Source organism: Pleurodeles waltl, chromosome 12 (assembly GCF_031143425.1).
Source record: "Pleurodeles waltl isolate 20211129_DDA chromosome 12, aPleWal1.hap1.20221129, whole genome shotgun sequence".
Taxonomy (NCBI): Eukaryota; Metazoa; Chordata; class Amphibia; order Caudata; family Salamandridae; genus Pleurodeles; species Pleurodeles waltl.
In genome coordinates, this window is record NC_090451.1 from 577,643,501 (window position 1) to 577,787,679 (window position 144,179).

Consider the following 144,179-nt stretch of genomic DNA (forward strand, 5'->3'; position numbering starts at 1 on the left):
GGGGAGGTTCGTATGTCTGGTGTTAGTGTACATGGTGGGCGCTGGGTAATGTGTGTGCCGATGGGGATGGAAGGGGATTTGTGGGCCATATGTGTGACAGGCTGGATTGTATGTGTAATGGTGTTCTCCTGTGTGTGTTTCCTCTGCAGGTCAGCGCCCATCAGAAGAAGGGATTGTGGTGCACCTTCGCCAAGGACGTGCGGACCCTGGGGGTCTACAGCAGGTAGAGCACCCACTGTAGGAAGAGGTGGTAGGACCTGAGACACTGGGCCCGGAAGACCGCGGCAGCCCAGCTGGGGTGGCTTCCCAACGAGGGCGTGGTTCCTGTTGGAACCTGACCCCCTGATAGCCTGCATACTGGCGGTGGCCTACCCAGAGCTGGATGAGCGCTTGAGGGCATCACAGCAGCCACAAGGGGGTGAATACAGTGTGCGTTACAACTATGATTGGTAGGTGGCATGGAAACCTGGTGGTGGGTGTCAGTTAGTGGGTGCCCCTTAAAGCCAGCTCACAGAGCGCAGCGTGATCCAGCTCAAGGGTAATGGTTATATTGCTAAACCTGGTAACCTAGCTAGGATGCATTCCATGTCAGACAGGGATAAGTGACTCCCAGGAGGGGTGCAGTTGGCGTGGGCTGGCTCACATCTTGCTGTAGTACCTAGCCAATGTAATGCCAGTGCGATGCATGGTGCTCAATCCTGATCCCTGGGTGTGACGGTAATGTGTATGCCATCTGTGGTATTGGTGCAGCAATTGGCCCAGTGCTCCCTTTCTATCCCCCCTTTTTTCTACTGTCATCTTGTCCATGTGTGCATTAGCATCATCTGGTGGAGGAGCAGTGGCACCGGCGAGAGAGGAAGCTGCATCCCACAGGACCCAGGAGGCAGAGTCCACCGACGCCGAGAGGACCAGTGGGACAGAGGGTGAGGGGAGCACCACGGCGGAGACACGAGGTGACAATACTGACTCTGATACCTCCTCTGATGGAAACTCCTTGGTGGTGGCGGACACCTCTGGGACCACCCCAGCTACAGGTACAGCCGCCACCCCCCTGTACCAGCACCGCCCTCCTAGTAGCCCCTCAGCGAGTTGCCCTTGTCCGCTCACCCAGGAGGGTGGGTATCTCCTTCGCCCCAGGCACTTCAGGCCCTGCCCCAGTTAGCACTGCTGCCCTCAGTGAGGAGGCTATTGACCTCCTGAGATCCATTTCTGTAGGGCAGTCAACCATTGTGAATGCCATCCAGGGGCTGGCATCCCAGATGCAGCAATGCAATGCATTTCTGGAGGGCACTCACTGTGTATTGGCGGCCCAACACAGATCATTCCAGGCTCTGGCCTCCTCTCTGATGGCAGCCAGTGTCCCTGTTCCTACCGTCCCCCCTCCAACTACCGCTTCCCAGTCCCAATCTCCTCAACCCCAACCTATCCCATGCACACATAGACAAGCATGCATACAAACCATCACACAAGAGTGGCACAGACAAACACTGGCAGCACACTTCAGGCCACAAGCACTCACACAAACAACAGACAGTTGCACACACAACAACATCCCCTGCCTCCACTGTCTCCCCCTGCTCCTCCTCCTCCTCTCTCACAGTCACACCCACACTCACACCTGCATGCACTGCATCAACAGCCACCACCACCATCACCACACCAAGCAGCACACACACCTCACTTGCAGACACCTCCACAACATCCATCCACGCGTCCCCTGTGTCCTCTCCCATCCTGTCTGTCCCCCCTCCTAAGAGACACCAACGCACACACTCAGACACCCAAAAGCCATCCACCTCACATCAACACACTGCCCATGCACCTACACCAGCACCCAAGTCCAGCAGACATACACCTCCAACAACCACTCCCTCAACATCCACTCCCATCCCTCCTCTCTCATACCACCGCACCATCCCTAAAAAGCTTTTCCTTGCCCAACTTGACCTCTTCCCTCCCCCTCCACCCCCCGTCCTGCCCGTAAGAGCAGGGTCAAAACAACCCAGCCCAGCACCTCAGCTGAACAGTCCACAGGGACAGTGGAGGCACCTCCAAGTCGTGGAGGCAAGAACGTAAAGGATCACACTCTACCACCCAAGAGAGGGAAGGCTTCCACTCCACCACCCAAGAGAGGGGAGGGATCCCACTCCACCACCCAGGAAAGGGAAGGTTCCCACTCCACCAATTAAGAGAGTCAAGATCCCCCCCCCCGCAACAGCAGTGGTCAAGGTGCCTTCACCTCCAGCTGGGACTCAGAAGCCCTCAACTCCAGATGGGACACAGCAGCCCTCACCTCCAGCAGAGGCTGGCAGGGTCCCCCCTCCAACAGCAGTGGGCAAGCAGCCCTCACCTCCAGCAGAGGGTATGTAGGCCACCCCCCAGGGACTGTTGTACAAGGAGCCCCCTCCTGAACCAGTGGGCAAGTACCCCACCTCAGGGACTTACCTTGCACTCCCCAGCAAAGTGAAATGGGCAAGGAGCCACATCCAGAACCAGTGGGCAAGTTCCCCACTTCAGCTGAGCTGCCCCCATCCCCCTTCCCACTGAGGTGCCTGGCCATTCCCAACATGATGCCCCCGCACAGTGTAGTGCAGATTATGTCAGGGAACAAGTTGGGCCTTGGACTGTGCCCCATGGCCATGTGGCCCTTTTGTACTTTGGACTGGACATTGGCACTTTCTGAACAGTGACTCATGTATATCTGGTGGCTGTTTGCATCAAATTATACTATCAGTTTTAGATAACTATACTCCTTGCATTATTATGACCTATGTCCTGTGAGACCGGATTTGCTCTGCAGTTGGTTGTGTGTATTGTGTGTGTGTGTCTGGTGTGTGTTGTGCGTGTGTGTCACTCTCCTTTTCCTCCCTCCCTTCCTTGTGTGCTAGATGGCTGTACTCTCCGTCGTTGTCTTCGTCGCCGTTGGTGTTCCAGGTGGAGCATGGTGTAGAAGAGCATCGGGAAGACTTGAAGTTCCGGTTCCATGGCGACATTGATCTTTGTGTCTCTGTTGGCGAGTATTTTGTTTTCTGTAATATGTTTCTGCCAGGCTTTTGATGGCATTGGTACCACCACAGAAATCCTGGCGGTTTGCTCTGTCATAATATGGTGGGCGGTACCTTGTCTTCCGCCTGGCTGTTGATGGCTACCGCTGTGGTCAGTGGTGTTTACACCCTGGCGGTTGGTGTGGTACATTGGCTGTCTATAGGAGTTATCATCGTCATGGTCATAATTTGGCGGTAATTACCACCAGCCTGTTGGTGGTATTACCGCTACTTTAACAGTCACCACCACTGTCATAATGACCACCTATGTTCTCTCGCTAGTTGCCTATATATTTCAGGGAGGTTATCAGTTAGCAACTGGTTCTGATACTGCAGTCTGCACAGCTACTATTGGGATGTCTGCATGAATGTATAAGTGCCTCTTTCATTGTCTAGCTGCATATCTGAGTGCTTCTATCCTCTTATAAGTAGATATCTGAGTTGCAGTATGGATGGGACTTTGCATATATAACTGGGTATAGGGTCTGCCAGTGCACATCGTAGACAGTGAAACTCTCAGCCACATATATCACTTTTTAATCACATAGCACAAAGCTCCATGGCCTACATACAGCCTAGGTGAGGGATGGCTGTTCTGAAGTAGAAGCACAGTTAAAATGTTGTCAAGTATGTTTTCTATTGACAAGTCGAGCTAACATGGAAAACTACACACTCAGGCTCAACAGTAGTAGGCCTCACCCATGATTAAACAAGTTACTTTATGGATGAGAGAGTAGGCTGCGTCAGCAGCTGCCTATATATGTGTTTCTTTTTTTTTTATTGAGCAGAAATCACTAAGATCTACAATAACAAAAAGGGAAATACACTTTTGACAAACAAACAATAATATGTGTAGAAACCATTAACCCCATAGCTGCTGGGACTCCTCCCCCGTGCCGAGCCCTTGTTTGGCTATGTGGGGTAGTTCGCACTTAGGCCTTCATAACTTTTTGTCCACATAAGCTATCCATGCCAAATGTGCATCCTTTTTTTCCAACATCCTAGAGATTCTAAAGGTACCAAGAGTTTGGGGGTTCCCCTGGAGGAGGCCAAGAAATTAGCCAAAATACAGCTAAAATGTTTTTTTTTTTTAAACAAATGGGAAAAAAGGGCCCTGAAGAAAGCATGTAGTTTGTTCCCTGAAAATGGCATCAACAAAGGGTTTGCGGTGCTAAAATCACCATCTTCCCAGCTTTCAGGAACAGGCAGACTTGAATCAGAAAACCACAGTTTTCAACACAATTTTGGCATTTTACTGGGACATACCCTATTTTTACTATTTTTTGTGCTTTCAGCCTCCTTCCAGTCAGTGACAGAAATGGGTGTGAAACCAGTACTGGATCCCAGACAGCTGAACATTTCTGAAAAGTAGATAACATTCTGAATTCAGCAAAGGGGTCATTTGTGTAGATCCTTCAAGGTTTTCCTACAGAAAGTAACAGCTAAAATAAAAATATATTGAAACTGAGGTGAAAAAAAGAGCCATTTCTGGCCATATTTTTTCTATAACTTTTTCCAGCTATAGTATATTTTTTAAAGCAATATACCGTTACGTCTGCTAGACTCTTCTGGTTGTGGGATATATAGGGCTTGTAGGTTCATCAAGAACCCTAAGTACCCAGAGCCAATAAATGAGCTGTACCTTGCAATGGGTTTTCATTGTGTACCGGGTATACACCAATTCATTTGGTGAAATATAAAGACTGAAAAATAGGTATCAAGGAAACCTTTGTATTTCCAAAATGGGCACAAGATAAAGTGTTGAGAAGCAGTGGTTATTTGCACATCTCTGAATTCCGGGGTCCTCATACTAGCATGTGAATTACAGGGCATTTCTCAAATAGACTTCTTTTTTCCACACTGTCTTACATTTGGAAGGAAAACATTTAGAGAAAGACAAGGGAAATATCATTTGTTCTGCTATTCTCTGTTCCCCCAAGTCTCCCGATAAAAATGGTACCTCATTTGTGTGGGTAGGCCTACTCCTCGTGATAGGAAATGCAACATGGACACATCACATTTTTACATTGAAATCTGACGTGTTTTTTGGAAAGTGCCTAGTTGTGGTCCTTGGCCTCTAGCTCAGCTGGCACTTAGGGAGACCTACCAAACCTATGCATTTTTGAAAACTAGACACCTAGGGGAATCTAGGATGGGGTAACTTGCGTGGTTCTCACCAGGTTCTGTTTACATTTCGGTGCTGCAAAGTTCTGGAATCTGAGAGGAGCCACAAACCTACTTCCACTGAGCATTACACCAAGCCTCCCGATAAAAATGGTACCTCACTTGTGTGGGTAAGCCTAGTGCCCGTAACAGGAAATGCCCCAAAACACAACGTGGACACATCACATTTTTCCAATGAAAACAGACAGGTTTTTTTGCAAAGTACCTAGCTGTGGATTTTGGCCTCTAGCTCAGCCAGCACCTAGGGAAATCTAGCACACCTGAATATTTTTGGAAACAAGACACCTAGGGGAATTCAGAATGGGGTGACTTGTGGGGCTCTCACCAGGTTCTGTTACCCAGAATCCTTTGCAAACCTCAGAATTTGGCAAAAAATACCTTTTCCTCCGATTTCAGTGCTGCAAAGTTCTGGAATCTGAGAGGAGCTGCAAACTTCCTTCTACCCAGCATTCCCCCAAGTCTCCCAATAAAAATGGTACCTCACTTGTGTGGGTAGGCCTAGTGCCCGTGACAGGGAATGCCCCAAAACACAACGTGGACACATTGCATTTTCCCAAAGAAAACTAACCTGTTTTTTGCAAAGTGCCTAGCTGTGGTCTTTGGCCTCTAACTCAGTCGGCACCTAGGGAAACCTAGCAAATGTATAAATGTTTGGAAACTGGACATCTAGGGGAATTCAGAATGGGGTGACTTGTGGAGCTCTCACCAGGTTCTGTTACCCAAAATTGTTTGCAAGCCTCAAAATTTGGAGAAAAAACACTTTTTCCTCACATTTCGGTGATGGAAAGTTCTGGAATCTGAGAGGAGCCACAAATTTCCTTCCACCCAGCATTCCCCCAAGTCTCCTGATAAAAATGGTACTTCACTTTTGTGGGCAAGCCTAGTGCCCGTGTCAGGAATAGATCACACAACGGTCAATCTCGGTCCTTACATGAGAGCAAATGTTGACCCTGGGGTGATCCATTCCTGACGCAGGCACTAGCTACAGGCACTCAAGTGGGGTAGCGTTTTTATCAGGATAGGTGGGGAAACACTTGGTGGTAGGAATTTTGTGGATCCCAGCATATTCCTGTAGCTTGTGTGACAGAAATGCAAGAAAAAATAGAGTTTTTTTCAACATTTCAGCTTTGCAGGATATTCTGGGTAAGAAAACTTTGGGGAATCCAGACAAGTCACACCTCTGTGGACTCCCTCGGATGTCTAGTTTCCAGAAATGTCTGGGTTTGGTAGGTTTCCCTATATGGCCGCCGAGCCCAAAAACCAGGTTGTTTTGTGATAGATAATTTTGATGTCTCCACAATACGATTTGGGCAGTGGAATTTGGGGCTGAACTAAATTGGGGAGCTCCCAAGAGAGCACTCTCTCTGTGCTTGCCGCCACATGCACCTGCACTCTGGGTTGGGCTAACCCGCTATTGTCCCGCTGCACAGACTGTATTGTGAAGGGACAGCAGGACTGTCTTCATCACCTCCCTCATATTCACTGGAAGAAGTGTTATCAAATGGGGCTTCTCTAACTGAAAAATCACTCCCAGAGTCTGCGCCATTGTCCTATCCCTTAGATGCTCTCAGTATCTGCTGTCTCAGTCTCTGATTCTACGTCAGAGCTGTCCTCTATAACCCGAGTTAGGGCTTGAATAGCAGTCATTCAACATGATGCCATCTCTGCTTTTGGCTAAACTGTTGCTCTAAAACACTAGCCTACGTAGACAGTCACAAAATTGCTGGTGGGTGTGTGAGATACCTGTAACAGCAGAGGTCACCTTATCTTTGCCTCTTCCCTCAATCAGCATGTTCTCTCAAGACACTCAAAAAAACAAAAAAGACAGACTATTACTTCACCTTGTCACATACCAACCGTTACAGTCTTTAGTGCCGCTAGCTCCCAGTCCAACAATCATTATTGGTTCTCCCACTCCCATTACCTCCTTCCTCCTCCGATTCCCTCACTACCACCCAGAAAAAGTACATTTCATCTCCCCATAGCCCCCCTCTCACATACATTTGTTTTGTATTATAGCGCAGATAATGACTGGCTTTACTAATCCACTTAGCTATTCACATATAATACAGTTTTGATCCGTGCAGTAGACATATAAACTTTCTGTGCTACTTTATGGCATAAAAACTGCCACTATACAAAAGTCAGTTCCTTTTCTAGCAGAAACATAATCACAAGAGTTACTTTACTTTTTTATTGCGGCCTAAAAGCTACAGTTGAAACGCGTCAGTTGAAGTACGTACATTGCTTTCAAGACGCAAGCTGCAAGAGAACTGGTGGCAAATAAATATATACATATATATATATATATATATATATATATATATATATATATATATATATATATCTATGTAAAGAGATCAGTTTTATATGTGGGTGTGGTTTTACTGGGGGCTGATCGCAGCCTGCAGGGAAACCACACAAGCGTAGACAAAAGTAATCACTATATATATGTGTATATATATATATATATATATATATATATATATATATATATCTATGGACATATCTATGTATCTGAAAAGATAGAGTTCTCTGTTCCAAAAGACAAACACAAGTCCACTAGGCACTCCTTTAGTAGAGTGTGAGATCATTACTTCTCTTTCACTCTACAATGCTTTTTTAATCTTGACTAGTTCCTGTTTTCATTTAATAAAATTCTGTTTTCAGAGTGGGTTACCTAGACAATTTTATTCCCCTTTTTCTCTCTAGCTTTTTTCTTTTCTCTTTTGCCTATAGGTCTGAATTTATTCCAATTCATTCATTTTTTATATCACAGCTCATATCATTGCAAAAAAAGATCTCCGGCAAAGAGTCCCCGCATGGGGCCCGTCAGACATTGCAGTGCCAGTCTGGCGAGGAGCAGACCCTATGATGCAGCATGATATCAACTGGATGTGTGAGGGCTCTTGCTTCTACATATAGAAGTGCCTAGTGGACTTGTGTTTGTCTATTGGACCAGTGTACTCTATTTTTTCATAGCAATGAGTAGGGATACCGTACACTGGACCATATAATCTCCCTGCCCCCCCCCCATTTTCCTGATTATATAGATTTGCACAGCGGGCCAGCTGTGGGATGTAGATAATTACTTTGTCTTTTTTTCTACAGACCCTAATATAGATAATTTTCAGGGTTTGAGCTTTGACGATGACGTGGTTTCTGCCATATTACAGACTCCTTCCATTCTTGGTAGTGATGGGTCAGGCCCCTCTTGAAGTTTGAAGGAAGACTGGGATAAGTTGTCTGCATTGAAACAAGACTTGATTAAGACAATACTGCATGGAACCATTATGACAGAATACCTCCGGGCTAACATTGTCCCGAATGCTTTGATTGTGACTAACATGCCTAGAATCTTTCCACAAGATTTAGGGGCATATTTATACTCCATTTGCAACGAATGTGCGTCAAAATGTTTGACGCACAATCAGCGCAAACGTTGCCCCATATTTAAACCCTGACGCCCGAGCCCGCGGACGATAAAAATCCGCAATGTGCGCCATTTTCTGGATGCGGCAACCCGCCCTGCGTTAATGATATGCAGGGTAGGCGTTCCCGTCCAAAAAACAACGCACACAGCCGTGCGTCGTATTTATGCTTCCGGGTAAAAATTACTCTCGGCCGGGAGGCGGAGCAAAAAAATGACGCAACGCCCGATGTGCGTCAAAATTTAACGCCTGGGTCAGGGCAGGCGTTAAAATGGGGCAAACACACCTGTATTTAATCAGAACACACAGAACAAACAACAGAGCAGCAGAGCAGCAGAGCAGCAACAGGGAGACATGGAGGTGATTTTTATCCAGCGTTCACGTAGACGCAGAGCCCTGCAGCAACAACAGCAGCTACAACAACAACAGCAGGGACCCCAAAGGCAGCGCAGAAGGCAGGAGAGGATATTCCGCCCAAGAACAACCCTGCATGGCCTCAGGGACCACGACATCATACAGAGGTACCAGTTGAACTGGCAGGCCATTCAGCAGCTCCTGAGAAATATTGAACAGCAGTTGGCCCCCACTTTGGTGACACCCCACACCATCCCAACAGAAACAAAGCTGCTTGCCGTACTTCACCTGCTGGCAAGTGGCTCGTTTCAAACAACTGGTGCCCTGGTTGGTGGAATATCACAACCATCATTCTCCGCATTTCTGCCAAAAGTACTGGATGCCATCATTCGCCTGACACCCCTCCACATCTGCTTCCCTAACACACTGCAGAAGCAGCAGGAAACAAAAGAGGGGTTCTATGCCATCAGTGGCTTCCCACACGTCCTTGGTGCAATCGACTGCACACACGTACGCCTTGTGCCACCTGCTGCAACAGAACACCTCTACCGCAACAGGAAGCACACACATTCAATCAACGTGCAGGCCATAGTCAATCACCAAGGATTGATCAGCAACATTGTGGCTAAATATCCTGGGAGTGTACATGACGCATTCATCTTCCGTCACTCTACCATCAACCAACACTTCCAGGATGGATGGTATGGCAATGGACTACTTGTTGGTAAGTACAAAAATCCAACTTATATACACACTGCACAGCAACCCTCTAGGACACACAACACATACACCACAATAGCAACACCTAGCCAGGAACACACTGAGGTCCTCACATCACTAGCCATGTTTCTGAAGTCACCATTGAACCTGTCACACATTGGAATTTACTGTACAGCTTAATGTGAAGACATTAATGAGTGTGTTTGCCTAAATGTCACCTTGCAAATTGTAAGTGTCACAATAACCTGTACATTAATAAATTGCATAAGTCTTAAGGTATGGGATGTCCAGGGTACTTTCATATGAACGTGTTAACTACACTTTCATTTTTAACTCTGCATGGAACTATCATCTCACCCCCAATGAAGACACACGGACACCTGTATCACAAGTCACAATGCTAGGGAGGGCACACTGTACTGAAAATCCAAAAACATACTGCTGACAAATGGTTAGCTAACAAACACTTGCTCAGCCAAGGAAAAAACTCAATGCAAAAGTTTTAGCCTACAAGTATAGGTTGTCACATTAGTACACAAAAGAGTCACAGACAACACAAGACAACTACTGCCATCAAAGGTCTGTACAAGAGTGCCTCCTACATCTACATGATCCCATTCTGTGTTTTTCTTTCAGCTGATCAGGGGTATGGCATCCAGCCTTGGCTAATGACACCATTTGGGAACCCGACTACTGCTGCAGAGCGGGCATACAACGACGCCCAGAAGAGGACACGCAGCATTGTTGAGCGGACCTTTGGGATCCTCAAGTCAAGGTTCCGCTGCCTTGACAACACTGGCGGTAGCCTACTATATTCCCCAGAGATGGTCTGTAGGATCATACTCACTTGTGCCATATTGCGCAATATTTGTGTAAAAAGGAACATTCCCCTCCTCGAACCAGACCCAGACATGCCTGAAGACGACGAAGAGGAGGATGCTGGCCTGCAACAGGAGGGGGACCAACCAAACACGGCTGCTGGAGTGCGTAGGCGCCAACAGATTGTAAATAATTTATTTTCATAATTTCTTATATCACCACTTATTGCACAATTGTAAATAAACACAGATAACAAACACCACATCATGGTTTGGCCTATTCATTTCTGCCCACCTTTAGTTTGAAATTGCTGAAGAAGAATGTCGTCTCATTGAGCAATAATGACATAACACTCATCACACAAAAAATATACACCACAAATGTCTGCACAGAGGCTATGATGTTTCATGATACATTACCATCCACAGAGGCCAACAGGAGTACAAATGTGGCAATGACACATGCCTGATCCAGACACCTGAGACATTCTCTCACTCAGCACAAAAATGTAGCTCATTTGAAAGTCTCATTACACATGTTCAGTGACAGGGTGGGACCATCCATGTGTACGTGACCATGTCCTCAATGGCTTCTCTCAATTTTTGCTACAAACAATGGCCAATTGGAACAAGATTAGCTGCCACTAACTCATGAGGAGACCTTGAAGTTACAGTGACAACATACACCCAGACAGTTGAAAGTGGATCTACATTGGACCACACATATAAACATATGCCATCCAATCAACCAAATATTTGCAAGCAGCCGATCACAGTAGTGTTCCAGTTCGAACCTAGCAGGAAGAATGAAACATGCCACTAAACCAGGTAATGCATAAAGAGCCACATACATCAACAACCTATTTGTCATCAGCACTTGAGGAACACCGAGATTTAGCAAAAAATTTCAGTGCAAAATGGTATGTCAGATTGCTCCAAATAATCAATAGGGCAAACGTCAAATGGGCAAATGGGATTATTGAATGGCTAACAGTGAATCATACCTATGGCCTTCCATGAGCCTGCTGCTGCAGGTTTAGCATAACAGAATAAATGAAAGCCGTGGATAAATTAGCAAATCTGGAAGGGCAAACCCTAGGGTGCTGGGGGCCTAAATCCACCTCTACCGCCCCCCAAATATACAAGAATTATGTACATGTGAAGTAAACACATGCATAAGGCGCATGTGTGGCCTACATGTCAAATGTAAAACACATATAAGATACACAAAATCATTATTAGGGCATGGTTAGCCCCATAAAAAGTGTAAGTGACAATTGCACTACCTGTTTGGACTATAGATAAATGGATTACCGTGATAAATGTGGACACATTGTTGCTAAGGAATCCATCCTGGTATCCCATTCATCATTTGAAATTAGCCATCTGCAATTACCCAAAATATGTGTACAAATATGGGTAATAACCATTTTGAGCAATCATTAATATTACACTGTGAATGCCTTCTATACATCCAATAAGGGACATGTGTCATAGCTAACCACAAATGTGTATCACTTAGCACCGTTTGGTCATGACAAAATTCCTTTCACAATTCGACAAAATTAAGACATTTTTGTCAAAATGCGTCATATTTCCACGCATACAGCATGGGCGTCATAATTGCTTGACGTACAGGAGTGCACAGAATGCAGAGTCAAAAAATATCATATTAAAAACAATAGATTAATAAGCTGCATTACATGGCCACCATATTTTCTATGATGCGTCATATTTCCTCGCATACAGCATGGGCGTCATAATTTTTTGACGTACAGGAGTGCACAGAATGCAGAGTCAAAAAATATCATATTAAAAACAATAGATTAATAAGCTGCATTACATGGCCAACATATTTTCTATGATGCGTCATATTTCCACGCATACAGCATGGGCGTCATAATTTTTTGACGTACAGGAGTGCACAGAATGCAGAGTCAAAAAATATCATATTAAAAATAATAGATTAATAAGCTACATTACATGGCCACCATATTTTCTATGATGCGTCATATTTCCACGCATACAGCATGGGCGTCATAATTTTTTGACGTACAGGAGTGCACAGAATGCAGAGTCCAAAAATATCATATTAAAAACAATAGATTAATAAGCTGCATTACATGGCCACCATATTTTCTATGATGCGTCATATTTCCACGCATACAGCATGGGCGTCATAATTTTTTGACGTACAGGTGTGCACAGAATGCAGAGTCAAAAAATATCATATTAAAAATAATAGATTAATAAGCTGCATTACATGGCCACCATATTTTCTATGATGCATCATATTTCCACGCATAGAGCATGGGCGTCATAATTTTTTGACGTACAGGAGTGCACAGAATGCAGAGTCAAAAATAATTTTCATATTTGGTTCTCATATTTGCCAGCGAATTACATTTCAACTCTAGAACTGTAAACTCAGCCTCACACAAATGTAAGGGAACAATGTAGAAATTATTTTTGACTCTGCATTATGTGCACTGTTATGCGTCAAAAAATATGACGCACAATCTGTATGCGTGAAAATATGACGCATAACGGGAAAATAAAAACGGCGCCCATTTTATGCAGGATGTGATGTAATAGGATATCCTGTTTACAGAATCTGTACTGTGAGTGTACTTTCACTTTCACTTTGCAGTCTCAGATTATTCTAGACTGTGTGGCTGTGTGAAAAGTGTTGTCCTGTGTTTTAGTGCTTTTGTGTCCAGTGTACCTTCTCTATTGTGCGTTTGTGATCGTTGTCTTGTTGTCTAATATTGTCTGAGTCTGTTTTGTATACTTTTGTCAAATCCAGTGTTTCTTTTTTTTGTCTGTGGGAGTCTGTTCTGGGTAGTTTAAATTTGGGGTTAGTTGGGCTATTTTTCTTAAGTTTTCTTTTGCCTTCACTACTCTACCTTTCCCCATTTCCCCCTTTTCCTTTTTGTTCTAAATTTTTCACCTTTGTAATTGTAAAGATGTCAGGTAGGCCACGGCTTTCCAGGATGGGTGAGGAGGAATTGGGGGGATTTATTTGGCTTGTTTGCCATTTCCTCCCACTCATGCTGGAGGCTGGGGGCCGTGTGATACAGGGGTATCACACGGAGGCACGTAAAGTCCGGTGGGGGAAGGTGCGCCATCACTTGGTCCGGTTCTACGGTAGCATGAGGAATGACCATCAACTCAAGCACCGCTGGGCTGATCTGATATCCAGGGAGCAGGATCTGCTGGACTACCTGGGAATCAGGATTGGTGGCCATGTTGGTGAGTACAAATCGATTACATGTGAATAATTGAAAGCTGTGTGGGGACATGTGATGATTGTTACCCAATCTGCTAGATAAGTAGCTGACTGTGTGTAATGCTAGGGAAACCTACTGGGTAATTGTTGCACAATGTGTAGGAAGACAAATGCTAGCAGTCAGATAGCTCATGTTTTCAACACATACCGGATGCCTGTAGCTATATGTAATGTAGTGTTGCCTTTGTGTCAGACAAGCGACACGTTAATGCCTCTATTTGAACTCTACAGGTCATAATTGCCAGTGAAAAAGGGATGTTGAAACATCATACCTACATATGTAGACGCCATAGCTAGACAGAAATTTGTAAAACCATTATGATGCTGTAAATGAGTGGAGCCTTCACGTCAATTAAAGTTAGCTATGTTGTCCACACATATGTCACATGTGTGTCTGGTTGGTGTGTGTTGAAAATGACCACATAGCCTGTTTGAGTTTGAGGGGTCATGCAGTCCTCAAGTAACCAGCTTTTGGATGTCTCTGTGGGATGCACATGATGAGATGAATGCACCCCGATATTGTTGGGGCATACTAATGGAGGTGTATCTTTGACACCACATGGCTGTCCTGGCCACTGCATGTGTGTAGTATGGTGTGTAACTGTAGCAGGAGACTCCTCCAATGTAAATGTTGATTAAGAAATCTTCCATGCAGTATGAGCATGTGTCAAAGTGTTTCATTACGCATGTCATATTATCACATTGTCATTGTAACTGCAATTGTTTGTCAGTGCACGGAGTCTGAGTATATTCTTCCTTCCATGCTTTACAGGTGGACCTGCACCGTACACCGTGGGAGAGGTGGCTCATTTTGAGGACCCCGACACCTACAGTGAGTGTGGCATGAGTGCTATTTTTATTGTTTGCTAGTGATGCATGATGGACTACTGTGTGTTCAACAGAATTCAAGGTTTGATGCGCTGCCCGTTCATTGGTATTGTTGCATTAGTGGGATTTCAAATATCACTTCAGTTTCTGTAGACCAATGCTTATCCATCTCTCAGTTTTAGGGGCTGTAGGTCATTCCAGTCGGCCCGCTATGGGGAGTGGGATGAGTCATGTGGAATACACTGGTTAATGTAAGAGTTGCTCTGGGACTTGGCTTGGACTGAGTCTGCATTTCAGACTGACATTCTCCCAGATAGCTTCTGCAAAAGGCTTGTCTTAAATATGCAGCTTCCTAGTTGAGGATGGACTGAGTACACTGTAGGTTGGATCTTCCGGGGGCATGTACTTCCACAAGTTGAACTAGAAGTGTGTGGGACTAGAGTGCAATGGCCTAGGTGTTCATTCTACTCATGATCATGGGTGTTCTTGCTCCTCTGTGTGTGTGTTTAAATATGCCTCACTGGTAGTATGTGATGTTGGCCTAAGTCGGTGCATTTTGACATGTGTGGACCTTGGATAGGACAATGTTTGGCTGACTCCAAATTGTTGCTAGCCCTTCATTGGTGTTGTGTGTGGAGGCAAATACTTGTTGACCTTTCTATACACTCCTGGGTGTGCATTGAATCTGGGATTGTTGGTTGTTCTTCCCACCCCACCCTCAAAGACTTCCATGTGATTGGGAATAGGGTACCTAGGACTGTAGCAACCAGTATGTTACACATACTTGTGACCTTTTGCAACTTTGTTTAGAACCTAGTACACATTCGGTTATGGCACATGAGTTCAATATTTGCAAACAACAATTTACAAATGGCATTGAGTGAGGGTTGTGATAGTTATCACATAGAGTGACATATGTAGTGAAGTCAGTATGCGGAAGAGGTTCAGCCATAATGTCAGCTGCATTAGCCAATATTTGGATGAGAAGTTTAGGCAGATGTCACCCATCATGTAGAGACATGGATATGCTAGGTGTGAGATGGCCTTTTGTATGCAGGCTTCACATGTACTTCCTCTGAGACTTTCAATGAACTATGCTGTGACAATCGCTGTAACAAATACAATACAAGTAATGTGCAATTGACCCATTGTGCTATTCCACCCAATGCATTTCCTATGGTAAATAGTTGCCATATCTCTTCACAGCTGCAAACATGAGTGCCGCAGAGAAACACCAGTTTGAACGGCGTGCAATGCGATACCGGCACATCCTGCAGGTGCAGTCGGGGTTCAGGAGGATGGCCCGCAAATACCAAGCCGATCGGGCCTCCGGGGCATGGTGGGCCTCACCACAGGGTGGCCCTACATTGCCCACAACAGCCACCACCACCACATCCACCAGGTCTCCCCAAGTGGCCCTAGCAACGGCGGGGACAGTTGACCCTGCCTCGTCAGCACGACCTGGACACAGCCATTTCCAACACGCAGGACAGTCCAGTGGGCATACAACTACTGCCACACCGTCCACCTCGGCAAGCACACAGACTGCAGCAGCCCCTCCTGTAGACCCAGCGGCATTCCTGGCATTAAGTCGAAAAATGGATAAAGTTATTTCAAAGGTGGACAAGCTAAGCCAGGATGTGGCATATATTAAGAAAAGGGTTCGGTCCATCAGGCGGACCCTACGGAGGGCCAACCTCTAGGACTTTTTGCATGTTTTACATCTACCCCTCCCCTCTCTCCTCTTTCCTTTTTGTACTGATAGTTGGGTTTTGGGGATTAGTGTTAGGTTAGTGTAGGTTGTTAGCTTAGTTAGTGTTAGGGAGGAGGGTGGGGGGTCCTTATTCTTTCTATTTTTCTTTTTTGGGTGGGTGGGGGTCAATGTTTTTATTTTTATTTTTAAAACACCAACAAAAATATATGATTGTTTAGGATAGTTTAGTATGTGTGTAGGTTAGTATGTGTTGTCCTGCATGTGTCCTGTCTCATAATGGTGGGTGGGGGGTTGATGTTTAGATCGATTCGTTATATGTGTAGAGTAAGTTTAGCTTAGGTTAGTTAGGGACAGTTGTGGGTTAGGAGTAGTCAGGTTAGATTAGTGTAGGTATGACTTTTCCCTTAGTTGCCTCTGGTGTGAATTATTAGGAATAAACATATAGTTAACCCTTTGCATTATGCGTTAACTGCTACTTTATCATGGCCTTGACATCAGTGTAGGTGAATGTTTTTCTATGACATTTGTGTACTATGCTACCCACCACAGAAAATGGAGGTTTAACATGGCAGCTACACCTGTGCTAACTTGGTAAGTATCCACCATTTGGGAGACCCACCATTGGTAGTTTACATCGATCACCAAGGATTTGTGTTGATGAGTAGGTATTCTACATCACAAAGTGTGCTTCCAGACTTGGTATTGTGGGTAATTTATTAGGTTGGACTGCAGTGTGATGTTCAGGGAGATCTTTGTAGATGAGGTGTTGTTAACACTCTTGTCTTGTTGCCTTCATTTCTGACATAGATCATGTGTGTAATAATTCAGCATGACTTCCCTTCATGGAAGTATACTCAGAAAGGGTGATTGATGCAGTGTTTATTTGTGTTTGCTTAGATTATGCTGCATAATTTCATGTTTTAGTATTGCATGGTGCCTACATTTATCAGCCACCATTAGTTGACTTGAATTGCTATAGATGGAGCATTATTCTGTCCAACACAGCATGATTGTGTGTGGTTTGTCCCTTCATCAGTTATTCTCCTCAGGATGGTAAGGCTATGATGCAATCCTGGCCACTGCACAGATGTATCAGACTACATGATGTCAGGACAGTTGTATTGACAAGCTACATGGTTGTCACACAGGCACTTTAGAGTTATCTACTGCACAGTTGATGTGTCAAATAACACAGAGACATATTAGGTGTGCAAGGGCTATTTATTGATAGGTGCTGTAGTGCAAAATGTCCATTGTCCATGTTTGCTGAGTCCATTCTGGTGCATTCTTACATGGTGATCCTACAGAAGGGGTGTGGATGATGCTCCTGACATGCTGGGGTGATGTCACAGACAGTGCAGTGGGACAGGATTTGGCGAATAGTAGGAGAGAGACATTCACTGGCAATGGTGACAAGTCATACAGTGGTTAGCAGAACAGTCATTGAGTGTAGTTGTAGTGAGACTGGCATTTGACAAAACGTAGGACCTTGGTCAAAGTAGGCCATGGTGCAGGGACTAGTGCTTCCGGGTACTCTTCCGTGAGAATGTGATCTGCTCCATGTCTTCTTCTTCTGATGTGTGTGTTGCCTGCTTTGTCCTTGTTGTTGTTGGTTGTGAAGGGGCAACACACACCTAAGTGTTAGAAGACGTGAAGTCAGACATCCCGGGGGCTGCTCCCTGTGAAGTTCTTAAGGGCAGTACTGCTGCAAGGAGGGCCTGCTGGTTTTTGAGAATAGCAGCCACATCACGATGGTAGGCAGCCAAGTCGGCCCTGAGGGGTTCAATGTTGCATTTGTGCACGCGTTGACTGGCTTGCAGTTGTAGGTGTTGTGTCAACTGTATTACAGCTGTGCTGATTTCCTTCTGTGTTTTCGCAAGTTCCTGCAAGAGAGATGTTAGGGCTTGCATAGGAGCTGCCTGATCTGCAAATGATGTCATGCACGAACGCACCCCCTCAAGGCTGGCTGCCATATTTTGCATCCCCACCCGCACCTCCTTGGCCAGCTTCAGCTGTACACCAACTACAGTTCTTTCAAAGCTGGTGCCAGTGTCGTCAGAGTCTTCAGCTGTGTTGGAGCTGTCAGGTCTTACAATTGGGGTGGTGGGTGGGTCTTCTGTGATGGCTGCTTGTTCTGTGCTCCTCCTTGTGACTGAAGGTGGGGTCTGGAGGCTTTCAAGGACCTTTTGGATGGTCTCCTGGGAAATGTTTATGGGCTCGTCATCCATGTCTTCAGGGAAATCAGGGACAGGCATATCGGCAGGAGATCCATGTTCCTCTGCAATGAAACAGGGTACAATTAGTGTGTCTGTGTTGTGACAATTTTGCCGTAAAATGCAAGCCTTTTGATGACTTTACTTTGTGCTCTGGTTTGGTATTGGTATCTGCTGTCCTTCATATGGCATTGTTATAGGCCTATGGCCCACCTGTGTGTCACATGTATGATATAGAGTTATCAGACTTGTCTGCCTAATCGCCTCTAGGTGTTGCTTTGTACCAATTAGGGAATAGCCATCTTTTTGTCCTACTCGTCCCTCCGTGTATATCTATTCTTATGGTGAGACCTTTTGTCACGTGGGCTCTCATTATCCTAAATGAGACTACTGGATTTCTAGGCAGCAGGATCGATAACGGTGTGGGGGACTGAGTCTGACCCACTTGTAAAGAACTCTGTCACCCTAAATCCGGTTTTTGCTCCGGCTAACTAGCTAACTAGTTCTCCCACGGGGAATAAATGATTAGGCAGCCGAGCGCATGACATCTTTGGAATTTCTCAGGGAAGTCGTGGTCACTCAGATCCAAACCAACTCTCTCATTTACAATATGATCTCATATACAAATGACAAAGACAGTATAAGTTTTATATGATGTTTTCATAAAACAACTGTATTTTAGATAATAAGGCATGAGCCGCAATAACCAGAACAATACAACATAGTAGGATTGAAATAGTCACCAGGAGAGTGAAACATAAGAACAAAGCTATCATAGTGCCTAACAGTTTCTACTCTCCCTCTGCTTGTTCTATTTAGAGCACAGCATGTTAAGCTTCTAGCTTGCCTTTCCGAATCACTGGGGAGACATCAGCCCTCATACCTGAGCAAAGGCCTGTGATCTGGTTCAGCATCTGCAACGAGGCAGTCAGCGTCTAGTTGTGGTTCTCTGGTCGGAATCTCCCTCTTGCGTGTATTGGGACAAGGAAGTGATTTCATAACTAACATGTCATTGTGATCACAAAATGTCCCTACGCAGGAATGCCAAATCTAAACTCCTACCACGTCTATCGGCAATGTACCAGACTGTATCCTTGACTGAAGCACAGAGTGAATATGTTATGGAGAACTCCAGTGCTGAAGTAGGCAAAACAGTGTGATATGAATAAAAAACAACACCGTAGAACTGGCTATTTGAAAAATAACAGTACGAAGCCTAATAAAAAGCATTTAGAGCAAAGTGCACAGAGGCTATAAGCTGTCAGCAAATGAATAAAATACATTCAGGGCAAAGTGCACAAAGGCCTAAAGCCTGAAGCTAATGCGCAAAGGATACGTAAAAGTAACCACACTACACTTTCACTGGCTGTGGGTGTTGTGATTGCCCTGGCAGCACACTTGCCTCTCAGGACCTGCCCCAAAATCTTTTTATTCACATTGACCTAATTGTAATTGTTATGTGGCATATCCTATGCATGGCAATGTTACGATGTGATATGGATGCAGACATTGTTGATGTTTCCAGCTGATGTTGGGTAATGTGTGTTTAATTGGATTGCCCTGTTTATCGTATCAATGTCCTATTTGGTTCTCAGACTGTGCAGGTGTGTTTCAGTGACCAGTTGCATGTGTCCCCTCCTCAATGTTGTTGTCTGAGCAGTATGACATTAGTGATGTTGCCTTGTTATCCAGGCACGTGAGGGACCCTGACATATGCAGCATGTGTGTGTCCTTAGTGCTGTGTGGCTCCTATTGCTGTTTACTTTGGCTGATGTATGTGTCAACTATGGGCATTGGCATATGAGTGTACTGGTGCCTTTGTCTTATTTCTGGAAATAGTTGCAGATGTCATCCTCACCCCCTAATTTAGGTATGTATGTTCCATGGGGAGGTTCCTGCCATTAGCTACTATAGCTGCACAGAGATCAGAGTGTCAACTGTTGTTGCAGTTACATTGCAGTTGTTGTTTTGGCTACTGGATTACAGATAGGGGCCTAGTTGATGTAGGATACATTTTGACTGACGAGTGCCTGGATGTAAGTTTGACGTAGTGGCCTTCCCACCTGTTGCGGCTTTCCCTTAGCTCCATTGTTGTCATGACAGGATGGCCCCCTGGGACTGTTGTTGGTGCTGTGTTTTGTCGTGCCCCAGCTTCTGTCTATGCTGGCCATGCCCCCCTGCCGTGCCCCTTTACCCATGCCACTTCATATATGTGCTGACTTACATGCATTGTGTAGTAGGTATTCCCCACCCCGGTTGAAGTTATCATTATTGCATTATAATTCCCCATGCGACTTACCCTGCATGTGCGTTGTCTCGTGGTAGTCTGCGCTGTCCTGTCCTTGAATCCATGTGACGATCTCCTCAGGGATGACGGCTGCGACCATCTCCTCCATGTGGTCCAGGGCCTCCTGGTGTGCTGGACTCCCACCTCCAGTCTGCAGTGCTGCCTTCCTGTTCCTGGCCATTTTTTCCTTTGTCCTACGTTTGCAGTCATGCCAGCGTTTCTTACACTCAGCGACTGTTCTGCGTTCTTCAGCCACACTGTTGATCTTGTCCACAATTTGTTGCCATATGGCCTCTCTCCTGCTGATTGGCAACTTAGAGGTGATGAACAGTTGGTCAACAGATGACATCAGTGTTCTTCAAAAAGGGTTGGGCTTTGTGCCAACCCTTAAGGAAGTCTTTTTCTGTCTTAACTGTGAGCTTGCGCAATTCTTTAGAAAAAAATACGTCTGCATTTTTTTTTTAAGGACAAACCCATGGAGCTGCGCTAAAAACATTAGGACAAGACCAATCCATCGTCATAAAACCTGCAGATAAAGGTGGGGCCTTAGTGGTCCTAGATTCACAGGAATACAGAATGGAGTGTCTCCAGCTATTGAGTGACAATACATACTATACTCCCATTGCACGAGACCCCACAGAGAGATTACAAATACAGATTCGGACCATGATCAATGAAGCAAAAACGAAGGCTTGGATATCGCAGAAGGAGGCAGAATTTTTGGAGACTTCTAGTCCCCGCATTCCATAGTTTTACTTCCTCCCTAAGATACACAAAGGAAAGTTTCTCCCTCCAGGACGTCCTATTGTCACAGAAATTGGGTCTGTCCTTGAACCCCTTTATACCTTTGTGACTGCTTTTTGCAATCAATTGTGAGAGAATCTTCAACATTTGTGAAAGATACTAAAGACCTCCTCAACTTGATCAACTCCATTAATGCCACTGATGAGGTACAAGACCTTATTACCATGGATGTGGAGTCCATCTATACCAACATACCTCAACAAGCCACTTTACGAGTCGTTGAAGACACGTTACTAAATAGACCATAGGCTTCATCCACCCCAGTCCATTTCATTATGCAATGTGCTTCCCTAGCATTAACAGATAATATTTTCCGATTTGAAAAACAGCTGTAGCATTAAATACGTGGCACATTGATGGGGAGTACCTTTGCGCCAAGCTTAGCATGTTTGTATGTATATCACGGTTTATACGCAACAATACCAATCCTTTTACTGGTAACATCATATTATGGCGCCGTTAAATTGATGATGTACTTATCGTGTGGCAAGGCCGACTAGATTTGGTCACTCCATTTACCAATTGGATCAACGGTCTTGATCCTTTTTTGAATTTTACTTCAACAGTTTCTTCAACTAGTATCTCTTTTTTGGACTTGACAATTACCATTAACCATGGCAAACTAGAAACCTGTACCTATCAAAAAACAACAGATCGTAATAGTTTGCTATTGTATGAGAGTCATCACCCAAGAGCTCTATGTGATAATCTACCTTTTGGACGGACAGTTTGTGCGACTTTGTCGCAATTGTAGCAGTATTCCAGAGACGCCTTATTGACCACTGAAACTAAAGCAATTGAAGCTCGATTTACCTGTGTCTCTACTTTTACTCCTCTGTCTAATACCCTAACAAAACTCATTAACAAACGCTGGTCGATCCTTACCTGTGGAGGGGTTACAGTACCTAAACCCTCATTTGCCTTTAAAAGGACCACCAACATAAAAGATCTGGTGGTTCATACCAGACCTAAGACAACTCCTAAAGAAACTGATCAGGCAACACTTTGGGGACTCTCACCAGTAGCAGGTCACCATCCATGTGGCAATTGTAATGTGTGCTCACTCACCAAGCACATAACCTTTTTAACTTTGGAGCCAATTGGCACTTGGCATCTTTTGAAACACACAAATTGTAACACTCAAAATTGCATCTATATGATCAGCTGCCCTTGTGACTTACCTTATGTTGGGGTGACTACGAGACCAGTTACAATTAGAAATAATGAGCATCGTAGTAACATCAGGTGTGGGCATCTGACCACTAAATTGAGTGTTCATTACCATGATGTACAACATACCCCCGACGATATGTGGTGGGTTGTTCTTGAGACTCCGAAACTTTTTTCCAAATCCCTGTTCGAAGTAGAACAGCGCTGGGTGTTCAGATTGGGGACCCATAAACAGGGATTAAATGACAAAATACCTTGGATGAGTTTGTCTACCTCCACATTACACAGTTTACGTGCCTAATTGACTACATTTCTTGATTTTAGGACCCCCGAATACAGATAGTGATCTCCTATTTAGTGACTAGAGAATGTTTGTTAGGGGAATACCATGATACATTGTTCTCAAGGGCCATTGCTTTATTTATAAACATCCTCTCTGACCATGTGCTTATGATTTTCCTAGTAATTAAATATCTTGACACACCCCTCCCCCCTTTTTGTTATGAATTATGTATTTTTGGATTGTTGTATTGATGTGAACTACGGTACAAACAAATGATTTTGGGATGTATTAGGTCCTTTCTGTACCTCCACGGTCTCCCAAAGTAAGGAGACCGTCATTTTAACTTTCTTTTTGTGAAGGTTACGAGTCAGGAAGTGTGTGCTTTCACAGTTTTTACCTTTCTTGCACAGAGGCTTTAATATACACCTACTGAGCCCTCCACTGATTGGCTGTTCGTGCCTCAACCTCTCTATTTGACCCTGTAGCCGCATTTGCCCTTTGCTTTCGGGAACGCGGCTCCGGGGTAGGTCTTCAGCTATGGACTGCTTCGAGTAAATGTGAGTACCTTTGCTCTTATTGAACATTTTTACCTTTTTGATGTTTTCACATGGTTGTGGGGCGATACAATACTGAGGGATTACTAGATAACATTCCCCCCTGTGGGGCGCCCCGTTCCGTACTGTCCATTTTTGTTAAAATCGGTATTATGTTTCTCTAGTTGGATATTTTTGATGACCGCATAGCAAGCTCATGGTCCGTGTTCCCTCTTCAGAGTTTTACATTTATTTTTTACATTTTTTATGTTTAGCATCGAGGTGGGGCGACATAATACAGAGGGTTTACCAAATAACGCTCGCCCAGACAGGGTGCCTTTTCAGTATATTTTTGTTAACCTGACATTTATTTTTCACTAGTTGGATATTTTGCCGACTGCACTGCAACTTTACGGTCCGTGCTCCTTCTTTAGAGTATTAACTCTTTCTCCAATGTGATTTTAGCATTATAACTAGAAGCTGAGATATAGTTCCCTTGTGGGTAAACACTTTATTGACCTAAGTGCAAACAATCCTGACTCTCACGCAGGTAACTTATGGGTAACCAGTACCTATGTCGGCATTAGATTACTATCAGCTAATGGGGAGCCTTTTCTAATTATCTGTCCCTCATAAGAGCTAGTCTATATAATTTGTATGTACATCTTATATTTTCAATATCATATCTGTAGCAGTATGCGCAGGGGAACTATGAGACTTGCTCCTTTTTGTATAATGTTATGTCTCAATTTTCCTGTTCTTCCGTACACTATTGTAGATACAAAGGCAGCTCTCAAGCTCGTTCTTTCCCATGGAGCCCTGTCCCTATTTAAGGATGGTAAGTGGACGCATGCCTATCTGTTGGCAGATCACTCAGCATGGCAGCACACTATCACTGAGTGCCACATCACCCCTATATTTATGTATATATATAAAAAAGATGGATTTGTTTTAAATTATGTGGAATTTCAGTTTTTTGTTGTTTCCACAGGTCTTCCCCAGTTTTTGTCTATTCAACATATAACTGTTTTGAGTGAGTTTTCTCTGTTTTCCAATCCAACTAATACAGTTTAATATAGGGTAGTTTTCACTCATAGCTTAGGAGAAGGTTACTGCATTTAGGCCCGATGAAGCTCCATTTGATCCGGTAGGGCTGTATGAGGCGCAACACATGTTGACTTTTTTGAGTGGATAAAGAAATTTTTTTTTTTTTACATCCTTCAGTAGAGTGTGGGATCATTACTTCTCTTTCACTCTACAATGCTTTTTTAATCTTGCCCGGTTCCCGTTTTCGTTTTATAAAATTCTGTTTTCGGAGTAGGTTACCTAGTCAATGTTATTCCCCTTTTTCTCTCCAGCTGTTTTCTTTTCTCTTTGGCCTATAGGTCTGAATTTATTCCTATTCATTCATTTTTTGTATCACGGCATAGATCATTGCAAAAAAGATCTCCTGCAAAGAGCCCCCGCGTGTGGCCCGTCAGACATTGCAGCACCAGTCTGGCGAGGAGCAGGCCCTATGTTGAAGCATGACATCAACTGGATATGTGAGGGCTCTTGCTTCTACATATAGAAGTGCCTGGTGGACTTGTGTTTGTCTTTTGGAACAGTGTACTCTATTTTTTCATAGCAATGAGTAGGGAGACTGTACACTGGACCATATAATCTCCCTGTCCCCCCATTTTCCTGATTATATATATATATATATATATATATATATATATATATATATATACATATCTATATATAGATATATCTATATATATATAGATAGGTATATCTATATATAGGTAGATATATCTGCATAGATATATCTATATGTAGATCTATATATGTATATATAGATCTATATATTTTTTAACAGCTGTATGGATTTCTTGGGGGCCATTATGTCCCCCAGGGAAACCATATAGCTGTTAAAAAAAGGATTGCCCCCAAAGGGGATCACCCTGCTCACGGGTGACCCCCTGTCAATTTCACTGTATTGTTTTTAAATTTTATCCCAGGGTTAAACCTACCTTTAAAAAAAAAATTGCCCGTGGGGGGGGAGCGGCCCCTTTTCCCAGTGGGCCCACCCCCCTAAGTGATTTCCCTGGTGTCTAGTGGGGGGTTTCCTGGACCCCCAATTGCAGCTGCGCTGCGCTGCGATTGAGGGCCAGGAAACCCATTCAGGAAGGCCTCGTTTGAAAGGGGAGAATCTCCCCTTTCAAACAAGACCTTCCCGAATGTCATGAAGGCCCGATCGGACTTGCTTTCCTGACTAGAGCAGGAAGCAACTGCAAGGCCTCTTCCTGCTCCAGTCAGGAAAACAGATATTGACGTCAGCGCACCTCGCGGTGTGCTGACATCACAAAGGGGCAGGTGGGGTTTCGCTGGGAGACACGGAAGATCTTCCTGTCTTCCAAGGATTTTTTAACCCCCTCCCTGGTGCCGGCCACTGGTCGTGACCCGCACCAGGGAGGTAGTGCTGATGAGCATGAGTTTCTGAGTTGGTGTGTTAGTAGGTGCATGAGTCTCGGAGTCTATGACTGCATGCATGTGTCTGAGTTGGTCTGTGAGTGCCTATATGACTACCTCAGTGGGTTTCTGAGTGAGTTCATGAGTCTCTGATTGGGTGTGTGAGTTGGTGCGTGAGTCTCTGAGTGGGTCTGTGAATGGATGCGTGAGTCTATGAGTGCATTCATTAGTCTCTGAGTGGGTCTGTGAGTGTGTGAATGAGTATCTCAGTGGTTTTGTGAGTGGGTGCATGAGTCTCTTAGTGGGTTTGTGAGTGGGTGAACGAGTACCTCAGAGAGTCTGTGAGTAAGTGTAGGAGTCTCTGAGTGGGTTTGTGAGTGGGTGCTTGAGTCTCTGAGTAGGTCTATGAGTGGGTGCATGAATCTATAAGTCTATGAGTACGTGAATGAGACTCTAAGTGGGTCTGTGAGTGTGTGTAATGTGAGAAAGGGCCTCTTTTGCAACAGGACTTCTTTTCTCGTGCCCTGGGTCTTCTTTGTTCCTGCTCTTCTGGTGTCTGTCAAATCTGATCTGCAGGTTTAGGGATGCCCACTAACTACTGCATTTTGTGGGCCTTAGGGGTCATGATTGGTAGTGGCCAAAGAGCCACCTACCTAAGGGATGCTACACCCTCTATGTGACCTCTTCCTGTGGGAAGGGGTCACATCCCTAAGCCTGATTGGCTGTTTTCCTGCCACCCAAAATGGAGGAAAATGAAATGGAGTGGTCACCCCACCTGCCAAACCTGAGTGGTGGTGCAGGCTGAGGGGGGCCATTCCTCCTACTCTTGCTAAGGTTTTCTGCCAGTTTTCCCACTCAAAGTGGGGTAACAACCATTGGGCGGCCATCTGCTGCTAGCAGCAGACGTGTAGGACAGATTTCAAAGGTGGATGCCTGTCTGGGGGAGGAGTTGTAACACGTCTACCCAGGAAAGGTTTTGTGTTCTGGCACGTGAGAGCAGAGGCTCTCATTTCAGAAATCCAGACTTCTGTCGGATGGTGGCAGGCTGGCTAAAACCAGTCAGCAGCCTTGCCAGGGCGGTTAGGTATTGCAGGGGGCACTTATAAGGTGTCCTCTGAATACACTTTATAATAAACCCAACACTAGCATCAGTGTGGGTTTATTACTCTGAGTTGTTTGATAGCAAACAACTCAGTATTCAGGGAGGCCATAAGTAGCTGGGGAACTCGTAATGACCAGTGTCTATCACATATATTTGCTATGGCTTCCCAGTACACTTATTATGTCTTAAGGTTTTGCAAATCCACATTAGGGACATATTTGCTCATGCACACATATGCCCTCTCATACATTATAGTGCACCCTGCCATAGGGCTGGAAGGCCTGCCAGGGGGGTCTACATATATTGCATGCAGTGTTATTGGGCATGGCACTCTTGTTGAGTGTCTTGTCGAGTTTGCTACTTTTTAATACACTTTGTCATGCACTTGCAATGGCAGTCTGCATGAGGCTGGTGTGGGGCCTCTCAGAGTGGCACAATTAGTAGTGCAGCTCAGGGGGCCCACTTCATCACCCATGCCCTAAGTACCAGGGGTACAATTTACCAGGCACTTACAAAGGTGGCTGGAGTGCCAAACATAGTACATTTTTAGGGAAAGAGATTTGGCTCTGGGTACCTGTTCAGCAGGGGCCGAGAGAACTTGCAGTTTGAAATCACATTATTTTCCAGGCAAAAAGTGAGGGGCTACCATGCCAAAAGACACCCTTTTCCATGCTACTTCCTAAACAAAAGGGGAGGAAACTACCCTTTCCCTGGGGAGTCTTCATCCTCTAAGTGCAAGATCCTGGAAAGGCCATCTGCATTGGCATAGGCAGTCCCAGGTCTGTGTTAGACTCTAAAGTCCATTCCTTGTCGCGTTATGGACCACCTAAGCAGTTTGGGGTTTTCACCTTTAATCTGTTGAAGCTATCTGAGAGGCCTGTGGTCTGTCTGAACTATGAAGTAAAAGACAAACAGTATGGTCTCAGTTTCTTCGAGGCCCAAACCACGGCAAAGGCTTCCCTCTCTATGGCATACAATTTTTGTTCCCTAGAGAGTGGTTTTTGACTTATAAAAGCATAAGGCAGGTCATGCTCCTCATCATTGGTCTGGGCTAGAACTGCCCCCATTCCAAAATCTGAGGCATCTGGTTGGACAAGAAACAGACTGGAGTCATCTGGAGCTTTCAGGACTAGGACAGAGCACATTGCATCCTTCAGAGTGTGAAAAGCTTTTTGACAACTCACTGTCCAGTTGATATTTTTGGTCATTTTCTTTGAGGTAAGTTCTGTCAGGGGGATCCCTATGGAACTATAACCTTCACAAACCTCCTATAGTACCCAGTCAACTCAAGGAATGCCCTGACTTGGGTCTGGGTGGTTGGAGCTTACCAAGCCATAATTGTCTGGATCTCGGGATGTAGTGGATAAACCTGGCCTTCACCTATCAGGTGGCTCACGTAAACAACCTTTCCTTGCCCTATCTGGCACTTGCTGTCCATGGTAGTGAGGCCTGCCTTTTGAAGGGCCTCAAGGACCTTTCCAAGTTTGATCAAGTGACCCTGCCAGGTGGAAGTGTAGGCAGCAATATCATTTAGATATGCGGTACTAAAGGATTCCAGCTCAGCCAGGACTTCGTTCACCAACCTTTGAAAGGTGGCAGGGACATTGTTTAATCCAAAGAACATGACAGTAAACTGACAGTGCCCACTTGGGGTGGAGAATGCTGATCTCTCTTTTGCTGCAGGGGTCAGACCATTCTGCCAGTACCCAGATGTAAGATCAAGGGTACTCAGGTATTTGGCTGCCCTAATCTGTCTGTGAGCTCACCAGCTCTTGGAATTGTGTGTGCATTTGTTTTTGTTACTGCGTTGAGGACTCTGTAGTTCACACAGAACCTCATTTCCTTTTACTCACCCTTGGAGTGAGGCTTGGGGACTAAAACTACTGGGCTAGCCAAGGGACTCTTAGAGGGTTCAATGACACCCAAATCCAGAATCTTGTTGACTTCAACTTGGATGATTTCTCTGACATGCCTAAACATTTTGTTTTTGACAGACAAGCTGTCACCACTGTCCACATCATGGGAACACAAGTTAGTTCTACCAGGGGCAGAGAGAAAAGCTCAGCATACTGTGGTTGAGGACTTTCTTGCAATCAGTCTTCTGTTGTCCTGTGAGGGTGTCTGACAAGACCACTGCATCCACAGAACCATCTTGTGGGTTTCTGGAGAGGAGATCAGTGAGAAGCTCACTCTCTTCCTCCTGTCCCTCATCTGTAACCATGAGCATGGTTGTAGGAAAGTAACTTCTTTCTAGCATGGTTACCCCCACTTTTGGCCTGTTTGTCAGTGTGTTTGTCTGTGTCTACTGGGATCCTGCTAATCAGGACCCCAGTAGTTATGCTCTCTCCCTTAAATTATGGTTGTAGGAGACTGCTAATCCAGTATTTCACCCACAACTGGCATACTGGTGCCCCCTTATAAGTCCCTAGTATATGGTACCTAGATACCCAGGGCATTGGGGTTCTAGAGCATCCCTATGGGCTGCAACATTTCTTTTGCCACTCATAGGGAGCCCCGGCAAAGGCTTCTACAGGACTGCCATTGGAGTCCTTGTGAAAACGTGCATGCACCTTTTCACTGCCATTTACACTACACCAGGTCACTTGTAAGTCACCCCTATAGCAGGCCCTCCAGCCCTGAGGGCAGGGTGCAGAGTAGCTGTGTGTGAGGGCATCCCTGCACTAGCAGAGGTGCCCACACCACCTCCAGAACAATTTTCCCGGACTTCGTGAGTGCGGGGATGCCATTTTACACGTGTACTGAACATAGGTGACTACCTATGTCCTGCTACATAATGGTAACTCCGAACATAGGCATGTTTGGTATCAAACATGTTGGAATCATATCCCAATGGTTTTGCAAGCATTGGTTGTATGATTCCATGCACTCTGGGGGCTCCTTAGAAGACCCCCCATTATTGCCATTCCAGCCTTCTGAGGTTTTCCAAACAGCCCCAGCTGCTGCCACCTCTCAGACAGGTTTCTGCCCTCCTGTTGCTTGAGCAGTTCAAGCTCAGGAAGGCAGAACAAAGGATTTCCTTTGGGAGAAGGCTGTTACACCCTCTCCCTTTGGAAATAAGTGTTAAAGGCTTGGGAGGGGTGGCCTCCCAGACCTTCTGGAAATGCTTTGAAGGGCACAGATGGCACCTTCCTTGCATAACTCAGTCTACAATAGTTCAGGGACCCCCAGTCCCTGCTCTGGAATGAAACCGGACAAAGGAAAGGGGAGTGACCACTCCACTGTCCATCTCCACCCCAGGGGTGATGGTCACAGCTCCTCCAGAGGGTCCCTACGTTTTGCCATCTTGGATTCCAAGTTGGCATGGCACTCTGGGAGCATCTGAGTGGCCAGTGCCAGTACGTGATGTCATAGCCCTCCTGTGGCAGGTGTTTGCCTGTTAGCTGACCAATCCCCCTTTCAGGGCTATTTAGGGTCTCTCTCTTGGGTGGTTCTGCATATTCGGATTGCAAGACTCCAGCAGGAATCCTCTGCATCCTTTACTTCACCTTCTTACTGAAGAAACTTCATTTGTACCCTCAAGGAACTCTACAAACTGCAACAAGGAAGCAAAGACAACTTCTGCAACATTCTTCAGCTCCTGCCAGCAACTGCAACTGTTTCCTGGTTGTGCATCCTCAGAGGACAGCCTGTCTTCAGCCTGCACAAGAAGAACAAGGGAATTTCCCTTTGAGTGAAGGAGTCACTCTTCTGCTTCAGCAGGCACCTGTCTGCAAAGACTACCAGTAGTGTGGGAACCCTCTCCTGACGAGCTGCGTGGATCCTGCATCACAGGTGGTGCACTGAAGTGGTCCTGACGGTCTTGACATCCAACTGTCAAATTTTGGTGGAGGTAAGAGCTTGTCTCCCCACGCAAGACAGTACCCCCGTGCACCGCATGTTTTGCAGTTGCCAAGGTTTGTTGGCATTCTTCCATGAAGTTCTTCATGCACCGTGCAGCTCTGGCCCCCAGCACTCCTTCCTGTGACGCACAGCTTCCTGCGTGGTTCTTTGGCGGCGTGGGACCCTTTGTTGTAGTGTTGCGTGTGCCTCTTTTTGCACCTTCTTTGTCCCCGTGCTGTGGGACTCCTGTGGGTGCTGCCATTTCTTCTGAGGGCCCTCTGAGTTTCTGAGAGCTCCCTCTGACTCCCCCTCCTGGGTAGAGTCCACTAGGTCCCTCCTGGTCCAGGGCAGCATCATTTTCCGATAACTGCGAGCTTTGCATATGCCAGGGCTTGTTGGTGGAATCCAGCAATGCAAACCAGACTGCAGTCATCCATCCGGCGTGCGACATCATCTGCACTAGCCAGGAACCCACATCCATCTTTTTGGGTGCAGTACTGACTGTTGTTCTTCACAGGTGGTTCTTCTTTTGCACGTTTGTCCGGGTTAGCAGGGGCTCCTGTTCTCCCTGGATTCTTCTGTGCTTCTTGGACTTGGTCCCCTTCTTCCAAAGGTCTTCAGGTCCAGGAATCCATTGTTGGTGTCTTGCAGTCTCTTCTGGTTCTTGCATAATCTTCTTTCTCGTGGTCTAGGAAAGTTACTGTGACTTACTCCTGCTTTCCTGGGCTCTAGGGTGGGTTCTATTACTAACCTTTGGTGTTTTCTAAATCTCCCAGGGCCCTGACATTCGCATTCCACTTTCGTAGTACATGGTTTCTGTTCCCATTTCTAACTATCATGATTTTCACTATTTGAAGTGTTTTCTAATTGTTCTTACTGGGATTTCTGCATACTAATGTATATAATTTGTGTATTACCTACCTCCTATGGGAGTATAGTCTCTATGGTATTTTTGGCATTTGTGTCACCAAAATAAAGTACCTTTATTTTTGTAACACTGGGTATTTTCTTTCCTGTGTGTGAGTACTGTGTGAGTACATTGGTATTGCATGAGCTTTGTATGTCCCCTAGATAAGCCTTGGCTGCTCAGCAACCGCTCCCCTAGAGAGCTTGGCTTCTATACACTGCCTACATTTCACTAATAAGGGATAAGGGGTACCTTAGGTACCCACTACAAACCATGACAGCCTCCTACAATGGTCACATCAGCTCTGTGAAAAAAAAGTGCTTCAGGCGGTTGACATGTATAATCCTTTAGGAATATTTGCAACCACCAAGGTAAACCAGGTAGGTGACATCCCTTTTCTTTTAAGTATGGGTTATGGCCCAGACTACTTGTTTTGGAGAACCCTAGGAGCTACAGGCTCCAATACCCACATTTTCTGCCCTGGGTGGAACTCCACCATTGCAGCCTTTTGGTCGTAACAGTGCTTCTGAAGCTCCTGGCTGGCCTGAAGGTTTGTACTTGCTTCTCCATGTACTCAGTCAACCTGGAACGAAGGCCAAGTACATGTTCCACAATGTCCTGCTTAGGCTCTTTGGGAGGCCTCTCCCAGCCTTCCCTATAGAAGGCTGGCTATCTATATAGTGTACAAAAAAGACATACACTGTGCAGAGAGTCCAAGCAGCCCCTCTTTGGTATCCAGAGGTAAAAAGCAGACCACTTAATGCTCTGTGTGGTAGTGTGGGCAAGCAGTTAGGGCTATCTTGGAGATGTGCTAAGCATTTGTAGTACTCACAATATCCATAAATGTGGACACACAGTCAGAAAAATAGCTCAAGTCCAATTTACAAAAATATTTCAGATTTTTTAAAAACTTTTAAGACAAGATCATCCATATATGGTAAGTACTTCTTTTGTCATGATTTTAAAGTTTAGCAAATATAGGGCCAGATGTACAAAGCCAATTTGCATTTCTTAACAGTCGGAATCCTTATTTTGGGCCATTAAGAAATGGAACCTGGGCTTTTCTAATGCACAAATCAATTTAAGGAATCACAAATGGGGATTTATTATTTGCTTTTTCTATTTTGATGTGCCATGCATTTCCAAAATGCGATGTGGGCATTTTGGAGATGCAATCACCACAGACTTGAAGTCAGTGGTAAACACGTGCAATTTAAAAAAAGCACCCCAAGGTGCTTTTGTTTAATTGCATAGAGCAGAAGCATGCCCTTAGGCATATGTGTGCTCTACAGGTACACCCCTATTTTTGGGGTGCACCAAGGAAGGCCCTTTTCCCATTGCTATCCCTATTTTTGCATTTCCTAAATAGTGATTTCTTAACAAGAAATCTCCATTTAGGAAATGCAAAACCAGCCCATTGACTCAAATGCAATGGGATTCCTCAATACCTATTTCCTAATGGTGATTCCTAGTTTGTAGGAATCACTTTTTAGGAAATCAGTACATTACATTTTGCATTTCTTAAATAACCATTTCTATGAAGTCGCTATTTAAGAAATACAAAATTGCATTTTCGTATATCTGGTCCATAGAATTTTTGTCGTAATTACGTACCATAAGAATGCATAGGAAACATTTTAAAAATGCATACAAAACCAGGCAGAGCTCTCACAAATGCCACCTTCTGTTTTTGTTTCCGATGTCATTGAGGTGTCCTGTGGGCCAGCTGGAGAAGTTTGGGCTGTTCTCGGTTCAAGCAGGAGGAGTGGCTCAAAATCTTGGATCTGCTACACAGTGGAGAAGGGGACCTCTCGAAAACACACTGCACAGGTGGACTTAAAGGTAACATCCAGTGAGTGAGTTCCCTTGGAGTGTAAAGGCTGCAAGGGGTTAGGGATCCCTAAGGCACAGCTGGTTTGGCATTGCGGGCGCCAGGGAGGCCATGTGCAGTACAGATACGTCCACCAAGGGTCATACGTCAAGCGGTCATTGGAGCCAGGGGTTCGTCAATTTGAAGATGGCTTGCAGGTCAGCAGGGCCACTCTGGAAGGTGGTTCTTGGGTGTCCTGAATACCATCGACTGCTGCTTGCTTTTGGACCTCTGAGAGTCCGGAGTGGACTTTTCTTCTGGGTGTGTGATGTTGTGGGTCCACTAACCTGAGCAGGAGGTTGCAGTGCCATCAAACATAGCACACTGGCAGGGTTTGTCTTCCGAGTCAGTTGGGTGGAATTTGGCCTGGCTGCTGGGTCTGGTTCGTTGGTCAGTTGCCATTCAGTGAACTGGACATCACCGGTTTCTTGGTTGCAGGAGAGTCATACCTTCACTCTGAGGGAGGTTCTTGGCAATTTTCAGAAGGCTGGAGGTGCTCTGGGAGGTTTTGGAGTCTTTCAGTGTTCCAGGCGACACCTCAGCAGTGATAGTGGAGACCTAGGAGAAGGAAGTAGGGTTTGGTGCCTTTTTCTTCTTGCAGCAGGTCTTCTGTTATCGTGCCTTGGGTCCTCTTCATTCCTGGTATTCTTGTGTATGTTGAATCTGATCTGCAGGGCTAGGGATGCCCACTAAATACTGTGATTATTGGACGTTAGGGGAAGTACCTGGCACTGGCCAATGGGCCACCTACCTTAGGGTAGCTACACCCACTATATGGCCACTTCATGTGGGAAGGGGTCACATCCCTAACCCTGATTGGCTATCTTCCTACCATCCAAGATGGAGGAAAATGAAATGGAGTAGTCACTTCACCTGCTACACCTGATGGGTGGTGCAGGCTGTGAGTGGCCACTCCTACTACTCTGGCTACATTTTCTCACTGGTATTCCCATTCTAAGTGGAGGGAAAACCATTGGGCTGCCATCTGCTGCTAGCAGCAGAGTTAGAGGACAGATTTCAAAGGTGGTAAAGCCTTTGAAGCTGACCGGTGGGGCAGGGTGCCTGCCTGGAGAAGGAGCTGTAACACCTCCACCCAGGAAAGGTTTTGTGTCCTGGCTACTGAGAGCAGAGGCTCTCACCACAGGAGCCCAGACTTCTGTCTGGTGATAGCAGGCTGGTAAAAAAAGAGTCAGCAATCATTACAGGGCTCTTAGGTTTTGCAGGGTGCACCTCTAAGATGCTCTCTGGGTGCATTTTATAATAAACTCAACACTAGCATCAGTGTGGGTGTAATATTCTGAGTTGTTTGATACCAAACAAGCCAGTATTCAGAGAGGCCATCACATAGCTGGGGAACTCGTAATGACCAGTGTCCAGCACACTTGTTTGCTATGGCTTCCTCTATATTTACTATGTCTTAAGGTTTTGTAAAGACACAGTAGGTGTATATTTGCTGGTGCACACATATGCCCACACATGCATTACAGTGTACCCTGCCTTAAGGTTGTAAGTTCTGATAGTGGGGTGACTTACCTATAGTGCATGCACTGTTACTGGGCATGGCACTCTTGGTTAGTGCCATGTTGAGTTTGCAACTTTTAAATACATCTTGTCAATGGCAGGCTGGATACGGTTAGTGGGGGGTATCTCAAAGAGGCACAATTGATACTGCAGCTCTGGGCGGCCCTCTTCAGTACTCCTGCCCTAGGTACCGGGGGTACCATTTACTAAGGACTTACAAGGGTGACTGAAGTGCCAATACATAGTACCGTTTTGGGGAAGAGATCTGGCTCTGGAAACCTATTTAGCAGGGGCCCACGGCACTTACAGTTTGAAACCACATCATTTTCCAGGCAAAAGGTGGGGGGCTACCATGTCAAAAGAGTCCCTTTCGCACACTCCCTTGCACCCCAAATGAAAGGGGATAAAACTATCCTTCCCCTGGGGAGTCTTCAACCTCTAAGTGTAAGTACCTGAAAAGGCCATCTGCATTGGCATAGGCAGTCCAAGGTCTGTGTTCCACTTTAAAGTCCATTCCCTGTAGGGAGATGGACCACCTAAGCAGTTTTTATTTTTACCTTTCATCTGTTGAAGCCACCTGAGTGGCATTTGGTCTGTCTGAACTATGAAGTGAGAGCAAAACAAGTATACCTCAGCTTCATCAAGGCCCAGACTACAGCAAAGGCTTCCCTCTCTATGGCACTCCATTTGTGGTCCATAGGGAGAAGTCTTCTACTAATAATAAGAACAGGCTGGTCATTTCCCTCATCATTGGTCTAGGCTAGGACAGCTCCTATCCCAAGATCTAAGGACAATAAACTGCCTGGCATAATCTAGAGCTTTCAGGACTGGGGCAGTTCACATTGCATCCTTCAGAGTGTTAAAAGCCTTTTTGACAACTCACTGCTCAGTTGATCTTTTGGGGGTATTTTCTTAGAGGTAAGCTCAGTGAGGGGGCACTATGGTGCCATAATCCTTTACAAACCTCCTATAGTATACAGTCAAGCCAAGGAATGCAATTACTCGGGTCTGTTTAGTTGGAGCTTCCCAAGTCAGAATTGCTTGGATCTTGGGCTCTACCAAGTGGCCCAAGTACACAACCATCCCTGACCAATCTGGCACTTACTAACATTGATAGTGAGCCTTTTGCAGGGCCTCAAAGACTTTCTAAAGTAGATAAGATGATCCTCCCAGGTGGAGCTGAGACAGCAATATCATTAGATGTGATGCACTAAAGAATTCCAGCCTAGCCATAACTTGGTTCATCAACCTCTGAAAGGTGGCAGGACCATTATTTAATCCAAAGAATATGACAGTAAACCAATAGTGCCCACTTGGGATGGAGAATGCTGACATTTACTTTTCTCCAGGGGTCAGTCCAGTCTGCCAGTAGCCAGATGTAAGATCAAAGGTACACAGATATTTGGCTGCCGCTAATTTGTCAATGAGTTCATCAGCTCTTGGAATTGGGTGTGGATCTGTTTTTGTGATGGAGATGAGGCCTCTGTAGACCACACAGGATCTCATTTCCTTTTTCTGTCCCTTAGAGTGAGGTTTTGGTACTAAACTAACTGGGCTAGCCCAGGGGCTCTCAGAGTGTTCAATGACATCCAAGTCCAGCATCTTGTTGACTTCAACTTTGATGCTTTCTCTGACATGGTCTGACTGCCTATACATTTTGTTTTTTTACAGGCAAGCTGTCTCCATTGTCCACATCATGGGTACACAAGTGAATCCTATCAGTGGTCAGAGAGAATAGTTCAGTATACTAGTTGATGACTTGCATGCAATCAGCCTGCTGTTGCCCTGTGAGTGTGCCTGACAAGCCCACTCCATCAACAGAACCATCTTGTAGGTTGCTGAAGAGGAGATCAGAGAGAGGTTCACGCTCTTCCTCTTGTCCCTTATCTGTAACCATGAGCATGGTCACAGCTCTGTCAAAATACGGCTTCAGGTGGTTAACATGCATAATCCTTTTGGGATTTTTGTAACTACCAAGGTCAACCAGGCAGTTGACCTCCCCTCTTCTTTCAGGTATGGGGTAGGGCCCAGACCATTTCCCTTGGACAGCCCTAAGAGTAACAGGCTCCAACACCCAAACTTAGGTCTCCAGCTTTTTGGTCATACCAGTGCTTCTGGAGGTCCTGGTTGGCCTGAAGATTTCTGACAGCTTTCTCCACATGCTCAGCCATCCTGGAACGAAGGCCAAGTACATAATCCACATCGTCTTGTTTGGGACCTTTAAGAGGCCTCTCCCATCCTTCCCTCACAAGACGCAATGGACCCCTAACAGGATGCCCAAACAAAAATTCAAAGGTGAAAAATTCTACTCCCTTTTGTGGCACTTCCCTGTAGGCAAAAAGCTGACATGGAATTAAGACATCCCATCTCCTTCTGAGTTTTTAAGGGAGTCCTCCCATCATGCCTTTCAATGTCTGGTTAAATCTTTCAAGCAGTCCATTGGTCTGTGGATGGTATGGGTTAGTGAATTTATAAGTCACTCCACGTTCCTGCCACATATGTTTTAAGTATGCAGACATGAAGTTTGAACTCCTGTTTGATATTAATTCTTTATGAAAGCCAACCCTAGTGAAATTTCCCAGGAGGGCCTTGGCCACTGTAGGGTCAGTGATGGTCCTAAGAGGAATGGCCTCGAGATATCTAGTGGCATGATCCACTGCCAATAGGATATATGTTTCCTGAAGCTGTTTGAGGGTCAAGGGGGCCAACAATGTCAACCTATACCCTTTCAAAGGGTACCCCAACCACAGGTAGGCAGATTAAGGGGGCCTTCAGGTGGCCTCCTGCCTTGCCACTGGCTTGACAGGAGACACAGGACTGACAAAAGTCCTTCACCTTCTGGGGAATTCCAGGCCTGTAAAAGTGATTAACTAGCCTGTCCAGGTTTTGCTTTGGCCCAGATGCCCAGCAAGGGGAATGTCGTGGGCTAGAGAGAGAAGAAACTATATGCACTGTTGGGGCACTACCACCTTCCAGGTTGCACCAGGTTAAGGTCTTTGGCTCCAGTGTACAAAAGTCCATTTTCCCACTAGACCCTGCAGATACCATTGACACTACCCTTTTCTTCCTGTGTAGCTTTCTGCCTCAGGCTTTCAAGAGTGGAGCAGGTTTTTTGTCCCTGGCACAGATCCTCCCTAGAGGGACCCCTGGTCCCAAGAGCTCTGGGTGGTAGGGCCCAATCTCTGCAGGCTCAGTCTAACCTGGGGCTAACAAGTCCTCTTCCTGGGTAGAGGGGTCCTGACTTACAAGCTGGTCCCCCTGTTTTCTTGCTTTTTCTCTTTTAGGGTTTGTCCATTCTTCCAGAGTCTATCACCTCTTGTTCATTCTGGAGTTTGCTCTATGCCCTTGTCTTGACACAACCCCATTCTGGGATCCCACGCGTGGCTGCATGGGTCCTAAGTTCTACTTCAACCCAGGGGGAATTCTCCAAATCATTGCCAAGCAGACAGTCTACAGGAATGGATGGGAACAAAGCCACTTCTTTCTGTCAAATTACTCCCCCCAGTCAAAAGATACACTTGCCCTACGATGGGTCATTGTCACGTTGTCAGCATTGGTGACAGGATAAGTTTTCCCTAACAGGTACTGATCTGAGTGGACCAGGTGCTGGGTCACCATGATGACACTAGCCCCTGTGTCCCTCAAGACTTCTACCTTAGTCCCATTAATCAAAGGGTGCCGTCTGTATTTGTGCTTGTTAATAGGCCAGGCAGCACAGGATAAGTCAACCCCTCCCTCTGAGACTACTGTTGGCTCTGTGGGTTCACTGACATGCTCAGGCCACAACTGTGATCCCACATGGAGATTTGCAACTGCATTTACTGCAGGTGGACCAGAGGTATTTGTTTTGTTTTACAGCTAAGGTCTCCAGTTTGGTGTCCTTTGTTTTTGCAATCATGGCACCAAACCTTGTTGGAATCAAAGTGTCTGCCTTTGTACCCACCCTTAGAGTGTGAGGAGTCTCAGGCCCTCCCTCCTGAATAGGTTTTTGGGGGCCTGATGAAGATGCTTTGTTTTTGTTTTGGTTCCCATCTTTCCCTTTGGTGTCTTTTTGGCCTCTTTATTTTGGTCTCCCCCACCAGTAGTAGTCTTGGACAGCCTTGTCTTGACCCAGTGGTCTGCCTTCTTACCCAGTTCTAGAGGAGAAGGTGGGCCAAGGTCTATCAGGGACTTATATCATTTCTCAATGTAACAGTTAATTAAAAGATGCTCGTTCACAATTAAGTTTTAAAGCCCATCAAAATATTGTACTCTGTTACATTCTAACCAGCCACCAAGCAATTTTACTGGAAAATCCACAAATTCTGCCCATGACTGACTCTGGGTTTTTCGAGTATCCCTAAATTTTATTCTGTATTCTTCAGTTGTAAATCCAAAGCCCTTAATCGGGGTAGCTTTCATGAGGGCATCTGACTTAGCATCTGCCTCACTCAATGCCAGGAGTCTATTCCCACATTTACCTGAGAACAGTTCCCACAATAGACAGCCCCAATGTTTACGATCTACTTTTCTAGCTATGCAGGCTCTTTCAAAGGCAGAAAATGATTTGATGATATCATTACCTTCTGAAAAATGGGAATAACTCCTTTGGGGAGTTTTAGGTTAAAAGGCTTCTCTTTCTCCCTATTTATGTGTATGCTGCCGCTGGAGATGTGTCCTAGGCCCAACTCTCTTCTTTTAACTTCTGTTTCCTAAAGTTGGGCTTCTAAAGCCAATCTTTTGGACAATCTTGCCAGAACCACGCCCTCCTCTGAGGGGACTCTTACTTCTGAGATAGAGAATCCTACCCTATCATCCTCAGCTTAATTGGAGTTTTCTTGATTTTCTTTGTCTGAGGTCTCACCTTCATCTGCCGTCATATTCTGCCATAGGTCTCCTAAGAATTTCTGTGGTAGCAGGAGCATCAGTGTGAATTTGGTATCCTTTGCAGAGCGCCCTTAGCCTGGAGTATTTCAATCCCACCCAAAGGGTCAGGTCAAGCTCCTGAGTCTGGTTCTCTGCATCAGGCATTTTTCTCAATAAAGTTGGGACCTTTTTAACTTTTGGAAAAACTTTTGCAAACTTTTGTAAATTTTTTAAAGGCCTAAATAAAGTAAAGACTTAGGCCCTAATTACCGCCAGGGCCGCAGTGGCGGTCTGACCACCCCCAAAGAGGTGGTCTGACCACTGGAGGGACTGGCGGTTTTGGCGGTGCTAATCCACCAGGGCAGCACTGCATGCAGCACCACCATGGGGATTATGACCCCCCCCCCACTCTCTGCCATCTTTTACACAGAGGTTGCACCGCCATGTAAAAGCTGGCAGAGACAGGGTGAAGGGGGCTACATAGGAGACCCAGCACTGCCCATGCACTTAGCATGGGCAGTGCAGGGACACCCATGGACAGCCCTGTCACGCTTTTCACTGTCTGCATTGCAGACAGTGAAAAGAGTGATGGGTGCTATTGCACCCTACGTCCCGCAACATTGCCCCCAGCTCAATTGTGAGCCGGTGTAGGAGGCTGGCCTGACTTGTAGTCGGTACCAATGGTACTTACACCTTGTGCCAGGTCCAGTTATCCCTTATTAGTAAAGTTTAGTAGTGTTCAAGCAGCTTAGGCTGATAGAGGTAGCTATAGCAGAGCAGCCAAGGCTGAACTAGGAGACATGCAAAGCTCATGCAATACCACTTAAATCATATAGGTACTATATCATAAGAAAGACAATACTCATAGTTACAAAAAATACGGGTACTTTATTTTAGTGACAATGTGCAAAAAATATACCAGAGGATATACTCCCTTAGGAAGTAAGTAACATACACAAAATATACACAACTAACCAAATCAGGTAAGAAAAACAGTCAGAAAGTAGTGCAAACACTGTAAAACACAAAAGGATGCAATAGGCCTAGGGGCAACACAAACCATATACTAAGAAAGTGGAATGCAAAACACAAATGGACCCCTAGGCAAGTGTAGTGTGTAGAAGGTCACTGGGAGTGTAAGAATACACTAAGGGTGTAAAGGAGACCCCACCCCAAGACCCTGGAAAGTAGGAATAAAGTACTACTATTTCCCCAGAAACACACTAAAGTAGTGACAAAGGATTTTGTAAGGACCACAACAGCCTGCAAAGCACTGGAGACAGATTCCTTGACATGAAGACATGCAAACGAAGGGGACCAAGTCCAAGAGTCGCAAAAGTGTCCAGGGGGGCAGGAGCCCACTAAACCCCGGATGAAGGTGCAAAATGTCTGCCTCCGGTTGGAAGAAGCTACACAATTTGCAAAAACGAAAGGAGGTAGGAAGTTCTTCTTCGAGCAGAAGATGTCCCACAGTGTGCTGGAGGATGCAGAGTTGTTTCCTTGGCAAGATACCGCAAACAAGCCTTGCTAGCTGCAAGAATCACAGTTGAAGGAAAAGGGTGCTGCCCGGGCCCAGGAAGGACCAGGATGTCGCCACTTGGGAGAGGAGACAGAGGGGGCCCTCAGCAACGTAGAGAGCCCATGGACAAACAGGAATCACCCACAAAAGTCCCTGAACACGGGTTCAAGAAGTCTGGACATGGTGGTCGTCTCAACACTGCAAAGAGAGGTCCCACGACACCGGAGATCAACTCAGGGAGCTGAGCATCTCAGGACAGAGTGCTGGGGACCTAGGCTCAGCTGTGCATACAGGATTTCTTAGAAATGTGCACAGAAGCACTTGTAGCTGCAGATTGCGTGGTGCACAGGATTACTGTCTGGGGAGGGGAGGCAAAGACTTACCTCCTCCAAATTCAGACAGTTGGACCACTGGACAGTCTGGGTCACTTGGGTCCACCACCTGCGTTCTAGGTGCCATTCTCGTCAGGATGAGAGGGGACCCAGAGTATTGGTGAAGCTGAAGTTAGGTGCCTGCTGGAGCAGGGGGAAGATTCTTGGACCCACAGGAGGTTTCTTCATGGCTTCCAGTGCAGGATGAAGGCAGGCAGCCCCCAGAGCATGCACCACCAGGAAACAGTCGAGAAAGCCGGCAGGATTAGGCACTACAATGTCGCTGGTAGTCTTGTGGCTACTTTGTAGCAGTTTTGCAGGCGTCCTGGAGCAGTCAGCGGTCGATCCTTGGCAGAAGTCGAAGAGAGACGTGCAGAGGAACGCTGATGAATTCTTGCAAGTCGTAATCTGAGGAAAAGCCCACTGGAGAGACCCTAAATAACCCTCAGAGGAGGATTGGCCACCTAGTCAGGAATGCACCTATCAGGAGGGGTCTGTGACGTCACCTGCTGGCACTGGCCACTCAGAGGCCTCCAGAGGGCCCTCACACCTCTGGAAACAAGATGGCAGAGGTCTGAGACACACTGGAGGAGCTCTGGGCACCACCCCTGTGGTGGTGATGGACAGGGGAGTGGTCACTCCCATTTCCTTTGTCCAGTTTCGTGCCAGAGCAGTGACTGGGGGTTCCCTAAACCAGTGTAGACTGGCTTATGCAAGAAGGGCACCATCTATGTCCTTCAAAGCATTTCCAGAGGCTGGGAGAGGCTACCCCTCCCCAGCCTTTAACAATTATTTCCAAAGGGAGAGGGTGTAACACCCTCTCTCAGAAGAAATTCTTTGTTCTGCCTTCCTGGGACTGGGCTGCCCAGACCCCAGGAGGGCAGAACCCTGTCTGTGGGGTGGCAGCAACTGTAGCTGCAGAGAAAACCCCAGAGAGCTGGTTTGGCAGTACTGGGGTCCGTACTGGAGCCCCCAGGATGCATAGAATTGGCTCCCCAATACCAGATTTGGAATGGGGGGACAATTCCATGATCTTAGACATGTTACATGACCATATTTGGAGTTACCATTGTGAAGCTACATCTAGGTATTGACCTATAAGTAGTGCACATGTGTAATGGTGATGCAGGGAAATGGCCCTGAACTACATGGGGGCACCTTTGCTAGTGCAAGGGTGCCCTCACACTTAGTAACTTTGCACCTAACCTTCAGCAAGTGAAGGTTAGACATAGGTGACTTATAAGTTACTTAAGTGCAGTGAAAAATGGCTGTGAAATAACATGTGCAGGTTTGTCAGACCTCCCTGTGGGTGGCAAAAGAAATGCTTCAGCCCACATGGATCTCCTGGAGCCCCAATACCCTGGGTACCTAGGTACCATAAATTAGGGAATTATAAGGGTGTTCTAGTATACCAATTAAAATTGGTAAATTTGTCACTAGTCTATAGTGACAAATTTAAAGGCAGAGAGAGCATGAGCACTGAGGTTCTGATTATCAGACCCTCAGTGACACAGTTAGGCACTACACAGGCATACACATTTAGGCCATAAACTATGAGCACTGGGGTCCTGGCTAGAAGGATCCCAGTGAGACAGGCAAAAACACACTGACGTACATGTAAAGTTCGGGGTAACATGTCAAGAATGATGGTACTTTCTTACAGCCGGCGTCAATGTTGTGGGCTGTTCCCCGTTGAGCCAACAGGCAGAAACACCTTTTCCGTCCACTGACCCAAAACTCCTAATGGGGCCCACAGGAAGGTAGCTGCACTGACGAGAACCTGACCGCTGGAGTTTGGGGGGCGGCCTTTTTCATCCGCCTAACTCTTAATGACCCCCTTATTTTCTAATCACTATTTTAGGGACATAACCAGGGCCCTAGCAATTCATTTTAAAATTTTGCAAAATAGTCAAATTGAAAAATACAGTGAGGTTACAGACAATTTTTAGAGGTCTTTGTGTGATCACTTAGTGACATAGTGGTATCAGCAAATTCAGAGTCTTGTATCCCACTGCTGATTCACCAAATGTAGGAGGCTAGCGCTCTATATAGTGTACAAAAATTAAGTGCACTGTGCAGAGTCCAAGAATCCAGAGGCAAAAGGAAGACCACCTAATGCTCTGTTTTAGTGGTTGTGTGGGTGAGCAGTTAGGCTTCTCTTGGAGAAGTGCTTAGCATTTGTTGTACTCACAGCATCAATAAATGTGGACACACAGTAGGAAGAATAACTCAAGACCAATTTACAAAAAGTACTTCAGATTTTTATAATCATTTTAAGGCCAAGATCATCAATATATGGCAAGTACTTTTTTAGTTATGATTTTTCAAAGTTTAGAAAATTTTCTCTGTTTGTGCGTAATTACGCACAATAGGAAGGAATGGGAACATCTTTAAAAATGCATATAAAGGCAGGCAATGCTTTCACAAATGGCACCTTCTATTTTTAGGTCGAGGTCATTGAGATGTCTTGTGGGTCAACTGGAGACGTTCAGGCAGTTCCTGGTTCAAGCAAGAGCAGCGGCTAAAAGTCTTGGAGCTGATGCACAATGGAGAGGGGGGTAACTTGGAAACAAACTGCAGGGCCACCATGGGGTAGTTTATGGGTGTCCAGAAGTCCTTTGACTGGTGCTTGCTTCTGGACATTTGGAAGTGTGGATGGGTCTTTGCTTCTGGGTGTCCGATGTTGGGGGTCCAGTACCCTAGGTAATGGTACATCTCAGGCCCTGAAAGTTGCAGAGCCACCAACCTTGGCACACTGGTAGGTTTTGTCCTTTAGGTCTGTTATGTGGATTTTTGCTGGGCTGCTGTGTTTGGTTCATTGGTCAGTGGCCTGGACTTCACTGGTTCCTTGCCTGCAGGGTGCAGAAGAGTGATACCTTCACTCTGAGGGAGGTTCTTGGTGAGTTTCGGATGGCTGGAGGTGCTCTGGGGTTTTGTAGAGTCCTTCAGGTTTCCAGGCGACACCTCAGCTGTGATTATCAAGTCCTTGGAGCAGCAGGCAGTGTTAGGTGCCTTTTTCTTTGTGCAGCAAGACTTCTGTTCTTGAGTGTCGGGTCTTCTTTGTTCCTGGTCTTCTTGTGTCCATCAAATCTGATCTGTTGGTCTGGCGATGCCCACTCAATGCTGCATTTAGGAAGCATTAGGGGGAGTACCTGGTAGTGGGTAATTTGCCACCTACCTGAGGCAGGCTACACCCATTAAGTGACCACTTCTTGTGGGAAGGGGTCACATCCCTAACCCTGATTGGCTATTTTCCTGCCATCCAAGATGGAGGAAAATAAAATGAAGTGGTCACCTCACCTAAAGTGTGGGCAATAACATTGGGCAGCCATCTGCTGCTAGCAGCAAAGGTGGAGGCCAGATGTCAAAGGCGGTAAAGCCTTTGTAGCTGACCGCTGGTGCAGGGTGCCTACCTGGGGGAGGAGGTGTAACACGTGCACTCAGGAAAGGCTTTGTAGTCTGGTTCCTGAGAGCAAAAGGCTTTCACCCAAGGAGTCTAGAATCATGTCTGGTGGTGGCAGGCTGGTTAGGACCAGTCAGCAACCATGCCAGAGCTGTTAGGTTTAGCAGGGGGCACCGCTAAGGTGCCCTCTGGGAACTTTTCATTATAAATCCAACACTGGCGTTAGTGTGGATTTATTATTCTGAGTTATTTTGTACCAAACAAGCCAGTGTCAAGAGAGACCATCATGTAGCTGGGGAACTCGTAATCACCAGTGTCTACCACATGCATTTGCTATGGCTTCCTTGTACACTTACTCTGTCTGAGAGTATAGAAAAGACACAGTAAGGGCATATTTGCTCATGTACACATATGTCCTCACATGCATTATAGTGCACCCTGCCTTAGGGCTGTAAGACCTGCCAGAGGGGTGACTTACTGATATTGCATGCAGTGTGAGTGGACATGGTACTCTTAGTGAGTGCCACGTCAAGTTTGCAACTTTTGGATACACTTTGCCATGCATTTGCACTGGCAGATTGCATAAGGCTGGTGTGGGGCCTCTCAGAGTGGCACAATTGGTGCTGCAGCTCTGGGGGGGCTTCTTCAGTACCCATTCCCTAGCCCCCAGGGGTACTATTTGCTAGGGACTCACAAAAGTACTTAAAGTACCAAACATAGTACAGCTTTGGGCAAATATATCTGGCCCTGGGAACCTGTTTAGCAGGAGCCCAGGGCAATTACAGTTTGAAACCACATAATTTGCCAGTCACAAAGCGGGGGGCTACCATGTCAAAAGAGGCCCTTTCTCACACTGGGGTCCATCATCTCAACCAGGCACTCTACTTGTTAAAGGGGGCACTAAGGTAACCATAAGTCGCGCCCTTGCCATGCACTGTTAATTACCCCATATATTACATAAGTCATGACATCACTGATAATATTACCGCAACATTTGCAAAAGAATTATTGAAGAGAAAACTGTACATGGCGGGCGCATGAGTTATTGTCATCTTAGGGCACGATATATGGGGGGTCATTACAAGTTTGGCAGTCTAAGGACCGCCATGGTAGGGGTGGCGGTTGCACCGCCAACAGGGTGGTGGAGAAGACCGCCAAATTATGACCATGGTGGTATTCCCAACAGAATACAGCCAAACCACCGCCAGCACCACCAGTGCAGGCAGGCCACAACAGTCAACGGTAGTCACCAGCAGGCTGGTGGAGACCATGTTCCCATCAGACATATTACGAGGCTGCACACCTCCAAGGTTTCTGCCCCGGTCATACCACCACGGAAACCCGGGCAGAAACCAACAGTATATAAGGAGACACTCCCCTTTAGGAAGCCATACTCATCCGGAGCCACCATAGAACCAGAGCTACACATCTTCTCGCTGCTCCTGCTTGCCTAAAGACTTTGGAACCAACGACGACGACAGCAAGTGTGAGTACACACACACACACTTATCTGTCACTCTTGTAAAAGGCCAAAGTACCTACGCACACACAACATACCAATTGGGAACGAGTGGTGAGGGCGACACACATACATGTAACCCCTCACCAACATGCACACTCACTCACAGGCACATACCCACACGCACATACATAGTACTCACACTAAGGCCAACACACACAGCTGAAACATACACCAGCCCCCAGATACACAGCACTGGCACAGTCACACAGAAAAACATACAACACCACCAGAAGACAGAACTACACAACAACCGCAACACCAACAAAGTATTGGCAAGCACCCACAATAGACACCACCACTTGACAAATCATACATACAACACAACGTACCAACACCAGAGAACGAACACAGACAATCACATATCCAAACAACGCAGCATACATCATACCCCGCAAACACACATCACAATGGATCTGACATACCAATCTCCACACACACTCACGCCCACAGTACAACCATACAATGGCACACAACACTGCAAATAACACATGCCAACACAAGCACCACACAATACCAACACAACAACATGTCCCCAACATACACATGCCCATCACACAATACACACCCATCAGTGGGGGACAAATGCTATGTACACAACCACACATGCTGCCCAGACACAACTGGTATCACAATCACTACTCACACAAAACCTACCCACTCACAAACAAAATCAGACAAGACCAAAACTGCCCTAAGAAAATAAAAGCAGGACAAAGATGTAACCTTTGAACCAACAACAGGTTGGCCCTGATATATATTATTATTTTTGTAAATTATATATATATATATATATATATATATATATATATATATATATATATATATATATATATATATATGTATGTATATGTATATATATATATAGATCAAGGCCATAGGCCAGTCCAAATTCAACAGTTGCATCATGCACATAATGCACTTGTATGTGCCCCTAACTTGACTCCTGACTACAATGTAACCTCCACAGGTAGGGGCATCAAGGGGACGGCAGGCACCTCAGGGACTTGTGAGGGCTATGGGGGGGTTTGGGCTAAGGGTTGGGATTGGGATCTTTGGGTTTGGGTTTGGGAGGGGGTCTTAGGTCGAGGCTTAGGGGAGGGTTGGGAACTCTTGGGAGGGGTAGACTTCTTGGCGGGAAAGGGGCATGGGTACTTGCAGGGGAGATGTTAGAGGTGGAAGGGCTGGACTTGGGGAGGGAAACAGAGCCTTTTGGGATCTCACAGAGTGGGAGAGGAATAGGGAAAAGGTTTAACTCGGAGAGGAAAGCTTCCTTTGACACACAGGGATGGTCATGGCAAGTGGGTTTGGGTGTGGAGGGAGTAGATGTCTGAGGTGTTTTGGTGGATGTCTTGGGTGCATGTGTGGGTGAGGCATGCTTGTGGGTGCTGGGTGTCTGTTGGGTGGGTGAGTGTGGGCATGTATGTGTTTTAAGAGGAGGAGGGTGGAGGTGCTGGGATATGCTGTGGTGGATGGGTGACTGTCTGTTGGGGTGGTGACTGCAGGCATGGTGGTTGTGCTGCATGTAGGTGTGTCTGTGGTTGTGGTGTCTGCGGATGTGGTGACTGAGGTGGATGTCTGAGGGTCTACTATTGTGCTGATTGTGGGTAGGATAGGTGTTGTGGCTGGATCGCTGAATGTTGATGTGGTGACTGCAGGTATGTCAGGTGTTGCATCTGTGATGCTGTTGGTGGTGGGGGTGTCAGGGCAGGTAGTGACTGTTGATGTGTCTGCAGGTGGATGTTGCTTGTGTGCATGCCTGTGGTGAGAATTGTGGTGCTTGTGGTTGTCAGTGCTACCCTGGGATGTTGAGGTGGATCAACATCCACTTGTCTGTTTGTGTGCTGTGGCTGGGTCGGGGAAGAGGGGTTTGGGATTGGGAAGACGAAGGTGGAGGGGGGACAGAAGACAAAGGGTGACTGGCTGTCATCAGTGTGGAGGCCAGAGCCTGAAAGGATCTTTGTAGGCCAGCCAGTGCACCCTGAATGCCCTCTAAGAACACATTACTCCGTTGGACCTGAGTTGCCAGTCCCTGGATGGCATTCACGATGGTCACTGAGGGCAGCAGGGCTAGCAAGGGCAGAGGTACTGCACCCTCTTGGTTGAGCATTCATGGACAACAGTGTAGGGAGCTACAGGGAGGCCGGTGGTAGAAAGAGGGGTGGCAGATAAAGATGGTGCTGGGGTGGTCCCAGATGGTCCACCACTGCCAAGGATTGTCCACTGGAGGACGATTCTAAAGATGATGTGCTGGATCCAGTCTCCTCCGTGGCGCTCCCCTCACGCTCCGAGCCTCTGGGTCCCTCGCTTTCGGTGGTATCAGTACTTCAGGTCCTGTGGCTGGCAGCATCCCCACTCACTTGTGCCATGTCTCCTTCGCCTGCTGATGCTGATGCACACAGACAGAGAAGGAAAGATAGAGGGAGAGAGAGAGGGTCATCACGTTCTTCACATGCACACATTACAGTATGCACAACTTTAGGTATACATCTCCTGGCAAGGTAATCCCATATTGAAACCCACAGATCCTACATCATGTCAAAACATGTTACTTCTTTCAACCCCATTTGTTATCTATCTCACCAACATCAAAATCCATGTAAGGGAGCCCAACTAGAGCATCCCATCAAATCGCCTGTAACTCAGAGTGAGCATGCTCATCATGCCCTGGCTAAAGCTGCTATATCATCCTCATCCAGCTCATCACTTTCCATATTCTTATCACTTTAAGGAAATGCAGTTGACTGATGTCTAATCTGAATCTACACCTGCCCAGTCCATGAGCATAAGTCATGTTCCATGCAAGTAAAGACAACTCTTTTCACAAATGACACAGAACCAGCCATTCCAATCACATGCCTAGCTGATCTCTCTGTACAGAAATGACACAATGGCAACAATCTCTGATGAAGACACAACATGTGGCAATCCCATACAGTGGCCATCACATTTTTACATTCCATGTCTGGAGAACATATATGTCAATACATGTACCAAATCTTAGAGGATTAGCTGCAGTCACTTTTCACAGACATTCCCTATTAAACGATAAATGACGTACTGCTACTGTGCCCTATCTAGCACACATGAGACATCCACTGTCAGTCACAGAGAGAATAGTTACTACTACTAAACAATGGACAGCCTACTAATTCCTAGGAGGGCACATTCCATTCCACCTGACATGCAGATTCAGAGCAATGACATTACAACATGAGTACACCAACATCACTCACTGCATTCCTGATGTGATTTGCACTAGCTAATTCCAGACAACACACATATTCCACTGAAAAGACATGTACACATGCTCCTACACGACTGCCATTGCACTGACAACACATCCCACAACAACAACACCTGTATGAGAAAAAGTAGTACAGCTAAATCATGACATCTTGAAATATGAGGTAAGCAAATAATAATTCCTGTCCAAACTGCCCACATCAGCTAGGCTAAGGGTAGCAGTGATTGTCCCACTCTACAAGATCTGCCCCCAAGTAACAATTGAGACATGATGTAGGCAGTTAATACCATATGTTGTACTCTTATTGGTAGGGCATTGGTACATTTAGCATGGATTTTGCACATTGTCAAGGGATAGGCAGCCTAGCCACTTACCTTCTCTACAACAAAGGTATTGGGATACAAGTGATTTGCCCACATGGCAATGGCATGGAAATGCATTGCAAGGGCAAATATACACAATCAGACCCCCATAGTTGGATGTCCTTCCGTTACAGTCTTCACCACCACAAACCCATTTGAACAGTCCAATATTGGCCATACCTATTGACTGAATGAGAAGCCAGCCTCACACAGAGTCAATACCTGTACCAGGATACAAGGTAACTAGCCCCGTAACTAATATGTCAGGCCCTATGTAGCACATACAGCTGATCTTTACAAATGTGAGTGATCTGACACCTTAGAGCTATATTATTATAGAATCTGATTAATGGACTTGGAAATACAAGATGGGTAGGATGATACAGGAGGTTCAAGACATATATATGGCTGGATAGAGTCACACATGTGGCACTGTCAAATGTGCATCTCCTCATGTAGTCATAGATATTCTTTGACATAGGTGATCTAAACGTTCATATGCACAACCCTAAGGCCAGATATCCATCTTTTATTCAGGCCACTTGAGTACTATGTATTCCCAGTAGTCAACATACATGTAGCACCTACTACAGTGTCACAGCTGCTAAAGTGTGAAAGCAAACACCAAACTACCAGAGGAAAGTACATGGAGTCAGTCAATACTTACCCCCTTCTGTCTGCTGTGCTGCCCTCAAACACCCATCTACCTCAGAGTAGGCCACCAACAGATTGTAGGCCATTAGGAGGGTCAGGGTCCGACGGGCAGCCCTCCCTCATTGGAAGGACACCCCCAGCTGGGCCTCAGTGATGTTCCAGACCCAGCGTCTCAGGTCCTCCCATCTCTTTCTACAATGGCTGCTCTGCCAGGGTCTGCACTTGCTTGGCATTGGTACGCCAAATCCCCTTCTTCGGATGGGCGTTGACCTGCATGGATAACACACACAAAAGGAGAAAGTCATGTACACATGCGCCATACCAATAGGAGTGGTCAGTACACATCAGTCACAGCAAGTAGGCACACATACCCATCATCTCTGCACACACACCTGCACAAGTTAACTTGTCCTGTGCAATTTCACTCAGAATACCTATCACACATGGCTAGGACATTGGACTCACCTGCTCCTCTGGTGCCCCATATAGTTGTCCATACAGGGGTAGGAGCTCCTCCACAAGCCTTTCAAGCACTTCCAGGGTGAAGGCAGGGGCCCTGTCACCTGCAGGATGTGGCATGATGGCTCCCAGAGGCAGTACACGCCAGCTCACGTTGTGGAGGTCTTGCTAGCAACAGTGTCAGGAGTCAAGGGATCAATAGTGCAGAAGATGGTGGTCACAGCCACCACGTACATGACCCTCACCGCCGGCAGACATCGCCATTGTCCCAAGTCCGCCAAAGGCAGCAATTTTTTCCAATGGCAAGTTACACGCCAGTTGCGACTGCCTAATGCCATGACGACTTCTGCCAAGGGACGTAGCTCACTTCCACCTGTAGTACAGTAGGTCAGGTGCCTGCCATTTGGGCACATTTAATGGGTGGAAGTGTTTACTAATCTGCATCATTTACTTACTCCCCTAAAGTGCTGCATATCTCTATGTAGTGCCATCATGTTTGGGTCACACATGTGCATATGCGAAGTAAAGGCTGTGTTGAGTGAGATAATATGTTAATAGCTATGTACAGCTACTCAGAGGTTCCTAGTCCATGAAAAAATATAGATCGAGTCCAAAAATATGTGTGATTAGTGCAGGACAGCTAAATCTTACACACACATATACTCTTACAGTAGTATCATATTGTAGGAAAGTAGCCTCTTTCTAGCTTGGTTACCCCCACTTTTGGTCTGTTTGTCAGTGTGTTTGACTGTGTCTGCTGGGATCCTGCTAACCAGGACCCCAGTAGTTATGCTCTCCCCCCTAAATTTAGTTGTTGGTAACTGTTATCATTTAACCCACAATTGGCACACTGGTGCCCCATTATAAGTCTCTAGTATATGGTATCTAGGTACCCAGGGCATTGGAGTTCCAGGGTATCCCTATGGGCTGCAGCATATATTTTGCCACCCATATGGAGCCCAAGCAAAGGGCTCTGCAGGACTGCCATTGCAGCCTGCGTGCTAGCACCTTTTCACTGCACCAGATCACTTATAATTCACCCCTATGGCAGGCCTTCCAGCCCACAGGGCAGGGTGCAAAGTACCTGTGTATGAGGGCACCCCTGCACTAGCAGAGGTGCCCCCACAAACTCCAGACCCATTTTCCCGGACTTTGTGAGTGCGGGGACGCCATTATACACGTGTACTGGACATAGGTCACTACCTATGTCCAGCTACATAATGGTAACTCTGAACATAGGCATGTTTGGTATCAAATATGTTGGAATCATACCCCAATGCTTTTGCAAGCATTGGTTGTATGATTCCATGCACTCTGGGGGCTCCTTAGACAAACCCCATTGTTGACATTACAGCCTTCTGAGTGTTTCCAGGCAGCCCAAGCTGCTGCCATCTCCCAGGCAGGTTTCTGCCCTCCTGTTGCTGGAGAAGCTCAAGCCCAGGAAGGCAGAACAAAGGATTCCCTTTGGGAGAGGGGTGTTACACCATCTCCCTTTGGAGACAGGTGTTACAGGCTTGGGAGGGGTAGCCTCCCCAAGCCACTGGCAATGCTTTGAAGGGCACATTTGGTGTCCTCCTTGCATAAACCAGTCTACACCTGTTTAAGGACCCCCAGTCCATGCTGGCGTGAAACTGGACAAAAGAAAGGGGAGTGACCACTCCCCTGTCCATCTACACCCCAGGGGTGGTACTCAGAGCTCCTCCAGAGGGTCCCTGAGTTTTGTCATCTTGGATTCAAGGTTGGCAGGGAACTCTGGGAGCATCTGAGTGGCCAGTGCCAGCAGGTGACGTCAGAGCCCCTCCTGATAGATGGTCACCCAGCTAGGTGACCAAACCCCCTTTCAGGGTTATTTAGGGTCTCTCCTTTGGGTGGTTCCTCAGATTCAGATTTTAAGACTCCAGCAGGAATCCTCTGCAACCTTCACTTCGACTTCTGACTGAAGAAACTGCATCTGGACTCCTCAGGACCCTTCAAGCTGCAACAAAGAAGCAAGACTCCTCCTGCAACATTGTATCTCCAGCTCCTTCCAGCAACTGCAACATTTCCACAGTCGTGCATCCTCTGAGGACAGCCCGTCTTCAGCCTGCATCAGAAGGAAGAAGGAATCCCCCTTGGGGTTAAGGAGCCATTCCCCTGCTTCTGCAGGCACCAACTGTGATGATGATCCCCTCTCCAGCTGAGCTGCGTGGATCCTGTGTCATGGGAGGTAGACTGAAGTGGTCCTGACAGTCCTTTCTTCCAGCTCTCCAACTTGGGTGGAGTTATGCCCTTGCCAGCCCACGTACAAAAGTATCAGCGTGCACCACGTCCTTTGCAGCTGCCAAGGCTTATTGGCATCCTTTCCTTCAGATCTTCAGGCATCCTGAGCTCCAGCCCACACCACTCCACCCTAAGCTGCGCAGCTCCCTGAGTGGTTCTCCGGCGGCGTGGGAGCCTTTTTTGTAGTGCTGCGCGGGCTTCCTCTGAGACTTTCGTGTCCCTGTCCTGTGGGACTCCTGTGAGCGCTGCCTGGTCTTCTGTGGGCTCTCTGTGTTGCTGAGGGCCCCCTCTGACTCCCCCTACTGGGTAGAGTCCACCTGGTCTTTCCTGGTCCCCAGCAGCGCCATTTTCTGCTAACGGCAAGCTTTGCGTGTGCCAAGGCTTGGTGGTGGAATCAGAAGACGCAATCCTCCTTCCAGCTTGGGACATCACCTGCATCCTCCAGGAACCCGACTTTGTCTTCTTGGGTACAGTGCTGACTCTTCTTCTTCACCGGTGGTTCACTTCTTGCACCTTCATCCTGGTGGGTAGGGGCTTCTGCCCTTCCTGGACTCTGCTGTCCTTCTTGGACTTGGTCCCCTTCTTTCTCAGGTCCTCTTGTCCAGGAATATACTCTTGGTGTCTTGCATTCTCTTCTGGGTTTTACATTCTTCTTCTTTACTTCTCTGTGTGTGTTCTGAGAAACTTATTGTGATTTACTCCTGTTATCCTGGTCGCTGGGGTGGGTTGTGGTACTTAACTTTGGAATTTTTTTAGTACTCATAGCTCCCCTCTACACATTACACTTACCTAGGTGGGGGACCAACTTTCGCATTCCATTTTGTTAATATGGTTTGTGATCCTCCTAGGCCTTTTTCTGCATACTAGTGTATAAAATTTGTGTATTACTTACCGCCTAAGGGAGTATAGCCTCTATGGTATTTTTTGTATGTACCTTTATTTTTGTAACACTGAGTGTTTTCTTTCATGTGTGCGAGTACTAAGTGTGACTACAGTGGTATTGCATGAGATTTGCATGTCTCTTAGATAAGCCTTGGCTACCCATCCACAGCTACCTCCAGAGAGCCTGGCTTCTAGACACTGACTTAACTACACTAATAAGGGATACCTGGACCAGGTATAAGGTGTAAGTACCATAGGTACCTACCACACACCAGGCCAGCCTCCTACATTGGTGGCAGCGGTGGGATAAGTACTTGAAATTGCCTTATCATGCTGTCCCCTGGTGCTTTTCACAAGAAAGACCACTCCTTACCTAGAGGTATACATAGTACCTAGTGCAGGAAACTAGTCTATAAAGTTTAGGTAAGCTAGGGTATAGGCATAGCCCTCACGCTAAACATCTTTCTGAGAGACTAGACGTTAGATAGGTTAGGTACACCCTACACTATCCTAACACACACCGTCTGCAGCTGGACATGGCTCTGAGGTCATGGAGGTTCCCTATTAGAACGTGGCCTTCAAGGCATTAAGGGGGCTGCATGCAGAGAGGAAGTTAGACATGGGGAGGAACCCTAACAAGAGTCTGCTTTGAGGTCTCCTCCTCCAGGATGACAAGGATCAAGCTGGTAGCCAGGAGGAGGAGGTAGGGCTCCTTTCACACCCAGAGGGCAAGTAGAAAGGGTTAAAAACAACCTAGGAATAGATCCACCTCTGCTTACTCTCACATCACTTAAGTGTCTGAAGAATCCCACTGCACAACTCCAGAGGATGGCTCTATAGATAGCTCAGGAAACTGTGACTGGGGGAGGCCAGGCTGGGGCTACAGCAGCAATAGCTAGCCCTAGATAGGGAGGCAGTGGAGACAGAGAGACGGGGGTTGGGGTTAGCACCGCATGGTGGCAGCAGCAACTCAGGGTCCCGGGATTACAGAGTCAGGGAGGACTCTTTGGATTCCAGAAACCTGCACAAAATTGTTACCCCATCAAACAAGGTGGGGGTGACATTTACAAGTGGTTTGCTGCACTTGAAAGGTCATGTAAAGTTCAGAGGGTCCCTCAAATGGAGTGGGCTGCTATTCTCTGGTTGTCCTTCTCTGACAAGGGGGGTAGACTTCTTACTGTCAGAGAGGGGGATGCAGACAATTACAGTATTCTAAAAACTGCAGTATTAGATGGTTTTAGTCTCACAACTGAGCAATATAGGATCAAGTTCAGAGTGACCAGAAAAGACGCCTCACAAGATTGGGGTAACTTTGTGGACTGTTCTGTTAAAGCGTTAGAAGGCTGGTTAAATGGAATCAAAGTGTCTGACAATGTGGACGTGTACAATTTACTATTGAGAGAGAACATTTTGAATAATTGTGTGTCTGATTTGTTGCACCAATATTTGGTAGATTCAGATCTGAATTGGGGAAGAAGGCAGACAAATTGGTCAGAGCGAGGGTGAGCAGAAAAGCTCATACGGGGGTGACAAAGCATAGAAGAAGGAAGGTAATAAGCCTCAGGATAAGGGTGGGGACAAAGATAAAAGTAAAGACTCCTCATCAGGGCCACAAAACTCCTCTGGGGGTGGGAATAAACCCTCTCCTTCCTCTTCTGCACACAGTAGAAAGCCTTGTGCTGTGTGTGCAGAAATAAAAGCCATAGGCCAGGGGACAAATCCTGTCCTGGTAAAGCCCCTGAGCCTTCCACCACTACTACCTCCACTCCTAGTGCTCCTAGTAGTATTAGTAATAGTGGTGGGACTACCGGCAATAGTCAGCCCAAAGGTGTAGTTGGGTTCACATTTAGGTCCACAATAGAAACTGGGGTAGGTGCAGAAACCCCTAAGACAGTTTCTGCCCCACAGGGTGGCACTGGTCTTGCCAGCCTAGCTGCTTGTCCCCTTAATATGGATAGGTACAAGCAGCAAATACAAATAAATGGTGTTGAGACCCAGACCTACAGGGATACTGGTGTCAGTATCACCATAGTCACTGAAAATTTAGGCCCGAATGTATACTTTTTGGTGCAAAACTGAGGAACCGCAGTTTTGCACCAAAAAGTATTGCGCCGGCTTGCACCATTCCTGAGTGCCAACCGGGCGCCATATTAAAGGAATGGCGCAAGCCAGCGCTAAACTTGGCCTAGCGTCTTTTTTGGTGGCGGTAGGGAAGGAGAGGGTTTTGCATCAAAAAATGACACTAACCTGGTTAGAGACAAAACAAATGACTTTAACCAGACCAGCGCCACTTCCTGGCGCACAACCACTAAAAACATGACTTCTGTCTTAGGAAAGACAGGAGTCATGCTCACCACCCTAGTGGCCAGCACAGGAAACAATTGTCCCCTTGGCATGGTCATTGTACCCTGTGCCATGCAGGGGGCTCCAAGTTAGGGCCCCCGCTGACAAAAAAATTAAAAAAGCAAACATACTTACCTATACTTACCATACTTACCTGGGATTGGGTCCCCCAACCTCCGGTATCCCTGTGGTGGTGTTGGGATGTTCCTGGGGTTTGGGGAGGACACCTGTGGACCCATTCCATGGTGTTTAACCATGGAAATGGGTTCACGGGTCCCCTAACACCTGGTCTGACCCAGGCGTTAAATAATGGTGCAAAGCATGCTTTATACCATTATTTAGCCCCATCTACCACCCGCATGTCATTTTAGCACGGGGGATAAATATGGGGCTAGCACCATTTTTTAGGGGGGAACGCCCTCCTAGCATCTCATTGATGCAAGGTAGGTGCATGCATCTAGAAAATGGGGCAAACTCCTATATTTTGGCATTAGACATGCCTAACGTCAAAATATAAATATGGAGTTTGGTTTGCGCTGAATTTGCATAAAGAAAATGACACAAATTCAGCGCAATTGAAGTATAAATATGGGCCTAATTGTGACTACAGTGATATTACATGAGCTTTGAATGTCTCCTAGATTAGCCTTGGCTGTTCATCCAGAGCTACCTCTAGAGAGCCTGGATTCTAGACACTGACTGCACTAATAAGGGATACTGGGACCTGGTATAAGGTGTAAGTACCATAGGTACCCTCACACACCAGGCCAGCCTCCTACACATATGTACAATCCCATTGTCATAGTTGGCAAGGTGCACCAAGGAGGGTGTAATCTGATGCATATCTATGGGCTGCACTGTAAATGTCAAATGTGCTATGCGTCCTCTATAGATGTTAGGTGTGAGGAAATAAAGTGTACATGATGTGTACATACTGCATAACTCATGCTATTTGTATTTGTCCTCACATAGTTATTCTGCCATGGGGAGAGTGAGACAACCACCAGTGTGCCATCCACTAGTAGACCTGGACACCATGGAGAAAAGGCATGTCATCCAGACATATCATCTTAATTGTCATACCATCAAGGATCTTTGTACTCAGTTGGAGCCAGATCTGATGCCTGCCATTCGCAATCCCTATAGAATACCTCCCATCATTCAAGTCTACACTTCCTGGCCACAGGCTCCTTTCAGAATACAGTGGCTCTATCAGCAGGGATGTCTCAGCCCATGTTCAGTCTGGTATTGAAGGATTTACTGTGTCCATTGTTGAGACACTTGGACAGCTACATCATGTTTCCCCACCAAGCAAACTTGGCCTATGTGAAGGCAGACTTGATGAGACACATTCCTCATGTGGAAGGAGCCATTGATGGCACCCATGTAGCCTTGGTCCCTCGCAGTGCCATTGAACAGGTTATAGGAGCAGAAAAAACTACCACTCAATCAAAGCTCAGGTGGTGTGTCTGGCAGACTAGTACATCCCACAAGTTACTGCCAAGTATCCAGGTTCTGTGCATGAATTCATCATCATGCGGAAGAGCAATGTCCCACAGCTAATGACACGACTGTGGGGGCCTGGCTGGTTGGTAAGTTTCCATTGTAGTGTGTGTTTGTGATTTATGTCTCCTGTCATAACAATAAAGCAAGTCCCACATACATGTTTGTGGTACCAAACCACGCCAGGGGAACTCTGTTACAATGAGGCCCACAGGAGGACAAGGCGAGTGATAGAGTGAACATTTGGGCTCCGGAAGTCAAGATTCAGGTGCCTGGACCTATCTGGAGGAGCCCTCTTCTACTCACCCCGCAAGGTATGCCAAATAATCGCTGCCTGCTGCATGCTCCACAATTTAGCCCTGAGACGTCAGATATCATTGATAGCAGATGAGGGGGAGGAAGCTGAACCTGTGGCTAGAAATGCTGATGGGGCATGTGATGAAGATCCAGAGAAAGAAGGAGGAGGTGACTCTAGGGCAGAGCTCATCAATCAGTACTTCAACTGACATACAGGTATGTGAAGTGGACCTTTTGTTACGATGAATGTGTACAACCAGAAGTAGATGACTGCCATTACACCTTCTTTCTTGCTTCATCTATGGGGGTGTAATGAGCTCCAATGCCTATGTGTGAGTTGTGGGTGCAGACTGATAGATTGTAATGGTGTTGTGGATTGTTCTGCTTTTTCATGTATTGTCACAGCAGATGCTAACATAAACTTCTGGTAAAGGCTTTTCAGATGTGAGGTATGTTTTGTGCAATCTCCTATCCTCTTTTCCTTTCACTTCCTGATTTAGCTAAATGGGGAGAATGTAAAATGGTGTATAACGTGTCAGGTGAAGTTTCTGGCACATGTGTGAACGTTGTATCATGGCCTCTCGCTTCACAATGGGTGGAGTACTTTGTGAAGGCCATGGGACCTAGCTGTGTTTGTATTCTAACTTTGCAGTCCAAGGTTCATGTAACTGTATACTGACATAGGTGATTCACAATCCTACAGGTATGGGCTCAATGTCAGTGTATGTTTTCAGTGCTGCATTCCTCTGTAATGGTCTTTGTGTGTTGCATGGGATGTGTGATTTAGTAGCTTTGGTATGGGTATGTGAAGAGCCTATATGTGAAAATACAGAGGACCTATCTGTGTGCCCCAGCTTTGTAGGTAGTTTACCACGTGCCTGATTTCTGTACCTATATATGTGCTTTTTCTTACACCATAGCTTACATCCAGATGGTACTCTGTCAAACTCTATTTCTTGAATGCAATATTGACTATACAATAGTGTAAACCTGGATTTCAACCTCTTCGACATCTGCCCTCTGACATTTTCTGTTGTAATGTGTCTCGTGCTGAGGGAGGCTCTGTTTGATGAGCATTAAACTGGCTGCTCGATAGAGGGAGGCATGACCAGACCACAGTTGGCAAGCTTGACTATTGCACATTAATTGTAAATGATACATACAGAGTTGCTGTGTTCAAGTGTGATTTACTGTGCTTGTCAAAAGACTAACAGTGACAGAAATACTAGATACATGAACATAAAAATGATGGGTGAAGTCATGGTGGATGATTTCATGAGGGTAGCTGCTACACCAGTTGGTTACACAAATCCAGTGTCCTTGTATGATGGGAAAATGGATTTGGGGTTCAGAACACTCAACAGGGTGAATCTGTGGCAAACAACGGTACCAAATCAGGAGAGGTTCACTTGCTGACAGTGGGTTTGGTCTTGGCATCTGCTCCTTCAGGATGTTCGTATGGATGTCCACGTTTGTCTGAGACATAGCTTTCCCCTAGCTGGGCATCCATTCCACTAGCTGCCACAGATGTAGAAGGGGCAGAGATAATGTTGCTAGTGGAAGGGGCCTGTTGGTGTGTGGATAAGGTAATCAAGGTAGTGTTGATGCCCCTCAGCACCCCTGCAGTGGTTGCCATGTGTGCATTTTGTGCCTGCCACTGTTGCATGAATTCCTGGTGGCGTTCCCTCTGCAGCCTTTGATTTCCCCCCAACATGTTGATGATTTGGCCCATCCTGTCTTGGGAACTTTGGTAAGCTCCCAAGACTTGGGAGATGGTTTCCTGGTCAATTGTGTCCCTTTGAGGCCCCAACCTCTGGCCCTTAGCATCCCTCCCATGTGCCCTAGCCCCATGTGCCTGTGCCCCTGGCACAGTGTGCCCACTTCAAGTGTTTGCAGGTCTATCATTGTCAGGGCTGGCAAAGTTAGACTCAGGTCTCTGTACTGTGGGGCACACAATAGATTGAACAGTCCTTGGGACACAGGCTTGGGGATTAATGTTTTCCTGTGAAATTTAAGCAACAGTGTTAGGAGGTGTTGATGTGAGCAGGGTGATGCTGAAAGTCATTGACCGATCAGGTGTCCCAGATGGGTCAGGTTGTTCTTCAGTGTCCAGACATCCAAGGGTGTTGTCCTCACTGGGGCCTTCATCCAGAGGGGGACTGACAGTCTCAGGTATCCTCTCCATGGTGGCAATGGCAAGGTTTCCTGTGGAGGGAGTAATACACGGAGTTCAGGTTAGAAACTGTGTTTAGTTGCTTTTGTGTGAGATGTAGACAGTGGCTTGACATGAATCCCTGCAATGATATTGACAGCTGCTGCATAGCATACCTTATTTGTACTTACGAGTCTGTGACCTGTTTCCCTTACTCCATGTTGGGAGTGGTCATACTAATTGGGTACAAGTTTTAGTGCAGATGCAATCTGATAATGTCTGATATGTGACATGACTGTTCGGCTATGTTACCTAGCGTAGAGACAGGCTTGCCAGATGTCACACATGAAAGCTGCACAATGCACAATGTTGTCCTTGTGGGAACACAGTATATGATTATGCAGGGGTAATTGTCCTGTAAGTATGTGTTGTCCGTGTGCATCGACTCTGCCATCTTCCTTTCCAACCCAGGTCTGGCTATTTCTGGATTGGTATCTGTTGTCATTGGGAATGGTCGCTGAGCTGTAGCTGTATTTTGCTTTGGTTGCTGTTGTAGGTTGCCCTTGCATTGCTGTCATTCCCATGTGTTGGTCCTCACTAGAACAATCTAGATGGTGTAGCCAGTACTTTGGTTGTACATGCATAGCATGTGATGTGATGTGCACAATCCAGGTTTTCACAATGATGGGTTGGTGCATTCTAGGAGTCGTAGTGCGCTGATCAACCTGTAGTTAACGGGCCATTTATAAGGGCTATGAGGGCAGGTGGGCTGAGTGGAGAGGTGGCCTGCAATAAAGGGCAGTAGGTGATCAGGTGAGAGGTGTAGTGGCTGAATTAGATAATTAGGGAGGATCTGTGTGGTGAGAAACCATGCAGTACTTGTCAATTGTGTGACATGAATGTTGTGGGTACTTACCAGACTCCAGTCCCCCAGGTATTCCAGTCAGGCCCTTAGGATGCAGTACGTCCAAGACCTTCTCCTCCCAAGATGTGAACTGTGGGGGAGGAATTGGGGGCCCCCCTCCAATCTTCTGCACAGCTATCTGGTGCCTAGATGCTATGGAACGCACCTTCCCCCGTAGGTCGTTCCACCTCATCCTTATATCCTCCCTTATGCTTGGATGACTGCCTAAAGCAATGACCCTGTCGACTAACCTTTGCCACAACTCCATTTTCCTGGCAATAGATGTTTGTTGGACCTGTGCTCCGAAACAGGTGTGGCTCTACCCTTACAATTTCATCCACCATGAACCTCATCCCATCATCAGTGAAACATGGGTGTTTTGTGGAGACATGCTAGTGGTTGTGTAGACAGTGTGTGGGGGTGTTATGAGTGTAAGGGTGCAGTGTTGGGTTATTGGTGAGTTGTGTGTGCTGCGATGTGAGTTGGAGATGGTAGCTGTGGATTGTGTGTGCTAGTGATGTGTGTGTTTTGATAGTTGTGCTGATGTGGGGTGTATGCTGAGTGAGATGTGTATGTGTGCCTATTGTGTCCAAGTAGAATTTGTTGTAGATTTGGCTTCTAAGTGGATGTGAGTGACATTCTGTTTGTAAAGAATTGTGGGTTGTGTAGAGGTGTGTTATGTAGTGCAGTGAGTAGTTGTGTTGGGTGTATGGATGTGTGTCAGGTGTCGGGTATTCAAACTATCCAATATGGTGTGGTGTTCTGACAGAAGTGAGTTGTGATTGCCGCGGTTTGCACTGCCAATGGTTTTCCACCATGGAAGAACCGCTGCGGTGATTTGTGGCTCATAATCTTATGGGTGGATTTTTGTCGTCTGGTGGTGCTAGTGGTGGGGCCGCCTCTTTTCCGTCCTCCAGTGTCCTGATGGTTTTGGAAATTTGGCTGTTTCTTGAGGGTCTTCACAGTGTGAATCGTAATATATGCTTTTTTTGTGGAAACATGGTCCTAACTATAACTACCTACTAGCGAAAGTTATAGTTAGGACCATGTTTCCACAGAAAAAATAGTTTTTTGACTGGCCTATATCTTTGCCACCATTTGATGAATCTTCCAAACATTTTTTTTTAAAAGTGTGCTGTGATTCTTGTTACACATGATAATTTTTGTGGTGATCAATCAACTGGGGGCTGAGAAAGACTGGGAAGGGGTAAAAAAAGTTGTGCCTCCCATTTTAATTCTCACAGGAGATTTGAACAGGACTACATCCCAAACTGCTGGGTTGAATTACACCAAATTTGGCAGAAAGGTAGATTTTGTTCCTCAGATTGTTCTTTTGGTTATTTGGTGTAAATCTGTTCAGTAGGTTTAGAGATACAAAAGGGGAAATACATTTCTATATCTAGGGATGCGGATCCTCCCCAACAACTTTGTGAATAATAATTCTGATTGGCATTCAACACTTCAAGCCAGTGAGTGTCGACAGCCATTTTGGGACTGTGCTTCAACTGAGTCCCAGAGAAAAAGTGAAAAAAAGTAAAGGGGCCACTGTAGGGACACCTTAACCCTTTAGCTCTGGTGCTGGGGTTACAGAGGGACTCCGACAGCTCAAAAAGGCAATTAAAAAAAAAAGAATTCTGCAAATTTGTGACGTTGCGAATTCACTTTAACAATTACAAAAAACAAGCCTCGGGTCCTGCTTGTTTTTATGAAGCCCCCAGGAACGCCACCTCCCTGGGGCAAAAATAATAGGAAATTCAGGGGGTGCTGCACGACTTCCCTGCAGCCTCAGGGACTGCTACTTCCCCGGGGCTTAAATCATAAGGAATGCAGGGGGCCATCCAGCCTCAGGGACTGCCACTGCCCTGGGGGTGAGTTTAAAGAAGGAAAGGGGTCTGTCATGGACCCCTAGTCCCGGAGACCAGCACCTCCCCGGGCCTAGTTCATATTGGAAGGGGGCAGAGCAGCCCCCCTCATGGAGCCAATAATGGCCATGGGGACCGCCACACCCCAGGGCTGGGTCCTGCTATTTCCCGGGGTACCCACTCCTGAGACCTAGCTGTTTGCTCTCCCTTTCAATTGGGAGGTGTCAACCACCTCTTGCTTGCAGAAAGTGGAGTTTTCATCTGTTTACCTGCACACACATATTTTTTTATATGAATGATGTTATTCACTATGCAAGTTACAGAGACATTGATCAGTCAAGTTGGTTGAGGTGAAGATTACGGGTGTTGAAATTCCCACAGTTTATATTTGCAGCAGTATGCAAACCTTTTTGGAATTTACCTGATGAGTAACTATGTGAAATGCAAATCTACTACTGACCGCTATTTTTACATTTTCAAGCTCAAAACAGTGTGAAAACGACTACTGTCAACCGCTGCTCACATCCTGTTTGTTCACTTTCCAGGACTCCTGAGCTATAATTTTGCAGTGAACTGCAGCATATTACACAATGTGGTTTTATGTTGTAATTCTGGGAATTTTGTGTAAATTTCACTCAGACCTTTTGAAGATGCACATGTGAGAAAAGCAGATCTTAGATATAGTGGTTGGAGCGGAAGCTTTTCCTACAATTTCTTTTTTTTTTAACATATTACTATGTAAGGTTGACAGATCTTTCTTAATGCTTCCACAAAGGTTATCACAATGCCAGATCAGAATGGTGTTAGGTCTTGTGGATCAACATCTAGTACAGAAATCTGCTTTCCTAAAAATTAGCTTTAAACTGAAAATTGCTCAGATTAATACTTTGAAATCATTTATCTGGCAAGAAATTAGCTTTGGGTCAAGTATAATGAAAAACTCTTAAGACTAAAGTCCTTAAGGCCAGTGACATGTTGGAGTTTTTATGTCCTCCCCAGCCCGGGAGCTCACATAAGAACATGCCTCCCCAGCCCAGGTGCATGCCCAACAACGCACCACAAACTGAGCTAGTAACCAACATCTTTATTTACCAGTGTACCACATTCAAACTTAACTTCTCATTAGCTCATGACCAAATGACTGTGGAATTCTTTCACTGAGTGTGCCTAGGGTTGTGGGTTCTAAATTCTCGCAGTCCCAAACTGCTACATCACCCTCCTTTTTAAATAAACAGATATAAATAACAGCAACATTATGGGGGTCATTCTGACCCTGGCGGTAAAAGGCACTTACCGCCGGTCAGAAGACCGCCATAATTCCGCCACGGTCATTCTGACCCACAACTGCCAAACCGCCAAAAACCCGACATCCACTGAAGCCCACCTCATCAGCGGTCAGCGATAAACTGGAGATGACCAAACCTCCACCGTCACGCCAACACAAACACGCCCATGCCATTACGACCCACGAATCCACGCGGCGGTCTTTCAACCACGGTATTCCATTGGCGGCACACACCGCCGCGCTCAAAATACCCACACCTTTACAAAACACAGCCACATTGGACAATTCCAAATACACACACCTGATACACATACAAACACCACTCCCACACACCCATCACCATATAAAACACACACCCACATCACCCACAAACCCCCACAAAGCGAAATTCAGAGACAAGGCACAATACACAGAGAGAGCACAGGGAACGCAAACCACAACACACACAGGAACCCAACATCATCACCCACACCACATCTACGCACAAAACACCACACACCACTACACTCATCACCACAAACACCACCCCACACCTCATCCACACCACCCCATGGCACCCCAAAGACACCCCAGGTTCACGGACCAAGAACTCAGGGTCATGGTGGAGGAAATAATCAGGGTAGAGCCCCAGCTCTTCGGCACACAGGTGCAGCACACCACAATAGCCAGGAAGGCGGAGCTATGGCAAAGGATCGTCGACAGGGTCAACGCTGTGGGACAGCATCCCAGAAATCGGGAAGACATCCAAAAGTGCTGGAATGACCTACGGGGGAAGGTGCGGGCGATGGTGTCAAGATACAACATCGGAGTGCAGAAGACTGGCGGCGGACCCCCACCCACTCCACCCGATTTCACAGCATGGGAGCAAGAGGTCTTGAACATCCTGCATCCTGAGGGCCTCGCTGGAGTAGGCGAAGGAATGGACTCTGGTAAGTCTAATCTCAACTACTTCACCCCCCCCAACCACCAGCATGCCAACCCACACCCCCACCCTCACCCCTAACCCCCCAGCACACATACTCCCTGTTAATGTCTCACCAGCACAACCCACCCAACCCAATCCAATCCCCTGAATGCTAGCACAAACCATGGACACCCATCACCTAAGCATGACCACTGCACATACCCATCCCCCCCACAAACCACCCTCACAACTCCTCCCACATGGGACTGCCAGCATTGGGGGAAAAGGGCACCCACAAATCGCACGCCACGGCACACACAAAATCAATAACCATATTATTTTACCCCTGCAGGGCCCGAACGCCAACACACCGGCCAGGAGGGTCCAGATTTGTCCATCCCACCCCCAGAACAGGCCCCCAGTGATGACAGCAGCTCTGTCGACCTAGAACCTGATGACCAGCCCGGACCATCGGGGACCTCTGGACAGTCGGTTACCCTCAGTCAGCCCCAGGCCACAGCAGACCTACCCCCCTCAGGAAACACCAGCACAGCACCCACCCAGTGGGCCCATGCTTCTGTCTCCAGGACAGGTCAAGCAGCGGTGTGTCTACCAGTACAGGGCACCCAGGGTAACCCACAACCCCAACAACAACAGGGACCTGGGGACACTGGTAGTGGGCACACCGTCCAGGGGACAGAGGCCCAGGAACAAAGAGGAACTGGGAGGGCTGATGTGCGACAGAGGGAGGACAGGCCTAGGGAACCCACTGTCCAAGAGGCCCTCACCACCATCATGGGAGCGTACCACCACTCCCAAGAGACGATGGCGACGGTCCTGGCCTGGTTCCAGGAGATCCAGGCCATGCAGGAGGGCCAGTACATAGGGTTCCGGGAAGAACTGCGCACCATCAGTTCCGCAATGGGTACAATCGTGGTGGCACTCAACCAGATTGTCACCACATTGCGGGACCATGTGGCCCCCCAAAGGGCCCCTGCCACTAGCATGGAGGAAGAACAGCCCACCACCTCCGCCGGCGCTAGTGGTCAGGAGGCCCCGACACAACAGCAACGGCCCTCCCGGACCCCACCCCCTGCAGAACAAGAACCACCCTGCAAGAAAGGCCTGAGATCGAGGAAGAAGACAGAGTAGGATGTCAAGACCCCCGCCATGCACGGAAACCCCCGGATGTCATCCCACTGTCCCACTTGTTTACCCTGTCCAACCTTGAACTGCCCCTGCTCCACCTTCCACAGGCATATGGACAATGGACCTGTAGGAACGACAGTCTGGACACTGCCATGGACATGCCTCCACCATCACCCTGTTTGAACTATGCACCTATCTTAAAACTTCAATAAACACAATTATTGCACATTAACCAACTGGATTCTGCTATCTATTTATTTAAACCAAATGTATTCGATATAACCAACAAAAAATTTCTAGTTACATTGTGATGACAACATACCAGTGTCACACAGCGGTAGTCCATGGGGAAAAAAACCAGAGGGCACTCCATGGGGATCAGATCACTGAAATAGGAAGTGATATACACAACTAAGTTACCATACATTGGGGTGAAAGGTCAGACAGTAGAGAGCCACTACAGTTACAGATAGAATACAATGCTGGAGTAGATTATTACCTGTGTGTCACTGGAAATACTGCAGTATCACTCTGTCCCTGTTGTCTGTGTTGTCCTCTTCGTCTTCCTCCTCTTCACTCTCCGCAGGCTCCACAGCGGCCACAACACCACCATCTGGACCATCCTCCTGCAGGAAAGGCACCTGGCGTCGCAAAGCCAGGTTGTGAAGCATGCAGCAGGCCATGATGATATGACACACCTTCCTTGGTGAGTACATTAGGGATCCACCAGTCATATGCAGGCACCTAAACCTGGCCTTCAGGAGGCCGAAGGTCCGCTCAATCACCCTCCTAGTCCGCCCATGGGCCTCATTGTACCGTTCCTCTGCCCTGGTCCTGGGATTCCTCACTGGGGTCAATAGCCAAGGCAGGTTTGGGTAACCAGAGTCACCAATTAGCCACACACAGTGTATCTGTAGCAGTTCCATCACATAAGGGATGCTGCTGTTTCGCATGATGTACGCGTCATGCACTGACCCTGGGAACTTGGCATTTAAATGGGAGATGTACTGGTCAGCCAAACAGACCACCTGGACATTCATCGAATGATAATTTTTACGGTTCCTGTACACCTGCTCATCGTCTTTTGGGGGAACCAAAGCCACATGGGTACCATCAATGGCACCAATGATATTGGGAATGTGTCCAAGGGCATAGAAATCACCCTTCACTGTAGGCAAGTCACCCACCTCAGGGAAAATGATGTAGCTCCGCATGTATTTCATCAGGGCAGACAACACTCTGGACAACACCTTTGAAAACATAGGCTGAGACATCCCAGATGAAATGGCCACGGTAGTTTGAAATGATCCACTTGCCAAAAAATGCAGTACTGACAACACCTGCACTAGAGGCGGAATCCCTGTGGGTTGGCGGATGGGTGACATCAGGTCTGGCTACAGCTGGGCACACAGTTCCTGTATAGTGGCACGGTTGAGTCTGTATGTGAGTATGACGTGTCTTTCTTCCATTGTCGACAGGTCCACCAGCGGTCTGTACACAGGAAGATTCCTCCGTCTCCTCGCAAGTCCCAGCGGACGATGCCTAGGAAGGACAACATGGAGCACAGAGTCAAGCAACCCACAGGTAAGTGCCCACAGCATGCCCAGTACACGTATCTCTCGGGATTGAATGGCTAGTATGATTGTCGGTGCAAGGCCTAGCCATGTGTGACGCAGTAGGAATGAAGCCATGTGGGCCCTTGAAATGGCGGCTGCCTGACCTGTGAAGTGTGACAATGTGAAGTGAGGTATTTGCGCAAGCGTGGCACACCGTGGCGGTAGGCGGTCGCAGTCCGCGGCGCAAAGCCGCATTGGACAACATTGAACCCTATGGGTTTCAGGAGCCAATGGCGGTGAGCGCCGGCGGTCGCGGTACGCGCCGCCGCGGTACGCACCGCCGCGGCACGCACCGCCGCGGCCGCCATTTTCTCTCTGCTTGATCACACGAGACCTGAGCATCCACAGGAGAGGACCTATACTGCAGGTCCTCCCCCAGTATGCGCTACTCTACGGGCCTCCAGACCAACAGGTGAGTACACGGGGGGCAATGCATAGTGCCCAATGCCTGGGCTGAGTGGGGAGGATGTACGATGGAGGGGAGGGCAGCGAATGACGAATGCATGGCACGACAGATGAGAGCATGTGCCACATGGCAAGGTTGGGGAGGGGGGGCCACTCACATCGAGCATGCAGAAAAGTGATGATGTTTCTCGTTCCCCCCTGTACATGTCACATAGGTCAGCGCCCATCAGAAGATTGACATTTTGCGTGCCATCGCCAAGGACGTCCGGGCCCTGGGGGTCCACACCGGAAGGGGCACCCACTGCCGCAAGAGGTGGGAGGACATCCGCCGCGGGAGCAGGAAGACCGCGGAGGCTCTGCTGGGGATGGCCTCCCAACCTAGGAGGGGTGCCAGTCGTACCTTGACCCCCCTGATGTCCCAGATCCTGGCGGTGGCCTACCCCGATTTAGATGGGCGCTTGAGGACATCACAGCAGACACAAGGGGGTGAGTACCAGCACATTCAGCTATTTTGCGCGCAGTGGAGTTGCCTGGGTGGGGAGGAGGGCTGTGGGTATCCCTAGGCCAAGGCGATTTCTGTAGGATAGGCCCGTCCGTGAAGTATGGTCCTGTGCCCCCGCCCCCCACCTCTGTAGGGTGCCTAGTAACACGATTCATGGACCAGTGTATACTGTGTGGGCAGTTGTCGCCCATAGGCTTGTAGGGCAAGTCCCATTGAATGAGTAGTGTACCCCAAGTGCGCAGCGTAGTGCAGGGGGCTTCTGTGTCTGTCCTCTCTGCCAACGGTGTCCCCAATGCATGCACTCAACTTGTCTTTATGTTTTCCACCCCCCCCATTTTATTTGTTATTCTGTGAATGCGTGCATTAGCATCATCAGGCGGAGGAGAAGTGGCATTGGCGCAAGAGGGAGCTGCATCTCACATGGCCCCGGAGGGCCATGCAACGGACTCCTACATGACCAGTGAGACGGAGGGCGAGGGGGGCTCCACCACGGGGACCTGTGGAGACGGCAGCGACACCGACACGTCCTCGGAAGGGAGCTCCCTTGCGGTGGCGGCAACATCCGTGCCCACAGCAGAAACAGGTACAGCCGCCACCCAGCGCACCAGCTCCGCCCTCCCAGCAGCCCCTCGGCCTTCGGCCCGTGCCCGCAAGGCCAGGAAGCCGGCCATCTCCTTCGCCCCAGGCACCTCAGGCCCTGCCCCAGTCACCCCTGCTGCCCTCAGTGAGGAGGCCATTGACCTCCTGAGGACCATCATTGTTGGGCAGTCTACCCTTTTGAATGCCATCCAGGGTGTGGAGAGGGAGGTGCATCAAAGCAATGCATACCTGGAGGGCCTTCATTCGGGTCAGGCTGCCCATCAGCGATCGTTCAACGCTCTGGCCTCAGCACTGACGGCAGCGATTGTCCCTGTCTCCAGCCTCCCTCTTCTAACTCCCTCCACCCAGTCCCACTCCCCTGTTCCTCTGCCTATCCCATCCACACTTACAGACCAGCCTGCACACACCTCAACACCCAAGGGCAGCTCATCCAGACATAAGCACCACAGGACACACAAGCATTCACCCAAGCAACATCCAGATGCAGACATGCCAACAGCCACTACCTCCTCTGTGTCCCCCACCTCCTCGTCTCCCTCCTCACTCCCTGTGACGTCTCCACACACACCTGCAAGCACACCACCATCAGCCATTGCACCCATCACCAGCACACCCTCCACACCAGTCCGCACACGTGCAGTCACCACCCCCACTGCCATGTACACGTCCCCTGTGTCCTCTCCCAGTGTGTCTGTCACCCCCGCTTCCCAACCACACAAACGCAGGCAGGCACCCAAACAACAGCCATCCACCTCACGTCAGCCTCCTGCCCAAGCACCTGCACCCAAAGTCAGCACACTTGACTCTCCTACAACCACATCCTCTTCCTCCACTCCCATACCCACTCCAGCCACCCTTCCCATGGCTCCAAAGAACATTTTCCTCTCTAAAGTGGACCTCTTTTCCTCACCTGACCCACCCCCTCCATCCCATAAGAGTTCCACAAACACCTCAGCCACCACCAGCCCAGCAACTCCAAAGAATGTCGTGCCTGGTTTTTGGAGTCCGCCCTTTCCTTGGGCTGGGACATCGTCCAGCAGCAAAGGCACAGCCAGCCCCCCCCCTGGGAAGAGGACCAAAAAACTGAAGGGCAGGCGCGACAGGCCTGATACGCCTGCCCCCAAGGAGGGTAGCCTTGCACCGTCACCTGCCACATCGGGTAAGGGAGCCAAGGGCCACGGACAGTCTGCCAAGGAGGGCAAGGGCAGCAAGGGGCAAAAGGCAGGGAGCAGCCGACCTGGCCATGAGGGCCCCACCAGCCCCATTCCGGGGGTATCGAAGGAGAGCCAGGGCCCCAGGACACCATCACAGGAGGGCCCCGCAACGGAAAGGTCCGATGCAGAGTGAGCGGCAAGTATTGGCCAGGTGTGGTTCACTGGAAACACAAGACAGGCACCGCTGAACAGGGCCCCGCCATGAGGAGCACCGCTGAACAGGGCCCCGCCGTGAGGGGCACCGCTGAACAGGGCCCCGCCGTGAGGAGCACCGCTGAACAGGGCCCGACGTGACCAGAACCGCTGAACAGGGCCCCGCCGTGAGAAGCACCGCTGAACAGGGCCCCGCCGTGAGAAGCACCGCTGAACAGGGCCCCGCCGTGAGAAGCACCGCTGAACAGGGCCCCGCCGTGACCAGAACCGCTGAACAGGGCTCGCCGTGGCTTTTGTCTTTGTTTTTGGGGGGGGGTTGGGGGTGTCACTCTGACTTTTTTATCTGCATAGGTGTGTAGGTATTTCGGTGGGGGTGAGGGTGGGGGTGGGTGTGTGGCGTATGTGTGTGCCCGTAACCTTTCCTCCTCCCCCCTCCCCTGTGTCGTAGGTGCAGTACTCACCGTTGTCGTCTGCGGCGAGGTTCGTGATCCTGGAAGAAGAGCAGGAAGGCGATGGCTGGGAGGATGTGGAGTTCGGGTTCCATGCTGTTCCGATTCCGCGTGGAGTGTGTCGAGGTAAGCGTTTTCCATTGGAGATGTCTATTTCCGCCGCGTTTTTATCGGCGGGGCTCCCGCCCCGGAAAAGGTGGCGGATTGGTGGGTAGTGATAGGGTGGGCGGTACATTGTCTGCCGCCTGCCTGTTGGCGGTGACCGCCGCGCTGTTTGTACCGCCGTGGCGGTGGGAGTGTTAAAGCGGCGGCCTGTGTTGGCGGTTCCCGCCAGGGTCAGAATTCATATTTTTCGGCCGCCAGCCTGTTGGCGGGTTGGCCGCCGCTTTAACACTGACCGCCAGGGTCAGAATGAGGGCCTATATTTCTTCGATCAGTCTCGAGGTGCTCGAAAAGTTTAGCCAGATCGTGTGGTATGAGGTCGCTGAATTGTACCTGGAGTGGACACCGAGGATACAGGATCTAATGTCAGATCTGGGCCTTCAAGTGGAGCAGCCTCATCCGGGATTACAGAGACCGATGATCGTTGAGACAGTTGCCTGAATTTTGACAAGTCCCTTGTGATGGATTTGCTGGGCCATTGCGCCATTATCATGTGTTCCTTGCACATCACACCTTTCAGAGATTCAACATAAAACAGAGGATCTGTCTTTAGCTTCCATTTTGTTTGACGAGAACCAAGTCACCTTCATTGAAAACGTTGCCCTGGGCTCACCAACACTTATCAGCATATGACTTATTTGATGCTTTCGAGCAGTGTCAGTAGACAAACCTCTTCATAATTCCAGGTTCATTCAGGGGTCCACTGTGGTACTTTGGTTCTTATAGCTCTTCCAAACATCAAGGTGGCAGGCTTCTCACCAAAGGAGTCGAACGATAGACACAAAGGGCTTGACATAATGCCTGACTCAGCTCAATTCCCTCCATTGCTGTATGTTGGATCACTGGTTATAGGGTTCCAATAAAATGTTCTACGACAATGTTATCCTGAGGCCACAAGGATATGCTTTTCTGATGCATGACATTGAGTCTGATCAGAAACTCAAACTCCTTGCTATTGAAGAGTGGACCATTTTCAGGCTTGAGAGTGTCTGGTGTGTCCCACACCGCAAATATGCCATCCAGCCGTTCAATGACTTTGTCATGGGTTGTTGATGACATTTTCTCTACCAGAGGAAAAGGGGAATACTAATCAATGACCACCATTAGATGGTGTCTGTTTACTATGGACCCAAACAAGTCTATGGCCACTATTTCCCATGCATGTGTAGAAAGATCAGACTTGGTTAGTGGATGCTGGGTTACTTTAGGAGAAAGGCAATTGCATACATGACACTCATCTAAGCGGAGTAACTACACTCGATCGCTCGGGGCTCTTTTGGTGGCAACAATGTCATGATGTCCTTTCTGGGCTAGTTCAAAGATCTGCTTTCTCAGACTCTTGAGTACGACAACCCTGGAGGATTTTAGCACAATACCTTCCTTAGTGACAGACAGTTCATCTTGTACATGTTGATACTTTTGAAATTCAACATTGTCACTCAGAGGTTGAACACTGTCTCCATGATTGACTTGAAAGAATGTTCTTAAGGGCAAGCATTTCTTTATCAGCATTTGTAGCAGCAACAATCTGTTTGGTAGATAGGGCCGCTCACATGCTGGACTTCAAAATGAAGTTGATGTATTCCTCAGCAGTTTTTGATGTTGAGCTATGTTGCTGTGCTGGTACTCGTGAGAAATAATCTGCAGGGCTGTGGTTCTTGTCTGGCGTATGCACAATTATATAGTTGTACTCTTGTAAATGCAATCCCCACTTCTAAATGTGAGGGGTCATCTTGGCTTTGGGATTTTCCAAATATGGTGAGTAGCACTTTGTGGTCTGTGACAATCATGAAATGCTTTCCATAAAGAAACACAAGAAAATGGTCACAGGCCCACACCACAGCCAGACTTTAGTTTTCCGGCTGGGAATAGGCACATCCTGTGTCAAACATACTTTGTCTGGCATATGCCACAATGTGTCTATGAGCATTTGGATATCTATTATGCTGACCAAGGATTGCCCCTAACCCCAATTGACTTGCATCTAAAGTAATCTCAATGTGTATTTTCTGATCGCAGTAGGCCACATGTGTCACATTTTCAATTGCTTGCTTTATTCTTTTGAAGCTTTGTTCATATTCGGAGGACCATTGGAACTGGACATTTTGTTTGGGCAGGTCTCGCAATGTGGCACTCACTTTAGCAAAGTCATGAATGTACTTTGAAGAATAGTTTCCCATGTCCAAGAAGGGCTGTAATCTTGTGGGGGACTGGTGGCCAACAGTGCTCGTACCTTATCTGGATCTGGAGTCATCCCCCATCAGAAAATATGTGTCTAAAGAACTTGAGTTTGGTTTTGTGGAATTCACAGATTTCCGTATTTAATGTGAGACCTGCATTTATAAGTAACTGACATACATGTTTGAGAGCCTTATCATGCTCTTTCCGAGTTGTTCCAAATACCAGTATATCATCACTGTAACTGAAAGCATGAGAAGCTGTTTTAATTATTCTACATGGGCTATCTTGTAATATGTTTGCAGCAGATGACATTCTAAAACTCAACCTTTTGTATCTAAACACACCAATATGAGTAAAAAAAGTGGTAATGTACCTATAGCTTTCTTCCAATTAGTTCAATGGTATCCTTTGTTCAAGACAAGATGGGAGAAGAATTTGGCTCCATTCAGCTGCATGGTCATGTCTGCAATGTGCGGACCGGGATGTCTTTCTCTCAATTGCTTTGTTGGCCTGGCACATATCCATGCAAATACGCACTGCACCTTCACTGGCCTATTTTGGCACTACCCGTATAGGCAACACCCATGGTGTGGGACCAGTGGAGCGCTCGATAATGTTATGTTTTAATAGGGTTTCTAGTTACTTCTCAACCGCTTCCTGTATGTGAAATGCTATTTTGTGGTGTTGCTGTTCAATAGGCAGGATGTCTTTGTTAATGTGAAGTTACACCTTCATTGTCTTGAGCCTGAAATAGCACCAGGAACTGACTCACAGTTTCAGATTGCGTATTTAGGTTGCAATTGATAGATATTAGTCCCATGTCAGCGGCAGTTACAAAACTAAGCAGGCATGCACTGGACGAAGTACCCTCAAGAACGTCGATTGGGGCTTGCACAGAGGTCTTCTTATGCCGCAAGGACCCCGTGAATGATCATTGACTCTGCAAAGTTTTGGAAGCATCCCAGGTGTACACTTTTGTATTTGATGCTTTGAATCACGGTACAGGGGACACACTGTTAAATTGTTTGACTGGAATGATGTTGATTGATGCACCATTGTCGATTGCCAAGGTTATGGGACAAAAATTGACTTTTAGTTTGATCTTGGGGCAATGTCCATGTGAGTTCTTTTGTTTTATTGACTCACTTGTCTTTGTCATTTGTTTGTTCTTACAAGTGGCAAGGCCCACGTGTGCATGTTGCTTTTTAAAAAAATGATCACTTCACATTCATCCTCTTCACTGTCGCTCAATGTGTTAACTTACATAGATCTACTTTGTGCTTGTTTGCTCTTCATGATTATCATCTATTCACTTTTTGCTGTTCCAGCTCCCATGATGGAGGCTTGCAGATCTGCTTTTTCCTCAGCTCCTGCAGGCATTAATATATTTTCTAAACGGAGCATTTCTCTCAACATGCCTCTTCTGAATGAATCTGACAGAAAACCATCAATTACTCTGAGGTGCACGGCTTCTTCATCATTGAATTCACCAAACATACATTGTTTGACAAGCACGTCAAGGCCCTCATTATGAACATGATGGCAATCACCACTCTGCCGGCGGTGGCGGTAACTACCCCCAACAGTCTGGGTGTCAGGACCGCTAAATAATGAAGCACATGAGAATCAGCCAGCGGGCCATCCACACACCCCCAGAATTGGAGTGCCAACAACGACGGAAGAGGCCGCCCACAGGCCGATGGAAATGCCCCACCCGCCCAACAAATAATGAAGCACAAGACCGCCGTCAGTTCCGGGGCGGTAAACACCGCCTTTGCGTAGCGGAAACAAACCAAATAAAAGGAAACACTCACCGTGGGCACACAGAACATGCCGAAGCAGACATGGAGAGAGAGTTGCAAATAATGCCAGTCCTGCTCCTTGCAATATACCTCCACAACCGTTACCGCCGACGAAGACGACGACGGTAAGTACCGCAACCTAGTAAACAAGGGAAGAAAGGGCACAGTTACACACCCACCTACCCCACCCACCCTGCAACGCACCCCCAACCCCCCACACCATCACAAGCCATACACACCAGAATAAGAGGTACTTACCCGACACAAGTCAAATAAAACCTGCCTAAAGTACACACATGTGCACACCACACCCCCACAATGAAACGATGAACCACGTCTCCATATTGTGCCAACAGCACAAACTTTAATACAAAATTAATATAGGAATGTCCAAATAAGGCCATTGGCTAGTCCATGATAAATAGCATGAAGGGCCCAAATGGGCCAAACTTGACTCCCACATATGAAAAGAGTACTCCATCGTAAAGGAACATCAATGTGGCAGCCAGGCACCTCAGGGAACAGGGTCAGGGGGTGGGTACTTATGTTGGGTGGGGGGCTTGGGTGTACATTTGGGATGTGGAGAGGGTTTGGGTTTGCCCTTGGAAGGTGGGGGAGCAGGCTTGGACCCGGGGGTGGAAGATGGACCTGGGGCAGCACAGGGCTTCCTCCTCTCTGGGGAAGGGGCACGGGAATGGGATGGGTGGACTGGGGTGGACTTAGACGAGGAAGAAGTGGACAGGGCAAGGAGATGGGCAAGTTTAGGGATGAGACGGGGTGGGCCAGTGGGTTCGAAAGGGTCAACACGGGACAGGAAAAGTTTTTTAGGGGCAGTTAGGGTGGTAATGGAGGAAGGTGTGGGAGTGGAGGTAGAGGGAATGTTTGTAAAAGGTGTAGGTGTGCTGGACATTGATGCAGGGGCCTGTACAGTATGCTGATGTGTATTGGATGTGTGTTGAGTGGGTTTCTGTGAACGTTTGAGTGTCTTGGGAGGAGGGGGGGTGGACACAGTAGGACAAGACAGGCTGCCAGTGTAAATGGGTGTTGTCTGGGTATCTGCAGGTCTGGTGAGTGTGCTGCATGTGCCAGCCAATGTCGTTGTGGTGAGTGCAGGTGTGGTGTCTGGGATGGATGAGTGGATGTCACATGTTGTGGTGACTGCAAGAATGGGGGCAGCAGCAGTGACTGAGGGTGCAGTGCTTGTGGGTGTGCATGTCGAGGTGGCAGACAGGGAGGCGGGAGAGGTGGACACACTGGGGGAAGTGGATGTTGTTGTGTGTGCCTTTGTATGTTGGCTGTGTGTATGCCTGTGGTGGGAAGTGTGGTGCTTGTGTTTCTTTGTGTGCTTCTTGATTGTTGAGGTGTGTGCAGGGCAGTCTGAACATGTGCCTGGGATGGGTGATGGGAGTGGGGTGCTGGAAGGGGTAGAGGTGGTTGGAGGGGGGACGGAAAGACCAGGGACACTGGCTGCCATCAAAGAGGAGGCCAGAGCCTGAAAAGATCTCTGTAGGCCAGACATGGCACCGTGAGTGCCTTCCAGGTATGTATTGCATTGCTGCTTCTGGGATGCTAGCCCCTGGATGGCATTTACGATGGTTGTCTGCCCTACAGGGATGGTCCTCAGGAGGTCAATAGCCTCCTCTGTGAAGGCAGCAGGGCTGACTGAAGCAGGGGATGAGGTACCTGGGGCAAAGGAAACGCCCACCCTCCTGGATGAGCGGGCACGGGCAACTGGGTGGGGAGCAACTGGGAGGGCGGTGATGATATGGGGATGGCGGAAGATGACACAGAATGGGTGGGCCCAGAAGGGTCTGCCACGAAGAGGGAGCTCCCATTGGAGGAGGTATCAGAGTCACTACCGCCAGTGGTAGTTGCCTCCCCCATGGTACTCCCCTTGCCCTCCAACCCACTGGTCCCCTTGGCGTCGGTCGACTCTGCCTCCTTGTAACTGTGGGCTGCTGCATCTCCACTCGCCGGTGCCACCGCTCCCTCGCCAAATGATGCTGATGTACACAAAGAACACAAGAGCACAGGGGTGGGGAGACAAAACATGAGAGAAACTATAAATACCAGAATGGAAGGACATACTTGGTACACACACACTCCCATCCAGCTTACACACCTACACGCAACACCTACAACTACAGTCTTGACCATTGCCCTGACTAGTGGCCACTACCCCAGCATAAAACTCATTTCCCACATGGAACATTGACGTGATGAACTGTGTGGACTACACACCTAGGGGACCATGGCCAGCCAATGCCCCCACTAGTCCATGTGCCCACAAAGAACCCTACTGTACAGGAAGATCAATCCCCAAGGGCCAATTGTGACTGTTTAGACCCACCCCTATCCATTTCTGAGCCCATGGGGGGGGGGGGCAGGACTGCTGGAACACACCTGTCAGAATGCCTGACACTAGACAACATACATACCACAGCACCCAAAACAACCATCAAAGTGGTATGAAACAGTGTTGGTACTCACCCTCTTGTGGCTGCTGCGCTGCATTCAAGCGCCCATCCAAATCTGGATATGCCACCGCCAGAATGCGGGACACTAGGGGGTCAAGGTCTGATGGGCACCCCTCCCTCATGGGGAGGCTTTTCCCAGCTGAGCCTCGCAGGACTTCCTGTCCCAGCACCGCAGGTCCTCCCACCGCTTCCTGCAGTGGGTGCTCCACCGGCTGTAGACCCCCAGGGCCCGCACCTCTCTGGCAATGGCCTGCCAGAGTCCCCTCTTCTGATGAACGCTGACCTGTATAGGACACAGAAAGAAGAAAAACAGACGCCAGGATATGCCTATCTGATACAACTGACATGTTGTCCCCAATGGGACGTATACTTCACAGGATCATTTTACCACCTCACTAACAGTACTTGCCACACAATCTACACCTATGCAGTTAAAAATCGAACACACATGCATACAGGCATCCGCCACCATCACACACATCCATGCAAAATAACTTAGCATACAGGGGTAGGACCCCGTCCACCAGCTTCTCCAGCTCTTCCGTGGTGAAGGCTGGGGCCCTTTCCCCTGTGACACATGCCATTGGAGTAACCAGAGTCAGGACACAGCAGTACACTCAGTGGAGTACTTGCATGCACGGGATTCGGGAGTCAAGTGAAATTGGGGTGACGACATGGCGTACGCTCCACAGCGGTGTGCATCATCACTGCCGGCGGCGATCACGATAGGCCCAGTTTCCCCATTGTCAACCATGTAAACCAGTGAATGAGTGCACGGTGGTGAACACCGCCTTCCTCCATGACAACTACAGCTAGCAGAATGATGTCACTTCCACTCCTTCATATCTGGGTGGCAGGAGGCTACCATTTTGCTAGCACCACGTACATATTTCCTGGTCATGGGCCCCATTCAGGGCCTTCGGATCCCAGCCTTTAGTCGCCTGCCCACATGAGTGTCTGTTCCTCACATCAGTCCAGAGTTATCACTACATACATGTCCCTAAAGTTGTACATCATACATCGCTTGTGTGTGTAACCTATGTATTGTACAGCGGTTATTCATACACAACATGTTTTGCATGTGTATGTGTGTCCCTCATATGTGTTCTTTTCTCCCCCATAGGTACAGACCCATGTGGCGAGGGAGGGCCGCATCTGTGTACAGACCTCTTGTTGATATGGATACCGTGGTGGAACGTCACATCATTGACACCTACAGATTCAATCGTACAACAATCCAGGACCTATGTGCTTTACTGGATCCTGCTAATCGGAATCAGCATGCCATCCCTACTGAAGCGCAAGTGCTCTCTGTACTCCATTTCTTGGCTACGGGCTCATTTCAGGTGACAGTGGGCATGGGTGCAGAGTTCACACAGCCAATGTTTAGCCTCGCCCTGTCAACATTTCTGTATGATTTGTACAACACATGCAGACATATGTCAGGTTTCCCCAACGGGCTGAACTCCCTGCCATCAAGTCTGAATGTTATGCCTTTGCTAACATTCCCCATGTGATAGATGCCATTGATGGCACCCACATAGCTCTCATCCCCCCAAGAGTGAATGAACAGGTGTAAAGGAACAGAAAGAACTTCCACTCAAAGAATATACAATTGGTGTGTACTGCTGACCAGTACATATCACATGTAAATGCCAGGTTTCCAGGATCAGTTCATGATTCCTTTGTCCTGAGGAACAGCAGTGTGCCACACATGATGGAACAACTACAAGGGGACAGAGGAAAGCTCATAGGTGAGTGTATATGACACTAGATCAGTGCATAGCTGCCAGCCAGGCTGTATGCAAGTAATGGCAGTTTGTTACAGTCCTGTTTCAACCACTTTTGCAGGTGATTCTGGCTACCCCAACTTGCAATGGCTCCTGACACCTGTGAGAAATCCAAGGACAGATGCAGAGAGAAATTATAATGAGGCCCATGGTTGTACTAGGAGGGTGATTGAGCACACTATAGGTCTCCTCAAGGCTTGATTTTGTTGCCTCCATCTCTCTGGGGGATCCCTCTGCTATGGCCCTGACAAGATGTATAGAATAGTGGTAGCCTGCTGAATGGTGCACAACGTGGCTGTGAGGAGAGCTATACCCCTACTAGAGGAGGAGGGTGCTGTACATCCAGACCTGCTACCTCTGAGAGGCGATGAGAGTAATGGTGAGGATGAAGAGGGGGAAGATGTCCACTCCAGGAACCAGCTGATCCACCTAAACTTCCAGTGACTATGAGGTACTGTTCACTGATGATGTTGTCTGCACTGCATAATGTTTTTCTGACTCATTTGTTTGGGGATGTGGTGTCTGTAGTCATTGACACTGTTACCTGAAGACTAAGGTGGGATGTGCCATGGAAACAAACATGGTGTACATTTTGGTTTACTCCAGACGATGTTGTGCATGGGGTACCATTCCTGCAATAAAGGTATGAATATGGAATAGACTGGCAAATGCATTCACACTTAAATTGAATATTCATAATGACAGGGGACATACGATTTGGTGTAAATGTGTTTTATTACGTGTCACAATTGCATAGATGCGCTGTACAGTAATAGGGAGTGGGCTCATGGTGGATGTCCATACCAGGTACATGGGCTCAGTGATTGGTGGCATTGGGTATTGGTCCATATGTCCCTTGCAAGTTGTTATGTTGCTATTGGTGGGTGAGGATGGTAGCACAGTGGCACTCTTGGGAGACAGTTCATGTCAAAGTCACTTCTTTGTGAGGGCCTTGGTCTTGGCAGGTGTTCCAGTGCCATATCAGGTTCTGAGGGCACGTTTGAGTGTCGGGTGCTGGGCTGAACGGGTAGGGGTTCTGGTCTCTTGTGTGTCCTCTGCCAGTGCCACCAGTCCAGTTGCTGCTGCAGATGTAGAGGGCAGGTCTGTGTCTGGGCAGTGGTAGGGCCTTCCAGGTTTGTGGGGGTCTCAGGCTGGCTTGGGTAGTGGTGCTGCAGCACCCTTGCTATGGTGGCCATGGTGGCATTCAGTTTTCACTGCTCCATGGTCTCTTGATGTTGGGATATCTGCAACCTTTGACTCTGTTCCAGGGTGGCCAGGATCTGGCCCATCCTGTCCTGGATATGGTGGTATGCTCCCAGGACCTCAGAGTTCACCTCCTGGGCTGCAGCATCCATCCTTTGGCCTCCCCCCTGGGTCATTGATGCCCTCCCACTGGCCCTTGCCCCCTGTGCATGTGTCCCCTGCACAGGTCTGGCAGTCCCACTTGCACTGGGACCATCATAATCCTGCTTGCTAGTTGGTGGTGACTCTGGCCTCTGTACATGTGGTCCGCCAGTCTGTGACCTGGGGAAACTGGTGTGGGGTCGTTTGGCCTGAGCTGATGGTGGTGGCTCGGGGGTAGGGGTGTCAGTGGTTTCCTGGGTGGGGCTGCTGGAGGGTGACAGCCCAGGACTGTGGGGCGGGCCAGGGTAATCCTCACTGTCTACACATCCCTCTCTGTCTCCATGAAGGGCACCGGCACTCCTTGGCCTTTCCGTCAGGGTGGCTTGGGTGGTGGTGCCTATGGGGGAAATGGACATGTATGTTACATGTACTAATTAGAATACGCATGCACAGCTCTGCCCTATTTTGTGCTGTTTATTCCCCTGTCGGGCCATGCAGGGACCTATTGTGGGGTTGTCCTTACATTTTGCATGGGATGTGGAGGTGCACTGTGGGTGCCGTAGTGCCATTGTGATCCCTTGCAGGGGTAGGTGGGTGTGCACAGGGGGAGGGATATGGGCCTGTTAGTGGGTTTGTAGGCATGCAGGTTGACTGGATGTAGTGATTGTGGCCTGGGTGGGGTAGTGACCTGGTGGTAGTTGGAGGGGTGGGGTGGTAAATGCATTACAGGTGTGGTGGATATGAAGAAATTGGAGATTACTTACTCGAGTCCAGTCTTCCAGTGAGTCCAGTGAGGCCCTCAGGGTCCAGAATAGCCAGTACCTTTTCCTCCCAGTCGGCATAGTCAGGGGTGTAAATGGGGGTCCTTCCCCAGTCTTCTGGACCGCAATGTTTTGCCTGGATGCCATAGACATCACCTTCACGCGCAGGTTGTTCCATCTCTTGCAGATGTTGTCCCTTGTGCGTGGATGGTTTCCCACTATGTTGACCTTGTTTACAATCGTCTGCCATAACTCCATCTTTCTGGCGATGGGTGGGTGCAGGACCTGTGCCGAAGATTTGTGGCTCGACCTTCAGTATTTCGTCCACCAGCCTCCTTAGCTCCCTATCTGTGAAGCAATGGTGCTTAGGGGGTGCCATGATGTGTGTTGTGGGTGGTGTATTGTAGGATTATTGGTGAGGGTGCTGTTGTGTGGTTGGGTGTGTGACTTGTGTGATGTTGAAGTCAGTGTATGCGTGTTGTGCTGTCAAAATCTGTCATGCTATAGGCATTGCAAAGGATTATTGGGGTCTGTATGTGAATGTTTTATAGTGTTGTAGACAGGTGTGTGGATTTCAAACTTGCCAATGTGTGCATTTCTTGCTGTTGGGTCCCATTGCAGGCCGTGGCGGTCTGTACCGCCAATGGTCGTTCGCCATCCACTATCCGCCGCTGTGATTTGTGCATCATTATTTGGAGGGAGGAGGACTTGTCTGCTTGGCAGTGGCGGGTGTGGTGTACAGCCTTTCCACCATCAAGGGTCCTAGCGGTGGCTGGAGGTAGCAGAATTTTTGGAGGTTTCTGTTTTTGGCATCATTATATGGCGGTGTGCTGTTCACAGCCAATGGCGGTCTTTTGTTCACCGTCGCCACGGCAGACGGCGGTGGTTCCCGCCATGTTCATAATGACCACCCAAGTGTCTAAACAAACTCATCTATTGTTTCACTTGTTGTCTCACTTGATTGAAAATGTAACTTTCGTAGTCGACATTTGGCATCTGATTGGACTTGACTCCCAATGCTTCCTTGATATGACGGGTAACGTGTCAAGAGGTGTGTCCAGGGGCAGGAGCCCTTTAAAATTCTACAGCGCTCCCGCCGTCGCGGGTAGCGTGTCAAGAGGTGTGTCCAGGGGCAGGAGCCCTTTATATTTCCAACAGCGCTCCCGCCGTTGCGGGTAACGTGTCAAGAGGTGTGTCCAGGGGCAGGAGCCCTTTAAAATTCTACAGCGCTCCCGCCGTCTCGGGTAGCGTGTCAAGAGGTGTGTCCAGGGGCAGGAGCCCTTTATATTTCCAACAGCGCTCCCGCCGTCGCCGGTAATGTGTCAAGAGGTGTGTCCAGGGGCAGGAGCCCTTTAAAATTCTACAGCGCTCCCGCCGTCGCGGGTAGCGTGTCAAGAGGTGTGTCCAGGGGCAGGAGCCCTTTATATTTGCAACAGCGCTCCCGCCGTCGCCGGTAAAGTGTCAAGAGGTGTGTCCAGGGGCAGGAGCCCTTTAAAATTCTACAGCGCTCCCGCCGTCGCGGGTAGCGTGTCAAGAGGTGTGTCCAGGGGCAGGAGCCCTTTAAATTTCCAACAGCGCTCCCGCCGCGCGGGACGCGCGCGGGCGGCGCCCGTGCCAAGGGCGGGCCCGTCCTTGCCCGTCATTGCCAGGAAGAGGCAGGGCAGGGCCACCCCCCTGACATTTACATAAAGACGCTCGATTTAGGCAGCTCATAAGCATACGGCTGCCTGAAGGTACTGTGCCAATAACTATTCCTAAAAAAAGGTCTTTTTATAGACGACCTTAGGACGGAAGTCTTCCTTTACCAGTGAAGTGCCAATATCTGCTAGATCTGGAGTGGGGCTGGGCCGGGTCACTGCCTCTTTATTTTACCGTAAGAAGTTTGCTTGTATTTATGAGTGCAAAATCTTTACTTAACACTTGTCATAAGAGAAGTTAATATTTATTATCTAGGTTTACCCCCACTAGACCTACTTTTATTCTCTTCCATAAATACATATTGTGGTCTGGTTCCATAGAGCCGAAGCATTATACAGGTGGCTCAAGACATCGGAAAACGTAAGGCATCAGAACCCCCAAGGGGGAAGGAGAAATCCATTAAAAAACTCAGGAATGCGGGCGAGAATTGCACTATAGCCGAAATTGATGATCTTATCGAGGAGGTAGAGTCACTACTATGTAGTAGGACCACTATCCGGGAGGGACCGGATAAAAAGATTACCTCTTACTACGCGAAGAAAGTTGAATCAGAGGATAAGGTGATAGAGATTATTAACCAGCAAGAGAGGGAGGTTTCTTCCGATATTAGGACTGGCAGCCCTAAGGATGCCACAACTCGACCTATACACCCATGCACTATAGATAGTACTAGGAAGAAGGGCCATATGCAGGAGTGTGAAGTTGTGTGTTTCAATACATATGCAGTCTTGGCAGAACTCGATAGTAATAAAGCACAGAATGCACAAGAGGGGGAATTGGTGGATGAGCTATATCCAACTATTCCAATTGTACAGTTAGCTAGAGAGAGGACCTCTCCACTCAATCTAGAACCAGTGAATCCTCTTAAACACAAAACAAGAACTATAGCAGACCTCTATTGCCTACTCTCTGGATTAATCCAGGAAGTTAAGGACCTGAAACTTGAAGTAAGAACCCTATCAGATATTGTGGAAAAGGAGGGAGGTAGGGGTACTCATAGAGCTCAGTGCGAAAAGGAGACCCCCCTTATATCATTTCATCCACAAGGTAGATTCACACGTCTTCAAAATTTGAATACTAACCCCAACCCTTCCCCAGCTACAGCTAAAATTTTACAGCAACCACAGGGATATATGAGAGGGGCAAACAGGGAAAATACTGGTTCACGCAACTACCCTAGAAGTAATACTAGTGTTCTATGCCAAGAAACAGGGAATCCACGAAGAGAACCCTGTTTGGTAAAAGGGCCCCAAAAAGGAAATGTGGAACCTATTCAGAACCACTATCCCCAAGTATTTAATGATCGGAACCATTACACTACATGGAATCGACACTCTGAGGGGGATAGGTTTCCCATTAGGACCAATGTCGTTTATCTGTTAAATGTTCCAAAATTGGCCTTAAATAGCAGAGAAGACGAGGATTCCTTAAAGAATAAGCTTACACACTGGATTAGGGCCAAAAGACACTGTCTATCCATAATTCGTTCAGATATTAAGGGGGCAGAAAGAATCCCAGGAGAGATGGGGCAACATGATGTTATTGCACTAACATTTAAGGATGGAAGATTAATCAGAGGCCTGATTGACATGGAACAGAGAACCCCTGCCCCCATAATCAATGCCATGAGGTTTAGTCCGGATCCATTCATTACCAAACCCCTAGTCCAGAGGCCTAAGTATAATGATAATGAGGGATTGCAAAAGAGAATTGGTGATTCCAACCTTGAAAGAGTAGATTGACTAATCCAGATAGATCAGGCACAAGTGGGACCAAATGGGGACCCAACAGTAGGTGAGCCAGATGAAGGGAATGATCTTCATGCTACAGGGGCAGGGAGTGTTGTGGAGTCTTTGCCCCGTAGGAAAGATTTGACAGCATACTTGAGCCCTACTTCTAACGTTACGACCCTAAACGGAAGGGGCCCTATCACTATGATCTCCTGGAATGTAGCAGGCTTAAAAAATAAGCTTATAGACCCCGAATGGCAGGACTATATTGATCAATACCATGTCTGTCTCTTTTAAGAGACTTGGCTTAAAGATCCGCCGTATAAACTAGGATATAAAACCTACTTTATTAGTGCAACCTCAGCTGCCAGAGGGAGACCGTCTGGGGGGTTGGTTGTATGGGTGAAAATTTCAATAAATGTCGAGATATGTATGCAAGCCACAGAGTCACAGGACATTTTATGGTTGGTAATGGGAAAAAAAAAATAATAATATTCCACTTGTTCAATGTATATATAAGACCTAGAAGGACAAACTTAGAGTCGCCTGAAATAACTCTACTAGACGACCTGCTTAAAAAGATCCCAGTAGGAGAGACAATTATGATAGGGGGTGACCTTAATTGTAATTATGAACCTATAACTGGATTTGAACATTTAGCAGAAGAAGAAGATCGAATGAGAGCAATTCCTTAATTAACAATAGGAAAAACTGTTCCGGGCACAGTGGCCGCATTGCAACTTATGGGCCTTACATTAAAGCATGGACTGAGGGCATGTAATGGCAGAGTGGGTGAAGGAGGCCTTAATTTGGATACCTTCCAGAGAGGCAACTCAACCTCGAAAATTGACTACATTTTGCATAGTATAAGTACATGGGGAAGATTAGTGTCCTTTAAAATAGATAAAAGAAGGGAAAGCGACCACTTCCCGCTAATAATTGAACTCAGGGCCCACCTCCTTGCCTTGGATTTGGAATATATAGAACACGATAAGGTGGAGTTACAACCCATCCTCAGTAATAATAGAAGGGTTGTAAAATGGCCAGTAATACTAGGCAATCTGGATACTATGGCATATATTTATAACACATTTTCTGATCTCCTGGAGCCTTATGCAGAAAATAAACCTATTGATATCCCTATTACGGCCATCCACCAATCAATGAGTATTGCACTAAGACCCCTCCTGACCAAACAGCCACAGAACAAGCACAAAAAGGAGAAAGTGCAAACCACCCCAAGCAGTCCATGGTACACTATCAAATGTAGGGAGAGGAAAAGAGTGCTGATTGAGGCTCTAAAGCAAAAAAATAAATATGCCATACAACAGGCAAGGGCCAGTTACAAGAAAACACTGGCAACTGCCCAAAGCAACTGGGAGGATCAAAAATGGCAAGACCTGCTGGAAGCAGCAAAAAGCAATGACGCCAGGATTTTCTGGAAAATAGTTACCCATGGTAGCAAAGAGGGGTTATTTACTACAGATCATCATATAGATCCCAAAACATGGGTTAACTACTTTACACTCCTTTATTCTGATCCCCCCAGCTCCGATCTCTATCCTCCAAGACATAAAACCCTAGCTACTTGGGGCATCTTACCTGAGCTACAATTTAGTCTGGAGGAGACGGTGAATGCCATCGAAGCAATCAAGCCAGGAAAAGCCCCCGGTTTGGACAAGATTCCGGGGGATATGTTCAAACATAGTATAGAAATTTGGGCACCTTACCTAAATCTTTTAAGTAACGCTATAGCAAGGGGAGGTCTAGTGCCCGAGACATGGAAAGGGGCAGAAATAATCCCAGTCTTCAAAAAAGGATCCAGGGAAGACCCAGGGAACTATAGACCAATTAGCCTCATAGATGTTATGCAAAAAATTTATGCTAGACAGCTGCTGAATAGAATTAGTAGCTGGATAGATGGAAACAGCATATTGACTATATACCAGGCAGGCTTTAGACAGCAGACGAGTACAGTCGATCAGGCCTTTAGGCTATTGACAATAATGTGGAAATATACTAGACTAAGGAAAGGCCACCTCTATATCGCGTTTGTGGATCTGCGCGCAGCCTTTGATTTGGTGCCAAGAGACTCCTTATGGGCAGCACTAGGGAATCAGGGTATGCCAGGGAACCTCCTGAGCCAGCTTGAGAGGTTGCATGAAAATACATTTGCAAAGGTTCGGTGGGGGCCAAAGGGAGAGTTGACAGACCCAATACCTATCAAGAGGGGGGTGAGACAGGGTTGTGTGCTTGCCCCAACCCTTTTTTCATTATATATTAATGATCTGGTTCATTATTTGAAACAAAGCAACCATGACTCACCAAGATTGAACGATGATCCAGTCCCCGCCCTCCTTTTTGCAGATGATACCATCTTATTATCTCAAACTCCCATGGGCATGCAAACTCTATTAGATAAATTCAGTGAGTATTGCAGCTTGAAGGGATTAGAAATAAATACAAACAAGACTAAGGGGGGCATTCTGACCCTGGCGGCCGGTGACCGCCAGGGTCACTGACCACGGGAGCACCGCCAACAGGCTGGCGGTGCTCCCTCGAGCATTCTGACCGCGGCGGTTCAGCCGCGGTCAGAAACGGAAAGTCGGCGGTCTCCCGCCGACTTTCCGCTGCTCGGGTGAATCCTCCATGGCTGCGGAGCGTGCTCCGCAGCCATGGGGATTCTGACACCCCCTACTGCCATCCTGTTCCTGGCGGGTCTCCCGCCAGGAACAGGATGGCGGTAGGGTGTGCCGTGGGGCCCCTGGGGGCCCCTGCAGTGCCCATGCCCATGGCATGGGCACTGCAGGGGCCCCCGTAAGAGGGCCCCACTGTGTATTTCAGTGTCTGCCAAGCAGACACTGAAATACGCGACGGGTGCAACTGCACCCGTCGCACCTTCCCACTACGCCGGCTCCATTCGGAGACGGCGTCCTCGTGGGAAGGTAGATTTGCCCTGGGCTGGCGGGCGGCCTTTTGGCGGCCGCCCGCCAGCCCAGGGCAAATCTCAAAATACCCTCAGCGGTCTTGTGACCGCGGAGCGGTATTTTGACGGGGGAACATTGGCGGGCGGCCTCCGCCGCCCGCCAATGTTAGAATGACCCCCTAAATACCTGACTGTTAACCCCCATAAAGCACTCAAGAGAAACATTCGGATTAGAGGGCAGGCATTGGAACGAGTAAAAAATTTCAACTATCTAGGGATACTGCTTGATGCCAAATTGTCATGGGCACCACACGTCAATAAAGCTGCTATCTCCTTAGCTCATTGTTCCATGGCGATTAGCAAAAATTACAAATGTTCAAGGTCTAGTATTGTTTCACCAGTATTTGAGATCTATAGGTGCAAAGCACAGGCTGCTGCTTTATATGGTGCCGAACTCTGGGGATTTATAAATGTAACCCCATTGGTTACCCAGGAAAATAATTTTATGAGGGGGGTACTGGGTCTCCCTCCTTCTACTCCACTGATACCTCTAACCTATGATATTAACATGAAACAAATTGGTAAATTGGCAGCCTTGAGGCCCTTGCTTTACTGGTGTAGACTTTGGACAACCCCTGAATTAATCCAATATAGGCAAGCACTAATTGAGATTATGAACCTGGACAAGGCCATCTCCCTCCCGTGGCTCCATTACATAAGGCAATGCTTTTACAATCTAGGGCTGAAATTTTATTGGGAAGAACCGCATACATTAACAAAACAATTGAAGATCCGACTAAAACAAGTATTTTGGGACTTCACCCTAAATAGCCCTCTCTACAGCAAGGATCTAGGTAGACTTACCTTAAGTTTCCTGGATATTAAACCATTACCGTATGCTGAGGAAGGGATAGATACTATCCAACCTAAACAAGCAAAAGTTTTATTTATGAAGCTTCGATATGGGACTCTCCAGGTTAAGGCTTTTACTTCTAAATGGGGCCCCTTGAATGGGAGAAGACATGAGGTGACATGTGGGCTGTGTAATATGGAGATTCCTGAAACGACGGATCATGTTCTTTTAAACTGCAAAGCTTATGATAAACCAAGGAGGAAATGGATTCGACCTATTTGCAGGAACGTTGGAATCAGGAATTATAATGAAGCAGCAAGATTATTGAGATCTAGTACGATACCATATGTTGTTTTTGGTTTAAGCCGGTTCCTACTAGCAATTTCATTTATCAGAGCCAAGGCGGGCCTGAGGCTCTAGGCGCTTTAACTCAGGCAAAACTCCCATAGTTAATCCATTGGTCCCCAATTTGATAAATGGGAGCCGCCTTTTGTAATCCAATGGTCTCTGGCTATACATCTAGCCAAGGATATATCTAGCCCAGGGGATATTGATAATGCTTGGGAAGAACTTGAATTATAATAGCATTTTGCCCCTTAGCATATGGTCCGTAGTCATTGGGAGGTTTTTTAAGCTACCTAGAATTCCCATTTGACACTTATGAAACTTGCTTATAGATCCAGTTATTTATTTATTTTTATTTTAAATAGTCCTCCCCTAGCTAAGCAAAATAAGTGCCTGATGGCACGGGAGGCAAATTTTAAGGGTTTTATAAAAATGCAATACTGTAATTGATTCTTATTTATTGCCTTTAAGACCAACATTGGCCATTATCCAGACAGTCTGTTTTTAGTAGTTAAGTGAATATTAATTGTTGTTGGAATAACGTGCTTTTTGTATTACTTGATTGTATCCCTTTTTAAGGTTTTTAGCCGTATATAGGCATGTATGAAAGAAAGAAATTGTTGGGCATTAGGGATTGTCACTCAATTCTTAAAATTAGCAAAATAAGTCCACATGTGATGGTGGTATGCCCATTGCCAAGATATCAGAGGCAATTTGGTATGATAGAGGCAAATGTCTTTCCAAAAAAGCATGAATTCTATTTTTACAATGGTCACCATTTGTGCTTAATTATAGTTCTAGAGACTAAGTGAATTTTTATTGCCAGTACATAGTTATTGCCACTAATAATGAGATAACAATCCCAATTGTTTTTTGTACAAAGATTTGTATCTATAGTTATTTTATAATAGTTTTAGAGTGATTTGCACGGTGTTGTGTATTGTGTATTTTTATAGTGTTTTAATTGATCAATTGCTTATTTTTATAATATTCATATTCACAACTTGCCGATCTGTATTGTATGTCCTTGGGGGAGTCCTGGATTTGATTTTTTAATATCATGATGGGTTTGAGTTTATCAATCTTTTCAAACTGTTTTCGTTTTCGTTTCCTTCTAGAAATGTAAGAATCTTGTCAGTACGCTTTTATGGTATTGTTTTGCCGAAATAAAGCTGAAATTGAAAATTGATATGACGATATGACATTGTATCAGTCTATGAGATTTTCTTCATCACTTCTTCCACTTCATCACCAGCAACATTCTATAAGTATTTAATATTTTTCTCATCATTTACTTCTTCCAGAACATCTAAGAAGTCATCAAAAGTCTTGATGTGTGTGGTCCATCTGATGCCAATATTCTGCTTTTTGGCGATATCGAATGGCCGTGGAGGTTTAAAAAATGGTGCATCACTGGACTCCATGTTTCTGTGGCAGCTGACTGAAAAAGGTCACTATTCTGAAGATGGCTTCAGTTGTCTCTGTGGAGACCAAAAGCCATGCGAGCACAACCTCTGTGTTCGCTCTTGAGTAGCCTCACCCGATTTTGAGATTGTAAGGCCGGTAAGTAAATTTCACTATTAGCACATGGTTGTCGCTGCCTTCTATGTTGTACACGATTTACACTCCGTTAGCCTTCTCTTTGTGTGAATGATGCCTCAATGTTGTGACACAGTACCGTATTCAATCAATTCAATCAACACAAGATTTATTTGATCATAAATAAACATCAATGCATAAAAACCACAATAATCCAAAATTACATATTGAGTAGAAAAAGATATAAATTAGAAAGGTTAAAAAACATCAATCAGCAATTAAAAAAAGATAAAAAAACTCACATTTCATATCCTACAGCATGCTTAATTACAAATTACTATATTTTTAAAAGACGAGTACATGTGTGCCACGCGGCCACAAGAAACTTGCTAACAGGACAGATTAAAACAGGTGAAGTGTTGCTCTTCAAAATCCTTAGGGCGATACCATATTGTCTAATGCCCCTATTCCGGCAAACTGGACAAATCCATTCAGGCTGGGGAAGGGCATACGCTGAACAAAAAAACATAAAATGTTCGACAGATTCAAGAACATCATTACAGCCAGGGCATGAATCAGATGTTAATGATGATCTCCAGCTACTGGTTAAGGACATTAGAGGTAAACACCCGAAACAAAAACGGGCGTACAAGCGCTTACCCAAATAAATCAGGGATAAGATCTAGGTAAGAGTCAAACTGTGGATACCACTTAAAATCAAGGAAATTAATTGTCAATCGTCCATATCATGTACAAAGGAGATAGTTTTTTCTAACATAGGCCTAATAGGCAGATTTCAAAAATTGCTTCTGGGCCTTTCCTAAATTCTGTGGATTCTCCCAATAATTCCCAAGTCCCAGGGTGCAAAACCATTATGACACATACCTAAGCCATGGAATGGAAGAATGGGAGTCCCTGTAAGTGGTGAGCTCTGGTGTGGTCCGGATCCTCACCCAGAAGAGTAGGGGTCTCAGAGCAATCACGTCAGAAATACGATTAAGCCCGAGGTCCAAAAAGACTGGAATCAGGGGTGTGCTACGTGGACATGCGAGTAAAGCTCTGTCAAAATTATTTTCTACCACAGACAATTTGTTAGTGTTACAAAATCCCCGCACCTCAGCGCCATAGGAAGCACCACTCTGCGCTTTTGCCAAAGAGATCTTAATAGCTGGAGAAACAGCTTTCGTGGCAATACTTTTATAAAAGCGCAGAATGGTGCCCGACCTATGTTGGAGAAGTGACGCTCTTTCGCTGATCTGGTCCTCCCAATGTAAGTTATTTGCAGTCCTCACCCCCAAATAGTCTATTGAACTAACCTTACTTAAGGGGGGGGCATCTAGGGTAATGGTACATCTCCTAGCTAGGCCTGAACTAAGCACCATCAATTTGGTTTTACTAGCATTTAGTAACAAGCCATAGTCTGCACAGAAAGCCTTCAACCTGTCAACGAGAATCTGGAGACCCAGTGGGGTCTTAGAGATGAGGAAGGAGTCGTCTGCAAAAAGTAATATAGGGATTTTCTGCGCATTTAGGGAGGGGGCCTCATTTTGACAAAAGGACACAGCTTGCACCACCATTTATAAATAGGGTGAAAAGAGTTGGTGCAAGAACCCATCATTGACAAACCCCCCGCTGAATAGCTATATGATCGGTTAATTCTCCCTGATTGCCCCATTTCACCTGGGCATATGTATTCTTGTGTAGCTATTCTAGTAAATAAATTATGCTGGCAGGAGTACCCATTCTGTATAGGACAACCCATAACTTTTCTCTGGGGACCACATCAAAGGCAGACCGAAGATCCACAAAATGACATATAAGTTTTGCTTCGCCGGAGCTACATATTTCCAGTGAAGGAGGGTCAGCCTAAAAACCTGATTCACTATACTGGTTTTCGGGCGAAAGCTCGCCTGGAGTGGAGATAGCACCTGGTGATCTTGTGCCCAGTCCAATAGCCTGTCCAAAAGCTGTTTGGTAAAACTTTTCTAGAGACTGTCAATAAGACTAATTGGTCTGTAGTTAACAGGAGAGCTCACATCCCCCTTTTTGTGAATGGCAATATTTTTGGCCCCTTTCCAAGTACTGGGAATTGTGCCTTATGCTGCTATGGCATTTGAGATCATGTTGATATACCAGGACCAAATTACTGGTTCAGATTTGAAAAGATCCCATGGTATCTTATCATGGCCTGGTGCTTTAGCAGATCTTAAGGAGTTAATAGCTGCTGTGGTTTCCTCCAAAGTGATCATCATGGCTGGGAGTGTCCGTTTCTGGATCATCAGGGTGAAAGCACGTTTTGTCCAACTGCTGGGAGGGGGCAGAAATCACAGAATTGCTAGTTGGAGCATAAAGTTTAGAAAAATATTCCACCCAACTTTAAGGTTGAATATAAGTACGGATTGTGCCCTTACCCCCTCTATGTCTATTGGACAATAGCTTCCAAAATGCCACGTTGTCATTGCGTTTAGTTGCATCAAGCAATCTGTGCCAGGTTATGTCTTCCCAACTTTTCTTTGCCTGTGTTAAGGTTTTATTATAGGCGAGTCTAGCTGTTCTAATCGCCCCCTGTGAGCAAGGCGTAATAGCTGATTTTAGAGATGATTTGGCAGTAGAATAGTCCTTATTAAACCACTCTCTGGTTTTATAATTTTCAACAAGTTGCTTGGTAGCAGTTTTCCTATAGAAAAAAATCCTGTTATTTCCTCATCATTACTTCATGCATGCTGAGGATTGGAATGTCACCGACCTCATGCTCCTTGCAATCAGCCATGACATCAATAAACAGTTGGTAAATTTTCTTAATCAAATAATGGTTAGACATAACTCTCGTCCAACTAACACGAGTATAGCTATTATCCAAAAGTGACTCTGGGACCACAGTGAGATGGATATTCTGCGATCTCCTGAATACGTCACTATATAAGGTGATAAGTAGGATATTGTGGTCACTCTTGTGACGAAAATCGGCGTTACAGAATCGGCCGTTACAGACCCTAAGTCCATATTTAAAACAAAAGGATGTCAACTGTGAGGCAGCACACGATCGAATACACTGTGGCTCATTCATCAGTTGTGGAATTCCCCAAAATTCGTCCTCTTCGGCCGTCAAATCGCTACTTAAGCAGAGAGGTTCAAAGGTGCAATTCATATCCCCTGCAACCACTAAATTAGTCGAAGAATGCAGGGTGTCCATATATTCGAACAGCTGAGCCAGTGTCTGAGACTCTGATCCCCGTGGGACAGACCTGGCATATACGTTGATTATAATCACCTTTAAATCATGGTCAAATACAAGCTGGACACCCAATATATCAGGGGAGTCTATTTTTAATGCAAAATTATCACACTGTAATTTCTTATTTAGCAGTATCAGTAAACCCCCTTTGGCGTGCCTCCCCCCCCTGCTGGCTGGGCCACGACATAATATGACAGAAACCCATCCAGGAAAACCGGGTCCTCAACCCAAGTCTCCTGGAATAGGAATATGTCCTGCGTATTTATATAGTCTACCCACTCGGGATCTTCCAGCTTCCTACCTAGCCCAGTCAAATTCCAAGACATGATAGAAAGTTCCGAACTAGTTATCAAAACTCTAGGCTTGGGGCACTTGGCTTCCCTATGATTTTCAGTCCCATCTGACACTTCAAATTTGGCTTCAGAAATCACAGTTGGAGATATTAAGTGAGGATCAGTATGTAGTAAGTCGGCTTCTGATGTGTATGAAGGTAATTTGCTGTGGGAACCAGAGCACACTTTTGTCTAGGATCGCACTTCCCGCCCACTGGACCATCACATGATATAGGTGGACTACCAGTGGGCAGGGAGAGTTTAAGTCTAATACCCGCCCCTTTTGGATTCCTGAGATAGCATGTGTGAAGTTCAAAATTTATAAGATTTTCCACCAGCAACCTATCTGCAAAACAAATAGAAATGAAATCAAAGTTTGAGCCAAACTGACTATGTCTGCCCGCCTCAAGAATATCTGCACGAATAACAGAAAGGCAATTTCGCTGGACCCAGAGGGCAACTTCAGTACCTCAACCATATATATAGTGCCTCCTTTGCTCCACAAACCTCGACCCTGTTTCTTAAAGACTGGTCGACTCGTTCCATCCAGATGTAAGGCATCATCAGAGGACTTTGTGAAAGGAGTTGTGTAGGTAGCTGTTCCAACAGGCACCTGGGTGCCAGCAACCCCTCGGAAGCCCTTGATACGGTCAGCAGACTAGACTTTAATGGGCCTCTCTGGCCCACATGTATTCCTGTCCTTGATAGCAGTAATGTGCTTCCGGCTTGCTGTTGCAGGTGCAGCCTGAGGTCCCTCAGCACGGGGTACAAATAAACTTTCAGAAGGGGAGGGATGATTATCTACTCAAGACCTAGATTCATGCACAATAGAGACAGTGGACAAGCCCCCTGGAGCAGGCAATAGCCCACCCCTGTTTACCCTCATGCATTTGCATGCACACTTCTGTGCCAATTCCCCCATAAGATTGTTCATCATCAATAGTACCAAGCTCTTAACTTCATCCAACCTCTGAAGAATGGAGGTCAGGTCGGGTTTCCCGCATAACAGTGACAGACTGCCCATATCCAGGAGCGAGTTGGCCACAGTATTATCATCGACACAAACTCCTGAATGTAAATATGTGTCGCATTCATAGGACCCCCATTCTCCGCCAGAGGCCCATACTGATTAAAGCACAGAATATTGGGAGTCACCAAGACCTCAGGACTTAATGGAGGACGGGGAGCCTTATCCCCCATAGCAGAACCACCAGTGGCACAGGATGTAATGGCCAAATCACTGCGCAAGGTGGTGCCTAGCATAGATGGAGAATTAGGCCTTAAAACTTGAGGTGCCAAGTTTGGTTCATCCTCTATGGGGGGATTGGACAGCTGTGACTTTTTCTTGAATATGTCAGGAATCTTTTTACCAGAAGTAGCATAAGTACTGTGTTTTGTGGATGGTAAATTAGAATTGCTTCTCAAAATAGCTTCCACCTCTTCAAATAAGATATCAATGTCTTCTAAAGGATTACTTCCTTTGTTAGACAGGCAACTTGTTTTATTGTTTGATGTTTTTTTTAGGTTGTTTTATTCCACTGGGGTGTGCGGGTATGTCCACGGCTTTACGTTTCCCTCTCTCTGTTCAATAGATGGTACAAACAAAACTATGAGAAAACCCAAAAGTCAACTTCCTGAAATGAAAAAACTTACTTCCCGGAGGTTAGAGAAATGCACCCAGCCCAGCCTCTGACGGATGAGGACGGGCGTAGACGGGCCTGTCTTGACCCGGTCTTTGCCCCGGCACACGCCTGGGCGTATTCCGCACGTGTCCGTGCTGCGCGATTCAAGTTCAAGTTAGCTTTGTTTCGGTAAAAATAAATACCAAAAAAGCACACCACAAGTTCACAATTTTGCAAAAGAGCAGGCTATGTATAAAAATCCTCAAATATAAAACATTGAACTGTATGTAAAAATCCTCGAACATAAAACATTCTCCCTATGAAAATTCGTACCATGTTATAAGATCATGCAAAAATGCAAATTTTTTCGTGATAAATATCATAGATCAATATATACCTAACTAAAAACAATGAATAAGATAAGAATAATAAACTTTTCCATTTAAAACATATAAGAATATAAAAACATGGAAAATTTGATAGACGGTGGAGAGTTGGTGTATGCATACATTAAAATTCACAAGTAGGTTCATCAATGACCACTCCCAACATCTGTTGTTGGATTTTTCCCTGTTTTTTTAACATATTCAGTCTGCAATGCCAAATAGATTCTAAAAATTTTGCCAAACAGCAAGCCACTAAAACAGATGGATCAGACTTAAAGACTCTCAGAGCCGATAGGCAATTCCTAAAACCCATTTTTCTACATAATGGAATAATCCAAGAAGCCCTCTGTTTATGGTATGCAAAACATTAAAAGAGGACGTGGGTTATGGATTCTTCCCTGGCGCAACCCATCGGGCACATCTTAGAGCTGCAACTTGTATTAGACCATTTGTAAGTTAGGGTGCGCAAAGGAAGAGAGCCTATCCTAAATCTGGTATAAAATGCACGTGCATGTGGGGAAAGTAATGTATCCATACATCGCTCAGATTCATAATGGCATTTGATTTGTGAAAAACTGCCAGTCATGGATGATGATGAGACTGCAGTCAATTGTGTAAATTGAGCATTAAGCCAAAATGCATCCTTCAGAATCTGTGTTGCATTTTTTGGAATAGATAACGGATCCTATCAGTATGTCCCCAAGCCAAGTGTTACGAAGGTCCGTTCCACATACGCACACCACTTAATTTTTGAACTAATGTTGGTATCCATCAGGTTAGTTAGCCTGCATCTATAAGGAATGAGAGAATCTAGTGACCATAGGCGAATCCAAACAACAGAGGCCTAAGAGCGGCGATCTGGTTGATTGGAGACAAATTTAGATCCATTCGAATAGGAAGTGTTGGGGTACTGGAGAGAACTCTTAGCAGCATCTTTAGAAAAGAGTTTTCCGCCCTTGCCCGATCATCTAGATTGCAATGACCCCACAATTTAGCTCCATATAAAGCCCCCCCCTTGCTTGCGATTTATATATTTCTATGGCGGGCGTCATGGCAAAACTAGGGGATCTAGCCGTTGTTTCAAGTGCAAGGTTGCTTTCTGGAGATGGGAGTGCCATTTATGTGTATCTTCTAATTTCAGACCTAAATAGTCGAAATCACCGACTCTTTCCAGTGTGGCACCCTCTAGATAGATGGGTCGCCTAATTCTACCTTTTTTGTCCCCGAACGCCATGCATTTAGTTTTTAATCGGTTAATTTCCAGGCCATGGTCATTACAAAAATCCATAAACCTCGAGAGCAGGGTTGAAAGGCCTGTAGCTGTTTGGGATATCAACAAGGTGTCATCTGCAAATAGGAGGCAAGGAATCTTCTGCCCTCCTATTTTAGGGGCGTCGTTGGAGCACTCCATGAGATAGGGGATGCATGCATTTATGAATAAGAGGAATAATGTGGGGGCGAGTACACAACCTTGTTGCGCAATTCAAATACGCTTAAAAGTGCCTGAAAGAGCAAAGAAGCCTGGGGGATGTGGTCCCACCCCAGGCAGCACGGCCAACCAGCGTCACTGCAACAACCAGTGCGTCCTGCGCTGCACAAGTCAAATGCGCTTAAAATCGCCTGGAGGAGCAAAGAAGCCTGGGGGATGTGGTCCCACCCCAGGCAGCATGGCCAACCAGCGTCCCAGCAACAACCAGCGCGTCTCGCACTGTGCGAGTCAAATGCGCTTAAGAACGACTGGAAGAGCAAAGAAACCTGGGGGATGTGGTTCCACCCCAGGCAGCACGGCCAACCAGCATCCTAGCAACAACCAGCGCGTCCCTCGCTGCACGAGTCAAATGCGCTTAAAAGCGCCTGGAAGAGCAAAGAAGCCTGGGGGATGTGGTCCCACCACAGGTAGCTCGGCCAACCAGCGTCCTACCAACAACCAGCGCGTCCCACGATGCGTGCGTCAAATGCGCTTAAAAGCACCTGGAGGAGCAAAGAAGCCTGGGGGATGTGGTCCTACCCCAGGCAGCAAGGCCAACCAGCACGTCCCGGGCTGCATGAGCCAAATGCGCTTAAAAGTGCCTGGAAAAGCAAAGAAGCCTGGGGGTTGTGTCCCACCCCAGGCAGCACGGCCAACCAGCATCCCAGCAATAACCATCACAACCCCACTGTATTCTTCTTCAGTCTGGCCAGCAAGTCTTGGGGGCTTTTCAAATGACGCATCTTTTCTAGGCCTTGACCCATCTCCACGAGGTCTTGTGTGGACTGGAGTGGGGCTTGCACTCCACATACCCCAACTTCAGGCTTCTTTGCACTGGCTGGCGGAGCAAGTGGCATACACAAGCAGTTTTCTACGTCCTTGCAAACTCTCAGGGAGAGCAGTCTTGTTTCTTCAGGGCATGTATCCCCTACTCCTTCCCACCCCAGGCAGCATGGCCAACCAGCGTCCCAGCAACAACCAGCGCGTCTCTCGATGCGCGAGTCAAATGTGCTTAAAAGCGCCTGGAAGAGCAAAGAAGCCTGAGCGATGTGGTCCCACCCCAGGCAGCATGGCCAACCAGCGTCCCAGCAACAACCAGCACGTCCCCACCGTATTCTTCTTCAGTCTGGCCAGCAAGTCTTGGGGGCTTTTCCAATGACGCTTCTTTGTTAGGCCTTGAGCCCTCTCCACGAGGTCTTGTGTGGACTGGAGTGGAGCTTGCAATCCACATACCCCAACTTCAGGCTTCTTTGCACTGGCTGGCGGAGCAAGTGGCACACACAAGCAGTTTTCTACATCCTTGCAAACTCTCAGGGAGAGCAGTCTTGCTTCTTCAGGGCATGTATCCCCTACTCATTGCCAGTTGTTACCTCCTTCCCACCCCAGGCACACAGCCAACCAGCATCCCAGCAACAACCAGCGCGTTCCTCGCTGCGCAAGTCAAATGTGCTTAAAAGCGCCTGGAAGAGCAAATTAGCCTGGGTGATGTGGTCCCACCCCAGGCAGCATGGCCAACCAGCGTCCAAGCAACAACCAGCACGTCCCCACTGTATTCTTCTTCAGTCTCGCCAGCAAGTCTTGGGGGCTTTTCCAATGATGCTTCTTTGCTAGGCCTTGATCCCTTCCACGAGGTCTTGTGTGGACTGGAGTGGAGCTTGCACTCCACATAACCCAACTTCAGGCTTCTTTGCACTGGCTGGCAGAGCAAGTGGCACACACAAGCTGTTTTCTACATCCTTGCAAACTCTCAGGGAGAGCAGTCTTGCTTCTTCAGGGCATGTATCCCCTACTCGTTGCCAGTTGTTGCCTCCTTCCCAGCCCAGGTGTATGTCCAGCAACACTCCACAAACGGAGCTCATAACCATTGTCTTTATTCATCAGCATATAACATTCAAACTGAACTTCTCATTAGCTCATCACTGATAACAACCATACCTTAACACCTCCCAAGTGGTTGTCTAATTCTTTGTTTGAGTCTGCACAGGGCCACATGGCCCTAGTGCTCACAGTCCTAAGACACTACAGGGGTCAGAATGACCTTTCCTGCCCTGACTCCAGAGATAGGCACTAAAATGGCTACGTTCCTCACTAAATATGTATAGAAGGGTGTATACTGATTCAGGTGATCATGCCGGGATAAACTCCTTGATATAACAGGCCTCCTTACGAAAATACTAGAGATGGTCGACGAGGCCAAGGAATCGGGCTCTCGTACCTCTCCTGACATCCTTTCTGGGTGGGCCCAAAGAGCTGTCGCAATGCCAACTGTGCTCTCACTATTGAGAGGTGCAAAAAGAACAGATGATGGACAGAGTGGGGAACAAATCAAACATTCATCCCAGTCACAAAGCTGGGTTTAATCAGTTTTTTTGCCTGCCATGCCATTCCAGTTTGGACCCAGCCGTATGCAAATCAGTCTTGACCCTGCTACCAATGGGAACAGTCCAGCTTGAACAGTCAAGCCAGGTCCTCCCTGGACCAGAAACGAGATTCCAAGGACCGGTTTTGGGGTATCACCCCTTCTCAGCTTGAATCTGGTGGCATAGCAAGCAGGGTATTCACGCCTGTGCATACCCTTCCCGTTAGGGCGGCAAATGCAGAAACAGATGATGGACAGAATATGGAACAAATCAAACATTCACACCCAGTCAAAGATCAGGGTTTAATCCATCAGCTTTTTCGCTTGCAATGCCATTCCAGTTTGAACCCAGTCGTATGTAAATCAGTCTTGAACCTGTTCCCCATGGGAACAGTCCAGCCTGAATGGCCAAGCCAGGTCCTCCCTGGACCAGAAACAAGCATCCTGAGGCTCAGCGAGGCTAGCTTGAATCTGGTGGCATAGAAAGCAGGGAACCCATGTCTGGGCATATCCTTCCCACTTAGGGTGACAAATGCAAAAAAACAAGCATTTTCAATGCAACAGGTCTTGCATTTGCTTGAGTTAGAGCTACTAGCATTGTAAACTCCTAACCGGACTTTTCTCCGATCGCTCTATGTAAAATGCAGCGGAATCGTGCTGAAATTGAAAACGGCAAAACTGAGTGCGATTGCTCTATGTAAACCGAGTGCAATTGCACTGCGTGGAAAATAAACGAATAAAGGAGTCCGGAAACCATGCTGAAAACATTGAGCCTCATGTGTTTTTAGTAGTTTAGCGGTGCTTTGTATTTGGGTAAAAACACCGAAAAAGGCATGACGTATGCATGCCTTTCACAAATGAAAGCAAGCGGATTTTAAACGGCAAGTCCACGAACCAATTAAAGTGACTGATGTGACGTGGGTGTGGTTGGAAGCCCAAAGAGAGATTACTACAGGGGACCGAGCACTTTGCGCTCACCCCTAAAAGGGGGAGTTTAAGGCTTGGCAATTACTTTTAAATGCCAAGTCGAAGTGGTAGTTAAACTGCACACCCAGGCCATGCATTGGCACTAGTAGTATTTCATTTCTAGGCCCTGGGCACATGTAGTGCGCTTTGCTAGGGACTTACAAGTAAAATAAATATGCTAATTGGGTATGAGCCAATGTCACAATGTTTTAAGGGAAAAAGCATATGCACTTTAGCACTGATTAGCAGTAGTAAAGTGCGCAGAGTCCTAAAGCCAGCAAAAATTAGGTCAGAAAAAGAGGAGGAATGCAAAAAAGTTTGGGGGTGACCCTGCAGAAAGGCCATTTCAAACAATAAGGAACACTGATTTTTCGACAGTTATATCGCATATGCAATAAGACACGGATCTAAAAAATGTTTGTTTTGTTTCCAAACAGTTTCTTTTTCTAAATTTTGAATGTATTTGTTCAGCTGCTAACTACATCGTTACTAAAATGTCCCCGTCAATTAATGCTTGGCGCTGGAATATTCACTGATCTGAAAGTCAAACCCCTGCAGGACCAATTTAGACCTCCTTCCTTCTGAGGTCAGTAACTCAAGTACCATTGAATGGATTAATAATGACATATCTTTATGTATTATGTACGTAAATAGGCATGACAGCATTGCCCAGGTTTAATAGATCTGTTCCAATTTTTCAATAGTGCAGTTGATATAATTTGACACTATGGGTTGAGGGAGACACATTTTACAGACCAGCTAAGAAGTTCGCAGAGCCCAAGAAAGTTATAGCGAACTTGGGACAAAGCACCAGTCCACTGCCACTTACAATACCGCAATGTTGGCCACTTGTAAAGGCATGAAGGAAACCGAAAGCAAGAATGCGCTTGTCTGCTTTCAAACTGGAAGTTTCCACGACAACCAAACTATCTATTATAAAGTATAAACAGATTGTTTACTACATAATCTAAATTGCTGTGCTATTAGTGTGCCGTGATAAGATCTTTTCCAACCCTTAGAAGCCTGTGTGATACCTCTAAACATTCAGAACGAAAAACTTTCCAATGGCACTGCAACCTAGATGGACGAAAACAACCCCAAACATAAAAGCACGAAGGAAGCCGAAAGCAAGTATGCTCTTGTCTGCTTTCAAACTGGAAGTTTCCACGACAACTAAACTATCTATTATAAAGTATAAAAATATTGTTAACTACATAATCTAAATTGCTGTGGAAAAGGTGGGACAAAGAGCAAGGATTGACCACTAGCAAGCAAGGATTTTTTAAGGACACTGAAACAAACCAGTGAAATAGCAGAGACCCCACAAAGAAGTATAGAAGTATATACTAAAGTGTATACAAGAGGCCTCGAATGCTCGACCTAAAAAAACAGATGATGGTGTCGTAGTTGGACTCTTGCTCTTGGCAAGACTGCTGATTTAGGGATGACAGCACTTAGGGTAGGTCGCTTCCCCCGCCGCTGCAGCTCCACCTGCCCAGGCTCCTGCCACCTCCCAGCAAAACCGTAAGTACTCCCTGCGCTCCCCCCGCCCAGCCCCTCGTCACTCACCTCTGTCTCCTTATCTCTCTCTCCTCCAACTTTTCTTCGTACCCCTGCTGTCCTCTCTCTGTCCATTTCCCTTCGCCTTCTGCTCTTCCTCCTGGTAGCCATTTTTCCTCTGTCTTCTGCTCCTCTTCTGTAGCCCATCTTCTTCGTGTTCTGCTCTTCTCCTGTGCTCTTCTCCTCCTCTGCTCCCCATCCTTCATCTTCTTTTCTTCTTCTGTGTTCTTCTCATCTTCTGCACCCGATCCGTCATGTTCTTTTCTTCTTCTGTGTTCTGCTCTTCTTCCCCACCGCATTTTCCTCTTGTTCTGCTCTTCCTCCTCACCGCATTTTCCTCTTGTTCTGCGCTTCTTCCTCACCGCATTTTCCTCTTGTTCTGCTCTTCTTCCTCACCGCATTTTCTTCGTGTTCTGCTCTTCTCCTGTGTTCTCCTCCTCCTCTGCACCCCATCCTTCGTGTTCTTTTTTCTTCTGTGTTCTTCTGGTGTTCTTCTCCTCCTCTGCACCCCGTCCTTCATGTTCTTTCATCTTCTGTGTTCTTCTAGTGTTCTTCTCCTCCTCTGCACCCCATCCTTCGTGTTCTTTCTTCTTCTGTGTTCTTCTGGTGTTCTTCTCCTCCTCTGCACCCCATCCATGGTCTTATTTTCTTCTTCTGTGTTCTTCTGGTGTTCTTCTCCTCCTCTGCACCCCATCCTTCGTGTTCTTTCTTCTTCTGTGTTCTTCTGGTGTTCTTCTCCTCCTCTGCACCCCATCCTTCGTGTCCTTTCTTCTTCTGTGTTCCTCTCTTCTTCTGCTGACCATCTCCTTCGTGTTCTTCTCCTTCTGTAGTCCATTTCTTTCGTGTTCCTCTCTTCTTCTGTGTTCTTCTCTTCTGTACTCTTCTCTTCTCTTCTTCGGTGTTCCTCTCTTCTCTTCTTCTGTACTCTTCTCTTCTTCGGTGTTCCTCTCTTCTCTTCTTCTGTACTCTTCTCTTCTTCGGTGTTCCTCTCTTCTCTTCTTCTGTACTCCTCTCTTCTTCGGTGTTCCTCTCTTCTCTTCTTCTGTACTCTTCTCTTCTTCGGTGTTCCTCTCCTCTCTTCTTCTGTAATCCCTCTCTTCTTTCCCTTCCCTTCTATCTGACCCCACCGCCCTCTGCTTTCCCACCGCCAGCACCCTTTCGGCCCGCCCCCCGCTCCCATTCGTCGCCCCCCCCTGCCCCCACCTGACCCCTCCCCCTCCTCCCTCTTATGCCGGCCGCTGCGCGGCAGAGACAGTGACCCTTGACCCTAGGGTAGGTCGCTTCCCCCGCCGCTGCAGCTCCACCTGCCCAGGCTCCTGCCACCTCCCAGCAAAACCGTAAGTACTCCCTGCGCTCCTCCCGCCCAGCCCCTCGTCACTCACCTCTGTCTCCTTATCTCTCTCTCCTCCAACTTTTCTTCGTACCCATGCTGTCCTCTCTCTGTCCATTTCCCTTTGCCTTCCGCTTTTCCTCCTGGTAGCCATTTTTCCTCCGTCTTCTGCTCCTCTTCTGTAGCCCATCTTCTTCGTGTTCTGCTCTTCTCCTGTGCTCTTCTCCTCCTCTGCACCCCATCCTTCGTCTTCTTTTCTTCTTCTGTGTTCTTCTCATCTTCTGCACCCGATCCGTTGTGTTCTTTTCTTCTTCTGTGTTCTGCTCTTCTTCCCCACCGCATTTTCCTTTTGTTCTGTTCTTCCTCCTCACCGCATTTTCCTCTTGTTCTGCTCTTCTTCCTCACCGCATTTTCCTCTTGTTCTGCTCTTCTTCCTCACCGCATTTTCTTCGTGTTCTGCTCTTCTCCTGTGTTCTCCTCCTCCTCTGCACCCCATCCTTCGTGTTCTTTCTTCTTCTGTGTTCCTCTGGTGTTCTTCTCCTCCTCTGCACCCCATCCTTCGTGTTCTTTCTACTTCTGTGTTCTTCTGGTGTTCTTCTCCTCCTCTTCACCCCATCCTTCGTGTTCTTTCTTCTTCTGTGTTCTTCTGGTGTTCTTCTCCTCATCTGCACCCCATCCATTGTCTTCTTTTCTTCTTCTGTGTTCTTCTGGTGTTCTTCTCCTCCTCTGCACCCCATCCTTCGTGTCCTTTCTTCTTCTGTGTTCCTCTCTTCTTCTGCTGACCATCTCCTTCGTGTTCTTCTCCTTCTGTAGTCCATTTCTTTCGTGTTCCTCTCCTCTTCTGTGTACTTCTCTTCTTCTGTACTCTTCTCTTCTCTTCTTCAGTGTTCCTCTCTTCTCTTCTTCTGTACTCTTCTCTTCTTCGGTGTTCCTCTCTTCTCTTCTTCTGTACTCCTCTCTTCTTCGGTGTTCCTCTCTTCTCTTCTTCTGTACTCCTCTCTTCTTCGGTGTTCCTCTCCTCTCTTCTTCTGTAATCCCTCTCTTCTTTCCCTTTCCTTCTATCTGACCCCCCGCCCACCTACCACTGAAGCGCTGTTTCACCAATCTGCACACATTTAAAGACACCTGTTCAGTTAAGCTGCCTCTTCTGTTATTCTCTTTGTATACAGTCAATGTTTTCAAAAGTTAGGCTGGTATTGCCAACGTAGAGGAATAGTTTCTTTAAATGTTTAACACAAATATATGGCTGCCCCTTTTCATTGCTTTTAACTCTTTTGAACCCCCTCCCCCCCACTTTCTCTTGGTCAAATGACATGAAGGTGCCTCTTTGTGGCTTCTCTTGGATATCACAGCCAGCCTGTAGGAATGCGACAAAAACACTCCCAAGATGGCAGCCTTGTTGAGTCCTTTCTCCTGCAGAGACAGGTCTGGGAGGATTGCTGTGGCACCTGGAATACATCCACTACACTCCAAACCAAAACACATAGGTAAAGGACATTGTCATTTACAATGCCAATAGCTCTAACTCTCACAAATGTGAGAATTATTGCATTGCAAATGCTTGTTAAAATTTCTAAAGGAAATGATTTAGGCATTACAGTTTTGGCTACATCAAAATGATGTCAGGCGTGTCACACTTTAGTAATAAATATAGAATGTCAGCAATCTAGTTGTTCATTGGAATACTGTGGGTAGGCAGATGTCAGGGGCACAGACTCTGATAACTGAGGATAGGGAAGAGGGGGCAAAGGCAACAAGTTGACCATGCTGGGCAGGAGGGAGGGGCAGTAGCAACACAATGGACCATGTAGGGCAGGGGAAAATGGGGCAGGTGCAACAAACCAACAATGCAGGACAGGCAAGAGAGGCTGTTACAATACGACAGACCATTGAGGGCAGAAGGAGGCGACAGTGGCAGTCCAACCACACATGCCAAAAGACCCACTTTAGGCAGCAGACTCACAATGCTTTTAAGCCCAAAAGCACTTTCTTTATTTTATCTGCCTCCTGCCTGAAATGTCCTCTTTTTTTTAGCGTAAACCAATAGGGAAAATCAATTTCCAAGGTTTCCCTCCCCCCACAACCCAAAACAAAAAAAAACAAAAAAATCTCCCTCTTACCAAGCTCAAGATGTTGGTAAGTATGATACAATGGATCACGGAGGGCAGGAAGAATGAGGTAGTGTAGGAAGCTGGCCCTTTATGTAGTATAAAAATACCATGTAAAGGGTTCTGGGGTCCCCCAGTGATTGGACAAGGCTTGCTACGCGAGACAGCAGGTGCAGTGGTGACTCCAGGTGTCACGTTTTGGCGGTTCCAGAGGCTTCAGAGTCCCATCTTTTGGAGTTTGGTGAAGAACAGGTCCGCTCTTCACAGGAGGTCTTGAGTCTGTATGGAAGGCAGGCAGTCCCTCCTGGGTTTCTGGAGTCACAGCTGTAGGACAAGTCAACTTTGGTGCAGATTTTGCCAATAGATGCAGACAGCCAGGTGGGGTTAGTACCAGGTCAGCTGCTTGTTTTCGCCTTTTCTGCTTTTGCAGCTTGTGTCCTTTGCCTTATTAGGATCTACTTCTCTGGTGCCAGGGGCTCACCTAAAAACTGAATTTAGGGGTGTTAGGGGTGTGTAGAGTAGCAGACATTGGACTACTGACCTTGGGGTCACTGCACTCTTTATTAGACCACTTCCTGTGGAAAGTGGCATAACCCTGTGCCAGAATTCCTAGGTATATCATCACAAAGATGGCTACCTCTGAAATTTCATGTCCACCTCACAGTAGCCCACCTTAGGGGTGGTACTAGCCTGGTAGTGGCACACCTACTTGACTAGCTAATTTTCCCGCCTGTCCAGGTGCCAAGTGGGCTCTGGACAGTAGGGGTAGGTTGGGTGGCTTCCTCTCCTGTACATGCCTAGATAACAAAATTCTTTGACCTTATTAAGAGTGTGCCCTCCCATAGTAAATTGTTTAGACTTTGTGTTACGTGGGCCACAAGTCATAACGAAAGTCTTGGGGTAATTTACTTTCAGATCAAGGTTCAACATAAAATTATAAAATGCATCCAGTAGTCCCTGTAAACCGTTTGCAGTACGAGCGATTAAAACTGCATCGTCAGCATATAATAAAACTGGAAGTTGTCTCTGGCCCATCTTCGGTATGTCCTTTGCATGTTTTACCAGTGAATCATAGAGCCCATTAATGTATATCAGAAAAAGAAAAGGGGCTAAGATACATCCCTGCCTTACACCCCTAGTTGACGGGATGGGGGGGTTCTCTGCCCATGTGAGCCGGCCTGAACAGAAATTGTTAGGTCTGTGTGTAGGCGTTTAATAAGCTCCAATAGTGCCGGATCGCAGCCTAAGACTTCCAAAATTTGCCATAACTTTGACCTATTAACCATATCAAAGGCACTAGTTAGATCAATGAAAGCCATATGAATAGACTCTTTTTTGACTATCACATATTTGCTGAGTATCAGCTGCAAGTTTAAGACTTGCTCAACTGTGCCTACACCGGGTCTAAAACCAAATTGAATAGGAGATCAAATCTGGGCCTCGGACACCCAATCTTCTAAACGGGACAAGATCACGCTACCTAAAATCTTTGCTGTCGAATCGATAAGAGAAATTGGTCTGTAACAAGAAGGATCTTGTCTATTTCCTTTTTTGAAGATGGGGACAATAATAGTCGATTTCCATGAGAGGGGCACGTTACTATTTACCACACTATTCAACACATTTGTAACTAACGGACCCCAAAGATCAATTTCTGATTTAAAAAGGTCAGCGGGAACCCCATCGGGGCCAGGAGCCTTTCCCTGCCTTGATCTATCAATAGCATTTTTGACCTCGTGGAGATCAAAAATAATATTTGGGGCCTTAGTTTTGGAGTCTAAAATAAAAAGTGCAGAAGGATTTACATGCAAATTCTCGTAAGTTCCTGAACAGAAGACTTTCCTAAAATGAGTTAACCAGACGTCCTCAGCAATAAGACAGTCATTGGCCAAAGAGTTGTTGCCAGAAAAGTAAGAGTGATTTATCACTTTCCAGAATTTAGAAGTATCCTTCTGCTCAGATGCAGCCAAAAGTTCGCCCCAGGCCCTAGACCTAATTTCTGATTTCCGTTTGTCAAGGGCAGCCTTATAATCGGCTCTAGCTATTTTAACTAATTGACGGGAGAGAGGAACTGCTTTAAGGGCGTCTTTGAGTTTTTTATGGGCGGATGAGCACGCAGAATCGAACCATCTGTGGGCCACCGGCCCCTTCGCGGGCCTGTCCACCGCCAGGGCGCGTGAAATGTCAGTGCTTAAAGATTCAAATTCACGCACTATGCGGTCAGGATCTAACTGCAACAAACACATATGAATCGAGTCAGACCTACTTCTTACAATTTCCTGGTTAAACATTTTTGGATCTATTTTGTCCCATTTTAAACGTATGCCACAATTTGGGTTAGAAACAGTAGCAGCGCTCAAGCTTTTATTCTTGGATGCCTGGATAATTTTTAGGTCCAATATAATGCTAAGGGGGTTATGATCGCTCACACAATGAGGCGTAATCTTAAATTCTTGAATTACATAAAAATCAGAGGAGCCGATAAGTATGTAGTCGATAATACTCCCCCTCAAATTCCCTGTAAAGGTTGGTGTATTACAGGCGTCGGGGGGCAATTTCTCGGTGACATGAACCAGATCAAATTTACAAGTAAAAAGGTTTAAGGCATCTCCTTCAGAAGTATGGTTCAAATGAATTACTGACTCTGCCCTCAGCAGGAACGGCACACAAGTCCATGTGTTCTTTGCTACACAGAGGAGTATTGAAATCGCCCACCCATAGAATAATTAGATCACTATTCTGCAAAACATGTGTAGAATCTATGAAGTCCGTTACCTCTTCCAGATGACCCATAAGGAGGCCCCGAGGAATGTTATTGTAAAAATTTAAAATTAGGATATCCTTTTGGCCACTAATAGAGACCAAGACAACCATAAAATAAAGGGAAGACCAGATTAAGGACACATTTAAAAGCGGAAGATGTACGGAAACAAGAACTAAAAGGCCGCCGCTAGCTCTCCCCATTTGGGAGGTTAATGCCGGCTGACACAGAGAGGTGAAACCGTTCAGAAGGAACGTATCTTTGGACCAGGTCTCCTGTAGACAAATTATATCGTAAGAGGAAATAAAGCTCTTCCAGTCTGAATTGTCAATTTTGGATCGCAGCCCTGCTATGTTCCAGCTAAGCAGGGTTAATGGTCTAGACACAGGACATGACATTAGAACTTTGGTATTTATAGGAACTTTCAGATCCATTACAGGCTTTCCTGTGACCCAGGTACATTCAACGTGGACGTTCCCAGCGTTCGGTCACTGCCAATGTCATAATGAGGGCCTAAGTGGTAAGCATATATACCCAGGTACTACAAAAGTTAAAATTGTATACCTTCTGTACTACTAAAGAGTGATACTATTTCTAACATATATTAGGTGAGTGGCTGCGTGACTGTGTGTATCCATGTGTGAATGGGTGTCTGAGTGCTAGTACGGGTGTGTGAGAGCTTGTATGGATGAATAAGTAAGTGTCTGAGTAGCTGTGTGGGTGAGTAGGCACCTGTGCGAGTGACTATATTAGAGAGTGACTGGATCTGTCAGTGGCTATATGGATGAGTTAGTGGATGTGTCAGTGGTTGTATGGGTCAGAGAGTAGGTGTGTGGTGACTGTATGAGTGAGTGAGTGGGTGTCTGAATGCCTGTATGAGTGAATGACTGGCTGTGTAAGTGGCTGGATGGGTGAGTAAGTGGCTGCTTGAATAGCTGTTTGGCTAAGTGAGTTGGTGTGTGAGTGGCTGTATTGTAGAGTAAGTATCTCTATGAATGGATGTAGGGTGAGTGAGCCGATGTATGTGTGCTTGTATGGATATATGAATGGGTACATAAGTGGTTGTGTGGGTGTGTGGGTATGTGAGTGCTTGTCTGAATGAGTAAGTGGCTGTGTTGAGAGGCTGTATGGGTGAGTGAGTGGGTGTGTGAGTGGCTGTATAGGTTAGTAAGTGGGTGTGTATGTAGCTGTATGGGTGAGTGTGTGGCTCTATGGGTGTCTATATGGCTAAGTGACTGGTTGTATGAGTAAGTGTATGGGTGAGTGAGAGGTTGTGAGTGGCTGTATGAGTGAGTGAGTGTGTGTGTGTGGCTCTATGGATTAGTCAGTGGTTGTGTGAATACTTGTATGGGTCTTGGAATGGGTTTGTGAGTGGTTGTATGGGTGTGTGAGTGGATGTATGAGAGGTTGTATAGGGCTGTGAGTGTGTGAATGCCTCTGTGGATAATGTTATCAGTGATGTCATTTGAGATCACTGACCATTTCATGAGTGATGTAATATGTGAAATCAAGCAGTGCATTGTGGGGGCATAACTTATAGTTAGCTCAGGGAACTATAACTGCTGAAGTCCTATGGTTTTGTCTATGTAAAATCTGAGTTTAACTATAACGTCCATGGAACCTTTGGTTTTTTTCAGTAAATTTCGAATGTTTTTCTAATATATTTCCTGACTATAACATCCCGTAACCTTTTTTTTCAGTGCATTTGTACGATGTTTAACGAAAATTAATGTTAATCATTATATGCTGATTTATGTAAGTAAGGAAAAGGAGTAATAATGTGATAAAAAATAGTACATAATATAGCGAATGGAGTAAATAAATGGGAAGCAACGTATGGAGAATGACCACAAAATATAAAGAAAGAGAAGGATAGGTACAACAATAATACTAAATAGATAATCTACACTGAACATTAGTTAATGTATTATCTGTTCTTTTAAAAACAATTCAGATCCATGGATTTTCTGCTACTCCGCAGAATACCTAATGACCAGTGTCTTTGGTTTTTGTTCCAATCATGTGATGTAAAAAAGTCTGCAGATTCTGATCTGTGGATTCACAGATTCTTTTTCAAAAATATTTTATTTATAATGAAGACTCTAAGTTAAATTATACCTTAAGAATGAACATATTTGAAAGCTGTTAAATGCTCCTTTTTATTTTTCTGCATAAAAAACAGTATTTTACCATTACAGCGAATCCAGGGAGTAGCGACAAAATCTGAGGAGGTCTCTGGATTACAAAAAAAAACTGCCTTTCTATTAGTTCACATGAACCACAGCCAACGTTTCAAAAAAACACACCCAATACTACTACTTTTACATTGTCTGCTGATGAAGGAGGGTTCAAATCTTATCAGTGGTCACAAATAATGGCAGAAGCTGCTGGTCCTAGTGCATCTCAAGCACCAGAGCAAGAGGAAGATGTTCAGGAACAAGGAGGTTCTGATAGAAAGGAAAGTGATGTATGGGTCTGGTTCATTATCCCAACAGGTGAGAAGAAAGCCTGCGCCACACATGTTGAATGCAAGCTGTGTGGCAAACAGCTTTTCAGAGGGACACTTAAAAAAACAGCTATGGCACGTCCACGATGTGGAAGCACATCAAGAGTAATCATGAGTGTGCCTATCCGAGGATGGTTAGAGAGAGAGCCAATGCTGTATTGGTTGCTGCTCCTTCAACTTCTGGTGTTGAACAAACACCTGCCAACATTTCTATTGCACCTACATGCAGTGAACTCAAACAAATCGTCATTCATTGTGGCAAGTGCCAAGAACTTGTGATTGAAAAGAACGAAGATATCTTCACTATGTTGGAGAAGGTGAAGATTCACTGATGGTGAGTTTTTTTTTCTTCATTTTAGGTCGAGCCTTCGCAGCTTGCATGCGATGTCTGCAAGACATGCTGTATTCAGTCTATGGGCTTTAACCATGCCCACTATTGCCATTCATTCTTTGTTGTGCTTGTCTTAAATGTTTCCATTTTATTGGTACATTTTTCTAAATGTCCCTCCTTTGTGTGCTTAGTTCCCTCCCTGGTGATTTCACTTAGAGAAAATTTTTGTTCGCCATCACCCTACGTTCACATTTCCTTCTGTTACAGCGTGTGATGGCTCCTCCTCCTGTCTGGAAGTGCAGCCTTAGTTTTCTTTTTTCATTGTCCATAGCATTGTGTTCACACCACACCAGTAAAAACACATAAAAGGTTTCAGGTTTAATTTGTGATGGCGCTTTGTTTTTGGATGTCTTTCTTTCTCTCTCCACTTCGAGCGAGGTGATTGCGCTTTGTTCCTGGATATCTCTCTCTCTGCACTTTGAGTGCAGTGATGGCACTTTGTTCTTTCTGTCTCTTCCTCTCTCTCTCTCTCTCTCTACCTCTACCTCTCTCTATCTATCTCTCTCTACCTCCACCCCTCTCTCTCTATCTCAACCTCTCTCTGTACCTCTATCCCTCTCTCTGTATCTCTACCCCTCTCTCTAGCCCCTACCCCTCTATTTATGCCTCTACCCCTCTCTCTCCACCTCTGTCTCTCTCTCTCTATCTCTCTTTACCTCTCTCTCTGCTTCTACCTCTCTCTCTCTCTCTCTATCTCTACCTACCTCTACCTCTCTACCCCTACCTCTCTACCTCTACCTTTCTAGCTCTACACATCCACCTCTCTGCATCTTTAACTATACCTCTACCTCTCTCTCTACTTCTACTTCTGCTTCTCTTGGTACCTCTACCTCGCTCTCTTCCTCTCTCTACCTCTACCACTCTCTCTACCTCTCTTTCTACCTCTACCTCTCCCTCCACATCTCTACCTCTACCTCTCTACCTCTCTCTTTCACTCTAGCTCTAGCTCTACCTCTCTCTTTCTCTCTACTACTAGCCCTCTTTCTGTACCTCTACCCCTATCTCTATACCTCTACCCCTCTCTCTCTACCTCTACCCCTCTATCTGTACCTCTTCCCCTCTCTCTCTACCTCTGTCTCTCTCTAACCCCTCTCTCTCTCTCTCTCTACCTCTATCTCGCTCACTACATCTCTCTATTCTTCTACCTCTATCTCTCTCTCTCGCTCTCTCTCTCTATCTCTACTCCTAATCCTCTCTCTGTACCTCTACCCCTCTCTCTGTACCTCTACCCCTCTATCTGTACCTCTTGCCCTCTCTCTCTACCTCTGTCTCTCCCTCTAACCCCTCTCTCTCTATCTCTATCTCTCTCACTACATCTCTCTAACTCCCTACCTCTAACTCTGTCTCGATCTCTCTCTATACCTCTACCTCTCTACCTCAACCTACCTCTATACCTCTACCTCTCTACCTCTACATCCCTCTACCTCTCCATCTCTACTTCCCTCTACATCTCTACCTCTTTGCCTCTATCTCTCTGCCTCCACCTTTCTATTGCTACACCTCTACATCTCTATATCTCCACACCTCTACCTCTCTACATCTCTACTTCTCTATATTTCTACCTACACCTCTACTTCTGTCTCTACTCATACTTCTTTCTCTACCTCTACCCCTCTCTTCCTCTCTCTACCTCTACCTCTGTTTTTACCTCTCCCTCTACATCTCTACCTTTCTACCTCTCTACCTCTCAACCACTAACCTCTGTCTCTCTATACCTCTCTTTACTTCTCTCTCTACCTCTACTGTTCTACCTCTCTACCTCCCTCTACCTCTCTCTCTCTACCTCCCTTTAACTGTACCTCTCTACCTCTACCTCCCTCTACCTCTATCCACCTCTACCTCTCCGCCTCTCTATCTCTACCTCTCTACACCTCTACTTCTTTACACCTCTATCTCCCTTTACACCTCTACCTCTCTCACTACCTCTCTCTCTACCTTTACCCCTCTCTCTACCCCTAGGCCTTTCCCTCTACCTCTATCCCTCTTTCTCTCTCTACCTCTACCCCTCCCTCTATGTATACCTCTCTACCTCTCCATCTCTACCTCCACCTCTCTACCTCTCTGAACCTCTACCTCTCTACCTCTACCTCTTCACCTCTATCTCCCTCTCTACCTCTACTTCTCTACATCTATACCTTTAACTCTCTAAACCTCTACTTCTCTACCTCTCTCTACACCTCTTCCTTTCTCGCTACCTTTCTCTCTACCTCTACCCCTCTCTCTAACTCTCTCTCTACATCTACTCCCTCTCTCTCTACCTCTCTCTCTCTACTTCTCTCTCTACCTCTACTTCTTCCTCTAACTCTGCCTCCCAACCTGTACCTCTCTATCTTCCTCTACCTCTCTGCCTCTACCTTTCTACCTCTTTATGTCTACCGCTCTACACCTCTAGGTATATCTCTACCTCTCTCTCTACCTCTACCCTCTTTCTCTACCTCTACCCCTCACTCTCTCTCTACCCCCTCTCTCTCTACATCTTTCTCTACCTCTCTCTACCTCTCTACCTCTACCTCTCTCTACCTCTACACGTCTACACCTCTACCTCTCTATACCTCTGCCTCACTCTACACCTCTCTCTCTACGTCTACCCTCTCTCTCTACCTCTGTCCCTCTCTCTATCTCTCTCTCTAACTCTACCCCTTTATCTCTATCTCTAGCCCCAAACTCTTGCTACCTCTTTCTCTACCTCTTCCTCTTCCTCTCTCTACCTCTTCCTCTCTCTACCTCTTCCTCTCTCTACCTCTCTCTCTAACTCCCTCCACCTCTCTACCACACTACCTCTACCTCTCTACCGCTACCTTCCTCTATCTCTCTACCTCCCTCTACCTCTAGCTACCTCTACCTTCCTCTATCTCTCTACCTCTACCTCTATCTACCTCTATCTCTACACTTCTACCTCTCAACACCTCTACCTCTCAATACCGCTACCTGTACCTCTAGCTCTCTCTCTACCTCTATCTCTTTACCTCTACCACTCTCTCTCTACCTCTATCCCCTCTCTCTCTACCTTTACCCCTTTCTCTCTCTACCTCTATCTCTCTCTATTTCTAACCCTCTCTCTTGCTATCTCTACCTTTACCTCTACCTTTCTCTCCCTACCTCTACCTCTCTATCTCTACCTCTCTCTACCTTTACTTCTCCATCACCTCTCTACCTCTCTAACTCTACAGCTCTACCTCGCTATCTACCTCTCTACCTCTACCTCTCTCTTTACCTTCCTCTATCTCTCTACCTCTACTTCTCAACTTCCACCTCTCTCTACCTCTCTACCTCTAACTCTCTACCTCTACCTACATCTACCTCTAGCTACCTCTCTACCTCTCTCCACATCTACCCCTCTCTCTCTCTACCTCTACTCTTTTCGTTCTCTACCTCTACCCCTCTCACTACCTCGCTCTCTCTCTACCTCTACCTCTCTACCTCAACCTCTCTATCTTTACCTCCCTCTATCTCTTTACCTCCCTCTACCTCTATCCCTCTATCTCTACCTCTCTATCTCTTCGCCTCTACCTCTCAATACCTATATCTTTGTACACCTCTACCTATACCTCTACCTATACCTCTACCTCTCTTTCTACCTCTACCTCTCTTTCTACTTCTACCTCTCCCTGTACCTCTACCCCTCTATATCTACCTCCATGACCCCTCTCTCTATTTCTACTCCTCTCTCTCGCTACCTCTACCTCTCTACCTATCCCTCTACCTCTTTACCTCTACCTCTCTACCTCTCCCTCTCCCTCTACCTCTCTCCCTCTATGATTCTACCTCTCTATACCTCCACCTCTCTATATCTGTACCTCTCTGTACCTCTATCCCTCTACCTCCCTTTACCTCTCTAGCTCTACCTTCCTCTACCTCTCCCTCTTTGCCTCTAACTCTCTACCTCCAGCTCCCTCTACCTCTACTTCCCTTTATCTCTATCTACCTGTACCTCTCTCTACCTCTACCCCTCTTCACCTCTTTACACCTTTACCTATACCTCTACCTCTCTCTACCTCTACCCATCTCTCTGCCTCTACCCCTCTCTCTCTACCCTCTTGTTCTCTACGTCTCTATCTCTAACTCTCTATCTCCCTTTACCTCTCTACCTCTACCTTTCTACTCCTACCTCTCTCTACCTCTACCTCTCTACCTCTCTACCTCTACCTCTCTATTGCTATACCTCTACCTCTTTACTCCTCTAACTCTCTACACCTCTCTCTCTACCTCTACCCTTCTCTATCAACCTCTCACTCTCTCTCTCTACCTCTACCTCTACCTCTCGATCTCTACACCTCTCACCTCTACCTCTTTACACCTCTACCTCTTTACTTCTCTACACCTCTTCCTCTAGCCCCTCTCTCTACCTTTACCCCCTCTCTCTAACTCTCTTCCTCTCTATCTCTCTACCACTCCACCTCTCCCTCTTCCTCTCTACCTCTCTACTTCTCTCTACCTTTACGGTCTCTCTATCCCTCACTCTCTACCTCTACCCCTCTCCTTCTACCTCTCTACCTCTCCATCTCTCTACACCTCTACCTCTCTACCTCTTTACACCTCCACCCCTCAGTGCTAATTGACTCTGACACAGTGGGAGGGTCCATGTCATTCACAAAGCATATCGGTAGTCTAATACAAGGAGCTGGTTAAAACTCTGAACACGGCCCCCAACCGTCCTTTAATATTTTCAAAGCGTGTGAGTACGGCGTCACACACAGATCTAGGGGTGTTTTTTCGCTTGTAGTGGCGATGCGGGATGCTAAACAATAAAAACAATAGAAATGCAAAAATAGTGCATTTACATCCAAAATACGAGACATATTGGTTATGACAGTGCTTGTTCTAGTATGTAACTGTTTGCATATAGTTTTATTGTTTGCAGTTTTTGCATTCTTCATTTTTTTTTTCTTCCAAAAATAAAAAAATAAAAAACGTTGCTCTAAAAAGCAAGGTAAAAAAGTTCTTATTAGAATCGCCACATTTTCTACAAAGAGCTGTGTCTGTGTTTCTAGTGTTGACTGGATATATCACTGTATGTGTCAGTGTATGTTTTGGTGTATGAGTGTGTGCATCAGTATATATATCAGTATATGCCTGGGCATGTTAATGTATGCATCAGTCTGTGCCTAGGTGTGTTATTGTGTGCATTGGTGTGTGCATGGGTGTGTCAGTGTATACACAGTGTGTGCTTGTGTGTGTCAGGGTATGTACCAGTGTGTTCCAGTGTGTGTCAGTGTATGCATTAGTGTCTTCCTGGGTGTGTTAGTCTGTATGCCAGTATGTGCTTGGGTGTATGAGTGTATGATGAGTATGTATCTGGCTATGCTATTGTATGCATCAATGTTTGGGTATGTGAGTGCATGCATCAGTTCTGTCTGAGTATGTCAGAATACATGTCAGGGTGTGCCTGGGTGTGTGAGTGTATGGATAAGTGTGTGCCTGGGTGTTGTTGTATGCATTATTCTTTGCCATGGTTTGTCAGTGTATGCATTAGTGTTTGGGTGTGGGAGTAGGTGTGAGAGTCTCTGTATGAATGTGAAACTTGGTGTAAGAGCATCTGTCTGGGTGTTAGATTGGGTATGACAGCCTTTCTCTAGGTATAAGAGTGGGTGTTTGAGTGTGTGGGTGTGAAAGTAGGTGTGAGAGTATATGTCTATGTTTGGGTGTGACATTGGGTAGGAGAGGGTTTGTAGGAGTGTGAGAGTGACTGTAACAGTGTTTGTCTCGTGTGACAGTGCTTTTGAGAGTATGTGTGTGAGAATGGGTGTGAGAGGGTCTGGGTGTAAGAGTGGGTGTGAAAGTGTGTCTCTGAGAGTGACAGTGGGTGTATAAGTTGATCTGCCCCTTTGTTAAAAGCTATATCATTACTACAATAGCCTGCACACTGCATTTATAAGTGAGGGCAGGAGTCTGCATCTGTAAGTCAGTGAGACTTAGAAGAATATGCACGAAGATTTAATACAAGCCACCCTGCTGTATGATCTACCAACATGGTAGCTGAGCGCTCAGTTTTCTATAGTAAAATGATACTTTGAGGATTGTCAAGCAGACTTTTTTAATGACAATTCTACCTCACAGTAAAAGTGCACATTTATATTCTGCATTAGCAGGCCTGAACCATGTTTAAAGTGCTTCTTGTTTAGATAGGTGAGTGGGATGTCTCAGTATCTCCCTACCTTTGCGGGAGAGTGTAGCTATACATCTATCAGTGTCACATCGTATGTTTAAGTAAACAAAATAAATGAGAGGATATGTAACTCAGTGGACATCTAGCTGAAATATTGCTAAAAACTAAACTACTGAGTGAGTGTCTGCATGAATATATAGGTGCCTCTCTGAGTCTTTGACTGTATGTGTCAGTGGCTCTTTCCTTTTCTTAATATCTATAGTAGTACCAGTATGTCCTGTACACTGCTTACATATTAGCGTACAAGTTTGAAAGTGCGCATCTAACTCAGTAGAAACACAAGACGATGTTTCTACTTTTAACTTCAAAGCACCCTGTTCTATGGTCTACTTATAGCCTAGCTGAGTACACATCTGTCATTAGTAAAACAACACTTAAAGAGTTAACAAGCAGCCTTTGTAATGACAAGTTGAGGTGACAAGAAAACTGCACTACCAGGTTCTGCAGTAGTAGGCCTGAGCCATATTTATATGAGTACTTGTCTGCATGTGAGAGTAGGTTATGTTAGTAATTGTCTGCATATCTCAGTGAGTGTATTAGTTCCTCTACTTATGTAGATGCATTACTAGCGTGTGTCAGCATTTGACCACTTATCACTAACTGTGTTGTTGCATTTATGGATCTGCTAACATATATTTAAATAAATATGGTGAGTAGAAATGTATGTATCTACATCTGCAACTGACTGTGATACAATTGTAAACAAAACTGATCCATCAGTGTGTGTATGAATATACAATTACGCTCTAAATGTCTAAGTGACAGTGTCAGTAAATATACACTTTTGTTAATATGATTATCATTTGCAGTGTACATGTCTAACTCCATGTATATGTGAAGATAAGGGTCTGCAATGCCAAATATAACTCTGGTATATAATGACAAAAATATCTTTCACCGCTTAATGAAAAACTACCCTCCTGTATAGCCTATCTATGGCCTAGCTAAGGCTTTAGTCTTATGTGGTAAAATATAATTGTAATCTTTCTTTACTAATTATTCTACATTTCATTAGTGTTATGACATAGCTCTTATTTATATTCCTTTTAGCTGTTATGAACATTTGATTCATTGCAATTCATATTAACACATTATAAAGTAAAATACATTATTCTGCACATACCTGTTACTCGTGATTCGTGTTCTGTGTATTTTTCTCTCAGTATTAGTTAGAATTACTTCTCACTGAAAGTGTGCAAGAACCGAGCAGAAGAATGGGACACCACTGTCACACAATGGAACCATGAATAGCAACCTTTTCAACTTCAACCAGGTTACACAATCACAAAGTTAATCAGAATGTCTCCTTCATATCTAAGTTTTGCTACATCTCTTCAGATTGGATCTTACACTTAACCCTTTCCAACACTCCTGAAAAGATAGCCCAATTCAATACCACTTTTTCTCTGAATTGTGGATTCTCCAAGGCGCTCAGCGCAACCCCCCTGTAACTCCATGAATGGATCTGCAGATTTGCATGGGAGTACGAACTTCAATCTTCAAATACATTGTGAAATACTGCCATGAATATTCCTCTTTTAATAGTTTTTGTATAACAAAATATTTTTCTAAACAATTGTTCTCAATAGAACTGCAACTGCAAAGTCGCAGTCTAGTGTTTTTTATCCTCATCCCCCCATGCTCCTGTAGTTCTGCTACCATGGAAATTAACTTTGCAACGTTCTGTTGGAGCAGTAGGTCACAAGTTCTTTAATATTTTTTCAAAGCACCATAATCCCTTAATAAAAAAAAGCAAGTCTACTTGATTTTCTCACATTATGTACATATCCCAAACACCAACAATTTTTCTACTTTCTCAAAACCTAATCTAACATCAATTTTCTTCTATCCAAATTACTACCTATCTTCATACAGAAACCAATAAAAGTGCCCCAATTCTAACTACTAGCCTCCATTATCATCTGTTTTTAATTTCAAAACTACCTGATTGAACTACAGTGTTGTCCTGAGAGCTAGTCCACCTTCCATTCTTTGTATAAAACTGTGCTTGAGAATGTATGGGTGTGAGATTGTGTGTGAGAGTGTCTGTCTGGGTTTTACAGTGGGTGTGAAAATATCTTTCTGTGTATGATAGTGGGTGTGAAAGTGTGTATCTGATTGTGAGAGTGGATATGACAATGTCTGTCCGGATGTTAGAGTGGATTTGAGAGTGCCTGTCTGGGTGCGAGAGTGCTTGTGAGAGTGTCTCCCTGGGTATCAGAGTGGACACGAGAGTGTCTGTCTGGGTGTGAGAGTGGCTCTGACTGTTGTGGCATGACCACTCACCTGAAATACAGGTTGTCTGCAGGGGTGATGACGGTTCCCCTGACCTCCTGAGACACCTCTTGGTGCTGCTGATTGTACCAGGAGTCCTGACAGGTGTCCCAAAAAGGAAGGGGGTTTGGAAGAGAGAGAAAAATCACTGCAGTCCTTGTCACCAGGTCCAGCCAAGTGTCTGGGTTTTCAGATAATGAAAGATTGTCAGCGTAACCTTTGGAGGGAATGCTTCTCTGAGATAATTTTCTAAGATGGACAAGAAGAAGCAGAGTATTAGCACAGCTATGGGCCACAGAAGGGCTGTCAACACAAACAACAGACATTAGAACATGCACTGATCACTTTTGTAAAAAGTATATCCTATCCGGCAATCTCAGTGCATTCACCTGGTAATCTCAGCAACTCTTAATGGCTTTCTCTCCTCTTGGATTAGTGTGCAAAAAATAAAGGAAACTGAACGTCTCAAAATTGTTTAGGTAGTTCACCAAGTCTCTTGCGTTGATCTGACACTTTCTAAATAATTGGCATAATAATCCACTGCACAAATGAGTAATACATTACAATATCGTGAAATAACAAACATCAGGTATTCTCAGTACAAGGTTGCAAAAACTACTTCCATAAGGAAAATTAAAAAAAGGGGGATCCCTAGATTGATAAGGAGAGGAAACTAGGGAATCAAATCAATCTTTGTCCAAACATGTCTCTCTCCTATATATTTCTACAAACAGACATCCATCAACAAATACCACAGATTCTAAGACTATACAAATTGTATTATAAATTAAAAAAAACATAAAGAATATAAATCCAAAGTACTGTTCTAACTCACATACAGACACAAAGACAAACAATGAATAATCAACACCTCACTCAAACCACACTCATATTGAGACAACAGATAAAGACAGATTACATTTCCGCGACAAAAATCAAATAAACAAATACATTAAAAAAATTACATATGTTACTCCTTATTCTTTTATCCAAACTAGTATCAAATAATCTTTTAACAATTCATCAAATATATACAAAGATATCAATACATCTGATTCTTCAGGCCAGCCTCAATCATCATACACACAGTCCTAGGGCCGGCCACCACGTAAAGAGCCGAACGGGAAATGCACTGGCACGTATTGATTAGCCTTCCTTGATGTCCCGTGTTTAGAATTCTTTGGCCAGCCACAAAGTAAAAAAACATCCTTGATGTCCCCTACTTAGAATCCGTTGGCCAGCCACAAAGGGAAATGCCAACGCGCGTTTCGGTGGATTCCGAAATAAATAGGTCCTTTAAACCACCTTCATCAGGGCCACAGATCCAAATCTGTCAACAAGCTGAAAAATACTCCACATCAGAATAAATGCACTAATATTGGTTCTTATTATTTTGTCATAAGTGTCTTCATACTCCTTTAACAGTGACAAACGTCACCAAATTCTTCAGCACCATGATGTAGTGAGTAAACTTTGATGTGCCCGTATATCTAGAAAAATCACCAAATTATAAAAACAAACAGAATATTAAACCCACTAACTGTACTGTGAAAAATAGAATAGACCCAATGTACCATCAAAGTGAAATAAATAAAAACCAAAAATTATAACAAGTGGTGCCAAACACAGAAAACCGCAAGTGTTGTATACACACGTCCATTTATTACCATCTTCATTTAAATGCGTCATATATGCTTTGATGTGTTAAAAGGCCACAGAGATATCTATAAAGGGAAAAATAAACAACGGGAGCATTCCCCTATAACTGCATACACTTCAAAGCGTTCAATGGAAATAAATCACCACGTTGGTACATTTATTCTGATGCGGAGAATTTTTCAGCTTGTTGACAGATTTGGATCCGTGGCCCTGATGAAGGTGGTTTAAAGGACCTATTTATTTCAGAATCCACCGAAACGAGCGGTGGCATTTCTGCATTTCCCTTTGTGGCTGGCCAAAGGATTCTAAGTATGGGACATCAAGGATGTTTTTTTACTTTGTGGCTGGCCAAAGAATTCTAAACACGGGACATCAAGGAAGGCTAATTAATACGTGCCGGTGCATTTCCAGTTCGGCTCTTTACGTGGTGGCCGGCCCTAGGACTTTGTGTATGATGATTGAGGCTGGCCTGAATAATCAGATGTATTGATATCTTTGGATATATTTGATGAATTGTTAAAAGATTATTTGATACTAGTTTGGATAAAAGAATAAGGAGTAACATAATTAATGTATTTGTTAATTTGATTTTTGTTGTGGAAATGTAATCTGTCTTTATCTGTTGTCTCAATATGAGTGTGGTTTGAGTGAGGTGTTGTGTTGATTATTCATTGTTTGTCTTTGTGTCTGTATGTGAGTTAGAACAGTACTTTGGATTTGTATTCTTTATGTATTTGTTTGATTTTTAATAACATTTGTATAGTCTTAGAATCTGTGGTATTTGTTGATGGATGTCTGTATGTAGAAATATAGAGGAGAGAGACATGTTTGTACAAAAAACTACTTCCATATACAGAAACCAATAAACAATCAGAAGTCCAGGGTGGCACACTTCACACTCACAAAACAAATCTTGTCAAGGCCCCGGGGCTAATAATGTAAAGTTATCCTTATCAAGACGCCCATGCTTTAAAGGAAGCTTTCAAAGTAGAAAGTCACAAAAGAAGGCTTGCATGAGTTAAGTTTCAAAGTCTTCACCAACATGAAACAAAATATAAAAGATAAATCCCACAAAACAACTCCTAGGTAGAGGGTTTCCACTTAGCTGACAGAGGAAAGTTTCTGCTCTACTGGATCTCTGGTGAAGCTTCTGCTGAAGGGAAGTCAGGAGGTCAGCAGGAGGGGCTGGAGGGGCTGGAGGGAATTCCAGAGCTCTGAAGGCCTTCTCAGCAAGACAGGAATGAAAGCCAAACAAAGTCATGCAGGAGGCAAGAGTATTTATACATGCATTTCACCACTTTGCAGATATGGAGCAGCATTTTTTGGCAACCTAACGCCACATTAGTGTCAGAAACATGACCTTAATGTGGTTTTAGATGGCACAAAGCCATCCTTAAATTTGGGCCCAAGTGTTCAAAACACGAGGTACTTGACAAACCACATGGGTGACACAAATAAACAAACATTGGTAATAGCAGATATGTGAATACAGCCTTGGCACACAGTGTACCACTCTTTGGCAAAACCAAGTAAATTTAGAACAAGTATTGGCAACAAAAAACATGTATTCACAGTTCTACAGTCAGATTACAGGCAGCCTAGTGGTGCAATATGCGCATGATTAAAACAACTTCCCTGAGGATGCTGGCCAATCAGACAGAGTTGTTGGGGTGGTGTCAGAGCCCTGACACTGACAATATCTGTCTGGGTGTGGTACTGGATGTGAGTGTCTGTATGGATGTCAGAGTAGATGTGAGAGTATCTGGGTGTGGGAATGGGTCTTACAATGTTTGTCAGGGTGTGAGAGTCTCTGTCTGGAGGTGAGATTGGATGTGAGAGTGTCTCTCTCTGAGTGTGAGAGTGGGTGAGAGAGTGTCTGTCTTGTGTGACAATATCTGTTTGGGTGTGAGAGTGTCTAGTAGTGAGATTGGGTGTCAGGATATCTGTCTGAATGTGAGAATGTGTGTGAGCGTGTCTGTCAGAGTATGAGAGTGGGTGTGAGAGTGATTGCCTGGATATCAGAGTGGATGTCAGTGTCTGGCTGTGAGAGTGGATGTGAGAGTGTCTCCCTGGGTGTGAGAGTGGGTGTGAGAGTCTCTCCCTGGGTGTGAGAGTAGGTGGGAGAGTATCTGTCTGGGTGTGAGAGTGTATATGAGAGTGTCTGTCTGGATGTTAGAGTAGATATGAGAGCGTTTGTCTGGGTGTGAGAGTGGGTCTGACAATGTCTGGCGGGGTGTGAGAGTGTCTGTCTGGGTATGAGAGTAGATGTGACATTGTCTCTTTGGGTGTGAGAATGGGTGTGAGAATGGGTGTGAGAGTGTCTGGGTGTGAGAGTGGCTCTCTGAATGTCAGAGTGGATGTCAGAGTATCTGTCTGGTTGTGAGACTGGATGTGAGAGTGTCTGTCTAGGTGTGAGTGTGGGTGTGAGAGTTTCTCCCTGTGTGTGAGAGTGTCTCCCTTGAGTGTGAGAGTGTGTGTGAGAGTATCTCACTTGGTGTGAGAGTGTCTGCCTGATTGTAGGAGTAGGTATGAAATCAATCAATCAATCAATCATTGAATTGTAGAGCGCTCTACGTACCAGTGAGGGTTTCAAGGCGCTGGGCAGGGGGTGAACTGGTGTTACTGATCGAAGAGCCAGGTCTTGAGGAGTCTTCTGAAGGTGAGAAGGTCTTGGGTCTGTCGCAGGTTTGTAGGGAGCGTGTTCCAGGTTTTGGCGGCGAGGTATGAGAAGGATCTGCCGCCGGACGTTTTTCGTTGGATGCGGGGGACGATGGCGAGGGCGAGGTTTGTGGAGCGGAGCTGACGGGTGGGGGTGTAGAAGCTGAGTCTGTTGTTCAGGTAGGTTGGTCCGGTGTTGTGGAGTGCTTTTTGAGCGTGGGTGAGAAGCTTGAAAGAGATCCTCTTGTACACGGGGAGCCAGTGAAGGTTTCTCAGGTGGTGGTAGATGTGGCTGCGGCGGGATATGTCGAGGATCAGCCGGGCGGAGGCGTTTTGGATGCGTTGGAGGCGTAGTAGGTCTTTTGCTTGGATGCCTGTGTAGAGCGCGTTGCCGTAGTCTAGCCTGCTGCTGACGAGGGCCTGTGTAACCATTCTTCTTGTTTCTATCGGGATCCACTTGAAGATCCTATGGAGCATGCGGAGTGTGTTGTAGCAAGAAGAGGAGACTGCGTTGACCTGTTTAGACATGGTGAGGGAGGAGTCGAGGACGAAGCCCAGGTTGCGTGCGTGGTTGGTTGGTGTTGGTGGGGTTCCTAGTGCGGTAGGCCACCAGGAGTCATCCCAGGCGGAGGGGTTGGGTCCTAGGATGAGGACCTCCGTCTTGTCCAAATTGAGTTTCAGACGGCTGTTTTTCATCCATTCGGCAATGGATTCCATTCCCTCGTGGAGGCTGGTTTTGGCAGTGCGCGGGTCTTTGGTGAGCGAGAGGATGAGTTGGGTGTCGTCGGCGCAGGTGAGAATGTTGAGGTTGTGTTGTTGGGCTACTTGTGCGATGGGGGCCATGTAGATGTTGAACAGCGTCGGGCTGAGGGATGATCCTTGGGGGATGCCGCAGATTATGTCGGTGGCTTCGGAGCGGAAGGGGGGGAGGCGGACTCTTTGGGTTCTGCCGGAGAGGAATGAGATGATCCAGTCGAGGGCTTTTCCTTGGATTCCGATTTCGTGGAGGCAGGTTTTCAGGGTGTGGTGGCAGACTGTGTCGAAGGCGCCAGATAGTTCCAGGAGGATGAGGGCTGATGTTTCGCTTTTGTCCATTTGACATCTGATGTCGTCTGTGGTGGCGAGAAGGGCGGTCTCAGTGCTGTGGTTTCGTCTGAAGCCGAATTGGGAGGGAGCCAGGATGTTGTTGTCTTCGAGGTGGCTGGTTAGTTGTGTGTCAGGATGTGTCTGGGTGTGAGTGAGTGTGAAAGTATCCATATGTGTACTTTTTTGATACTTCCTGAAATCCATGGATTCAACTGCTGATTTACATGGGGCCACGCTGGGCCCCATGGACAAATCCACAGATCTTAGCAATCGACAAAAAAAAATATTTAAAATTATTTCAACCCATTAATTGATCTTTTATGACAATTACATAAACCCCCATGTGGTCAGGGAACCTCTACACTGACTCCTATAACTCCATTGCAGCCCCTATTTCGGCCCTGGGGACCATTCCTGATGTTTAAAAAATGGTGGCTGCCACTTTCCTGAAAAGTGGCAGCAAGCCAATCAGATTGCAGCTTTCGCTTGTGAATCCGCTCAGTGATCTGCAGAGTATCCACGTGCCCAGATATCTATATTTATTTTGCTTGTTAATATCTATAATACTGCTGAACGGATTTACACCAAATCAGAAAAAGCGTTCCTTCTGGACCAAGAACTAGCATTCTGCCAAATTTGTTGTAATTCCATTCAGAGGTTCGAGGTATAGTCGTGTTCAAAAATTAGAAAAATACCATTGACATAGAATGGAGAAAAAGTGCTTTGGGATTCCTTTTTTTCTGCCCTTGCTTGACATATCACCCCAAAACTTTCAACACAGCAGCTGAACCGACGAAAATATACATATTAAAAATTTGATGAACATTCATCAAGCAGCACCAAAGTTATTGGCAAAACAAAAAATGCTCTGTATATGGAAAAAGGTGACCTAACTATAACTACTGCCGACCACCAAAAGATAATTTCCTAGTGCCAGTAGCCACTAGGTAGTTATTGTAATTTGAGATGTCACCAGTGATGTCATCAGTAATGTCACTGACCATGTCATGAATGATGTAATATGTGGGGTCATAAGCAGGGCATTGCAGGGGCACAAGTTATAGTTAGCTCAGGTAACTATAACTGCTGAATTTCACAGGTTTTGTATGTGTGAAATGTGAGCCTAACTATAACGTCTCTCTAATGTTTTGTTTTTCAGTGAATACCTATCTATCTATCTATCTATCTATCTATCTATCTATCTATCTATCTATCTATCTATCTATCTATCTATCTATCTATCTATCTATCTATCTATCTATCTATCTATCTATCTATCTATCTACCTGTCTGTCTGTCTGTCTGTCTGTCTGTCTGTCTGTCTGTCTGTCTATATATATATATATATATATATATATATATACATACATACATACATACATACATACATACTATAACTACCTACTGGCGATCCCTATATATATATATACATATATATATATATATATATTCACTGAAAAAAACCAAAGGGGTTACAAGAATGTTATAGCTAGGTTCTGAATTTACTCATACAAAACCATAGCAATTCAGCAGTTATAGTTACAGTTCTTTCAGGTAACTATACCTCACACCCTAAGGTAACTCGCTCCCTTGCCACGTACAGTTTTCTTAGCAATATTGTTATAACAAACATTGCAGTGATGTCAAAGATGCCATACAAGATCCGTATATTATTGCATTGTATCCCTGGGCTTGTTAATGAAACACTCTCCTCATGCCACTCTCACCCATGTGGGTTTCCACTTATCCACACCACTGAAATAGGTAGCACAATCCATAGAGTCAAGAAGTGAGTATTTGAAAATCTAAGGGCAATAGTGCATAACAATCCTCAGTACCCAGTAGCACGTCATTTTGCCAAAACACAATACAGCAATGCAGATTTGTTACAATTATTTGTAATTGATAAGATTTCTGTAAACTCACAGGGAGGTGACAGAGAGAGGAATTTGTGAAAACTAGAATCTAGATGTATTTTTGAATTTGATACCCTGCCCCCCACCCATGGGTTAAATTTTAATGAAGAAATGAGTAGCCATTTATATGATTAAATAGATTTCCAGTCTATGCCTCTTAGAGATTTGAACGTTGAATTTGTCTTCTGTCTGTTTACTTAATGTGTTCGCTACTGTTTTGTGCATTCACAGGTCGTGCATGAGGTATAGGGCCAAGCACTTATCAGCTGGGTCACTACAGCATGTAATTCTTGAAAATTGGTGCACTCTGTGATGGTTGCACATTGAACCTTTTTTGTGTGTACACCCACATGGGCAAGACTGTTTGAGTTTGCCCACCTGGACAAGACGTTTAGATTGACTCTGGTGATACTTTAGTGGTATGGAGGAGAAGAAATCAACAGGGGTGAGAATGACATGAGGAGAGTGTTTCATTAACAAGCCCAGGGCTACAATGCAATAATATACAGAGTACTATTTTGATCATGTAAATGCAGATGCATAACTTTTGACATTGGATATTGATAATTCAAAATGATGCCCTAAAAACAAAATGTATTAATAATAATATTATTGATATTATATTCTCTTCATGTAGTTCATTATTAATGCTGAGTAATGTTTGAGAATCAGAGAATAAGTGGTTCAACAACAACCAACCTGTTTAGAAAACAATTTGTGGACGATAATGTAAGGTACAAATATCACTCCAATATGGCGCCACTTCATAAATTCAGGACAGAGGTGACTGTAAGTCTTTCGTTTATGTCACTAGCATTTTACCGTATATGTAGAGGGAGAAGTTTGTTACACCATATACCTGTGACCAAGGCTCGGTTGGGCCACAGAGTTGTCCAGGCATATCTTTACTGTGAAGATACATGTGTGTGTACATTGCCCACTGTTGGTCGTAAGTAGGTAGTTATAGTTAGCACCTAGTTTCCATAGGAAAAGCATTTTTTGTTTTGCCAATAACTTTGGCACTGTTTGATGAATATTCACAAACCTTTCGAAGTTAGTACACTGCTAAATTTAGCTGCTGTCTTGAAAGTGTTAGGGTGGTCTCTCATGCAGGACCTAGGAAAAGGGGGGTCCTGAAACACGTTTTCCCTGTGCATTTTCCCAAAGGACCTTGGAATACGACTATAGCTTGAACAGTAGATCAGAATTACACCCAACTGGGCAGGAAGCTAGATCTTGGTTTCTGTTATTTGGTGTAAATCCGTTCAGTAGTTTTGGAGTTATTAAAGGAAACATAAATTTTTACAACTGGGGGGAGCCTCAGCACAGATCTCATGGTGAGATCTGATTGGCATCTAGGAAGTTCTGGCACCCATCTTGGAACCAATAAACATGATAGCACCCCATTGAAATGCATTGTAGCGAATGGCAGGTTTTGAGGATCACAAAAAGGAGAACATATAAAGGGTGATAACAGATTTTAGTTGCAATATAAATCATTTGTTGATTGTACCATACTAATTTTAGGAACTGTGGTGTGTTCTAAGGTGATTTTACCCTGTGAAAAAGCCTTCTGCTGGGATTTCATGTATCATATTTGAGAGAAAATGGTTTTCTGATGATTTTGCCATGGAGGTTATGGAAGGTGCTCCAGAAGCTCAAACGAGAACATATTTTCTATAAGGTCACACTATCTTTCTCAGCCATATGAGAATGAAATCAGACATTCTCAGTAAAACATATACTTTCAACAGAAGCTTCCTATCAGTTGATTCCCCTGTGTTCTACTGCAGCCTGTCAGAGTGCTCTAAAGAACAATTAGAGCCCTTATAAACGTCCTTGTGACAAAAATGTGGCACACCTGAAGCAATCTTGATTGAATTAATCTGGTCAAAAGTAAAATGCTTAATTTAGAAAGGAACAACAAGAGGTGGTTTATCTTGTCATAGAAATTATAGTTAGTGCTGTAGAAAGAAAAACTAGGACACATTACAATTTAGTAAGTTCTCAAATAGCTTCCTTTTCTATTTCATTAAAACATTCTGACATGCAGACTGAAACATGCGCTTTCAACACCAGCAGCCGACTGTCAGTTAATTCCCTGGTGATCAGAAGCTTTACTACAGTGTTCTAATGAGCAACCAGAGTGCTAGCATTCTGAATTTATGCCACAATTGTGCCACATCTAAACGTCATCTTGATAGAATCAGAATGGAAAACTGTAAGCATTTTCTACTGAGGATACTGCATAAAATGAGGAAATTAAGGAGCCTCAAAACAGATAAGTCTCTCAAGATGTCCACTAGCGAAACAAGAGCTGACATGTAGCACAAATGTCACCCAAATATAGCCCAAGTACAGCCCAGTGAAGGAAGTGTGCAAAACATTTAGGGGCATATTTACAAGAAAGCTGTGCATCATAGATGATGCATCCCTTTTCCTGCGCCCCATTGTGCTCCCCTAACAACACCATATGTGCACTGTAATTCCAATAGGGCCCACAATGGCACACGTTTTGTCAATAGCGTCAAACGTTTTGACTCTACTGTGGCGTTTTTATGGTTCAGCACCAAAAATGATGGGGCTAATCCATCAAAGTCAAGGAAGGCCCATTGAATACAATGGGAGCATCACTTTACCGCCTGCCTAAGGCAAGCATTAAAAATGACGCTAAAAATGGTGCAGTGAACTCTTGTAGATATCACTGTGCAATTTTTCTTGGTCTCCTAATAGGGGAATGCCCTCTTGCATACATTATGCCTGGAGAAGGCATAATGTGGCGCAAGGGGTTAAAAAGTGGTGCAATGCGAGGCACGAGCTATAGTTACCTTAGGGCACGAGTTATAGTTAATGGAAACAGCACTAACTATGAAAGCTGAATTTCCATGGTTTTGTGTGTGTAAAATCTGAACCTAACTATAAAATCCCTGTAACCTTTGGTTTTGGTTTTAAGTGACAGGGACGGTATAGTTAGGTACTCATTTCACATGCATAAAAACATAAAAATTCAGCAGATATAGAAATTATAGTTACCTAAGCTAACTACAAAGTATGCCACCTCAATGCACTGCGTATGACCTCTCACATTAGATTACTCATAACATGGTTAGCACTGACCATGTCATGATTGATATAATGTGTGAGGTCATGTGCATTGCGGGGATGTAAGTTGTATTACTAGTGGTTCGACACACAGTGGCCCATCTGCTAAGACCTTCGTACTGGTTGTATGTTGTAGTGTTTTGTGTAAATCGGACATTTGCACTAAAACCTCTTTCCAGGTTGACATATGGTGTTGTGGATTCCAATAGACTAGCCTATATGGTTAGACATTTTGGGGGTCATTCTGACCCTGGCGGTAAATACCGCCAGGGCCGGGGTCGGCGGTAGCACCGCCAACAGGCTGGCGGTGCTCCGCCGGGTATTCTGACCGCGGCGGTACAGCCGCGGCCAGAAGCGGAAAGCCGGCGGTGTACCGCCGACTTTCCGCTGCCCATGGGAATCCGCCATGGCCGCGCAGCTAGCTGCGCCGCCATGGGGATTCTGGCACCCCATACCGCCATCCAGTTCCTGGCGGTTCACCCGCCAGGAACAGGATGGCGGTATGGGGTGTCGTGGGGCCCCTGGGGGCCCCTGCAGTGCCCATGCCAATGGCATGGGCACTGCAGGGGCCCCCGTAAGAGGGCCCCACAAAGAATTTCAGTGTCTGCTTTTCAGACACTGAAATTCGCGACGGGTGCAACTGCACCCGTCGCACCTTCCCACTCCGCCGGCTCCATTCTGAGCCGGCTTCCTCGTGGGAAGGGTGTTTCCCGCTGGGCTGGCGGGCGGCCTTTTGGCGGTCGCCCGCCAGCCCAGTGGGAAACCCAGAATGACCGCTGCGGTCTTTTGACCGCGGTACGGTCTTCTGGCGGCTCCCGCCGCCCGCCAAGCTTAGAATCAGGGCCTTTATGTTGGTCATTAGTGTTTACAGTGGTTGTTTAGAAAAGAAAAAACTATCTGCTGAGAACTATCTCTTACATGATAAGTGGGTGCAGTAGTTGATAAGGTTACAGTGAGCTCTGTGCTGTACATCTCTCACCCGTGTCTTACTTTTAAAAATAATTAAATAATTAAATCATATTTTATGAAGTAGATTAAAGTTTACTTTTCTGGATTATGTCATCAGTGATGCCATCAGTGATGCCATTTGAGATGTCATCAGGGATGCCATCAGTGATATTACTGACCATGTCGTGAGTGATAGGATATATGAGGTCATAAGCAGTGCAATGCTGAGGTGTAAGCTGCAGTTAGCTCAGGTAACTGTAACTGCTAGTTTTCCATGGTTTTGTGGGCATAAAATCTGAGTCTATCTATAATGTCCCTATAACTTTCAGTGAATTTCTAAGGTTTTTGAAATCTTATTTCCTAACTATGACATCCCTGTAACCTTTGTTTTTTTCAGTGAATCTTTACAAGTTGTAATACTGTCTCCATATATATATATATATATATATATATATATATATATATATATATATATATATATATACAGCCTTTCTATGGTTCTCGGAGGGGGCGCAGGAGAAGGGCAAGCACCTACACGTTAATCTGTAATCCGTTTGCGCCACCAACATATTGACAGAAAATCTGGAGTTTTGACTCACACCGGTTTTGAACTCATTCCCTTCCATGAAGAACATAGGGTCTCCATATATTCAAGACCTAATATTTTGTTACAATCACAGACTAAATAGGAAGGGAGTGTGGAGAAGAATGTTCAATCAAGCAACTAATTGAGGTTTGTTGATCTTACTGAGCTAAATGAACTAAGACTAACACTCTTCGAAGAAAGGTTGGATTCAAACGTAAGGAAAGTGGTGCTTATTACAATTGAGATCGAACATTGAAACCCCCATAAATAAATCATCATCCTTGTCGATAGAAGTTATTATCAGACCACAGGACAAACTAAATTTGGTACTTTAAACTACAAGATGACAAATTAAAATACCTCCCCTTAGAAGCCTTTTCCATATATATACTGTGGTGTATTAAAACATAATTAAATAAACATACTTAGGAAAATATAACCATGGTTGTCTCTGGTTCCCCATATATTAGGAAATAACATTACAGCGCGAGTAAGGACTTCATTCAAATTTGATTATTAAGGAACTACACGGTTGATTAAGCAAGATGGATAGAATCATTAGGAGAGAAGAAGCATTGAAAACTTTGCATTGAGATTATTATAACAGAGGTACATAAAGAAGACAAAAATTCTAGGAACTTGTTAAAAGAATTAGAATGTGGTCGAACCAAAGAAATTAATAAATGGTGAGAGATAGCTACACAAATATATAGAAGTTAAATTAATCCCTCGAGGTCTGAGAATCTTTGTATTACCGGCTTTAAGCAATATGGATTCTGATCTATTGAAACAATGGCACACTGATACTGTTGAATGTTCTATCAAATTGATGCAGACATTCATAATTCAAGCTGAGTGTCATTTACAACAAACTGTGAAATGAATTGATGTTATTGAGAGAATTTTGGAACCCATGATAAATAATGAAGATCTAAAGAAGCAATTAAATGAGATCGAACTGAGGGTGGAAAAACATGAGAGTGAAGGACAGATCAGAAAATGTAAGAAATTAACTCAGGATAAAGTGGATTATGAAACTGGCAGAATATAGGCATTTGCAAAAAAATATGATGTAGTACATAAACGGCATACAATGGATACAGCTTTGGATAAATGTGACATCCTCAAGCATTGTGAGCTCGGGAGCAAGTTTGGTGGATAAAAAGCCATGGGCAGGAACATCACGGTTACATTTTCTGGGGGAATTATATTTAATGAGAATACAAACAAGAAGAAGAGTCAACAAAGTAGCTCCACCTGCAGACGCACAAGAAGATCCAAAAGGAAGAGGCAGAAGAAGCGACAACAAGAGAAATTATAAATACAGGAAAAAAGTTTAGTATTCAATTTATCTTCAAAATATTCAGAAGAACGTCATTTTAAACTCCTGCAGAAAGGTCTTACATTCGTACCTCTAGCCAATATGAATCTCCCACATGCAAGAATCAATTTCTACAAATTCTGTCGGAAATTAAAACTACAAAAATATTATGTGATGAAAAAAGATAATTTATGGTACCAGCAGAATAAATCTGATTCCTTTGTGGTGTCATCATTACAGATTATTGAAATATATATACAAGATCTGCACAGCTTGGAAAAAGAGTCAGAAATGGATCAAGGTATGTCATCAAGCACTCTTTCAGATAAAGAATTTTGTGAATCAATGAGTATATGAACAGATGGAGCCATAGACAGTTGTTGCAAAATCAGATCTACATTTTGCCCACAATTACCAGCAGGGAATAAACTTGGGCCCGTATTTATACTTTTTTTGCGCCGAATTTGCGTCGTTTTTTGACGCAAAAATGGCGCAAACTTGCAAAATACCATTGTATTTTGTAGGTTTGCGCCGTTTTGCGTCAAAAAGCAGCATAAATGCGGCGCTAAAAAAAGTATAAATACGGGCCTTGATGTATTTCAAGAAATGATGACACAAGAACAGTATAGAATTCATAATAAGGAGGGACAGAAGGAAAATAAAAATGTCTGGATGGGAACTATGACCAAGGATGATTAGAAGGCATTAAAAGAATTACAGGATGATCAAATAATAATCAAACCTTCAGATAAAGGGGTAATATTGTCATTATGGAGAGTGTAAAATATTTTAAAGCAGCCATGAGACAGATTGGGGATAAGAACAACTACAAATATTTGGAAAAGGATCCAACCCCTGAAGATACTGAAATGTGTCACCACAAATTGAGAAGGTGATATGAAAGAGTCAGTTTGGACGATAAAGAATATACGTACCTCAAAAATAATCATCCAGTTATGCCTACTATTTACTTTTTACCTAAGATACATAAGATCTGGATCAATCCTCCTGGGTGACCAATAGTCAGTCCAATAGGATCGTTACTGGAAAACATATCCAGGTTTATAAACATTTTTTGTTTACATATGTGCCGTCCTTACCTTCTTACATTAGAGGCTCAATGGATTTTCTTAGCTATATAAAGTGGCATCCCTTGGAGATATGATTATTTGATGGCAACAGTTGATGTGGGGTCCTTATATACATCTATAGAATATGCTGATGGTGTTAGGGCTTGCAAACAGTACCTAAGGACACACTCTACTAATCGTTTAGAACACACTGAGATGCTGCTTGAGATGTTGGAGTTTTGTTTAACCCATAACACCTTCTTGTTTGATAATAAATACTATTTTCAAATACGTGACACAGCCATGGGTACTTCATTTGCACAAACATATACAAGTCTGTTGATGGGCCAATGGGAATCAGAGTTAATGTGAACTGATGATAGTAAAGTTCTTCTTGAAAAGATAGTCCTATGGGTGCGATTTATAGATGACATCTTTATCATTTGGCATCGAATTGAGGAAGAACTGATTGATTTCATCAAATCATGGGATTATAATCCATATAAATTGAGCTTCACATATGACGTCAATGCCACTGAAATTACATATTTGGATTTATTGGTGTATATACAGGATGATAAGGTATGTAGCAGGTTATATAGGAAACCCACAAGTTGTAAAAGTCTACTCTGTGCAAACAGTGGTCACCCACAAACTCTGAATTGGAGCATCCCATATGGTGAACTGATTAGAGCTAAGAGAAACTGCTCAGAGGGTGAAGTTTTCATTTGTGAATCAAAAGAAATATGCCAAAGATTTATTGAGAGAGGATATCCACAGAGTGTAGTAGAGAATGCCCTGGAGATATCTTGGCTACACAAAAGAGAAGAATTGCTGACTCCAAAGCAAGCCAAAACCAAGATGGAAGAATAAGGCCAAGCCTGTCACTATATCATGAAGTTTAATGCTTCAAGTAATTGAGTCAAACAAGTGTTACAATGACATTGGAAGGTCCTTACATTGGATACTAACATAAAAAGGATATTACCAAATCATCCTATGATAACATACTAGAGAACCAAATCATTAGAACAATATCTGACAAGTAGCTTCATGGCAAGATGCACAAGGAAAGAGACAACAAATTGGTTGAAATATCAGCAAAAAGGGTTTTGGGGGTGTCACAAGTGTAAGGCATGTCAAGACGCACAGAATATCAACATGTTTAAATCACAGCATGGGGGAAGTTTCAAGATCAATCAATGGATTAACTGCGATACCCCATATGGTGTTTATGTTTTGGAATGTAGATGTGGTAAGCAATATGTAGGGAGCATCATTAATATACTTAAACTCCGAATTTTGCAACATCTCAGAGCAGTGCAAAATAAAGATATGACATATGCAATTGCGAAACACATTTGGGGAAATCATGGTGGAGGCAAGTCAGGATTCATTTACTGCAGCATACAGCACATTAACAAAAAAAACAAGCGGAGGAGATCGTGAACTGTCCCTGAGCCAGTCAGAATCCAAATGGATCACGTTATTAAATACTAAGATCCCATGGGGACTGAATTATGATGCTGAGCTGCACGTATTTCTATAAGTATCTTGAAATGAGGAACTTGGTGCATATGATTAACATTGTTGATGAATAGCACAGTGGAGATGATTTCACATACAAAAAACTAATTAATGATATTGAAAAAGAATAAATGATTTTCCCATAATTGAATTTAGATAATTTTCATTGGTATTTATATGTTTGTGAATAGAACATAAATATGCACTTTACAATAGACACTTGTCACTTTTTGTTAATACACTGGTGACCAGTTTAATGTAGTCCGTTGCTCTTCAAGTACTAGGTTGTTATTTCGTACTGTACATTTGGGAACAATAAGGCATTGAGTAGGTATAAATATGTCGCCGTTAAAATTCGATTTTTTTAAAAATTATCATCAGCCGATTTTTCAGGTACGTTTAAAATATGCAATTAGTCACTTTATGATAGTAAATTGATATCTAGCTAGACTCATTATTACCATATAGATCGGCATAAGGACGCTGAGAATTAGGACAGTTTTGTACTTTAAAACAAACAAAGAAAATATGCTTTTAGTCACTTTATGATGGTAGACTGGTATCTAGCTAGACTCATTTTTACCATATCGGTCGGCATAATGATGCTGAAAATTATGATTGTTTTGCACTTTAAAACAAGCACAGGACACTTTCTTGAATAGCGTACTTGTAGTGATATGTCTATTTGATTTATATATGCCTTGAATAATCTTTAGTATGATGACTAATTGAGAATTAGGGTCTATGAGTAGACCTAGTTATTCATGGATTAATACAATAACACGAATAGCATGAAAAATCATATAAAAATATGATTATTATAAATGTACACATATATATGTAAATAGATATGAAATGTTGTTCCTGTTTAGCTTTTTAAGTTCCCTATGTTATTGAATTATTTTGGTACAGTTACAGGAATAATATCCTTCTTTTCTCATTTAGCTTCCTCGAACTCCAGCAGTACTGGTACTGGAATATATACTTATCTGTCATTCTTTATTTTATTTTATTTTATTTTTATGTTCATTTTTATTTTTCATTAACATGAATGTTGTAAAAAAATTCCTTGTTATCTCCAATAATACTGGCTGATGAATGTCTACGTAAATACATTTATTTGCCAGAGATCGAACAGGATAGTTTTTTACTTAGAAAGGAATAAATGTACCCATGTGTGTATCCTTTAAGTGAAAGGATAGGAGGGGCGTTGTGCCCCCTTTTTAAATTGCACTTGCACTTTGTTTTTTTTCATGGCCAGTTAAAGGCTACGTCAGAAACGCGTCACCCTGACATGGAAACGAAGGTCTCTCGTGCACAAAAGTAATTAAAATATGGAAATGAACGAGAGTGTACCACCATCATCTGTGACCTCTGTGTGGCTTGTGAGGTGATATTGTGTGCACATAGGAGAGATTAAGGTGATTTCAGTGTGTGTATATTAATATGTATATATATATATATATATATATATATATATATATATAGTTGGAAAATGGGTTATTGGTAAGGGCAGGTAAGTACCTACACTTAGCAAAACCCCACTAACCTCCACTTAGGTCAAGTTAGGTCTCAATAAATTAAACCCAGCTCAACCCTTGGTAGCTTCACAGTAAATAAGTAAAACACAATAAAAATCCAACACCAATTTACAAAAATAGATTAATTTTTTATCCTTAAAATGACACCAAAACGAATAAAATGGATAAGGGGAACAGGAGATATGAATTAAAAAAAATTAATGCTTTTTAGCGCTTTGAAATGAATAGTGCCAATCTGGTCATCTGGTCGCACCTCGACCGAGGCAAAGTCTAAGTTTAAGGCCGACCGCGATGGAGCCCTACTTGGTTACAGCCCGCGGGAGGCCTCGGTCAAAAGTTTGCCTTCCGACTTATTCATTTTCCTGAATATTTTCTCCAGCTGGACCAAGTCGCCAGTCCAATCGAACCTCCTGGAACTCTTCCTCAGCTACGCATCGCGGGAGCCCTCGTGGAGATTTTTACCTTCGGACTTAGTCGTTTTTTGGAGATGCAAATCTGTCAAACGGTGCAAACCTGAATCTTGATCCAACGTCCCTGGAGCCCTCTTCGGATACACTGCCTGAGAGATCCCAGTCAACTTTCTACGTTTGGACTTAGTTCCTTTTTCTGAGATTTTCTTCACCGGGATGAACTTGCAAGTCAGGCCGGGTCACGGTTGAGGCAAGTCAACTAGAGTTGCCACAGCGGTTAGGTCCCTTTATGGAGCTTTTTGTTCCAAAAGTTCTCCAAACTTCTCCAAACTTTTGGATCTTATTCCAGATGTTCTTTTATGGTTCTTTTGGTGTTCACTGCTCACCCCAAGGTTCCAGAAGCTCTGAGATGCTCCTTGAGGGTGCGGACTACAACTCCCAGAATGCACCTGGAGCAAACTCCAAAACGGCCACTGGACAGTGGTCAGCTAGTCAGTTTCTTCAGGAGGTGGTGCAGGGGACTCTGGTTAGCAATTTTTTGCCTGTAGCAAACAGGAAGTCTCTCCTTGAACCATTTGAAGCCAGGCAAAGTCCTTCTTGTGGTGAAGCCCGTGTGCAGCTGGTGCAGTCCTCCAGAGTGCAGTGTCCAGGTGCGGGTCAGACGTCCAGCAGGGCAGTCCTTCTTCTCCTGTAGTTCTTCCTTGTTGGAATCTCTTAGAGATCTGGTGGGGAACTGAGGTGTGGGTGCAGCTCTGCTATGTTTATCCTTGCTCCTGGGTGAAAAACAGGGGGGTCCTGGTTCTCCAATCAGATGCAGGGTCCTTCCCCCTGTGATGACCACTTCCTAGGTAGTGTGGCAAAAATCAATCCCAGGGAGCAACATTCTTCAAAAATCCATCATGGCTGAAACTGATTTTTGGAGGTTACATCTGGCTGAGCCCACCCACTGGTGTGTCTTAAAATCTCAAACACACCCCTCTCCTGTTCTCTCCTAATCTAATCAGGGGGGCACCTAATTGTCTGAGTTTGCAGGATGTGAGGGAGGTACTGGGTTGCTCCAAATGTCCTCCCCTGCCTTTAAAGAACAGTTTGGCAGCCCTCCCCCTTCCTGCTTCTCCATCTCCTGAGGGCTTTGTGTCCATCCCAGGCTACTTCATATCTCATCAAGGCAGCCTGGCCAGGCTGCCAGAAGCTGGCCAATCAGAGCAGAGCACTATAGGGCTGAAGTTGGCAACTTTTTAGGTAGAGTTTAAAATTCTTTGCCTGAACAAGTCAAGTTATATTAAATCCAACAATTGTAAGTTGTGGGATTTATTATAACAATTCATTTGATACAAAACTTGATGTATCTGACACTTAAGGGGACGTTATAAATTCAAATGAAGTCTCCCGATTCTAGCCTATGGAGGCCATTCAATACAATGAGGGAAAAATGCATTTGGCTGTTTTACCTCACCAGGGCTCATAAAACTATTTTTATAAGGTCCCTGCTTGTAGTTACATGGTACCCAACCCTAAGGGCACATAGGGCCCACCTTAGAGGTGCCTTATATGTAAAGAATAAGGTAGTTTAATACTTTGGAAGTACTTTTAATTTCAAATGCAAATTTGCATATAACTTCAATTTCAATTTTAAAGTAGCCAGTAAGGCAGGCCTGCCTTTCAAATGAGCCTGGGCACCTGAGCAGTGCACTTACGGGTGCACTATCTATGCTGGGGTCCATAAACCTACATGCCCTACCATATACTAGGGACGTATAGGTAGGTTGACATAGCCAGTTATAATTAGTCTCATTTGCATACTTATTTTATACAAAGCACAGGCCCTGGGACAGGTTAGCAGTACCCAGGGCACCATCGGAGTCAGGAAAACACCAGCAAAAAGAGAAAAATGGGGACAAAAAGTTAGGGGGGCCTCTGCAATCAGCCATGTTTTCTCATAGATATATATATATATATATATATATAGATATGTATATATAGACATATATATATCTGTATATATCTATATATATCTATATATATCATCTATATATATATCTATATATATCTATATATATCTATATATATATATATATATATATACACACACACATACACAGACCACCAACAATATTGGTAACCTTATGTACTTTCCGTGTGAAAACCATAAATAGAAATTCAAAAACAGATTTCTAGATAGTTTGCATTTCAAACTGGACCTTTTCTAATTCAGCACACATGCACATGCACTGACCCCCCCCATAAAGGCCACACAGTGGCTCCAGTTAAACCATATTTGTGGTGAGTTGTGCCGGTTACGCACCTATTGCCATGCACTAAAGTGATCACAAAGCAATTGGTACAAGATGTTCTTATTCTCTAAACCTTTGTAATATTTTAACTCTTTCCTTTCCAAAAACACAGCCTCAGATGAAGTTTGAAAGAGTATTTAAAGACATACTGTGGCACGTCAGTGAGTGCTGTTTGTTTCTCTTCTAGGCCATGATGTTCACATCGCCTTGAGCCAGTAACAGTCTGCCAATCCACTTGGTGACTAAACACCCAACAGAAGACCTTCAGTGGGAAATGCAGCCTTCTCTCTGCAGTCATTGCCCTCGGAAGGCTCAGCCAGTCATGTCACTATATAGGCCCGACGCCCTGTCTCCAGCAGGCTCTGGAACCGGTTGATGTGCACTGGGCCAACAGCATGAGAAAGAGCCACCAGGCATTAATGAAAGCAAAACCCTGCAGGCTTACACAGGAACTAGTGAACCCGGTGTGAGCAGGCTATACTAATGACCTGATGTCCCTTTCCAAGTCGGTCCTCGACTAAAGCATTAGTGTGAGCGAGGCCAAGGAAAGGCCCGTAACAGGCAGCTCCTATCAGTCCCACACAGAGGCGGTGGACTAGTGTGTTCAAGCCCACACCTGAACCCTCAATGTGGCACTGCCCTGGGCATGAAAACAGTAAAATTAACAGCTAAATCGGATGTTACTAAATATTAGCTGTTACACCAAGCCGACCTTTTGTTTCTGTGTTCACCTTGGTACTATCTCTGGCACAGATCATTATTTTTGCTTCTCTCTGAGAATTACATTCATATATCATTCATGTTTGGCTATTGTCTTTGCATAACACAAGTAGTTTCAAAAACCTCAACACGCAGGAAGGGTGTCATCATCATCATGTTGCTGCATTAAGTGCTGCCATACATATGAAATGAAAAACGCTCCTAGTCTGCAGCTTTCCACCAAGGGGGATGGAGGCCCTGGAATAGTTTATCCAAGTAGTATATGTTTCAGCCATGTAACGTACGTCACGGAAGCTCTATCTATCCATCTGTCTGTCTATCTATCTATCTATCTATCTATCTATCTATCTATCTATCTATCTATCTATCTATCTATCTATCTATCTATCATGTTGTATTTTATTTGAACATACACACACATCTTTCTATCGCTGGTGAGATGTTGTACGTTGATCCTGAACACATATTATATGAATGAAAACATATATAACTATTTATTATTATTGCACACCTGTGCATTTTGATGCATAGTTGGGTTTCTAGGGCTATACATACTACAACGCCAAACCGCTGGATTATTGTAGATAGATAAGCATATCCCATCTTTTTTTATAACGTCTGAGCACATATATTGCTTTTTTTCCAGTTCTGCATATTTTGATCATTGTCCAGGTTTCAGAGACCTCTAGGTGTGGGTGAGCCCCAGAGTGGCGTGGTGCTGACATTTGGGTGCATCCCAGAATATTTTGCTCCCCTCCCTACCATTTTGAGTCTCCCTGGCACAGCGCTGCTGTTCTGTTGGCCCACGGTACATCTAAGGTTATCTCGAGCCAATGTTTTCATTTCGTTAATATGTGTCTCAATGTATAGCTGCTGTCTTACACTTCTACATTTAACTTGAATCTCAATGCCAATTGTACGTGATATACAAGAATGAGCCTAGGGCTCAAATGTAATGCTTATAATAAATTTGTTGTGTGTTTGCTAAAATTACAAAACGCAATTAGAACTCTCTGTAGTGACACACAATCCAACGATCTGGCATCTTTGGTGTAGACGGGCACTTCTAGTGTTTACACTCAGACCATAACGAGGTGCACAGCTACTTCTTCGGGGAGGAGGGTCCTGCTCTGGTAGGGGTGACCTATACATATTGTTACAATGAAGGGTGAGAGTGCCAGTGGATGTGGAGACAGACGGCAAAAGCAAGCGGACAACAGATCTTCAGGATTCACAGAGTGAGCCAGAGACAGACAGTGCCTAGGGGTGGGCTCAGGGGGCAAACAGCATACAGCAGGCATTACCAGGCTACAATTTGTCACGTCAGGCACTGTCCATGGTAAGTCCCATGTAAGAAAGACCCTGACATTCATGACATGTGACTGACTCTATTCCGTCCCTACCGGTCTTTTTTACTTGCACTCACCTCAATTTATTTAAGAGGCCTGACTTTTCTCCCCACCTCTGTCCCTAAAACATAGGCACACATGTACATACACAGCTCTGACCAGTAGACGTGACATCGGTCTTCGGGTCTGTTAAACCGTGGTGTTGCCTCGCTTGCTTTGTATATGGAAGTGCACCCCTCCTGAACTGCCCCAACCGGGAGCAAATTGAAAAACAAGCACGGTAGACCACACTTGCTTTTGTTTGTCAATTTTGCAACAAATGTGCAGAACCACCTCAATTTTGTGGAAAATATAGGAAAAAAACGTGTTTGGCCTGTGGCAGGATCCCTACGGAACCCCACCACCAGCCAATAGGGGGCAGGGTACTCCTACCCTGCCTACTTATTGTATTTTTTGCCTCGTTCCTTGGGAATCGGACCACTATGAGTCCCAAGATGGCTGCCAACACTTCCTGGTTGAAGTGTTGGCAGACAATCAGTACTCACCACTGAGATCTGTTGTATCCGCGAGGAGTCACATCCCTAGATATACACATTTCTTTGTTCTTTAATAACTCAAAAACTAGAAGGGCTAGCTAGAAGCTAGCTCTTGGTCCAGAAAGCAAGCTTTTTGTGATTTGGTGTAAATCCAGTCATT